Source organism: Alligator mississippiensis, chromosome 1 (genome assembly GCF_030867095.1).
Source record: "Alligator mississippiensis isolate rAllMis1 chromosome 1, rAllMis1, whole genome shotgun sequence".
Classification (NCBI taxonomy): Eukaryota; Metazoa; Chordata; order Crocodylia; family Alligatoridae; genus Alligator; species Alligator mississippiensis.
The window spans coordinates 478,301,308-478,418,641 of NC_081824.1; the positions used below are offsets into that span (position 1 = coordinate 478,301,308).

At 56.6% G+C, this 117,334-nt stretch overlaps 2 protein-coding genes across 9 annotated transcripts; one reads left to right on the top strand and one right to left on the bottom strand.

Moving 5' to 3' along the window:
- The first annotated feature begins 10,840 nt into the window (after positions 1-10,840).
- Positions 10,841-93,687, top strand: ARRB1 (arrestin beta 1). 7 transcript variants are annotated; one of them, XM_019488287.2, is made up of 16 exons: positions 10,841-11,067; positions 50,286-50,316; positions 62,299-62,359; positions 67,188-67,232; positions 68,002-68,198; positions 76,529-76,588; positions 78,042-78,109; positions 78,292-78,427; positions 78,944-79,028; positions 80,000-80,072; positions 81,490-81,627; positions 82,293-82,376; positions 84,473-84,496; positions 87,526-87,596; positions 88,285-88,336; positions 90,083-93,687. In XM_019488287.2, exons 1-16 carry the CDS (start codon positions 11,048-11,050, stop codon positions 90,192-90,194), a joined length of 1,257 nt encoding a protein of 418 aa, XP_019343832.1. In that variant the 5' UTR covers positions 10,841-11,047; the 3' UTR covers positions 90,195-93,687. The 7 variants fall into 7 exon arrangements, with proteins under 7 accessions (XP_019343832.1, XP_019343831.1, XP_019343834.1 ...); XM_019488286.2 differs by lacking the exon at positions 10,841-11,067 and adding an exon at positions 28,165-28,208; XM_019488289.2 differs by lacking the exons at positions 10,841-11,067; positions 84,473-84,496 and adding an exon at positions 28,165-28,208.
- A 10,112-nt stretch (positions 93,688-103,799) lies between these two features.
- WDR73 (WD repeat domain 73) lies at positions 103,800-109,428 on the bottom strand. 2 transcript variants are annotated; one of them, XM_006265763.4, is made up of 8 exons: positions 109,145-109,399; positions 108,977-109,044; positions 108,716-108,813; positions 108,467-108,555; positions 107,689-107,756; positions 105,863-106,027; positions 104,760-105,125; positions 103,800-104,356 (listed from the first exon to the last, which is right to left on the bottom strand). In XM_006265763.4, exons 1-8 carry the CDS (start codon positions 109,222-109,224, stop codon positions 104,133-104,135), a joined length of 1,158 nt encoding a protein of 385 aa, XP_006265825.2. In that variant the 5' UTR covers positions 109,225-109,399; the 3' UTR covers positions 103,800-104,132. The 2 variants fall into 2 exon arrangements, with proteins under 2 accessions (XP_006265825.2, XP_019343837.2); XM_019488292.2 differs by lacking the exon at positions 103,800-104,356 and having other exon boundaries at positions 104,855-105,051; positions 109,145-109,428.
- Between the last annotated feature and the right edge of the window lie 7,906 nt (positions 109,429-117,334).

Sequence of the window (117,334 nt, forward strand, 5' to 3'; positions counted from 1 at the left end):
CTACAAACAACAGCCCATCTCTCGCCCAGGTCAGTGGGGCCCTTCTGGGACCTGGCCTCTGCCCAGACTAGGATAAGAAGGTGGCAGGACATGACACCCAGGCAGCCTCTGAACCGGGAGAGGTGTAAAGCGGCCTGAGGAGGAGGGCAGGGGTGGAGGCATGGATCCCCAGAGCAGGGGGTATGGGGGGCAGGTGCCCAGTGCCCTGGAGAGCTGGCCCAGGGTGGTCTAGAAAACACCGCCGCTCACCTGCCCCTTGCTGGTGCTTCCAGGAGCCTCCGGCAAAGGCCACCAACACCTAGGTTGGGATGGGGTCTGGCACTGGTAATGGACAGGCAATGCAAGCCCGGGATGGGGTCTGGCACTAGCAATGCAAGCCCAGAGACGCCTTTCGCCTTCGCTGAGCACAGAGCTGAGCTGCTTGCTCCGTGCCAGCTGCCTGCAGCACCCGTTAGCGCTCCGCGGGGAGGCCTGTCTGGCTTGCTGTGCCCAGCGCTGGCTGCTGCTTGGCTACATGGGCTGGCACTGGTGACCGTCACCAGGAGATGCGACGGCTTCATTAGGTCCGATGTGGAAATGCTCGTAGCTGAGCTGGAAGGAGGCCGGGTACAGGCGGGGAAGGAAGCTGTGCTCCCTCGTCCTCGCCCCTCTTTGCAAAAGCACAAGCCCAAGGCCTGCTTCTGTTCCAGGAGCCCCCAAGGAGAGGGGACCTAGGGCTGCTGAATAGCAGGGCTTTCCCTCTGCTCCCTGACCTGGAGGGCTGCAGAGCCCTGGTCCTGGCCTGGTGACTGGATTCACCAGCTAGGAATCACACGCCCCGTCTTGGCTGCCGGCTGCGGGGTCTTGGACCACCTGGGAGGATGGGGACAGAGCCACGGGGCTTCTCCCCTGCCAGCCAGGTGTGATGACCCTTAGTTAGGACTGGGAGAGCCACACGTGTCCTTTCACGGCATCCGGCAATGTGAGCTGGCTCGTGCTCACTCCATCGTCTGATTTAGTTAGTCTGTCGGGTGCAAATTTGTCCTGCCTTCTGTCTGACTTGGGCCAGTCCTTCATGGGGAAGGGAGCTAATGCCACAATCCCTCTTCCCTTTCCCCAGTCTCTGTGGGGTGGCCAGGTTTTTGGTGCAAGAGGTCCTGGGTCCACGCTTTGATCACACCTGGGCTCTCTGCGCTCCATGCATGACGGGGGCTCGGACATCCATCGTGCAGGGGTTTGAGGTGATCGAGCCAGCTGGTTTGCTGCCTCCATCTAGCACCTCCGTTCCTCTTCCAGGTCTGCAATGCAGAACCACCCGGCTCTGCCCAGATGTTCCCCTGCCCTGGCAGGGGTGAAGCCCGTGAGCGGTGACCAAAGGGGGTGGGGCGGTGCACTGTTGGAGATGGGGGTAGCAAGCAAAGCTGCAGGTCAGAGGGCAGCTCAGGTGCTCCTCTGAATCCAACCAGGTTGAAACGGGTCTCGGCTCATGCGTGCCAATGCGCTAGGTCAAGGTGCATGCCCTTCCCTGTCCCTCGCTCACTGATGTGTGGCCCCGGGGGTCTCGGCTGCTGAGGGTGGGAGGCCGGCGTGCTGCAGCGGACAGCATGCCAACTAGCATCATGCCACCCTGCCTGCCAAACTCTGCCCCTCGTGCATCGCTGCAGCATCTGGCCCCGTGCATGGTGGACCATCGCTGGGGCAGCAGGGAGCTCAAAACACAAAACCACCCGCGCGGCTGTGCTGCTGATTGCCTTTCTGCTCCACGGTTGCAGGCCTCTCCCTGTACCCCCCCTCCCCAGTCTGTGTTGCTACCCGCGTGCTGTGGCTACGGTGCACCAGGGACTTGTCTCATTTCCTTCCCCCACCCTCCTTCTTGGCAGTGAGTCATCTCCAGCCTTGTGCTGTTTTGTTTCACCATCACCGCAGCAAAGAAAAGCAATGCCCCCCTTGGATGCTTGGAGCCGTAGCAATTCAAGGTCTCAGGCTCCCTGCCCGTACGCCTACCTACGCTAGAGCGCTTTGCTCGGAGGCCTGACGGGCTTTCTTTCTAATGGCAAGCTTCACTTTTCTTCTTCTTCTTTTTTTTTCTTATCGGCTCTGCCGAGGCGCTGGGAACAGACAATTACCTTGAGAACGACATGGTTGCCACGATTTTCAAATGAAAGGCAGTTGTTGAAGTTTCCAAGGTAAAAGACCTGAGATTTCGAACCCGCTTCCTGTTGTGACTGTTTTTTGGCAGCGTTGCTGCATCCTCGACGCACGCCATCAAAGCACCAGCGTTCGCTGTCTTGGACGCTTCTCATAGGCGTGTGCTCGAGTGGGGGATCAGTGGGTTGTTGTGGGTTTTATTTCCCCCCCCTTTGGGGTGGGAAGAAATGCACATTTGTTTGCTCGCAGGGTGGCACAGACGTGCAGGGGTGTGCACCCCGGATGGCTCATAAAAGCAAAGGAGAAGCACTTTTATGTCTGCACTTGTGATTTTTATTTAAAGCCATACTTATACATTTTGCATGTTTTGAGGGGTGGGCAATGTGGCTTCATGTGCCTGTCGGCACGCTCTCACGTGCCGGATGATGGTGCCGGTCCGGTCACTGATGGAGATGGGCTCATTCGGGGTAAGAGCTGTGTGTTAGGACAGGAAGCTTTCCTCTCTCTGCATCCTGCCGGGGCTTGGAGATGAGATGTGTCCTGGACATGCTGGTTGGTGTTTTTTTCCCAATAAGCAGTGAAAGGCTCTCTATTCCCTTGAGTGGCATTTGGTCAGAAAACACCATAACCGAGGCGGTGTCTACAGCCCCACGGGGCTATTGCTGACTCTCCCGGACTGAGTGCTCCTGAATTGCACTCTGCGGGGCTCCTTCTTGCTGTCCAGTGTCACGATTAGTGCAGGCTCCAAGATGTGCCTGTGTCCCTCCCTCGTGTTCACACATGCAAACCAGAACCCCAAGACCAGATGTGTCAAATCTGGGGGTTATTTTCAACTTTCCAATTCAGCCGTTCTTCATGAATTTGCGTTGCATTTTATATATATGCAATGCAAGGGCACAGTGGGGCCATGCAGGAAAAGATTATATATAACTTCCCCCGCCAAGTTCTTGCTGATCTGGGTGTGCAAGTGTCAGGATTTTTGTCTGCTGGAGCTATTGCTGCAGGAAGAAACCCTCCCAGCTTGGTGATGATGCAGACTAGGATTCAAGCGCCAGGCTCCTCTTGTGCTGGGTGGAGTCCTATAGAGTCATAGGAGCACGGAGACATGGGGCTGGCAGGGACCTGCAGAGATCACAGCCAGTCCAACCCCTGCCGGAGGCAGGATCAGCCCAGGCAACCCCGTTGTCCAACCTCTGAGCAAAACCAGTCACCCCTGACATGGCACCAGGCATCGCACCCCACTCTGCTGCAGAAGGACTGCAATGGGCAACGTCCTGCTGCTGCAAAAGGGGTCAATAGATGCTGGAGAGATCCCCAGGCAGAAGCTGTGCCCCCACTTCAGAGGTAGGCAACCCTGTCCCCCCCTCCCAGTCTGCACCAGTCTGTTACTGGGGGAAAAATTCCTTCCTGACTCCAAATGTAGCATCAGCCTGACCCTCCAGCCAGGATGCTTCGGGCTTAAGTCTTAGCAGAAGCATTAGCAAATCCCAGCCTGGGCTGCAGCCAGACCCCAGTGAAACCCAGCAAAGCCCAGAAGTCTGTGAAATCCCTGTAATGGGACATGGACATCGTTACACCTAGATGGTCGCCCACCCGCGGCTGTGCAACCTCTCCTTGAAGAGTCCACCCCGCGCCTGCTGTCTGTCCCGCTGCCTCCCTGCTCGGACAGCGCAGAAGTTTTTTCCTGAGCTCCAACCTAAACCTGCTGTGGTGCAACTTCAAGTCATCGGTCCTTGTCTTCCTCTCTGCAGTGTTTGAGAGAAGGTGTCTCCCTCTTTATGCCAGCTCTCCATGTATTTCAAGACTGCTGTCGTGTCCCCTCTTAAGCGCCTTTTCTGCAGGCTGAACATGCTCAGCTCCTTCATTCTCTCCTCTCTGACTTGCCTTCCCAGTCCTTGATCATCTTTTTCACCCACCGCTGGACCCTCCTAAAATTCAGGACTCAAAACTGCATACAATGTTCTAGATGAGGCCTAACTAAGTAGAGAGGCATCATCACCTCCTGTGTCTTGCACCCGATGCCTCCCAAAACTGCATTTGCCTTTTGTGCGGTTGCATCACGCTGCAGCCTCCTATTGGATCTGTGATCTACCACGATGCCCAGATCCCTCTCTGCAGTGCTGCCATCCAGCCTGGGGTCACCCGTCTTGTGTCTGCATTTTTTATTCTTCTCCCCAAGGTGCAGTACCTTGCATTTGTTGGCACTGAACGTCATCCTGTGAGCTCCAGCCCGGCTTTCCATGGTGCATGTAGAGGCACCTTTGTCTCCACTGTTCCTCTGCCCAGTGCCAGGCTCTGCTTGAGTTAGTTGGGCTGTTATAAGTCAGACAGTAGGATTTCCAGACCCAGGGAGTGAGGAGGAGGGCACTGATGCTTTGATGCTGCTTGCTGCCTTGTGTGTATGAAAACTGATGGCTCCAAATCATGTACAAAGCCTTTTCTGGTATAAAGATGACTCTCCATCTCCTTGCCCCTGTCAACCCTACCAGGTGGGTTGCTTCTGAATGGCCCCAGCTCTTGACCAACTTCCCTAGACCAGTGTTGCAATGGCGATGCAGCCCCGTGATGTGGGCCGGCTGTGTGAGCATGAGGCATGGCTTGCACTTGGGGATATAACCCCAGCCAGCATGTGCTGTAGTCTCCCAGGGCCTGGCCCTGCCTCTGCCAGGGGGGCAGACCTGGCGCTGCTCTCCTTGGGTTGCAAGGCTAGCTGCTCCCGGCCACCCCCTTGGCCTGTCTGCAAACAGAGGAGAGCTCTGTGCATGCAAGACCCCCAGGGCTGAGTTTTCCAGGAGCCCCTGCCATTGCCATAAACCCCTCTTCCTCCCACAAGGCAGATGAAAAAGCCCTATGGCCCGTGCATGAGAGGCTGCTCATGGTCTCTGCCCACCACCCCAGGGTGCCAGCCTTCTGCCCTTCCCCTCCACTCACAGCAAAGGGCGCAGGATATGAGGATGATGGACAGGAGGGGGGGAAAGGGCTTGCTCTCTCCTGACCTTGGCCTGGGTTTGGGTATCAGCTGAGCTGTGGGGTATTGGTGCCCAGCTAGCAAGTGCCAGCGTGCATGGCCCTGTGCAGAGCTGTTTGCCATGGGTGGCCTATGCATGGTGCAGCACTGGTCCCTGCTGCAGCGGCAGGGGTGCTGGGGGGTGGCAGAGGTTGCAGTGTAGCGAAGGCACCTGGGGTGACATGACAAGGGCTTCCCTACTCCTCAGGTCCCAGCAAAGCCAAGTGTTGGATTACCATCCCCATGGTCATCTATAGGGAGTAAAAGGAAGGCCCAGGGAGGAGTAGGACCCCTGCTAAATGGGCAGAAACAATTGGTGACGGACGGGGGGACAAGGCTGAACTCCTCAACGAGTTCTTTGCCTCAGTGTCCCTAAGCGAGGGGCAAGACAAGTCTCTCACTGGGGTTGTAGAGAGGCAGCAGCAAGGCGCCAGACTGCCACGCATAGACCCTGAGATGGTGCAGAGTCACTTGGAAGAACTGGATGCCTTTAAGTCGGCAGGCCCGGATGGGCTCCATCCGAGGGTGCTGAAGGCACTGGCCGACATCATTGCAGAGCCGCTGGCGAGAATATTCGAACGCTCGTGGCGCACGGGCCAAGTCCCGGAGGACTGGAAAAGGGCTAACGTGGTCCCCATTTTCAAAAAGGGGAGGAAGGAGGACCCGGGCAACTATAGACCTGTCAGTCTCACCTCCATCCTTGGCAAAGTCTTTGAAAAAATTATCAAGGCTCACATTTGTGAGAGCCCGGCAGGACAGATTATGCTGAGGGGAAACCAGCACGGGTTCGTGGAAGGCAGATCGTGCCTGACCAACCTAGTCTCTTTCTATGACCAGGTTACGAAACGCCTGGACACAGGAGTAGGGGTGGATGTCATATACTTAGACTTCAGGAAGGCCTTTGATACGGTATCCCACCCCATACTGGTGAACAAGTTAAGAGGCTGTGATGTGGATGACTACACAGTACGGTGGGTGGCGAATTGGCTGGAGGGTCGCACCCAGAGAGTCGTGGTAGATGGGTCGGCTTCGACCTGGAAGGGTGTGGGCAGTGGGGTCCCGCAGGGCTCGGTCCTTGGGCCGATACTCTTTAATGTCTTCATCAGTAACTTGGACGAGGGAGTGAAGTGTACTGTATCCAAGTTTGCAGATGACACAAAGCTATGGGGAGAAGTGGACACGCCGGAGGTCAGGGAACAGCTGCAGGCAGACCTGGATAGGTTGGACAAGTGGGCAGAAAACAACAGGATGCAGTTCAACAAGGAGAAATGCAAAGTGCTGCACCTAGGGAGGAAAAATGTCCAGCACACCTACAGCCTAGGGAATGACCTGCTGGGTGGCACAGAGGTGGAAAGGGATCTTGGAGTCCTAGTGGACTCCAAGATGAACATGAATCGGCAGTGTGACGAAGCCATTAGAAAAGCCAATGGCACTTTATCGTGCATCAGCAGATGCATGACGAACAGATGCGGATAACCTGGAGAGGGTCCAGAGAAGGGCCACTCGTATGGTTAAGGGCCTGCAGACCAAGGCCTACGAGGAGAGACTAGAGAAACTGGACCTTTTCAGCCTCCGCAAGAGAAGGTTGAGAGGCGACCTTGTGGCTGCCTTTAAGTTCATCACGGGGGCACAGAAGGGAATTGGTGAGGTTGTATTCACCAAGGCGCCCCCGGGGGTTACAAGAAATAATGGCCACAAGGTAGCAGAGAGCAGATTTAGACTGGACATTAGGAAGAACTTCTTCACAGTTCGAGTGGCCAAGGTCTGGAACGGGCTCCCAAGGGAGGTGGTGCTCTCCCCTACCCTGGGGGTCTTTAAGAGGAGGTTAGATGAGCATCTAGCTGGGGTCATCTAGACCCAGCGCTCTTTCCTGCCTATGCAGGGGGTCGGACTTGATGATCTATTGAGGTCCCTTCCGACCCTGACATCTATGAATCTATGACTTGCAGCTGCCTGCCTGGGGATATACGTGATTGATCCCCATCCCAGATGGCTGGGGGAGCTCTTATTGGCCTGGGGGTGACACCCCTAAACCAGGGCCCTTGGGAACCAAGGGTGGGGTTCTGGTATCTAGCAGGCCTCTTTATATAGATAGATATAGGCATCCTACACGCAAGCTCCGGACCCAGAGACCTTGGAGTTCAGCTGCCCCCTAGTCTCACTTGGCCCTGGCCAAAAGGCTGAAGGAGCAAGCTAGAGGGAAAGCCCCGGAGCAATTCTCCATCACTTTATTAATAATAATAATATTATTGCAAAAAAAATTATAGCTAGATATAGATATGGATCTATAGATATATATACCTCTATCAACCTGTCTCAAGACTGGTATGGTTCACTTGACGGTCCAACACACACCTTTACAGTTACACCATTCTACTTCCCGTCACAATAATGGTGTGCCCCACGCCCACCCGTTGCCATTGCCTTTACCGTCACAATCATGCAAAAGACTGCCTCGGTGCCCCCCTTCCTTCCCCTCGCCGCTCCCTTCCAGTGTCCCCGGTCCTTTCATTCACCGTCGTCGTCATCGTTGCTGCCGTCGCGCTCTCCAGTGGTGATCCTTTCTCTTCCCTGTGATGTCTGCCATCTCCTTCCTCGTCTTCAACCATCTTTCTGTAGTATCCCTGCATCTTGCCCAGCCCCTCTTCAATGCAGGGCTAGACTGAGGGGTTCGTGTGTCTGTTTATGAGCAGGTTCCTGGTTTCGGGGTGGAGGAGGAGAGGAATCGTACCCCTCCTGATAGTGAGAGGGGTCGAGACCCTGACCAGAAAGGTGCCTGGTGTTGGCTTGGCTTTGGATCGTGCCCTGCTGGGGCATCCCCTGCAGACTGTGCCAGCTCCTCCATCCCCTTTCTCTCCATCGCAGGAAGATGCAGCCACGGCGGGGGCTCCTTGCCGCAGGGGTGGGGAGCAGGACCTGTGCGTCCGTGCACCGGTGCTGTCTGGTGCATAGCATCACGGTCCCTTGGGGCAGCTCATGGCTGACGGGCGCAAACCCTCATGAGAACCTGGGACTCTTGCAAGACATGCCGCTGCTTGGCGTGATCTCGGGGCAAATGCAGTAGGAGCAGGCTCAGACCAGGGCCCGCCGCCTTGCCCCCGCGCACAGCTGGACCGGGGACCCACAGTGCAGCCATCTGACCCCCTACGACGCATTTCTGTCCCCTCCAGGATAGCTTCGTGCAGTTAATGGAGGACATCTGCACTGGGGGGGGGGGTCTATTTTTGGAGAGAGTTTCCTTTTTGATGCCGCGTGCTAATGAGCGGAGCAAAGGGGTCAGTATAAATAACTGTGCAGAAGCCAGGCACGGCTCGGGGAGTTGTGTCAAGGGGCCTGGCAGCAGGGAATAGCCCACATAGGAGGAGAGGTGACCCTAAGCACCCCCACAACACGTCTTCAATGGTCCGGGTGACCAGGTGAGTTGGGAGCCTGTATGCAGGGGATTAGGAGAGCCTGAGTCTGTCTCCTGCTTTCCCCATTGCACAAAGCAGATGATGCACGTGCCTCTGCTTGGATGTGGGGGAAGGATGGTGCTGGTCGGGGGAGCAGCCAAAGGAGTGCATCCTCCCCGAGGCCTCCGTCGTAGGCAATTGCCTGCAGAAGGAGACACGAGGAGCAGAGAGAACCAGTGTGAGAGGCTCTATTAGTGCATGGGCCGCAGCTGTCCCATGGAAGGGGCTCTGGGGACGAGCCCCCGGGGTCTCGGTGGGGTTGGGTGGTGCAGGCCCCGGGCAGTCAGCCGTAGGACATCACGAGCGCGGCGGCGAGAGCGTGAGAACAGGGAAGCAAAACCCAACTGGGCTTCACTCCCCAGCCATGTGCAAAGCAAGGCAGCCGCCTCCGCTATGGCTTCTTGCTGCCCTTGTAGCCAGAACTCCCGGGTGGCATCGTTTGCACGGCGGCAGAGGTGCTCATGCTCAGGTGTAAATTAGGAGTGACTCCAGGCCTCAGCTGGGCCCCGGCCCCCTGTGCGCCAGGCTCTGCACATACGCGTGGGGAGTGACGGTGTTGTTTTGCTGGCTCAGCGCTGCCCTCAGAGCTGGGCTGATGCCCCCGTATGCGGGCGAGCCCCGCTGTGCCCCCTGCCCGGAGCGCCACAGCGTGACATGCAACAAGGCGAAGCCTCGGACTTTGCAGGCAGCCCTCGGGCAGCGAGGCCGTTTGCAAACAGATATAACAGCCCCCTCCCGGGGAGGGTCACCCTTGTCTCAGCCTGCCAGAGTCCTGGCCTGGGCTTCCCTGTGAAGGGCCTGACCCAAAACCCACTGAAGGGACTAGCGTTGACGTCCATCCCTGTCCCGGAGAAGCCCACGTCCTGAGCCAGGCTTCTGCGCAGCCCCTCGTTGCTCCTCCCATCGCAGGAGAGAGCAGGAACCCAGCAGTCCTGGGCTCCATTTCCAGCTCTGCTACAGCTCCCCTGCCTGACCTTGGGCAAGTCTCCCTGTCCGGCAGTCAGGCATGTGCAGCACTGTTGCTTGGAGGGGCTTTCTTGCTCCTATCTTCCTGGCTTGGCTGTCTGCTGCATCGCCCACAGCAGGGAAGGGAGCATTGCTCCATTCTGCATCCGTACAGCACCTGGCGCAGGGCCGCAGGGGCAGGTTTGATGTGTTCTGCCCCACTTCATACTCAGGGAGTCGAGGCCAGGCCCTGAAAGGTAGTAAATTGGCCTCAGAGCCACGGTAGCTTTCAAACGAGGCCTGATGATGCGTGCTGGTTTCCCGCTGGCTCCTAAAGCTCCCGTTACCCATCCAGAGTGCGTGTGCATGTGTGTGTGCATGTGCATGTGCCAGTGTGCGCACCTGTGCATGTGTGCTTGCGAAGGGGAAGAACCGAGTGGTATGCAAAACCTGTGGGAGCACGGTTGAATTCAGATGAGTCCTTCTCCGATCGTGGCCCAAACCTCGCCACGGCCCGTGGCCCATTTTCGGACATGTACCCAGCTGCCGCGAGCTGGCCAGGGCTGCGTTCTCTGCCCCGCAGGATGCTAGCAGTCCCAGGCTGCCTGCATCAAGTGCTAGGAGGAAACCGGAGAGAGGAGGGCAGCGTTGGACTGAATGCAGCCGCTGCTGCGAGCTGTTCAATAGCCACGTTCCACCCCAGAAGCGGCCGCATTGTAGTGACGGGCGGAGGCACGTTTAGGTCTATACACTGAAGCATGGAGGGAAAGGGGCCCAGCCATCAAGCTCAGGCCTTGCTGCTACGGGCACCTCCCTGCTGTGGCATTAGGGACCTCCCCGCTCCTGATGCCAGCCAGAGCCCCGAGTTGCCATCTGCCACGTCCCACGGAGCTACAGAGCCCAGCTCCTCTGGGCTCACATGGACTGGGCTCCCTTGGGACACCCGGATGCTTACCACCTTGATCCGGGCGAGGCAGAGCGGGACCCAGACCCCAGTTTCTATGTCCTAGGTGGGGCTCGTGGCTTTACCTATTTGCCCCGACCACTGAGGCCTTCTGCTTCCCCCAAATGGTCATTTCCCACCCGCAAAACCCTCCTTTACATGAACAACCCCCCCAGCTGGCTTCGGCGCTTGGCCAGGACATGCCAGCCCCGCCGCCTGGCAGCGCGGCCCCGGTCCCGGGCCACCCCGGCTGCTCCTGGGCAGAGCAGTGGCTGCTGCATGAGCTCCCCGCTCGCTGCCTGCTGCAGCACTGAGCTGCGCCTGCCAGGAGGCGGAGGCAGAGGTGGACCCAGCTTGGCGGAGGGGGAAGCTGTCAGGCTGCGGAGCCAGCCCCCGGCCAGGCGAGCCCTGGGAGCGATGGAGCAGCTGTGCCCAGGGCCAGCATCCTCGTAGCGGCTCCCCCAGGCCGGCACCTCCCCGGTGGCTCTGCCCCTGCCTCCCCTGCACAACAGCTTGGCTTTGTCGCATGCTTTCATCTCCCCGAACAAAGTGGCTGCACCGCTAGCCGGGGCGATGGGAGACAAAGGAACCAGGTGAGCCAGGCTCTGGGCTGGGTGACAGCGATGGGGGGGTCACCGGCACTGCTGGACCCACTGGTGGCAACACAGCCGCCGCCTGGGCTGCAGCATTTGCCTGGCGGAGGGGGATGGAGACTAAGAGCAGGGGTGGGAATATGCCTGCTGCGTGGGGAGACTCTCCACCGAGGCTGTCTCCAATGCACGGTTGGATCAGACGCGCTCCCCTTGCTCTGGACGGGCATCCCCTGCTTGCCAGCTGCTGGGGAAGTGGGGGCTGGAAAAACCCTGGGTTTGAATGTGGGGAGGAAAAAAAAAAAATAAAGGAAGAGTGTGTGCCCATGTCCTTCCCGGCCTCGTTTCCTGAGCTAGCGAGGCATAAACAGGGCCGTGTTTTGCCACCGGCTGCCCCGGCAGCCCGGGTTCGGGTCGGGCTTGTTGACTCGGGGCTCTGGAGGCACGTTGGCTTCCAGCGCCGGCCTGGCCTGGCCCCGGGCCAGCGCACTGTGGTCCGCTCAGGAATCCTGGGGCGTGCGTGTTGTTTTCCTGCTGGAGGCGAGTCCCCCGCTGACAGCTGCGGCGTGGGGGGGCGACCTCCCAGGGCTTCTGCAGGCGCTGGCGGGGGTCTCGGAGAACCGGGCATCCCCCCCTTGGCCTTTCCCCTCGGTGGGGCACGCAGGCATGCTGGTCTTGGTCTGGTGGAGCCATCAAACGCCCTGGTTGTGGGGAGCAGATGGCTTGGGAAGTGTAGTGCTACTGCCACCTTCTCCCGTGCCGCCCGGGAGCTGCCAGGGATGCCGGCTGCGTTGGCGTGGGGTGGTGGGTGCCTCTGGGCTGTGCACTGGGGGTGCACGAGGGCGGTTTCAATCGTCCATCTCCCGGTCATCACCTCGCCTTGCTGCCCAGGTAAGCGCTGGGTCCTGCTGGCGCTGCTCAGTAGCACGGAGGTTGGTACGGTGGTTGCCAGCCTGGGGAAACTGAGGCACAGAGGCGATTTTGCTGTGCACCGGGCTTGGACTCCGATGGTGTGAGCAAGGGGGGAAGGGTCCTGCTGGTGAGGTGGTGGGAAAAGGAAGGGGGCAGCGATTGAACCTGGTGAGAGGTGCGGGATGCCTCTGTGAGCAGCAGCCCCCCCAGGGCTATCGGCCAAGGGCAGCCCTGACTTCTCTGCCACCGCTTCCTACCCCGTGCCTTACCCTGTCTCTCTTGCTCTGGAGATATGCACTGATCTGCGCCGCGTGGGTTTTAGGGTCTAGATGCAGCCTCTTTCCCGCGATCCTTCAGCGTACAGACCTCAGCACACCTTTGCCCCTTCTTACAATGCAGCCACTTCTGGGGTGGAACGTGGCTGCTCAACTGCAGTGCAAGGCAGCTGCATTGGAGGGGACCCTCAGACAGGCGGCACTTCCAGCAGCCTGGCACCCCTAGAGCTAGGCTGAAGCACTGGCACTGACTCAAGGGGGAGAGGGGGACATAGCTGGGCCGTGGTAATGGGGGGTAAAAGGGCTCGGGCCCTTCGTGCCCAGACTCTTTAAGCACATAACTTCCATTGATTTCCTTGGCTCCAAAATATCAGGGATCTGGACACGGGGACCTTTGAAACTGCCGACGTGGGGGTACAGCAGAGCTCTGGGACTAGCGGGGAGCCGGGCAGAGGGGGTGGGGAGGAGGGCGACCCCCCCGCCCCACGATCCCAGCTCTGCGGGAGTGAGTGAGGGCAGCCACGTCCTTCCAGCAGAGGGAGTTGGCACATGTGTGAACAAGCGTGCAGGCGGGCGTGTGACTGTGCGTGCGGGCAGGTGTGCGTGGAGCGTGATCATAGGACAGTCAGGCTGGAAGGGACCTCGCGAGCTCATCCAGCCCAGCCTCCTGCCTACCCCGTCCGGCCTGCCTTTGGGACCCTGTGGCACGGAGAAGCAGGAGAGTCTCCATCCCTGGAGGCTGCCAAGAGCGGGTCGGATCGATGGTCCCTCCAGCTCTCGCAGACACAGGCGGTGGCACCCGAGCTCTCCCACTCCCTGGGCTTTGGGAGCTTGCAGCGAGATCAAAGGTCATGATGCCCCTTGATGGCCTGGGACATGCCTGTAGGACACGGTCCTATTCCATCACCCCCCACACGACACGGCCTGCCAGCATCTCCTCTCCCTGCACCCCTGCCCTCTTCCCTGTCTTCAGCTTCCTTCCCCCCCAGCTTTCACAGCAGTCCAGTGGCCTGGGATATGGCAGCTGGGGTTGGGGAGCCAAGGGGTTAATGCCCTCTGGCCTGAGGCGGAAGAGGGGCTGAGCCTACCAGGCTCCCCGGTGAAAGGGGCTGTGCTGCAGCTGCCCGTCATTAATTATGCAGGCGCCAGGTACTTAAGAGAGCCTCTTCCCAGATGCTCCTCCAAGGCGGTGAGCTCAGCTGGCAGGAGGCGAGGCGGCTGGCAGGCTCCCTGGAGATCACCCAGGGCCCGCTTCCCCGTGTGCTGTGGAAAGCATCCGCTCTCCCATTTCGCAGATGGGGAAACTGAGTCCTGGGGCTGCTGTTAGGCCCAGCGCTGCAACTCATCTGGACCCTCTGTGGTTGCTGGGAAAAGGAGACTCCCCCTTAGCCGTTGCCAGTACAGGGGCACTGACACCCACAGCAGCAGTGCAAACTGGGCCCGGCAGAGGGTGGTGCCCCAGCGCACATATGCTCTTGGCCCATTTCTCTGGAAGCGGGGTCTGGTAAACCTGGCAGGGCAGGTGGGGGAAAGCAACAGGCCTCACGGGGCCGTGGCTGCCCCAAGATGCCTCTGGAGATGGGCCACGTCCCCCTGTCCCCGTACCCCAAGCCTCTGTCCCCTGCTCAGGGGGGTCCCCGCAGTCCCCGTTGGCGTGATGCTCGGGCTAGCAGGGGTGTGGGCCAACATGGTTTAACGAAGCCATGATTTTTGCATGCGATTCACAGCTCCGAGGTGAGAAAGCTCGGTGCTAGCTCCCTGCCCGGTCCCTGGGCATGAGGAGCGTGCGAGAGCTCCTTGTTGCCACACCGCAGGCATAGCCGTGAGACCGGGGCAGCTCCCCGTGGCCCCTGCCCCGGGGGTCCGGCTCCCCCTCGCCTTCGCCCTGCAGGCTCCCTGGAGCCTGGCTGAGAGCACCGCCGCACTACGGCTCTGCCTACGCCTTCCAGCCCGGGAGCAAAGCAAAATGCAAGCGAGCCCATCAAGATGCGAGGCCTCGTGCGCCTGGAGCGACGCTGCCTGCTTGCATTGTGCGGTGCCCCGCCGGGCCCGCACGCACGCACCGCACGCTCGCCTCCTTCCCCGCCCCCGCCCCGGCTCTCCGATTGCAGCTCTTCCCGTGGAGCTGCTCTCCGCGTATGCCCTGCAGAGAGGGGAAACGGGGGGGCCTCAGGGGCTGGCCAGACCCTCCCGTTCTCTCGAGTCTGGCGTGGACAATTCAGTGCTGGGCATCAAGCTCAAAACCTCCACCTCTGCCCCTGCAGCACTCCCTCCCCGGCCCCCGTGGTGCAACCAGCCAGGTCGTGGCATGTGTGAGTGATGGGCACGGCTGCAGCTGGCAAAGGGGAGCCGGGGACAGCAGGGATGTGGGGTGCAGGGCACGTGTACAGTCCATCTATGGCATGGGGGGGATGAAGAAGGAAACCAAGGAGCTCCCATGAGAATGCCGCCCCGTGCCTCAGTTTCCTTGCCTCGCTGCTGGGACAGCACTGGCCTGGCTCTCTCTGGGGCAGGGTGTGCGTGGTCCCGAGTATCGCCGTGCACCTAGATGATGGGAAAGGCTCCTGGGGACCCTCCCAGGCGTTCTCACGCTGCCCAGCTTTGGCGACGTGGGCCACGAGAAGGCACGTGTGACGGCCCAGGCTCTTCCTTGCTGCCAGCGGGGGAGAGGGGCGAGGGGAGGGGACACGATGCAGAGCGCAGCCCACGCACAGCCTCTCCTCCGTGCCGTCGACAGCTCGCTCCCTTCCTCCCTCTCCGTTAATATTCTGGTGTCGTTTGCTCCAAGGTGCACGGTTCCAGCTGCTGGTCTCCTGGAGCCATCTTTGCTCCCGGCTTGCTGGGTGGGGAAGCCCGCCCGGAGCTGGGCACCCCGACGAAAGCGCTGGCCCCAAGTGGGTGGCATCCCGGGATGCCCAGCTTCGTGCTTGCTTTGTGCCCAGAGCTTCCCCCTTCTAGATCAGCTGCTAAATGCTGAGGGGGCAGCGATGCTTTCTAGCTCCCCCCGTCATGGTGCTTCGGGGTTGGGAAGGCCTGTCGGGAGCTGTGCTCGGGGCTGTACAAAGGGAATACCAACCAGAGACCTGAGCCGGGAACGAGCTCCTTCTCTGGGAGGAACTCTGTAGGGGATCCAGACCCTTTCTAAGGCTAGCAAAGCAAGCGGATGTCATGGCAGGCTGGCCTGAAAAAACAGCTGCATCGAATCAAAGTGATGGCGTATTTTATCAGGGTGCATGGTGCAATAATGCCGCTTTCTGCAGCCCCCGGGCAGGTTGGGAGCCAAGGGGCTGAAAGGCCGGCTTGGCGGTCAGTTGAGACCCGCTGTTTCTCATACGCATCTTCCTCCAGCTGCCCCTGACCCGAAGCAGATGGCAGGACAACCCGGAGCAGTCCTCTGGAAATCCCGGGTCCCAGCAAAGTGCTCTCGTTGCACAGGTTTGCATCTGAGAAGTGCTGACCCCAGCCCCCGCCATCGGCTACCATGCTCCCAGCATGACCCCGCTACACGGAGCTGGGGCAGCCAGGGACAGGGGAAAACGTGAGCCTTTCAGAGACTTTAAGGCCATTCTGCGTGGCACTGGGCTCCCCCTCCTGATTCCCTGGTGCTCCAGAGGGTGCCGGGGTGCATTTCCCCAGCAAAAATGAAGTGGGCGGGCACTGAAGCACAGGCTGTGGTTACTGCATGTCCACAGCCCTGCCAGAAAGATGGCCCGGTGGTCAGCACAGCTCCTGCACACTTCCTGCGTGACCCTGGGTGAGCTGCACCGTGCCTCAGTTTCCCCACAGCCTCCCCCGGGTGCATGAGGTTCAGCACGTTAAAGCTGGCAAAGGACTCGTGGGGCGGGTGGACACTGGTGTCCACATGGCTCCAGCCCCTACTGTGATGGTCATGCTCCTGCAGGGTAGCTCCTCTCTGCTCCAAGGCTGTCTTGCCCCTGTTTCCTGGGCCTCTGCAGCCTCCCTTCGAAGCCCCGCAGCAGAGGAGCCGAAGGCAGACGTCTCCGGAGCAGTAAACAGAGGGTCATGTGGTTGCAGGCGCTGGGGCTGCCAGGACGGCTTCATAAACAGGCAGACACATCAGCTAATTACTTGCAGCTCCTATTAACGTGCCTCCTCATCCCTGCTTGCCGCCTGGCTGGGCCCCGTGCTGCCCTGCAGGCCCCCGGCTCGCTTTGCACTTGCTAAGGCAGACCCGGCAGAGGCAGAGCACCCAGGAAAGCCTTGCAAAGTCAAGGGGGGCTGGGGGTTATGAAAGGCACACGGCCTTGGCTTCTGCAGCATGGGACCCTCCTTGCCACTCTGCAAGCCGAAGGACCGCCTGGGAGCCTCCTGCCTGGAGACCCGGGACCCGGGATTTAGCTGTTTAGCCAGCCCAGCTGTTACGGGGTGGTCAGGAGACTCATTTCCCGGTGCCGGCTGTGTTTGGTCTGGCAGTATAACCTCCAGCCCTTTGTGGGTGACACCGAGTCCCAGGCAAAGCCTGGTAAACAACAGTGACACAGCGGGAACTCGAGCTGCGTGGAAATCTCTCTCTGTCTCTGTCGAGTGCAATTATTTCTTCTGCTTCAAGCAGACTGGAGTTTCTAGACCATGACAGACCATCCCTACGATTTGCAGGCTGGCTCGGCCTGGGGTTGGGTTATGGTCTGTGTGTTTGGGGCTGAGTAGGAGATGCCCAAGAGCCTGGAGACTTGCTCCTGCCCTATATTTAGATGCTAGGCAAGCATTGGGTGTCCGTGGGCTCTTGCAGAGGCAGAACGGGTCCTCCTGTGTGCCCCTCCATTGCACCCCTGGCAGGAGCGGGGTGTAGGTGCAGCCAGGCTCCCATATGCAAAGCACCCAGGGGACATTCAGATGCCAAATAAGTTTTTGAGCCTTGGGTCTTGTCTGTCCTGCCTGCGTGAGACACTGCTCTGCACCCTTTCCCCCACCCTCCGTGCTCCCGTGAGCAATCTGTGCTCCCCCATGCACGGCCAGGCCTCAGCAGAGCCCGGCCCAGCCTCGGCACGGCCAAAAGCAATAGCCCCATTGCACCCCTTCTCTGATATCTCTGGAGAGGGACGTGAAGGGGCTGCCAGGACACTGATAACACAGGGCAGTTTGTGGCAGGACTCTGTCAAGCCATACGGATGCAATCCCATCCGGGTCCAGAGACGGCTGGCCTCAAGCCTCCTCCCAGGGGCTGTGTTAATTGGAAACATCCAGGCTGGGAAAGAAACGGATGGAGGGAGTGACCGCAAGGGTCTGTCTGTCTGCAAGATGTCTCTGCCTAGGGGATTGGGAGGTCTGGGTGGGGGGCCCTCTCCCTTGGGGTTTGTGGCAGAGCTCCATGCTCTCCAGGCATCCATCCAAAGCTGGGTTTCCAGAGCGGTGAGGCCTGCGGTCATGCCCCGGCGCACGTCTGACATGTGCCACACATGGCATGCCAGGCTCAGCTTCACCGGGTGCATTCGGCTTCCTGCACTGCTTTGACTTCAGACCAGCCCTGTTTGAGCTCGCCCGCCAGCAGCCCGACCCCTTCGCAGCTGCCTGCGACCACTGCACCGCTCTCCCCCTGCCCGGTCAGCAGCCAGACATTTTCCAGGATGGCTGCTGAAGGGTTAATCCTTTAGGAGACCCCCCCCCCCTTTTTTTTTTGCCCTAAAAGCATTGCTAGGTGCCCGTGCTCTGGATTTGCTCCAGTGGGCACTGCCCTGCCCCTTCTCTCCCTCGCGGACCACCCAGCCCGTCGTGAGCCACCACATCTCTACCGCCTAACCCGTACATCCCACCAGCCAAGCCGCTCCCAGGCAAGAGGGCGGGATTCACGCCTCGGCCCAGACTTCAAAGGAAATGGATGGCTTTGCCTGGCCACCACGAGGCATAAAGCGCTCATAAATCTCCCAAACGGAGATCAAACAAGCCCCACGCAATTATCAGCCACTCCATCAAGCCCTGGTTAGTGCTGAGCATCCCCAGGCCTGTGCTTAATGAGCTCATTAGGTGCCCAAATGCATCCTGAGCCAATAGCAGGGAGGGATGCGGAGGGGGTTAGTGGGGGGCTGGGTCAGAAACTCATCTGAGAGCCGATAGACTCGCTTCACGTATGGATAGGGCACAGAGCCGGCCCGCCAACCAGCCAGCCAGAGCCGGGTGCACCTGTGTGTTGGCACACGGGAGGTCCAGCTCGAGGAGGCTCCAGGTTTCCAGGCATGTCCGAGCCCTGGGCACATATCTCCCGTGAAAGGGGACTGCTCAGCTGCAAGAGGCATCTATGCAGCCTGCTTCACTTCCGTGCATTGGCTTCCTGCACCAAAGTCACCGGCCGTGCCTGCCGATGGGACCCCCGGCCATGCTGCTTTACCTAGGCACTTATTGCCTAGGCCCCTGGTTTGGGCTGGGGGGTTGATCCCTGAAGATACCTAAGCCCTCAACTCCTATTGGAGCCAATGTGAATAAGGTGCCTGGATGGAGCGAAGCGCCTACCACCCCATAGCCCTTGAACAAGAATAGTTCAAGCACTAGGCTGGGAGTCCTGATTTTGGACCCGGCTGTGCAGGACTGAACCGTCCTGCCACACTGGACGAAGGTGACATTTAGACCTGCAACACATTTTTCCACACCCCCCCTCAGAAAATGCAGGGGTGGCTCTAAACTACTTTGCAACTTCCGGTGCATTTTTGCAAATGGGTTTGACTGGAGCAGGGGCGGAAGAAACCCCCAAACCCTAAAAAAAGGGCAAAAATTAAATAAATCTAGTTACTTCACATAGCTCTTTTCAAGGCCAAAGGTTTGCGGGCGGTTTTCTTATTTAATGATATATTTCGTTTTTAAAAAAGAAAATGACATTTCAAAAGCAGATCAAAGGCGCTGTGCTGGGAGCTGAATGAAATGCCCTGCTTGGCCCAAAGAGACGCCGGCTTTGACTTGGTGTGAGTGCGGGTGAATCACAGAATCGGCTCGTGGCTGGGCACCCGTCCTCCGCGTGCTCCTGCTTCGTGGGACAGGACGCGCGTGGGTGCGGAGCTGCTGGTCGCTGTTCCTGGAGCGACTCTCAGGAAGGAGCTGAGAGGCGGCGAGAGGCTTCGAACTCTGTTTTTTCCAGCTCTCTAGGAAAAAACAAGTTTGGGCTGAGCTCTGGGAGGCTCCGTCCTTGTATCCGAACAGGCCGCCCCGTGCCTTATCTCCCCGGTCAGGAGGGAGGGAAGGGAAGGAAGGGAGCCGGTCCCTGATCTCTGCGGGAAACCACTCGGTCAGCAGAACTGGGAGCACTTTCCACGGCCAGGGAGCAGCGGGACGCGGTGCCTCCGAGCAGGCTCTGTCCCCGTCCTGCTGCGGGCAGAGCTCTTGGCAGGGCTGGATGTGTCCTGAGAGCCAGGCCCGGTGGGCATTGGGGGTAGGCGAGCGCTTGGCTCCTTGTCCCTCCATCTCTCCGTGCACGGGAAGCGCTTCTGGAAGCGGGCTGCAGTTCGCCTCCGTATGCGTGTGGCAGGAGCAAGCTGTCGTGGCACAGAAAGCAGCGGCAGGGTGTGCACACGCGTGTGTGTGCATGTCCGGGTGTGTGTGTGTCCCGGAAGGCTGGCTGGGAGCGGTCTCCGGACTTTTACTCAGTCCTTGGCTGGTCCCTGCTGGAGTTTCAGGGCAGATGGGATCCTGTCTGACCTCCTGGATAGCACAGGCCATTGCATTTTACCCAGTTACCCCAGGTCGCAGCCTGTGCTTAGCCAAACCCCTCCAGAAGGGCCTGGAGTCTGCACAGACGCCAAAGGCAAGTGCAGTCTTTATTGTGGGCGGTTAATCGGCTCGCTTTTCCATGGGAGTGTCTGCGTTCAGGCTCCAGCCACCGGTTCCCACCGTGCTTTGCTCCACCATAGTAAAGAGACCTGGTGTTGAGAGACCTTATAGTCTATAGGCGACCTGAGTCTGCCCCTCAGGCCTGTTCTCCAGCCTTGCATCTCTCCTCTCTGCCTGCTTCCAGTTTTCTGCACCCTTGGTCCGACATGCACACGCTGAGAGCCTTGCATTAGCTGACCTTGCATTAGTCTCGCAGCTGTCACATCCTGAGGTGTAATCACTGCTCTATCTTCATCTTGCACCGTTGGCAGTAGCATTATCTCTGGGGTTGGCGTGGTGTTAGATGCCCGGGCTGCCTCAGCGTTCATTGCACCGGGGCTTTTAACCAGGGGATCCTAGTCATGGATCCATCCTTGGAGCAGAGTAGCAGGACATCAGCTGCTTTGCAGGACGGGGTTCCCCGTTGCACAGGTCAGACCTGCAGCTTCGGGCCTTGGTGTGCGACCCTGACTTTCCCCATGTTAAAGCACAGCCAGCTGGGACGGCCCCAATGCCACGTGGGATCCAGGTCGTGCCTTGTCCTCAGCACTGCATGGGCTGTGCATCACCTGTGCGGCTCACCGGCAGCGGTTTCAGAGCGACGTCGGGATCCTTCACAAACCGTGAAGCAAGCCTCACCGCGGGGCCGTGCGACAAGCCGATCGTTCCCCATTGACAATCCGTTTTGGAGGCCTGTCCGGCTGCCATCTCCTAATCCATTAAACGTATGTTTTATTGATGACGTCTGGCATTCATTTTTAATGAGGATGCTGCACGGTAATCATTCAGATACTTCACCAAAATCCAAATGCATTAGATGTAGGCAGGTACCTGGACCAGCAAAACTTGCTGCCTCATCTGAAAATGAAAGCAGCTTTGTTTCTAAAGGCCTGTTTTCCATAAAACCTCGTTGCCTGGTATTAATTAGCCTCTCATCCTTTCCTATTCATTACTGATGTAATCCCATGTCCCCTTTCCTGTTATCTTTCCCCGGATCGGTGTCGGGAGAAGCAAGCCGTAGTAACCCTACTTGCCTCTATTGAGTAATACAGCAGCATTAGCGCTCTTCCCGGCTTCTGGGACTTCCCCGGTCTTCTGGGCTGTATTACATATGCATCCACAGCCATGGGCCAGAGATCCCAGCCCATGCTTGTAGGATCCTAGGTTCAAATTCTGCTCGGATGCGGGGTGGGTTTAGGACGGTGGCGCCTGGCGATGACTTTTGGTCGCTGCCGCGTCTGCCCGGAGTGTGAAGAGCAAGCAAGAGGTGGCGTGGGTTCAGGCTGATATCCAGAGTCTCCCTTCCCTCTCCTCCCACCCAAAGCCAACACTGAGATGACACAGGAGATGTCTGTGACTGTCATTAATTGCTGTCGCTTTATCAGGAGGGCGGGAAGGCATCCTCATGATGCACGAAGCATCATGGGGTGAGAATAGCCCCCGGCAGGGAAAATGTCTTACACTGGCAAGGAATGCACTTGATGCCCCTTGGTCCCATCTAAACTGGCATCTCCTGGGCTATCTACCTAGTCGTGTTTGGCCCAGGAGATGGTTACCTGCAAACTTCGTGGGTGCAAAGAACCTGAAACAACGGCTGTAGCTAGCCCGTCTCTGCAAAGCAGCAGACGGCAGCCCCTGCTCATGCAAATGCTCTGGTTTCAAAACCTGGCACTGCATTTGGAGGCTGGAGACTGATGCTGCGAACAAGGCACCCGTCCTGACCATATCCCAGGCAGTGTAACCCTGGAGCGTGTCCTGGCAGTAGCCTTATCCCTGGTGTTGTCCTGGAGTGAGAAGCCCGGGTTGTTCCAGAGTTCATTGCACCAGGACCTTTAATCACGGGATCCTAGGCCTGGATCCATCCCTTGAACAGAGTAGCAGGAAATCAGCCGCTCTCTGCCCTGGGAGCTTTTCACACTGAATCATTCATCGCTTCAGCAGTTTTGACTTTTTTTTTTTCTTTTCGAGTGGTTCAAATCGGGCGTGCTTTGCACCTCGCTGGAGATCAGCAGCTTCCCCGTGAGGAACGGGGGCTGCATCCAGCCCTCGGGGAGCCGGGCTGGGACAGCGGTGCGGTGCACGCAGTTGCACCCCCGCCACATAGGTCCTGCATGACCTTAGCTGGATCACTTAGCCCTGTGAGGATCAGTGCACCAAGCACAGAAAAGGGCTCTGATCCTGCGAGCATGGGGACCAGACAGGGGTGGGAGAAACATGGCTGTCAAGGGCGTGATGTCAAGCTTCCCACAAGTTGCGGGCTCAGCGATAACAGGGCAGCCGTCTTTTGAAACCGCAAGTGGATCGCACCCCGTTTGCACGGAGGGTGCGCCATGGGCTGGGCTTCTCCTGGGATTGGCACAAGAGAGATGTGCCCAGGACACCCCCGGGCCCAGGGTGCTACAGCTCCCACCCGGGTTTGCCCAATTCAGATCCCGGTGTTAAGAGCTCTTTCAGAAAGGCTGCCCAGTTCAGATCCTCCTCTCCCGGTCCCCAGCAAGAAGTTGGCTTGGGTTAGGGGAAGTTTACAGTTAGAAGTTGGCCGTGCGCCGGAGATGGAAGGAGGCAGGACCCGTCTCGTGGCCATGCAGCTTCTCTGAAGCTCCCGTGCCTCCATGTCTTTGTCCAAGTCGGCCGTGTTTGCTCTCCTGCTCCGCGCACAAGCGCAGCCCTGCACGGCACAGGCCTCATCCATCTCCTGAGGTCTCTTCCAACCCTCATTTTCTATGAGCTTATGATTTCACCGCCTGCACCTTCCCCATGCAGCACTCTGGCCCCGGCCGTCGCAAAGCACCAGGCCCTGCTTTCATATTAGAAAGACCTGGTCTCCTTTTTTTAACCTTGCTCTGTTTTGTCGCTATCCGTTTGCTGCAATCTCATTTTGGGGATAAAGCAAAATAAAAGAAAACCCGGTTCTTTGTTCTGGCCAAATGGGGCCTCTATTTTATTTTATTTGGGTCTCTTTAAACAAGAAAACCCTTCCAGTGCGACTGGCCCGTTTCAGTGTTTGGGCCTGGGGCATGGGCTCCATCTCCCAGCCCGTTCCTGGCTGCGGCCAAGTCGAGCAGAGCCGTGCCCTGCCTGTTAGCATGACGTCCCTGTGCCGGTGCCAGAGGCTTTGCCTTTTTCTGCTGGCTCCGGTTAGGTCGTTTCCAAATGTCAAGGTTATCGGCCTCCCCTCTGGGTGCAGGGTCTGTGGTGGGGGGATTTTGGCTGTAACTGGAATAATCGGGCCAGGGCTGAGTGGGTATTGCTGCCTAGGGAGCACTTGGCTTCTCCCCAGGGCTGTGAACGGTGCAGGCAGCACATTGCAAACCAGCGACTGACACCCGCATGCACAGAGGTGGCAGCTTGGAGGCTTGTCTGCTTCATTGCTGCCCTCTCCGCACTCCCCCTCTCTGCTCCTAAGCCCCAGAGGCCCCTTGGACGTGCTGTACCCCTTGCAACCACCGGATAGCAAACCAGGGTTTGCCCAGCCTGCTTCGGCTTCTGGCACCTGGGCCTGGAGCAGAGGCTTTGTACGGGGGCTTGTGTGTATGTATGTGTGTATATATGTGTCTATATATGTGTGTGTGTGTGTGTGTATTCATAGATTCATATTCATAGTCATAGATGTTAGGGTCGGAAGGGACCTCAATAGATCATCGAGTCCAACCCCCTGCATAGGCAGGAAAGAGTGCTGGGTCTAGATGACCCCAGCTAGATACTCGTCTAACCTCCTCTTGAAGACCCCCAGGGTAGGGGAGAGCACCACCTCCCTTGGGAGCCCGTTCCAGACCCTGGCCACTCGAACTGTGAAGAAGTTCTTCCTAATGTCCAATCTAAATCTGCTCGCTGCTAGCTTGTGGCCATTATTTCTTGTAACCCCCGGGGGCGCTTTGGTGAATAAATCCTCACCAATTCCCTTCTGTGCCCCCATGATGAACTTATAGGCAGCCACAAGGTTGCCTCTCATCCTGCTCTTGCGGAGGCTGAAAAGGTCCAGTTTCTCTAGTCTCTCCTCGTAGGGCTTGGTCTGCAGGCCCTTGACCATACGAGTTGCCCTTCTCTGGACCCTCTCCAGGTTATCCGCATCCTTCTTGAAGTGCGGTGCCCAGAATTGCAGGCAGTACTCCAACTGCGGTCTGACCAGCGCCCGATAGAGGGGAAGTATCACCTCCTTGGACCTATTCGTCATGCATCTGCTGATGCACGATAAAGTGCCATTGGCTTTTCTGATGGCTTCAGTATGTATACATAGACATGTGTCTATATGTGTGTGTGTGTCTATATGTGTATGTGTGTCTATGTGTGTATGTGTCTATATATGTGTGTATGTGTGTGTATAGATATATATATATATAGGACATACATTTGGAGGGTGTATAAATATAGATATAGATATATAAGACGTCCATTTTTACAGAAAAAAGAGGCTTTGGAGGGGCGCCCGTGACTCCATAGCACCATCCCTTGCAGCTCTTACGGGAAGGGGGAGCCTTGCAGCTCCCTGCTGTGATGTACATGGGCAGGATGGTGCCCGAGGCTCTTGTGTCATGGTCCCCCACTAACCGTGCAGCCTTTAGCAAAGCTGAGGCAGTCCCCGGCAGTACCCCTGCGTGCTTTGAGCCTGGCTCTTCTTTGGCACCTGTCCTGGTCCTATGACAGCCCATCCGCTTGACCTCTCATTAACTCCCATGGAGGCAAACCAAAGGCAAACTGGACCCCCCCTTCAGTTCCTGGGGTTTTGCTGAGACGGGAAGGCAGGGCGGTTTGCTGGAAGAGGCCGGTCGCCGGCTGTTCCAGCTCCCAGGATGGCTTGCGCCTGGGATGGGCTGTGGGTTTGTGCAAACTGTTTATGTGACTGGCAAAGGATTTATTAACAGTCCCTGTTATTCCCCTGCGTTAATCTGGAGGTGGATAAACAACCCCTCCAGCTCTGGAGCCTTCCAGTAAGCAGCCGGCAGGGAAAGGGGGGGCTTGTCCTATATACTGGCAGGAGACGCAAGTTACTGGCAGCAAACTGCGGCCCCACTCGCCCTGCAAGGCCAAAGTGCTGACCTCTGCCTCCGTCCGCTGGGGCCGGAGCAGAGCAGAGGGAGCCTGGAGGAGCAGGGGCTGGAGATGGCGTCTTGCAGAGGCCGGATGTGCCACGGGAGTGGCGAGAGGACTGGGCTGATCTCTGTGCTGCGGTGTGCAGGGCTGGAGCAATCGGGCCGGATCCCATACTGGCAGCACCGTGCCCTGTTCCCCCAAGGGAGACCCGGGGGGAGCCGCTGTCCACAGCCCGAGGCTACCGAGCTCAGGAGCGTGTACCCTGCGCTACGCGGGATTCAGCCCTGCACTACATTCGCACTATGCTTGCACGTGGGAGGCACCCCTGTGCCTGTAGCTTTCCGACTGACTCGGTTCACCCCACGCCGGCCCCTTTTGCGGGAAACGGCCCCGGCGTGTCACAGTGTTGAATGCAGTGTGGCAGAAAGCCCAGGCGAGACTGCAGCGAGCTGTCCTTCTTCCTTCATATCCGGGACTCACGCCTCCAAGCAGGTCTCTTCTGGGTTTCTTTGGGTGACGGTGACAGCAAACAGTTTCCTGTGCTGATTGTTGTGGCGTGACTGTAATTACACCAGAGGTGAGCTCCTGGCCAGCGTCTTTCATCCCTAGGACTCGGAGCCCCTCACGAAGCGGGGTGGCACTAGCAGTGTTCCCATTTTACAGCTGGACAAGTTGAGGCAGCGAGCAGGAAAGTTGATTTCTTGAACACTGGAAGTAGTGCCCCCATTTTACAGCTTGAGAAGCTGAGGCACAGAGAGGGGAAGTGAATTGTCGAACGCTGGAAGTGTTCAAGAAGAAGCTGGGCAGCCATGGGTCGGAGATAATCTAAGCCTAGCAATGCCTGTATTATCTTATGGGGATTTCCCAGGCTTTGCTGGTGGCCTCCCATCCCCTTTCCACTACAGGTGTCCCCCAGAGGTGCTGGGTGCTGCTGCAGCCGAGGCTGGAGATGTGGACTGGGCTGTGCCAATGCTCCTGCTGGCATCAACCCTGGAGGGTCCTGACTAGAGGGTCTTGCCCCTCTGCTTAGGGTCAGACCGATGCCACATTTGGGGTCAGGAAGGAATTTTCTGCCCTGGTCAGACTGGCACGGTCTGGGAGAAGGAGGATTGCCTTCCTCTGCCTCTGCCTGGGGTCTCTAGAGCATCTATGATCAATCTTTGCAGCAGGAGGATGCTGGCAGCCGCGGTCCCCCTGCCTTCCCTGCGGCAGGGTGGGGTGTGATGCCTGGCGCTGCCAGGGGTGACTCTAGTTTTGCTACGAGGTTGGACTCTGGGATGGTTTGCACAGGGCTGATCCTGCCCCAGGCGGGGGTCAGACTAGAGGTGACCTCTGCAGGTCCCTTGCAGCCCCACTTCTCTATGATTATATTAAATCTGGCCTGAGGAAGCCCCCCCTACCACATGCCCACACCTTTGGGGGCCATGTCAGAGCCGCGGTGTGTGAACAGCTGCTGGCTGAACCAAAGAGCAGGCCCAGGAAAACCCTGTCCCGTCTGCATCGATCGCCCTTGAATTCCTAATCAATAGGCGGCATCTCCGGATCACGGCAATGTGCCGGTGATGAACAGATGTCACAGCCCCATGGCGCGTGGCATGCTACCCCTTTTGGTCCGATGCCATGGGCTCGGTGCCTGTGGCACGGCTGGGTTTCCAAGGGGTCAGTCCAGTACCCAGTGCAGGTGGGGGGTGGCTTGCACCCCATCTCCTGCTTTATTGGTCTGGAGGGGGCAGGCGTGCCCGCCGTTCAGAGCTGAAACCGGGAGCCCTTAGCGGCATGGTTTTCCCACCTGACATTTGGCTTCGGCAGGGCTGCTACCGTGCTTGAAGGTACCAGGGAGCACGAGGAGACACCCTACATCCCTCCTGGCTCTGTCACTCGGCGGATCCAGGGACATCTCGCCCTGCAGCCCCCCTGCCCTTCCTATTGCAGCCGTCTGCACCCCAAATTGGCTCCAGTCGGTTTCCTTGCACCCCCAGACAGGCTTTGCACATTTGTCCTGGGGGAAAAGCCAGCAATAGCCACAGCTCCGTCAACTGTTCAGAGCAAAGCCCAGACCTTTTGAATGTCAGCAGTATCGACCCACCATGGGAGTCATTTGGGGGTCTTCCCTTATATGAAGTGGTTTGACTTGCGGGGGTAGGGTCTGAGCAAGCCCAAATTTGTCTGCAGCTAGGCGGCTTGGGACCCACCTGTGTTTTCCCATGAAGACGTCTGGCTGGAAAGACACCAGGCATCCCAAGTTAGACCCCGGACTGGATCCAGACCATGGGCCGGGGTGAGCAGGGAGCTGTTGCTCATCTCCCATCACCAATATACATCCCCAGTAGACCTCCATATCCCTTTAATATCATGTAAACCCTTCTCATGTCCCCTTTCGAGCATCTCTTGTTTTACACTGACCAGGCCTGGCCTCTTCAGTCTCTCCTAGGGAAGCCTCTCCATGCCTCTCATCACCCTCGCTGCCCTTCTCTGCACCTCCTCTGCTTCTTCTACCTCCTTTTGGAGGTGCGGGGACCAGAAATGGGTGCATTATTCAAGGCGTGCACGCCCCAGGGATTTATAAAGGGGCATCGTGATACTTTCCATCTTGTTCGCAATTCCCTTAATCATCCTCAACATCTTGTCTGCCTTTTTGATGGCTGCTGATGCTTTTAGGGAACCATCTGAGAGGACTCCCATCTCTCCTTCCCGCAGGGTAACGGCGAATGTGGAGCCCCTCGCAGCGTAGGTCTCGTCTGGGTTATTTTTGCGTCACTTCACACTTATATCTACTGAATGTTATCTGCCGGCAAGTCGCCCGCTTGCTCCATCCTGTTGGATCCTCCTGTAGTTCCTCACAGGCTGTCTTGGTCTTTAGCATTTGCAATAATTTGGTGTCGTCCGCAGATTTGGCCACCTCGCGTGGTTTTGTTTCGATCTGTCAGCATTTCTCCGAACTCCACCGAACTCATGAATTATAGAGTGACCCAGAGCCTTTCTTTCCTAAAGAGCCTATCGATGCCTTTTGGGAGCCTGAGCCAGGAGGAGCGAGACGGGGAAGTGCTGAGCACGGGGCAGAGAGAGATTTCCGGTCCTGGGAGCGATGTGCAGGGCATCGCAGCACCGAGGGGGGTAAGACGTGGGGGGACGTGGTAGGGAACGTGCCGTGTTTGCAGCCAGGCTGCGGCCAGGAAACGCTTGTGCTTGGATTGATAGCGTGCCGCTAGGTCACGCTTGCTTCCTGCCGTTCTCCCGGGCAGGAAGGGCGGCTGGCCATTAGGCAGTGACTCCGGTTCACGTAGCATCCGCTCAGTGCCCTGCTCTGCCCTGGGCTCCTGGCCCACCCTGGTCAGGTCACTTAAGCCAAGGGTTTTTGGATATGTGCATGCTGCGAACTTGGGCTGCACGGCCCTTCTGAGGAAGGCTGGCCTCCATGCCCTAGTGGCGAGGTTTCTCCCCTTAAATCACCAGCTCTGGGAGTCCTGGGATTACATGAGGGAGAGGAAGGCGAGCGCTTTGCTCTCTTCATTGTGCGAGGAAGCTGGGTGACCAGACAGTGAGAGCTGGGGCCTCCAGGACAGGTGATGTTTGATTAAGCTGGTCTCATCCATGCTGGAGACCTGACCCCAGGGGTCAGAGCACCCGGGGTGGGCCCGACTGCGGCTGCCAGGGCTCGGGGATGGGACTGCGGGGAGTGCGGTGCTGGCATGGCAGAGCACCTCTCTTGAGGTCCCCAACGCAAGGGCCAGAGCTGGTGACCAAGATATAAGGATTCAGGGGGCCATAATTAAACCAAAGCAAAATGCAGGGTATGCATGTGTACCGCATCATTATACTAAAGCCTTTAGAGTGTGTGTGTGCGCAAGTGTGTGCGCGGATGCATGGGGGGGCGTGTGTGCACCTCATCATTATACTGAAGCCTTCAGTGTTTGTGTAAGTGTGTGCGTGCGTGCATGCGTGCGCATCCACCTCATCATTATACTGAAGCCTTTAGTGTGTGTGTGTGTGCGTGTGTGTGTGTGTGTGCATGTGTCTGTGTGCATGCATGCATGGGTATGTGTGTGTGTGTACCTTATCATGATACTGAAGCCTTTAGAGTGTGTGTGTGTGTGTGTGTGTGTGTGTGTGCATGTGGATGCATGGGTGTGTGCATGTGCACCTCATCGTTATACTGAAGCCTTTAGTGTGTGTGTGCGTGTGTGTGCATGTGTGTGTGTGTGCATGTATGCATGGGTGTGTGTGTGTGTGTGTACTTCATCATGATACTGAAGCCTTTACTCAGCGTGTGTGTGTGTGTGTGTGTGTGTGTGTGTGGATGCATGGGTGTGTGCATGTGCACCTCATCGTTATACTGAAGCCTTTAGTGTGTGTGTGTGTGTGTGCATGTGCATGTATGCATGGGTGTGTGTGTGTGTGTACTTCATCATGATACTGAAGCCTTTACTCAGTGTGTGTGTGTGTGTGTGGGTGCATGAGTGTGTGTGTGCACCTCATAATTATACTGAAGCCTTTAGTGTGGGTGTGTATGGGTGTGCATAGATGAGTGTCATAATTATACTGAAACCTTTAGAGTGTGTGGATGCATGAGTGCGTGTATGTGTACCTCATAATTATACTGAAGCCTTCTGCAATATAGTCTGTGTGCGTGTGTGCATGTGTGTGTACCTCAGATACTGAAGCCTTGTGCAATACAGTCTGTGTGTACATATGTGCATGTGCATATGCACGAGTGTGTGTGTGTGTACCTCATATACTGAAGCCTTGTGCAATATAGTCTGTGTGTCGTGTGTGTGTGTGTGTGTGCGCCTCATAATTACACTGAAACCTTGTGCGATAATGTGTGTGTGTGCAGGCATATGTTCATGTACCTCATAATTACACTGAAGCCTTGTGCAATACAGCGTGTGTGTGTGTGTGTGTGTGTGTGTGTGTGAGAGAGAGAGGGATCCAGGGATGGGACTAGCAGGGCATCTGTGCGCCAGGCTTGCAGTGCCTCTGCAGAGCTGTGTGCAGGTCTCCCACAACCCTGCCACTACTCCTCTTGGGCAGCATTGAGGACCCCTGAAAAAGCCACTTTGTGGAAGTCAAACATGGCAGCAGGGTGCTGGGGACGCAGCCTGGACCAGCTCCCAGGGCCCAGATGCTGCCGGCCAGGGCCGCCAGCAACTGGGCAGCTCTGCAGGTGCCCCGTGCTGTCAAAGAAATGGCAGGTTGCCCCAGAAAGTCAGTGCCAGCCTCGCCTTGTTTCCTTCTCCCATTAACAGCTCCCCCTCTCCTCGCGGGTGAAGTCTGCCCAGTGGTTGCCCAGCAATTGCTGTTATCCCCTCATTTCACGAGCACCCAACGTAGGAGATGGCTCCTTGAAAGGCAATGAGGAAGTAAGCATGTTTGATCTAGGGCAAATAAAGAAAACCATTGGCCTGGGGGAGCCATGGGAGAAGCTCATGAGCTGCCCGGCTGGGAACGCAGCAAGACTTATTCACAATTAGAGCATGACCGGGGGTCCTTGCATTCGGGCATGGCTGCATTGCTGAGCTAGGCGGATGCCTTCATTTGGGGGCTTTGCTGATGGGCGCACTGGGTGCGAGCTGTGCCACCGTCCCAGACTCACGACAATGCCGGTTCCTAGCCTCTTTCTTCCCCTCTTGAGAGGCCTTGTGTGTAGCGCAAGCTAAGCAGGCTGGCGGGCAGCGTGGCGGCTGGGAGCAAGGCACCCTGGATGGGAGGCAAGGAGCGTGCATCATCTGCATGGGCACAAGCCGGCGTCCTTGCTGCAGAGACGCACCCACAGTAGAGCTGGGAGCAGGACCCAGGTCTCCCAACTCCAAGCCATTCCCCTTGCCCCCAAACCTGCGGCAGGCGGAGCGTGGCCCAGTTGCTGCAGTCAGTTCCCAGCTTCCCCCAGGGCAGAGTTGAGCCTGGGGGTGGGGGCAGCTGCTGCCTTTTACCCAAGGCACTGCACATGTCCCAGCTGCACGGACACTGCGCATGTCCCTGTCTACACCAGGTCCTGCCCCTGTGCCCGCATGGGGCAGTGACTGTTGGGTGCACCCCTGAGTGAAAGCACCCGCCTAGCTCAGCAATGCATTCCCGGTCTGACCGCTCACGAGCCCCCATGTGTCCTGCCATGCCACTGGGAAGTGCATGTGGCTGCTTGGGGATGCTGGTGACAGGTGCCCGTGCCCACCCCTTGCCCCATGCTCCGAGCCCCCGCCGGCGGGCAGAGGGCACAGAGGCACCATCCCCTGACCTGGCCTTTGCAAGGTTTGCTGACCCTGCTGTTTTCTGCCTTGTTCCTCAGTTGTAACGTGATGGCCGCCTACAAATACAGGTACTGCTCCCCGCCGCGGGGTCCCGCATGCCCTGGCACGCTCCATTTCACCTTCTGACATCGCCCCTCTTGCCCCGCTGCCGCGGGACCATTTGCTTTCTCGCCCTCCATTCAGTGCTGCCCACCCCTGCTGCACTACCAGGCTGAGCTGGGTGCAGGAGGCGGTGCAGCAGCGGCGGTGCCCCCGGGACATCCTCCGCAGGGACGATTGCAGCTGGTGCATCCCTTGGCACGGTTGCAACTGGCCCTGGCTCTGGGCCTCACATTGCCTCCATGCCACAGTCACCTCCATGCCTCCATGTGCTCATGACAACCCACACAGAGGAGAAACTTCCCTGCTGGTATGGTGGTACTCTCTCTGCTCCCAGCCACGGTCAGTCTTCCTTGCATGGCTCCTGGCAGGCTGCAGGTTGGCTCCCCGATGGCTGGTGACTTCCCTACCCTTGTCCCTCCCTGGTAGGATGCTGCAGGGTTTGAGGGTTTGATATCGGGTGCAGAGCGAGGAGGGGAATCAGCGCCTGCCCATTGGGGCGAGGGGGGTCGGTGCCAGCTGGAGAGTGAAAGGGAAAGGACCAGCCAATGCAAGAAGCTTACAATTATCTGGACTTTCCTGGATGCCACAGCACTGCGCCAGGTCCCCCCCTGCTGAAACCTAAGGGGGATCCTCCGTCTTGGCTGGCAATATAAGGCCAATGACACATGGATGAAAAATAGAGGGCTTATTGACCAGCTCAGGGGAAAGGAACGAGTCAGCCAGGGGATGCGGCTGCAGGGATCTCGCCTTGCCCTGCAGGCTGGGCAAATGTGTGGGTTGGCGGTGGTCAGCGGAGCCCCTCAGGGGTGAATTTGACTGCATCACAGATTAAAGCAATGGCCTTGGGGGTGGGAGAGGCCTGCTGAGGCCAGGCCCTGCCCAGGGGCACCATCACCGTCCCCCAATGCCCGAGGAGCCTGGTTGGCACAGCTGCCCCTGCTGCTACTGGACTGGGGGCAGCCGTAGCTGCCTCGTACTCGAATCCAAGATGATCCCCCCCACCCCATGTTAAATGGGAAGGAAACCTCGTCTTGGATTTGAGAAGATACGACGCATCGCAAGAGATTCTGGAGAATTGAGAAGGCAGGGAGGGAGTGTGGGTCAAGGGGACACGTAGTAGAGCATCCCAGGCAGCACCTCCTGCTCCAAGGAGCCTCTGAAACTGCCCAGAGGAGGCCCCACGGTCACTTGGGGTCCCCCTGGCCAGAGCCTCCATCCTGGTCTGGTCCATGGCGAGCTTGACCACAGCCAGGAGCAGGGTGACCAGGAGGCCCCAGGACTTGGTGGGGCTGACGTGCTTGAGGTCGGCGTGCGCCAGGGTCTCCCCCTGCTGACAGAAAGGGCAGGTGTCGGGGGCGTGCGAGAAGCGTGCCAGATACACACCCGTGGAGACGGCTCCATGCAGAAGCCCCTCGTCCTGCTTTGAGCAGGGGTTTGAACTAGATGTGACCTGAGGTCCCTCTCAACCTCATTTCTATGATCCTCTGACATGTCCTAACAAAAGGATGCCCCCCACACTGTGCTGGCTCCACTGCATAGCGTGCCACTCCATTCACAGCCTGTTGCCAGTACCCCCAGGCTACCCCGGGAGGGGAGGAACAAGCTGTGTGTCAGAGGTGTCCCGGTTGGGGCTGAAGAGGAAACTCCATTCCTGTTTAGCAGTATGAAGCTTAGGACACTCAGTAGCCCAGCTCTCGTCTCAGCAGCAAACAAACACTCGTTGCAGCAGCACCGTATTATCCACGTTGCATTGGTGGGGAAACTGAGGCATGGAGCAGTTGACTGCCTGGACTGGGGCGACCAGGGAAGGAAGGTATTGCTAGAGCTGGGCCTCCTGCTTCCCTTGTGTTCAATGAGGGCACATCACAGCGGCTGTCTGGTCTCTGCTGTCTTGTTCCTGCCTGGGGAAATCATCTTCATCGATAGAGGAGGCTTTGTCCAGGGGCTCGGCCAGCTCCTGAGACCCTGATGACCACCCCATTCATGCAAGCGCAGACTGACCACAGCCGTGCTAGCTGACCCGGTGCTGAACAGGGTTTGGGGCCCAATATAGACTCCAGCCAGCCGTGTTCGGCGTCTCACCAGCTCAGCACCATTAAACAGACCTCATCGCGTGGCCTCGACTAGCTCTGCCAGACCGCAGCTGAGGTTCCCCGTGTTGGTGCTGAGACTCTCAGCTTCAGGGTGCTGCCCTGGCTGCCTCTGTGCCGGGGAGAGCCATCGTATCACCCCACCTGACCTCCTGCATAATGCGGGCTGGAGGATTTCATCCAGGCGCTGAACTGTAGGCCTTGGGGCTGAACAAGAGCCGCCCTGCATTCCCTGTGGCAGGCTCAGGTGTGATACCTGGGGCTGTGCCAGAGGTGATTAGTTATGCTAAGAAGTTGGATAATGCATGGTTTGGACAGGGCTGATCCTGCCGCAGGCAGGGGGTTGGATCCGATGAAATACGGAGGTCCCTTCCAGCTCTGCTTCTCTGCGACTGTCTTCTTCTTCGGCTGTCCCTTGATGCGGGGATGCTGTCTGCCGGCTGGGCGGGGGGCATTATTGGTGAGTTTTACAACTATATGATGGTGGCCATGGCCTTGTCTGTGAGGGGCTTGCCCATGCAGAAGTGCTGGCTTCCCAAGGGCAGGAGGAGGGGCGGCATCTCAGCTATGTCCTTCCAGAGGCTGGTCAAGAGCAAGAGGCACTTGCTTTTCTCAGCACTTCAAGGAAGCGAAGTCCCCCCGCCCCGGCACAACTGGCCTTCCTCCTGCCCTGGAAAAATGACATGGGTTCAGGCAGGCAGGGTGTTTGCTTTCTGCCTGCTTAAGGAATGAGAGATTTTCCTCCTGGAGACCAATATGGGGAGGTTGGGACAGACCTGGTATTGGAGTGCAGACCTTGCAAAGGGGAGGAAGTGTTGGCTGCCTGGGTAAATGCAATCTGCCTCCGCTAAACATCAGTGCAGGCTCGATTCACGGCATCGTTCACGGGAAGATCTTAGGGCATTTTAGCAACTCGGTGTTTGGTATCACTGATGCACAGAGAAGCCACGGCCAAGCCTGGGGGGGTCAAGCGGCTGTGTCTGCTCCATGACTGGGTTTGCTCTTGGCCCTGGGGAGCCGAGGCGGGACATGGGGAGGGTTGGGAAGACGTTGGATGGGGTGCCCAAGCCACAGTCAGGGTTTCCAGGGACCAGCAGCAGGACTCGATACCCACGTGCTCCTGGCTACGGTGCCAGCCACAGTTGCTGCCATGCAGGGAGGCCGTGACAGCTGTGCGGACACAGGCCCCGGCTGTCGGTGGCCATGAGCAGGCACATTGCCATCTCCCTTGCTGCTGGGGGGACACATGCTCCCATTCATTGCCTCCCACCAGCTTCCCCGTCCTGTTGCTGGTGAAGCCATGGTGCTAAGGAGCAGAGCTGGTGTTTGTCGTGCCAGGAGCTTGCAGTAACGAGTGCGCCGGCTGCGTTGCATGAGGCCGGGTGTGACGGGACCCGAGTCACCCACGGCCGTGAGGGTACAGACTTCCCATTAGGTGAGATGCTCAGTTACAGGACAGCTGCATTTAGGGATAAAAACCCGACTTTAATCACTAGGGAAAACACGACCGTGGAACTGGGGAAGACCAAACCCCACATAAAAGCTGAAAACACACTGGGCTTGCCTACACGTGAGCTTTTTAAGCAGGATTAACCTAAATTTGCCATTTTTCAGGTGCATTAAGGGCATGTGTCCTCATGGGTATGCCCTTAATGCACCTTAAAAATGGTGGTTTTAGGCTAATTCTGCCTGAACTTGATACCTGCTTAAAGCAAGTACCAAATATAAGCGGGCATAGCTAAGTCGCATTAGACCATGTGTAGACGCTTAATGTGCATTAATGCAGCGTGCATCACTAACCGCACACCATGTTAATGTGCATTAGCGCAGCTACACGTGTGCTAATGAGATTTAAATATGCCAGCCTAAGTTAAATGCGCCTTAGCATGTCTTTTTTTTTCTTTTTTAATTTGCATCCGAGGTCAAATTAGCCAAAACTAATGCCAAATCCAAGCGTTCAGAACCATAAGTGGCTCTACTACCAGCAAACATCCTCCACCTGCACCTGGGGCATCAGATGTTTCCAAATCCTTTGGCGGCCATCCTACGTGCAAGCCTAAGCCCGGAGGCTTGGGTTTCAGATGCCCCTGAGTTTTGCTTGCCCTCAGCCCTAAGGCTGTTGGAGCAAGCGAGGGAGGAGACTCCATCTACATGTAGACTACACACGTAGATATGCCCGCTGTTTTCTAACGCTGCTCACTTTTGTGCTGGCCTAGGGCTGACTTCACATACACAGCCAGTTGCAATGTCTGGACCAGTTGTCACGGTCTCTGCAGCAAATTCCTCCTTGTCCCCGGAGCTCTCGGCAGGTTGCCTCTGTCCCATGGCTCCAGGCTTTTCTCCTGCAAACCGGCTTCACACCAGCAGGCTGCATGGACCCCAGCACATGCACATGCCAGCTCCCTGGTTTGTATCTCATTCCCCCTTGGCTTCTAGAAAGAGCCTGGGCTCTTGGGACAGGGGCGAAGTGCAATTAGCCAGGCCCTATTATCCAGTGCTCCTGCCATGCAGCCTTAAGCCCCTTCCCTACCGGATCAAAACCCATCTAAAAAACCCTTTCAACCGAGAACATCCCAACAAGCAACACAACCACAAAATTGTCAGATGTGGGGAGGAACAGCGGCTCGGGGATGCGATCTGCCTGCCTCGTCCCCACCTGTGCTAGCTTTGCCCGAAGGCACAGGGAGCAATAGCCAGGGCTCGGGGTGCGAGGTGCTGAGTTTCAGCCCTTGCAACCAAGCCAGCAGGACTCGGGAAACCTGAGGTCATTTCCTGACCCTGGAGAAGGTGACAGAGCTGGCACTGCCTACTCGAGTACCTCCTTGCTGGCCTGCCGAGAACAAGCCGCCCCCTAATCCTAGCAGAGGACGGCGGGGACCTGGGGGAGCAGCGTGGGAGCTGGCTTGCCCCCCGGGAGGCCTGTGGCAGCGGTGGAGAGAGGAAGGAAGCAGGCTTCTGCCAGGGTGCTGCTTTTTTTTCCTGCGTCACTCCCATCTCTGAGCCGCCTTATAAATATTTACCATTCCCAGGCGGGTCCAGCCTGCGTGCAGCGTCCTGTGAAGAGGATCCAGCTGTTTCCCTTGGGCCAGAGCCCGCCAAGCCAACGCCTTCTCTGGAAGAACATGGCTAGCGTGTGGGGGGCTGGAGGGACGGTCAAAGGAGAGATGGAGACGGAGGGAGAGGGAGCGGCACCTCTGAGAACGGCCACGCTACTGATAGTCATGTGCGTGTCTAATATTGCAATTGGGTCCGGACCCCTTCCAGGGGCATCCAGGTGGCTGGAGGGCGCATTGGGCTTTGCTTGCTCTAGGTCATTACCGCACACCGGCTTTGCACGGCTGGGCAAAGGTCGAGACCTCTGGAGGGGCAGGTTGGCAAGGTCCTAGCCCAGCTTCTTGTGGTTGCGTTGCCTGATGCGCACAGCGATGCTGCGTGCCTGCTTTGTACCAGCCAAAAATACCCTGAGGGTCCTCTCCCCAGCTCTGGTCACGTGTGCGAGACCGGGTGAGGGCCAAGCGTGGCCAGGTGCCCCGACAGGGAGATCCAGCCCGCTCCCTGCCCAGGACAGGCTGTCCCGCGTGGCTTGTGTTCCTGGTTTCTCCTTCAGATGCGTGGGACTTGGTGAGATTCCCAGCAGGGGCCGGGCCTGTTTGCTGCTGCTTCAGAGGGAGGGAAGGGATGCTTGCCAGACGCACACTGGAGTGAGGACTGTTTCGGGCTGAAAGGGCTAGATTCCTGGAGGCACGAAGGTGGCGGTGTAGGTTTAGCCGAATGGAAAGGGGACTGTGACCCAGGATGTGCGGGGTGCCAGGCCACTTCCGCCACTGACCTGCTATGTGGCCTTGGGCAAGTCACTTAACCTCTCCTCTCACCCAGGTCTGGAATAAGGCTTCTTAGGTCTTGTTATTGCTGAATGAAGAGAGCCCCTTCTGCACTTCAAAGCTGACATTCGGCTACCTAGGACATTTTTGAGGGTTTTGACCCCATCCCTGACATAGATGCGGGGTGCCCCAGAGAAGGGCGGCCCTCTGCTCCCATCCCGGAGAGTCTGGGTGAGCTGCAGCATCCGCTCTGCAGCCAGATGTGCTTGTTCATCCTTCCTCCAGGAAACTGCCTCCCGCTCCTTCTGGCTTGGATTTGGGGCTCTCCCGGCCCTACTGTCCCATCCCTGCAGAACAGGCTGCATGTGGATGGTGTGGGCATGGCTGCCAGGGTACGGAGACTCGTGCCCACCCAAGTGCTGGCCCCGGGCTGCGTCGGGACATGGTGTGACATGTCCCGACCCACAAAGAGGATCAAGGGCTGGGAAGGCGAGTCATAGGGAGAGGCCGAAGGCGCTGGGCATGTTCAGCTTGCAGAACGGGGGACGTGACGGCAGTCTTCAAATACTTGAAGGGCTGCCACAAAGAAGAGGGAAATCAGCTTTTCTGTCTTGCTCCAGAGAGGAGGACGTGGACCAATGGCTTGAAGTTGCAGCAAAGCAGGTTTATACTGGTCCCATGAAAAACCTCCTCCAGTGTCAGAGCAGGGAGGCAGTTGAGTAGACGCCCAGGGAAGATGTGGCCTCTCCATCACTGGAGAGGATCAAGGGGAGGTTGCACAGTGCAGCAATGTTCAGCTGTGGGGATTTTCCAGGCTTCTGAGCTTTCCTGGTTGCACCTCCCCTGCCTTTCTGCTACGTGTCAGGGGGTTTCTAAGCCTCCCCCAGAGGAGTTGGGTGCTGGCCGCAGCCCAGGATGGAGATGGGGACTGGGCTGCGCCCATGCTCCTGCTGGGCCCGACCCCAGAGGGTCCTGGCTAGGGGGTCTTGCCCTCCACTCAGGGTCAAACCGGCGCTGCATCTGGGATCAGGAAGGGATTTCCCCCCGGTCAGATTGGTACATACTGGGGAGGTTTTGCCTTCCTCTGTAGCAGGGATGTCTCAAGCACATATTAACAACCATTACAGGAGCATGTTGGTAGCCGCAGTCCCCCTGCTTTCCCTGCGGCAGGTTCAGGTGTGATGCCTTGTGTTGTTTCAGGGGTGACTGTAGTTTTACAAAGAGTTTAGATGAGGGTTTGTCTGGCCTGGTTTGGACAGGGCTGATCCTGCCTCAGGCAGGGGCTCGGACCAGATGTCACCTCTGCAGGTCCCTTCCAGCCCTGCTCCTCTCTGACTCTCTGTGATGCATCCCAGCCCTGGCCCTGTGCTTTTAGGGGGCCTTTCCCACCTCCGGGGTCCTGCCCAAGCCCCTCAAAGATTCCCATCCTGGGGGCTGCAACTGGGTGGCCCAGCAGGAACTCAGCGGGCCCAATCCAGACCCCGACAAGGCAGGGGAAGTCTATCAACGCGGAGCCTGAGTGGGTCTCCTGAACCTGGGCTGGCACGAGGGGCTGCTCCGCAGAGCAGAGAGGATTGCCCCCGTGCGTCTCCGCTCCAGGGTGCACCGGGGTTGAGCACGCTTGTTCACACGTGCTCTGCAGCCTTCGTCTTTCACGCTGCAAAGCACATCTAGGGCAGTGCACGGCCTCGCTGTCCCCAAGGCTGGCTCCTGTACTCGGGAAGTCTGCTGCGGAGAGGCCCGCAGCGAAAGCATGCCCTGGTGAAGCAGCCACACAGTACCTAGAGACAGCAGACAGAAAGCATCTGGCCAGAGGCTCACGGATATTGTAGCTCCCCTTCCCCGGCTCTCTCTCGGCTTCTTTCCTCCGTGACGGAGGAACGCCGCACGGCGGGGATCTCTCCGGCTGGGCCATGCCTGGTGCCGGGGCTGACTCACGAGGAGCAGATGGGCTGCCGGCTCCGGGGGCTGCCGAGGGGAATCCTCTCGGGGATGCCTGAGCGTTGGGGCTGGCCCGGCTGCTTGAATGCCACCAAAGCATCCCAAGTAGAGACGCCCAGCCATCCCGCTCCGTTGACGCTGCCCGAATTGCAACCAGGCTCGCTGCTCCCAACGCAGTACGTTGCGGCTAGCACCCAGATCCTCAGCATCGCGGTCCTGTGCTGGTGCCTGGCAGCCACGAAACCAAGGGGAATTAGAAGTCAAGCAACGAGCTAGTGCTGGACCTTTGTGGGGCTAGGCTTCCGGCCCCCGTAGCTGCCACGGGGCAAGGGAAGCTGGAGGGCTGAATGCAACGGGATGGTTCGAGTTTGTCCCGATGGCAGGGCCTGGCTCTCACCTCTCAGGGCAAGGGGCATTGCCCCACGCTCGTGCAAGCAGCCAGCCGTTTGGAGGAAGGATGTCCTTCCCCTCTCCAGTCCTCCCAGCAAGGCTGCCACTCCCTGATGCCATCAGGTGCCTGGCTTGGCCTCTCCTTTGGCCGCCCCGTGGGGGCAGCTCACGAGGGCACGGCGAAGCGATGGCGGTACTGTATTTTCCCACATGTATCCTCCACTTTCTCCTGCACAGCCAGCCGGTGGCAATCGGGAGGGTGCGTTATAGGCAAGAACAAGGGATCCCCACAGGTCCTCCAGTCTGAGCCTTAATGGCTTCAGCTAAGAGCCATGATAACCAGTTGCACTGCGCTGCTCCTCCATCGCCGGCGGGGCAGATAACGCCGTCCCACACGCTGGACTGAGATGGCGCATGGGGTCGGTCTCCAGCCAGACCTGAGCTATCTGCAGTGGAGGGGGGCGAGTTGCTAGCAGACACCCCCCAGCCCCGCCAGTCGGTCTGCAGGCCCTGCCTGGTATGTGGGGCTGTGAACAGGCTCAGCTCCCCAGATGCTGCTCTCCCTAAGGGTTTTATTCCTTTAGTCTGCCCTGCACAAACAAGGTGTGTATTATATACTGAGGGAGGGGTGTATTCCAGAAAATGGCTGGAGGTTGCAGCCAGATAGATTTAAATTGGATCTTAGGTCGAACTTCAGTGTCAGAGCATCTATTGACAACCTTTGCAGCAGCGGGACTTTGGTGCCCGCGGTCCCCCTGCTTTCCTTGTGGCACGGTCGGGTGCAATGCCTGGGGCTGTGTTGGGATTGACTGGACAGTTTTACAAAGAGTCTGGATGACAGATGTGTCTGGGATGCTTTGGCCAGGGCTGATCCTGCCTGGACTAGATGCGACCTCCGGAGGTCCCTTTCAGCCCCACTTCTCTAGGATTTCTATATGAAAATACGCTCTTCAAGTGCAGCATTAACTTGCAGGACTCCTGGCCGCAGGGGACCCCTGAGGTCAAGAGCGGTGTATCTCCTTTTAGAAGGAGCTGGGGTATTTATCTGGCTATTGCATGCTCCGCTGCGGAGGTCCCTTGTACGTCTCTCTGAAGCAGCCAGAGACGAGGCGGTGTGTAGATGGCTGGATCTGAGCCATCCTGGTACCCGCGATGCGCCCAGGCCACCCCCCCCCCGCCCCTTCCCTCTGCGGCAGCCTTGTCTCTTGCAGGACCTCCGGCAGCGGAAATGGCCCTGTTTGAAGCCGACCGCAAATGAAGAGGCTTTCACTCTAATGGGACAGTTATTGAACGTGTATTAAATAGCAGCTGGCTACACGCGCACGTCTGTCGAGGCCCAATGCGGTCACGGAGGCAGGGACGGGAGCCCACATCCTGCGTTCACATCCATAGCTACTCTCCGGATGCCGGCGGCAGGTCCCCCCGAGCGCGAGGTCCGCTTGCCCCTCTGCCCCGCCGGCTGGTGCTAAGGGAATGGATATAGGGGCGTCCTGGAAAACATCGCGGCCCAGAGCCGGGAGAGGAGTGCATGGGTGCTAGGCTCTCCCGTGGGCACCCATTGAGCACCCATTACCTCGCCTGGCTTCGGCAGGGTCTATCTTGGGGGGAGCGGGAGGAACATCAGGTCCCCCCCGTAGCTCCAGCGTCCGGGTGGGAACCCAAGCCCCGGTCTACAGGGAGCTGGGGTCCCACGGCAGACAGGCCCGACAAGGGCACGAGCTCTTTTGCAGGGTCCTGATAAAAGCTGCGCTCTTGCTTTAGATCAGGCATGCCACAAATGCCCCAGTGCCCCTCTGAACGCCTTCCTCTGCCTGATCTGCTGCTCTGCTTTCTGTTCCCTGTCTGATCTTCTGCTTTGCTTTCTGCTCTCTGCCTTGCACTCCCAATCCAATCGTCTGCACTGCTTTCTGCTCCCTGCCCTGTGCTCCCAATCCAATCTGCTGCTCTGCTTTCTCCTCCCTGGCTGCTCTGCTGCTCTGCTTTTTACTCCCTGTCCGATCCAATGCTCTGCTTCCTGCTCCCTGCCATGCACTCCCCACCCGATCTACAGCTCCGCTTTCTGCTCCCTTCCCCATGCTCCCTGTCCAATCTGCTACCCGCTTTCTACTCCCTGTCCAATCTACAGCTCTGCTTTCAGCTCCCTGTCTGGCACTCTCTGTCTGATCTGCTGCTCTGCTTTCTGCTCCCTGCCCTATTGCCTCTGGGCTGCCTGCTCCTTCCTCCATCTGCCCCGTGGTGCACACAGAGGCTATCGTTGCCACTTGTTTGCCCATGGGAAGGGTTGCCCATGCACAGGTTGCTCATGGGAGGGGGTTGCCTGTTTCCAGCTTGCAGACTCTTGTCCAGCTGATTTTCTACCCCAGTCCTTGAGTCCTTTCCAGAGCCCCTGCTCCTCCCCAGGGACTGCCCCATCTTAAGCAAGGCCTCTGCTCCTTGCCCTGAGAAGCAGAATATGACCCATGGCCGTGAAGCTTGTTCTTTGCTCGTGACCAGCTTGCTCGACTTGACGCAACCCTGCTCCTGGCCTGGATAAAATGTCAAATCGTGCAGAGCCAGGACCCCCGAGGAATACGCCGGCTCCACAATGATTCCCTGCTTGATTGTCATAGTGGGAGGCCTAGCAGCTGGTTTTTAATCCACGGGAGGGATTGTTAGCATCATTCTGGTTTAGCCCTGTGCAAACCAGCCCAGACAAACCCATCATCTAAGCCCTACATAAAGCTACCACCAACCCTGACACAACACAGACCTAGCACCACAACCTGCTGCAGGTAAAACGGGGACCGTGGCAGCCAATGCCCTGCTTCTATGCAATGTTGTATATATACATTCAAGGGGTCCCGGGTAGAGGCTGTGCCTCCACTATAGAGGAAGGCAACCCCCCCTTACCCACCACCACCACCACTACCCCAGTCCATACCAGTCTGACCGGGGGGAGAGAAATTCTTTCCTGACCCCTGTCGGACACTGGGTGAAGGGGCCAGGACCCTCTGACTTTGCTTTGTACACCCCAGTTGAAGCCCCCGCCTTAGCTGTGGCCTGCACCCAATGCCTCTGGGGAGGCTTAAAAACACCCTGACACATGTAGCAGAAAAAAAAAGCATGGCAGAGAGCAATCAGTAAAGCCCAAAAGCCTGGGAAATACCCATGGTGGATAACACAGGCATCACTACACCTCGATCATCCCTGACCAGAGGCTGCGCAACCTCTTCTCAAGCCCCTGCAGTGATGGAGAGCCCACCCCTTCCCTGGGCATCTATCCCCCGGCCTCCCCGCTCTGACAGGGAAGGGTTTTTTTCTGGAAATCCAATCTGAATGTATTTTGCTGCAACTTCAAGCCATGGGTCTGCATCTTCCTCTCTGCAGCAAGAGAGAAAAGGTGCTTTCCCTCTTCTTGATGGCAGCCCTTCAAGTATTTGAAGACTTCTGTCGTGTCCCCTGTCAAAGCCCTTTTCCACAAGCTGAACAGGCCCAGCTGCTTCAGTCGCTCCTAGTATGACTTGTCTTCCAAGCTCTTTATCATCTGTGTCGCCCACCTCTGGACCGTCTCTAACTTTTCCACATCATTTTTAACATATGGAGGCCAGAACTGCATACAATCTCCAGATGAGGCCTGACCAGCGCCCAGCAAAGAGGCACCGTCACCTCCAGTGTCTTGCATCTAATGCTCCTATTGATGCATCCCCAAACTGCATGTGCCTTTTGTGCGGCTGCATCACGCTGCAGACTCCTATCGGGTCTGTGATCTACCAAGACGCCCAAGTCCTTTTCCATCCAGCCGGGGGTCCCTCATTTGGTACTTGTGTTTCTGCTTATTCCTCCCGCGGTGCAGCACCTTGCATTCGTCCGCATTGAACTTCATCCTGTGAGCTGTAGCCCGGCTTTCCAGTCTGTCGAGATCCTTCTGAATTCTGCTCGCATCCCCCGACACGTTCACAGTCCTTCCCGGTTTCATGCCGTCCCGCAGACTTGCTCAGGAAGCTTCCTGTGCCAGTGTCCAAATCGTTAATAAGCACGTTGAACAGCATCGGGCCCAGGACAGGCCCCCTGAAACCTCCTGCCATTCTGACGTGGACCCGTTAATAATTACCCTTTGCTTGCAGCTGGTGAGGCAGGTATTTATCCACCTTGGAATAGTTTCATCCAGCCCACGTTTCTCCCCGTAGGACCTCCTTGCCTTTTTTAAAGAGGGGCGCTACATTGGCTCTTCTCCAGTCCTCTGGTACTTGGCCCATCTCCCACGACTTCTTGAAGATCAGTACCAAGGGCTCTGAGATCTCTGCCAGCTCCTTCAGGACCCTGGGACAAAGCTCATCCGGCCCTGAAGATTTGAATTCATTTATTGACATCTCCTCCTTCAGCCTGCCCCCTTCCTTATCTAGATAATCCCAATTAGGTATCTGGCTGCTTAATTTTTTGTGAATATTAAAGGCAAAGTTGCTATTGAGTAGCTCCACCTTCTTTGTATCTTCAGTTAGGAGCTCCCCTGGCTTGTTAACTGAGGACCCACTGCTTCCTTGGTCCATAGAGACCCTCTTCTTTTGTGCTGAGCCTCCCTCACCAGGTGCAACTCCATCTCTATCGTCACCTTCCTGATTTAGTCCCTGCAGGTTCTTGCTGTTTCCTGGTACACGTCCATGGTGACCTGCCCGTTCGTCTGCATGCTTTCCTTTTGCATCGGACAGGGGTATAGGTTGGACCCGATGAAGGGTATTTTTACCTGGAAGCTTGCTAAGAAGATTTTTTTTTCCAGCTATTTGGGTTGCTCTAATAAAAGACAGCAGATTTACCCAAAGAACCTTGTCTGCCTTTTGCATCGGAGGCATTTTAGAAGTTCCTTGTGCAGCTATTTCCATCTCTTGCCCTTCTTCTTGTGCTCCCATCGTGTCAGGAGCTTCCCACCCTGTGCCCCTTGGAAGCTCCCAGCCCTCCTGGGTGCTTTTATCCTTCAATCTATCCTCCCATGACACCATGTTTATTGGCTCCTTGATTTGGATTAAAGCTGCCTTTTGGAAATCTAGCATCCTAATTTCGCTGAGCTCATGCACAGGATGCGGAGTCCTAGTGTATCGTGATCGCTTCCTCCCCAGTTACCCATCACCTTCGCATCCTCCACTAGTTCTTCCCTGTTGCTCAGGACAAGGTCTGAGATAGGGGATGCCCTAGTCGTATTCTGGCACAGAAAATTGTCCTCCACGCAAATTAGAAAGCAGCTTGCCATTTTACCTTGGCTTGCAGTGTCCTCCCACACAATCACAGAGTGGTGCATCGCTTCTCTCTGCTTCTGTGAGCCACCACCCACTGTGCTTGCAAACCCTGGGGCTGCCACTTTCAGCCTTGAAAACAGAGAAGGCTTCAAGTCAGGTTTGCAGCTATCCCATCCTGAGCTGCTTTGAGAGCTGGTGTGGCCCTGGGTGTCAGCATGAGCTGCTCGAAGCTACCGTTTCTGTTCCCCCCACAGCAGCCGAAAATCCCCACCGCTCCACGGCCTCTGTGCCTGCCTCTTGCATTGGCACGCTGGCGCTTACACCATGGGCCGTGCAGGGTATCCTGTGGTCGTGCTGCATGGTGCATGCTCGGAGGGGATGGACTTCAGTGGGCAGGAGGGGCAGGGAGCACCTATTCCCTTGCTTGGATAATGTCTGGGAGAGGAGGAGACCAGGGCAGCTTTACCTGGCATCTTGAATCCCCTGCTCTCTCCTGTGCCCAGGGTAAAGTACTGGCTCGGGGATGCTGGAGCTGTTCTTCCTCCCAGGAGCTTCTCTGTTCCACCCACCTTGCTTCGAAATGACCTGTATTTCAATAGCCCCTAGAGCCCCTGTCAGGCCCAAGCCCCTACACAGCGCTGGAGACAGCCCTGCCCAGAAGCACAGTCGTTGCAGGAGCAGGCAGATGCCTGCAGTATTACTAGGGGATTCACCGATTGCTAGCAGAGCAGGCCACATCATGGCCACCCATCCCTCCCAGCCACGGGCTATTGCCCATCAACTCCTGCGAGAAGCCCAATCATTTCTAGCTGAGCAAGAAGAGGCACAGAAGTGCTAAGAGAGCTGCCAAAGGCCACGCAAGGGCTCTGTAGCGGAGCTGAGCACGCACTCCAACCTCCAGAGTCCCAGCTCTGTGCTCCTGCCACTCCCCCACTGCTCTCCACAGCCTTGATCTGCAGCATCTGCACATCATTAAGCCTCCAGTAGTGCCCAGAGTTGCTGAAGACCTGGGCGTTTGCTCCAGATGATCAATAAAGGGGGTGGAGGGGTCTCGGAGTTGGGGAAAGCAGGCACCTGAGGCAGTGGCGAGTCGAGACGGCGTCCTGCTCTATTCACGCGGTGGCCTGCTCTGTGCCCTGTGGATCCAGCCTGCCCCCGTGGCTCGGTGCGGCTCACAGACATCTCCTGGAATTTGCTGATCCCGCCTGGGCTGGACCCGTTTTGGACGGCTGCCTCCCCTGCTCTTCCAGCGGCGTGCATCCTGGAACCGCGTGCTGGGGAACGGGGGGAAAATCAGCCTTTCTCGGCTCTGGACGGTGCCCCCGGGGAGGGATCAGCTTGTGCTGTCTCAGCCAGGTGCCCTGCCAGGGGTTTGGGTGCAACTGGAGCCCGTGGGTTTCCTTGGGCCTGTGTCCTGCTCACTAGCCCATCCTGCCCAGCTCTGAGTCCTGGGCATTACAGAGATCTGGGAGGTGGGAGAGGGGTAGCACGACAGAGAAGGGGTGGCAAGCCCCGCGCCAAAGGCTGTGCGCAGGGACTGGAGCAGGCGACGGGCTGAGACAGGGTCGGGCAGGGGGAAGGGGACAAGGCTGCGCCCATGGGCTTGGTGGGAGCTTTGTCCCGGTGAGCCCACCATGCTAATGCTGTTTGCCAGCTCTGCAGTGGCTCGTTATGGCTACTTGTGTTAATTATGCTGGGCTGGATGTTCGGAAGCCGTGCCCTTAGCATAGCACGTGCATCTGCCCACGCAGGGTGGGGAAGAGCAGAGCTGGGGGGATGTTACCCCCTTCTGAGCCAAGTGGAGCCAAGGGGCAGGAGACCATGTGCCCTCTTCCCCCCTTGCCTGCCAGAACGGCTCCGTGGTGCAAGTCCACACTGGCTGGCGGAGACGGGATTTTGTCACCATGGCTGTCGTTATTGCTGGGGACTCTGAGCAGCTGGTTAAAAGTGAGTCTGCGGTTAAGAGCTGCAAAGAAAGGCTAACGAGGTGCCCAGCCCTATAGCAGCGTCTGCCTGAGTTTGCAGAGAGCCTGGCAGGGTCCGATGCTGCATTTGGGGTCAGGGAGGAATTTTGCCCCTGGTCGGGTTGGTATGGACTAGGAGCATGGATGTTACCTTCCTCTGTAGCGGGGGCTTAGCCTCTGCCTGGGATCTCTCCGGTGTCAACTAACAACTTTTGCAGCAGCAGGACGTTGGTGGCCGCGGTCCCCCTGCTTTCCCCATAGCACGTTCCCCAGCCCCCCAACTATTTGCCTTGCCCTCCACTGGACTCTCTCCAATGTGTCCACATCCTTTCTGTAGTGGGGGGGGGGGGGGCGAGGGGGCACAGCTGGACACAGGACTCCAGATGTGGCCTCCCCAGTGCTGAATAGAGGGGAAGACTCACTTCCCTCCATCTGCTGGCACTGCTCCTACCAATGCAGCCCAGGATGCCGTTCGCCTTCTTGGCACCAAGGGCACACTGCTGGCTCCCGTTCAGCTTCTTGTCCCCTGTCCCCCCAGGTCCTTTTCTGCAGAGCTGCTGCCCAGCCTGCACCAGTGCATGGGATTGTGCAAGACTTTGCACTTCTTATTGAACCTCATGAGATTTCTTTTGGTCCAGTCCTCCAATGTGTCGAGGTCTCTCTGAATCCTAGCCCTGCCCTCTGTTGCTTGAAGCTCACAAAAGCCAGCCAGCCCAGACCCGCAAAGAGGGTGATGGGTGTACCACCACCCAGCCTTCCCCAGGGCTGCTGGGAGAGCTGGCTGGAGACCGCGGGTCACAGCCCAACTCCAAGGCCACGGTGCCCTGTGAGACTCTTTCATGCTGGCAGGCTCACCCTGGCACCTCCTGTTACTTCCCATGGCAGTCCAGTGTGGCCAGTGCTGCCAGCTGGGGAAGGAGGTGAGTACCACATTGGGCTGGGGTCTTTGACCTGACACTGAGTGGTGGGGGTGTCCATGGGCAAGTCACCTCCTGGCTTCGTCTATACTGGAAACTCCTCATGGCAAGGATCAGGGTCATCTTTGTGTCTGCGCAGTCCAACAGGGCACTGATGGGGTCACTCTGGGCAGCTGCAAGCCAGCTCCACCAGCAGCCCTATGCCGCCTTCCCTGCTCTGGAGCCAGTGGGCTGTGCTGGTTTACCCCAGATCCAGCTTTCCTCTTCCTCTTTGCCTTCCTGGCACAGCTCATCACTCTTAGCCCCTTGTCCCACCTCCGTTGTTTCAGTCCCTAAAACCTTTATCCTGACACCCCGCGCCCCATGCACAGAGCCCGCTGCTATGTGTGCTGGGCAGAGGAGAAGCTGGACCATGCAGAAACTCTCCTGGGGTCATGCCGGGATCTTGGGGCAGAGCCGGGACTTGCACCAGCCGCTGGGATTGGCAGCCTGTTAATTGATTGGGCTGGTTTATACCCTGGGTATGAGCCCGTATCTGAGCCACAGCTGGCAGCCGAAGCATAAACCACCAGGATCTTTGGATCCAGAAAGATCTGAGTGGCCTTGACCAGGGACATGTGATGGGCTGGGAGTTTGCAAAAAGCAGGGTAAGACCAGGTAGCATGGAGCTGCCTGGCCAGGATGGGGCATCGTGGGGGTGAAGTTGCCGGTGGGTGCTGCAGTGCGGGGACCCAGCCGCCTTGGAGGCCCCCATCAGCACTGATGCACTTAGGACCTGCCCTCCAGCTTCACCAGTTTCTTTGCTTCCCAGGCTTATTTGCATGTTAAAAAAAAAGCTTCCTTTAATTAGCAGGCATGGTAACCTTGGGCTCAACGCCCCTGGGCACGTGCCTTGAAGGGCCTGCTTCCTTGCTTGTTGGCTCCCTGGGTCACCCCACTAGCTCCTTAGCTCGCTGCCCTGTGTCTCTCCCACGTGCCCTGGGCACAGCTCGACGGGGGCTTGGGCTGCCTGGGGCCCCCGGAGAGCCCTGTCAGCCCGACTGCCCTGTGCTTCCAGCGGGGAAGGGAGCGAGGGGCTGGCCCACACAGACACGGGTATCACGGGGTCGTTCCAGACTCACCCATCACCCAAGCAGCCACGTTCCCCAAAGCACCGCTGGGAACTGCGGCGACTGAGGAGGCAACTCTCTCAACAGCCAGCAGTAGAGGGTTGTTATCCTGTAGCAGGCTCGGCTACTGGAGGGAGACTCAGCATGCCTTCTCTGCATACCCCTAACCATTCCCGTCGGCTGTCCCTGATCATACATCACCTTTGGAGATACAATGCGCAGGAAGACTAACAAGTCTGGCAGAAGACCAGCTTGGCATAGCAGGGAGCTCTTCATTGCACAGGGACAGGCTGGGGGTGATGGGCTGGGCAGCAGCTCTGCAGAAAAGGACCTGGGGGGACAGGGGACAAGAAGCTGAACAGGAGCCAGCAGTGTGCCCTTGGTGCCAAGAAGGCGAACGGCATCCTGGGCTGCATTGGTAGGAGCAGTGCCAGCAGATCGAGGGAAGTGACTTTTCCCCTCTATGCAGCACTGGGGAGGCCACATCTGGAGTCCTGTGTCCAGTTTTGAGCCTCCCACGACAGAAAGGATGTGGACACATTGGAGAACTGGCAATGAAAATAGTTGGGGGGTTGGGGGACATGACTAGTGAGGAGAGGAGGAGGGAAATGGGCTGATGTAGTCTGCAGAAGAGCAGACCGAGGCGGGGATTGAATAGCAGCCTTCAGTTCCTTCAGCGGGGCTGCAAAGAGGATGGAGCTGGGCTGTTCTCAGTGGGGGCAGATGACAGGACAAGGAGCAATGGGCTCCAGCTGCAGCAAGGGAAGTTGAAGATAGATATTAGGAAAAACGTTCTCACAAGGAGTGTACTAAAACACTGGAGCAGGCTCCCCAGAGAGGTTGTGAACTTTCCATCCTTGGAGGTTTTGAAGCCCCGAGTAGACAAAGCCTTGGCTGGGATGATGCAGTTGGGGCTGGTCCTGCTTTGCGCAGGGGGTTGCACTAGATGTGACCTCCTGAGCTCCCTTCAACCTCATTTTCCATGATTCAATGGTGAAACCCACCCGGGTGCTCTCAACACAGGCATAGCGTGGATGAACGGGGGCTTCCCCTCCGCTGTTTCCAGCCAGAGGTTTCCCCCTGTTAACCTGAGCCCTTCACTCCTGCTCCTGTCTCCTGTTTGCTGTAGGTCGCTGTGTGCTGCCGAGGGGCTGGTAGTTGTGGTGAGACCAGTGCCTTGGCCCGTCTGCCCCAGTGGCACAGAGCAGGTGCTGGGCAGGGGGAATATTTATCTGTCCAGACTGATCCATCAGCTTCCTCTCTCCCCTTGCAGCTTCCAGGGGCTGAGGAAGGCCTCAGCTGCAGCTGCCCCCACTAACTCACATTCAGTTATACCCAGAGTGTCTCTCTGCTTTCAAAGCCTTTCTCGTGGTGCTAACTCATGTTTCCCTTGCTTGTTTTGCAGGGTGTTTAAGAAAGCCAGTCCCAACGGAAAGGTGAGCCCAGCGCTGTTTTACCTTTGAGTGGATGCTTTTCTCTCTCTCCTGCTGCATGCCGCTTTTTTAAGGGTCCCTTCCCCGTGTCCCAGGCTCGCTGTACTCCGGTGGCATGACCATGTTTAAATGCATTGCAGCCTGGGTGCAGGACGTACTCCCTGCCATTGCAGCCACTGGTGGTGCCTCTGTCTCGCTTGCTTTCTACCTGTTGCACACTGCAGGTGCTTTTTGCAATGGGATGCTTCGTGCCAGGGGCTGGGGTGGGTGTTTGCCTGGATCCTGGCAGACAGACACTTGTTGCATGGATGCTTGCTACCCCAAGGGCCTGGACCCCATCACCTGGCCGGCCCTTCTTTCTTACGCATTGCCAACCCCAGGTGTTTAATAACTATGAACTAGGTTGCTGACGTAGAAATGTGTTAAAAAATCCAGAATTAGTTCTTCTCTTTGTTTTTTGGGGGGTATTTCATGGTTGAATGAGGGTGAATCTTCTGTTTTCTGAGACGTTAGAGCTTGGCTTGTGTTTCCAAGCCAGGAAGGCTAAGGACTTGCTTTCTTTGGATAAGAAAGCTGCTATTCTCTTGCAATCCCAGGACTCCAGGAGCTAAGGCTTTATGACCCCTCCTTCCCCCTCAAACTATCCTGAGACTTGAGAGATAATCTCAAGGGATGGAAAATCCCCTAAATATAGGAGTGCCCGGAGCTAAGGATCTGCTCAGAGTTCACCCGGAGATAGGTCGAGCTGTGAAGTCAGTCTGGCTCGTCCTTCAGGGAACGGGCAGCCCAGGTGTGTTGAACATCCACCTCCTTCCAGCGGCAGATGCATTCAAGACCAGAGCAGTCCCCCTTTTGGGGGTCAGGGGTTGGCACTCTCCTTTCTAGGTTCAGACATCACTTGCATACAAAGGTCGGCCCTGTTTGCAAGCAGGTGCTGGGGCCGCTGACGGCGGGACCGGGTGGCACAGGGTACTCGGTCGCTGGGCAGACATTGAATTTCCTAATCTAAGGAAGAAGAGCTGGCTTTCCTGAAAATCAAATTAACCATTGATTTGCTGTTCCTTGGTAGGAGCTGAGAAGCAGCAACATGCGGTTGTTTGATGCCCTTCAGTGATGGTTGGATGGGGTTTTGGTTAAATGCAAAGCTGTTCTTCCCTGCTTCACCCAAAAGGACAAATATTTCCACAAGAAAAGGTTTTTTTCCAAAGGAAAATGCTCCAAAATACTCTCCCAGGAGGAGAGCATGGGGGAAAAAACCCCCTGGAGCCCCAAAGATCGAAGCTGAACAGAAACGATGAGTAAACTGTGGGGGAAAATGGAAGCTGTGTTGCGCGGCGCTTGGTACAATCTCCCTCCCGCTGTCTCAATATTATTAGTCTTGAGGGGGAAAATGTAATTGTTTCAGTATTTCAAAACAAAAAAATGTCAAACAGCTTCAGACTTCAGGGGGAGATGAGGGCAGAGGCTTTGTGCAAACATCCCAACTTTTCATCTTCAGCTGAAAAATGCAGAATTAATTTGAGTTCCAAATTCATTTAAAAAAAAAAAAAAAAGCCACTCTCTCCTAACTGGTGACAAGGGACCCTGAGGCTGGAAATGTTTCAGCAGCCTGGAAAGCAGACGTGGCTCTGGGTGTCCCCTGTGCCAGGCCCCTGCAATGTCTAATTGCCCCCCTTGGATGCTATGACACCCCCGTGTAGTGGACAGGGTCTGTGGGCACCTCCCATTGCTCTCATCAAAACCAAAAGGGCAATCTGATGGGGGCTGGCAAATGACTACATCAAGTGACACCTGCCCCGGGACCAGCTCGCTCCCTCTCAAACACCCCTTCACACGCACGTAAGGAAGCTGGGGACCCTTTGTCATCACTGGAGGTTGCAAGAAGAGATTGCACAGGCGCCGGGCTGCAGGGATCTCCAAGGGGCCACATCTAGTCCAACCCCTGCCAGAGGCAGGATCAGCCCCATCCGAACCAACCTGGACAAACCCAGCGTCCAACCTCCGAGCAAAAACACACGGTCACCCCTGGCCCAGCACCAGGCACTGCACCCGAGCCTGCTGCAGGGAAAGCAGGGGGGCTGTAGTGGGGGTCCTGCTGCTGCAAAGGTTGCTAATTGACACTGGAGAGATCCCAGCCAGAAGCCATGCCCCTGCTGCAAAGGAAGGCAAACTCCCCCAGTCCAAACCAGTCTGATCGGGGGGGAAATCCCTTCCTGACCCCAAATGCAGCATCAGTCTGAGCCTGAGCGCAGCGGCAAGACCCTCTAGCCAGGACCCTGCGGGGTTGGTCCCAGCAGGAGCGTTGGCACAGCCCGGTGCCCATCCCCAGAGCACCCAGCACCTATCGGGGAGGCTTAAATCCCCCCTGACACATTGCAACAGGGGGGGAGACAAAATTCCCTCCTTGCCCACATGGCAACCAGCAAAGCCCAAAAGCCTGGGAAATAACCAAAGCAGAGCACAGCCATCGCTACACCTGGATCATCCCTGTCCAACCTCACCCAGCGATGGAGAGACCCCCCACCTTCCCCAGGCGCCTGTCCCACTGGCTCCCTGCTCTGACAGTGAAGAAGTTTTAACCGATATCTCTTGTAAAACTATGGCGAACATGCTGCTCTACAGCCGTCTTCTGCTTACCGGGGTCTGCACACGAGGCTGTAGAAAGCAGGGGGCAACTTAGAGCAGCCCTGAGGCTTGTTCGGCATGCCTTAGACTAGAAAACAGGAGCACAGAGGCAGTTTCAAGTGACCTGGCTCCCTCCCCAGCTTTCTCCGTTCCAGCCCAAAATGCTGAGACGGGCTCAATGGGCATCTGCCCCATTGCATCTACCCCCGAGTCGGGGAAGGTGCCTGGGCAGGGTGTGGAGGGTAGTTTGAGGCTGCTGAGATGCAGTGGGAAGGACATTTGCTGCCAGATGGAGGAATGCTGTAGCTGCCTGGGTTCACGGCAGGACTCCTGGCCCTGCATAGCCTGGAGACCTAGCCCAGCGGGGGGACCTTTTGAAGATCATGGCATCAAGCTCATGGTTTATCAAGCAGACCTGACCCCACCTTGCTGGACAGAGCTGACATGTAGACAATGTACAGGAGACGCCTCAAGTTGCCGGAGAGGAGAAGTACCATCCACGCTGTCTGTGGAAGAGGGTTTGAATCCAGGGGGGTAGACAGACACATCACCATTAGCATCCTCTCGCAGCCACGAATATCAAGGTGATGATCATCTGACATCAACTTCACTGGACCGGCCACGTCATCCGATGTCCGACTCCGGACTCTCAAAGCAAGTTTTATTCTCCCAGCTCGGTCGAGGTCTACACTCGAGACGAGGGCAGAGAAAGTGCTTCAAGGATGCTTTCGAGGCCAACTTGAATATGCGCAGCATCAACATCAACTCACGGGAGACAACCGCCCCCAAAATGGAGGGAGATCTGCTGCAGGGGTCTCAGTACTTTGCAACCTTGTGATGACACCAGGAGATGGAAAAGCAGGAGCGGCAGAAACAGCGTGTCGCGGCCCGGAGCAAGACGCCAGAGCCACCTGCCCTGCATGGAAACACGTGCCCGAGCTGCAACAGGGTCTGTCGATCTGCAGTCAGCCCTAGGAGGTTAAAAACCTGCGGGGAGAGACAGGACCTGGCGTCATGCCTCGGACTGGGAGACAGGAGATGCATGGGAGCGTGGATGAGACAGTGCCTGCCTCGGGCAGGGAGAAGCAGACCTCCACGGGGGCTGGCTGCTCGGGAGAGCACCCTGAAGCATAGCACAGCACCGGCTCTGCCATCACACCGTGCCCGGTTGGCACCCAGGCCTCGTGGCCCTGCTTCGGCTTGCAGGGTGGATGCACCCTTCCCCTTTGCGCCGGCTGGGGAGGGAGCTGGGCTACGTGGCCTCTCCAGGACCCTGCACTTGCATGGCTGGGAACTCCCCGGGCAGACAGAGCCCCACGGGCATGTCGCGAAAATCGAAAATCGGAGCCGTGGCTGTAATCTGCTTAGCATGCGAATACCTCCATACCTCGCCTAAGCCGCTTGGCAGGCTAATCCCACCCCTACCCAGCTGGGCCCGACTCGGGTCCTGACGTCAGCACGGTATAACTGCAAGGCTGGCTGTACTCAGTGGCTCCTGGCACGCTCGGCATCAAAGCTTAAAGCGCGTGGGAGGGAGAGATGGACAGAAACGAGGGATCGCTCTGCAGCAAGGGCAGACCTCAACGTGCTTGCAGGGCAGCGAGAATCAGTTCTTGCCTTTCTTTAGGAGCGTGCAGGGGGGTAATTGAGCCGGGGGGAGAGGAAGGGGCTGGACCAGGGCTGCAGGCTCAGGCGGTGGCAGAGGGAGATGGAGCGGGTCTCCTCCTGATGCAAACGAAGGGTCTTTCTGAGCAACGGGATGGAGAGGGGAGAAGGATGATGCAGGCTGGGTAGCGAGGCCCCCCCGCAACCAGAGATCCCCACCACTTTGCTGGGGTCACTCCGCTGCATTATCAGTGGGTTAATCACAATCCCTCGCTTGCAGACCAGACCCTCGCGCGGTGATGAGCGCTCCAGCTGCCGGGACTCAAGGCAGAGCCAAGTGCCGGGTGATTTATCCGCTCATTAGGAAGATCCTGACTGTCTCGTAGACTGCTGGCTCCAGCTCTGAGTGTGATTGAGAGGGAAGCTCGTTTAATATCCTGGCTGGATGGACCCGCAGATCAGGGAGTGAACCAGTGCCCGCTGCAAGACCAAAGGGCCGTGCTGGAGTGTCCGACCCTGGTTTGTGCTCCTGGCCTTGGAGGCAACCAGGTGGGGGATGGGGTCATTGCATGGGGCAAGGGGGCAGGAAGGGACAAAGGGTCAGGGGTGAATCCAAGCCTCAGGGTACCAAAGCTTCAACCTGAGCCTTTGAGGCTGGCTCGTGCTCAGGGCCAGTTGCTGCTTTCCTGCATCTCCTCTCATTTACTTGAATGGCCACAAAGCACAACCCATCTACCTGGGTGTGACGCTAGACTGGACGTTGAGCTACCACGAGCACTTGAAAAAGACAGCAATGAACGGTAAGACATGCAACAACCTCCTTAACCAGCTGACTGGGTCATCATGGGGTGCAAGAGCCTCAGCTCTTGCCATCTCGTACCCTGTGGCAGAGAGCTGGGCACCAGTCTGGGACCGGTCGTGGCACCAAATGCATTGATGGGCAGCTACATTTGATGATGTGCATCGTCTGGGGGCCTCTTCAACCACCCCTCTACCATGGCTTCCCCCTCGGATCTGATGGGAAGTTGCAACTTGCAGGCTACTGGAGAAGATCTGCGCCAATCCGAGCCGGCCGCTGCATGATGATTTCTTAAATCCACTTGCTGCACATCTACCATCACGACGCCCGCTGTGGTCCAAATTGCCACACCAGGATCTCACGGTGGAGACCCTCTGGTATGAGGATGGAGGTCGACATCAGCACCAAGCAAGTTCATTATCAGTCTGCCCACTTGGCTGCCACCTTGTCCATGGGCCTTGCTGAATAGCTTCTGGACAGGGTAAGGTCTGTGCATGGCCAGCCTCCACCGTTGGGGTCTTGGCAACAACCCGGACTGTAGAAGTGGAAAACACACACCATGCCTCATGCTGCCGATGACTGACTACGTTCAGCGGCGGACGTCAGGAGCTGCACGGAGCCATTGAGGATGCTATCTCATGGATTAGGCACATGCTGGCTGACTGCTGTCCTGCTCTCCGGTGACATCCTTGCCCGATCCCCTGGGCACAGTCTGAGCTGTGCGGACTTGGTCATGTTCCCAGGCGGTTCAGTTCCAGGTGGAAGTGGCCGCCTTTACCGTTGCCAGAAGCAGACAAGACTGCGGGGGCTGCTCAGTCTCCCCGTCCCTGATCTGCAGCCGGGATGCTGAACATGCTCTCAGAGAAGCAGGGAAACATGCCTCTTCTCCAGCAAAGCTGCCGGCTTTCCCTTGGGGAACACAGCCTCTGTCTCCTGCTGGAGCAAGCCCCCACGTTTTATTCCAGCTGTCACGCTGGAGGGGCCGGGCCAGGCTTGGAGCTTCCTGCGCACCCCGAGCAAAAAGCCCTCTGCATCCCTGCGAAGGAGGTGCATGCTGTGGGATGCCACGTCCATCGCTGCTAGGGACAGTGGGCATTCATCATGTCAGCACGGGGCTGCTCACTATTGCAGAACCCAAAACTGGTGGTGAGGGACATACAGCTGCTCCCGGGACATTTCCAGGGACCAAAACACTGTCTGGAAGATCTGTGCTCTTCACCGCTATCTTCATCCGCAGAAAGGGCTGGTGGTGGCGAGGGGGTAGAGATGCGATGGTCAAGCAGCGGGGGCAAAGAACTCAGCAAGCCGGCAACGGGGTAGGATGCTTTGGACCGGACCGATTCCTCCTTGAAATCTCTGGATGCATCTTGTGAATTGTGTGTCAGCATCGACACACCTAACAGAGCTCGTACAACACCCCAGGGCACCCTTAAAAGGATCTCACTGCACCGCAGGGTGCTGCAGCACCGGGGCTGAGGATCGCTGCCTTAGACCGGTGATGCTCCGTCAGGGTACCGCAGCACCCTGGGGTGCCCTGGGATCCTTTCAAGGGTAATATGAGGTCCCAACACAATGTTAGCCCAGTTAGTCACGCAAGCACGGTTCACAAGATTGCAAACAGGAATTCACGGTGCCAAAACCCTTCGGTCCCGTTGTGGTGTCCCCAGGTTCTTTGCACCAGAAGAATTGCTCTGGTATTTTGCTGTTAAAAAAAAAAAGGAAAACTAAGAGCTGGCATTTTTTGAGGGTGGCCTTGAGCCCACCGAGGTGGAAAGCCACTTCCCTAGATACCCTCGGACCAGATGCTCAGACGGGGAAGCAGAGCATCATCGTGGTCAGGCAGCTGGGAGAGAGAATAGGCATCCGGGGACTCGGTTTAGGCAGGTCTTGCTGCACCAGGCCTCCAAGCAGGAAGTCCTGCCTGCTCTTCGTTCATATTTATAACACGGGAGCAGTCAGAGGCACCAGCCGGGCTCAAGGCTGGACGGGGGCAAGACCCCTGAATGAGCAGGGCGCTGGGGCGAGTGGTTTATAGCTCATGCAACGGCCTAGCCTGCTGTGCTCATTTTCATCACGGCTTCTCTCCTCTCCAGCCCCCTCCTCCTCATTTAACAGTGTGAGAGAAATTGCTCGGGGACCTTTGGGTTCCCTGCCAGCAGAGAATGGCTAAACTCCCAGATTAAATTGCTGGCTGCTTGCTCAGCTGTATTTGCATGCCGTGGTCACAACCCTTGACCCGTGTGCCACGCTGCCCGCATAGCCCCGGGTCCTTCTCTGGGGACCGGAGAAACAACCAGTGGCTGCTGCTAGTTAAAGGAGTTGCCGCTGTTAGGCAGTCGAGGGCTTAGGGCCTAAAGACAGTGGATCTAAGTGTGCTCTTAGCCTAACACGCTCTGGTTCTGCATGTGAATTGCTTTCCCTTGCTCTTCCTGCGCTAAGCAGCCTGCCTGGCTTCCAGCTCTTCCGCAGGGCAAAGGACTCATTACAGATCTGGCTCTGATCTCTGAGGATCCCGAGGGGACAGCAAGTTCCCTGGCACACTGACATATCTGCGAATGCAAGGACCGGAGATGAAAGCCCAGGAAGGCGGCAGCCCTTAATGCCTCTGCAAAGGATGATGTTTGCGTCGGATCGGATGGTCTTTCTCTGGGGATGCCGCTGCTTCCCTGCGCAGAGGTGCCCGGCAGTGGGACCCCCTTTCATCTCCTGCGAGAGGCACCCTGCGTCCCTCCCTCCCAGAGGAAGGCTGTGCGGTTGTGCCCTGGGGAGGATAAAGCCCTCCGCTCGCTGCAGTGTCTCAGCCAGCGCAGGGCATGGGTGATGCATTGCTCGGCACGCCATCGCTTCTCTTGATGCGCAGCCGAAAGAGCCCCTTTGACCAGGACAAGGATTTGCAAACCCACTCCAGGATGATGGGCAGTCGTCCCACGGGACCAGGCCAGCTGCATGCTACCAGCCCCTGAGCGCCCGAAGCTGGCACACTAAAAAAACTCAGCACTGTCCTTAACAGAGCGCTGAGACGCACTCCGTGTGCTCTCGGGCATTGGACCAAGCGATATAAGACAGCCCTGAACATGATTACTGGAAACAGCGGCAGAGATGACCAAAATCTCCTGCTCCGTCAGCTGTTAACTGAAGACTCGTGCAGGAGGTGACGGCAGGTCGTCTCGTATTGCAGGTGGTTTGTGGAGCATCCCCCAGCTGATAGAGGTGCCCCTCGTCCCTGCCCGCTCTGGCCTGGGTCTGTCTCAGGATCAGGACAGTTCCTAGGCCTGTGCCTGATGGTGCTGGGATTATAACACTCATCGCATCTGTCTTGGACCGACGGAGAGAGAAGGCAGAACCCGCGTCTGGTCCGTTTAGCGCTCGTCCATCAGAGGTGTCCCTCCTGCACCTCTGTCCTCACACGTGTGACCCGGAGGGGATGCCGCTTTGCAGCCGGGAGGACTGGATCCTCATCGCACAGGGCTCCAGACTGGTGCCGCCTTGCAGCTTGCTCCCGGGCTCTTGTTTGGTGCAGGCAGGACCCCTGAAGGGCAGAGCCTGTTGCAAAGTGACCCCGTCCCTAGCCCTGGATAAGAACATGCTGGAGGAGCGGGGAGACGGTTCTGCCAGCCTTCCCCTCTCTGCCTTTCAGCCCTGGGTATCTTAGTGCATCTCTCTAAACATCCTGCAGCTGATTGCCTGGCTGGCGATCCGCCGTGCCATCTGGCCGGAGAGTGCCTCCCTGGGGGATCCTGCTGCACGAGCGCTTGCTGAGCTCTGTCTCTGGCATAACTGGGGAGAGAAATGCCTGAGAAGTGATTACAGCGCAGCAGGAAGCAAGCGGTTGGACTGCCAGTCCTCCCGGAGCCACTGCCAGCTTCATTACCATCCCCTTCCCATGAGCAGGGAGAGCAGCACCGTGCTGGCGCTCCTGGCCCGTTGGGCTCGCCGGGTGCCGTCTGGCTAAGCCGGGTGCAGGTGACATGGGACCTCCCGGGAAAAGCATCCCCCCTTACCTCCAAGCCAGGCAATCGGCCCCCTCCGTGCCAGTGCCATTGCACGCTGGACAGGCCGTGAGTGCTGCAAGCCGGCAGGGCTATCCGCACATCTATGGACCCCTGGAGTCAGAGGGCTCTCCGGCAGGCCTACGACACCAAGCACACGCTGTTGGGGGGCTGTTTTTCCAGCTGAGACAAAAATGCCTTGGTGCTTTCCACTCCTAGAGGAAGGTAGGGGCCTGATTTTCATTCACGCTCAGGTCCCAGGGACAACCCTGCAGACAACGGCTGAGGCACGAGGAAGGGGGATGCTGCAGGCAGCCAAAGGGACGGGCTGGTCATGTGCGGGGCTGTTTGCTGCGGCTGCAAATTCCTCCCATGCAGACCAGCAGCGAGCCGTGCTGGGGATACCGCTGGGGAAACGTCTCGGGTTAGATGGATCATTGTGCTACAAGCAGGATTTAAGGGCTGGGCTATGATAAAATCAGACAGCGGTAAAACCCGGCGGGTTGTATATCTTTTCTAATGCCATGCAAGAGGCACAAAACCCATTGAGCTGCATCCTTCCTGTACTGCCGACGGTTTCAGCTCCTTTGTAAGCTGCTCGGGACCATCTGTTGCCTGCATGTCCATCCAGCAGCTTGGCTCGGAGAGCCGCTGACAGCCATGTCTCTCCGATGCAGATCTTTGCCCTTCTGCCCTCCCTACTTATTGGCTTAGGCCTGAGGGAGGTTTCAGAAATGGAGCCAGGGAGAAATCTCCATCCAACCTTGGCACCCTGAGAAGAACCAGGCCTCATCCCGAGGTGAAAGAGCCGACTTCAAGAGAGGAGCTCCTTTGGTTGCAAGGAGAACTGGAAATGAGTATGGCATGCCAACAAAGCTGTATGGGACTGCACATGATACCCCAGCTACCCACACAGGCCCTGCCAGACAGGGGATTTACTTATTAGGCTTATTAATGCATTCAGGATAAGCAGATTAACTTGAGCTATGGTTTGATGGATGTACCTGGCCGGAGCCTGGCAGTGTTCCCGGTTGGATGCATTTGCTGCGAACCCTGATGCAGGGGTGGGTGGTACCCTCGCATGGGTTTTGGTCTCCTTATCTCAAAAAGGATGTAGTAAGGTTAAAAAAGGCACGGAGAAGAGCGACCCAAATAATTGGGGATATAGAGCAGCTGCCGTACTAGGAAAGACTAGAAAGGCTGGGTGAGACTCTTTAGTTTGGAAAGACGGCGGCCGAGGAGGGATATGGTAGAGGTCTATACAATCACGAAGGGTGTGCACCAAATGACAACTGCTACTTGCCGTGTCCCAGATGCTGGAACTAGGGAGCGCTCGTTGAAATAAATAGGCGATGAGCTTAAAATGAACTCGGAGAAAGGGCTTTTTCACTCGCTGCGTTGTTAACCTGTGGGACTCGCTGCCGCAGGAAGCTGTCGGGGCAGATAGCATAGCCAGGTTCAGGAAGGGGCTAGACCAATTCTTGGATGATCAGTCTATTAATAGGTATTAAACACACCAATGAGGGCTGTATTCTCTGGCATCTCTAAATCAATGATGGTGGATGCGAGGAAGAGTAAGGCGGGTCACTCAAGACCAGGGGTTTTAGACATGCGACACCCCTGGATAGATCAAGACCCCCTTGGGAAAACACCAGCTCTCACCTGTCACTCTTTTTTTTTGGAGAAATAATAGAGCAGGTTTTCTGCTGCAAAGTTCTTCAAAAGACCCCAACTATGAATTCCTGTTTGAAATCTCGGGCTAGGGACGGACATTACACATAAACCAGTTTCAGTGATCAGAAACTGGTTTAAACCTGGAACAGAACAGATGTTCAGGGCACATAAACCAGTTTGAAAAGGGCTGAAACCGGTTTGAGACAAACCTGGTCGAATGTAGTCTCAGACTTAACAAACCGGTTGATGCAATGTCTGTCCCAGACCTGGGTGTATCTTGCACATCCCGTTTGCACACCTAGCGGTGCTAATGCTGTGCGGCCTCCTGGGGCACCCTGTTGAGAATCACTGCTCTAGATACACCCTGGGCTCACAGCACAGGGATGCTAAGCAGGGTGTTTCCCACTCCCAGCTCTCCTTCCAGATGTGGGCTGGAGGATCCATCGCCTGCAAGGACTAATGGTCAAGCGAGGAGTCAAAAACAGGCACTGTGATGTAAAAGCAGAGCCAGAAGGAAGCTCATGAATGAGCCGCCTTGCTCATTGCTATACTCGCTACCGGAGCAGGCAGTGCCTGGTGAGATAGCAGGTTCCTGTACCACCGGGGATGGGGATGGCAATGGCGATGCCCCCTAGGAGGCAGGTGGGGAATGTGTTGCTGACCCAGTGCTTTCCATGATTAGCTCTTGGTCAAGCTGCTATCTTTAGCGAGAGCCCTGTGTGCTTAAGGCGTGGGTTGCACCCCGAAAGCGTGGGTCACACCATTGCACACTGCGAGCGCTGCTGCGATGTTCCTCGAGGCCTGTCTCTATAGCATCCCTGACCTGCCAGGACGGGTCCGACCCTCCTGGCCAGGCAGCCAGCAAACAGAGGAAAAGGGTGCTCAGGGGCTGTGCAGGGTTGCAGGCAAGTTCACTCTCACAGCCCCCTCTTTGTCCTGCCGCTTTAAGCCCAAATATTCCACACTGGATGGAGAAGAGCTTGCCTGCTCCTGACCTGCTACCCCAGGGATGATACCCCACTATCCCCTGGAAACTGTATTAAAAAGTGTCCCCCTTAAACCACCCCATGCCACCCCACATTCAGGTCCTGTCCCACCGCTGTAGACATCGAGTCTTGGAGACGCCGTCACTCTCCCTTGCCCCATTAATCCCAATTTGAACATTAGTTTTGCCTTCTCCAGTGGAACAGAAGTGACCAGGGGGGTTTATATGGGATTGGGCCTTGTGGAGCATGGGCACCGGCTGCTTGTCTGCTCCGTCCCTGATTCCCTTTGTGTCCCCTCTCCCTGCAGCTCACAGTCTACCTTGGGAAGAGGGACTTCGTGGACCACATAGACATGGTGGATCCTGTTGGTAAGTGGCTGCTTGGCTTGGTTCACCTGGTGGGATTCCCAATGCAAAGAGCAGCCCAGCCCGGGATGCGGGTGCAGAAGTGCTTTGGCTTTGTGCTGTCTCCAAGGACAGCGCGTACCGAACGGGGGGGCTTATGCAACAGCCTTGCCGTAGCTGTAATTAGACAGGAGGGTTAGAGATTTTCCACATCAGCAAGTTTCCCCGGTCGTGGCTGGAGTGTGCTCTCATGCCCATCCTACCCACTCGAAGGGAACATTAGCTAGCGGTTGGATGGGTCTGGACTTTGCAGAGAGGATGCTGACGACCAGGATGCCTGCAGCACCCGGGGGCTGCAGCCGGGATGCAAGCCCAAGCGTGCAGGGTGCTGTTTCAATACATCATAGAGGACAGTTCATGCCACTGCCTCGTTTCAGACCAGACCCGACGAATCTCGGAAGGGAGGGTGAGAGTCGCGCCAGTTAGAGTGTGCATTTGCACAGGGCAGCTAGACGAGGTGTCTGGTCAATGAATTACCATGCCCCAATGTTTGTGCTGCAATAAATGACAAAATGCTGATGAATGCAAGAGAGAGGAGCTGTTCCAGCTGGCTGGCTGCCTGGCCCGCTGCTTATCCAGCAAAGCGGGTGTTGAGGAAGAAGGTAGGAGGAGGGAGAGCAGTGGCTGTAGGTACGAGGTCTGGTTATAGAGGCAAACCAGTGGGATGCGTGCTGCGGACCGCCCAGCGATCTCTTACACCAGTGCAGCCAGGGTTTGCACCGTGCCAGCTGTGCCCGGGCAGCTGCTGCGGTAGGGGCAGGCATCCAACCCTGCTCTCCCTGGCAAACCTCCCATCGATGGCAGCGTGTGAAGGATCAGGATATCGGGCGGTTGCTAAAGTGCACGATCAATTGGAAGTTGGCATCCCGACAGGCATGGGAGCCTGCCTCCATCGAACCCAGCCTGGCTTGGAGCGACCTGGTTTCTGTGCGTGCTGAGGCTGGGGTGGGGGTCCCAGGAAAACCACAGCTCTAGGTGTGAAGGGGGCTCAGGGAACTATTTTTCCTGTCTGTGAGAAGACTTTGGGATGTGCAGGCCCAGGCTGCAGCCTGCGGTCCTGGGAATGAGATGTAATGAGCTCCTGGCAGGGTGAGACGTGACTGTTGGAGAGGGACTGAAAGAGTCCAGACCTGTTTGCATGGCATACGGCGAGATCCTTTCCCAGGGATTTCCTTCTATTACTTCTTATCTATATGAAAGTAGCACCTGGAAACCCCTGCTGAGATCAGAGGCCCGTAGCATTGGTTGCTCTTCACACCACCGGGAGCAGGCCGTGTCCCGAAGAGCCGAACATCTGGAGAGGCACCGGTTGTGTTGTCCTGCCCACCATAGATGCAAGGGGCAAGAAGACTTGCCCAAGGTTGCACGGGAAGCTTGTGGCAGAGCCAGGAACCGGCCCCAGATCTCCTGTGACTCCGCCAGCCCTTGTGCAAGCCCTTGTGTAAAGTTTTCAGGAGGGCCGAAGGGCCAGATCCGGAGAGGCAGTTACAGCGGCAACGCCGAGCATTCAACGCCTAAAATTTAGGAGCTTGGTTCTGGGCGTGGAGCCCACAAAGCCTGGGGAGGCACCTACCTCCTCTGCACTTTAAATAGAGAGACAGAGTCACCTGGGCCCTCGACCCACCGAGCCCCTGCTTTACAGTGGGGTAAGAGGCACCACTGGCGCTGCTGGAAACCTGGAGCAATGTCGTGGAAAGCAATGGCTTGATTCAGGATTATGCTTCAGATGCCGGGGGGGCAGGACCCGGTCGAATGAAGCTGCATCAGACTGAGGGAGATGCACCTCTGGCCTGTATGGTGCAGGCTGGTCTGAAAAGGGCTTTATCCTCTGGATGCCTGCTGCTCGCTGCACCCTTTTAAGGTTGAGTTTGGAGAGGTGAAAGACAGGGTGCAGCAAGGAGGCTGCCGATCCATTAGGCAGGCCGAGCTAGTGGCAGCAGGCTGCAGAAGCCACAAATGTGTCTGAAAGGAAAGCCAGAGACCATGAGATGTGAAACCTCCCCTCCCCTTGTCCCCTCTCCAATAGCTAATGACTGGAGCCCAGGTCCCCTACGCCAGGTCCCGGCAGAAATCGGAGACGGTAAGGAACACAAGCGTCTTAGCGGGATTTGCTTAGCCCTATTGCTTGGGGCATCGTCATGGGGACTTTGCAACGTGCGTGAAAAAGGCCTGGCTCTTGGGCATTGCAGCGGCAAAACGGGGTCTTCAGAAGCTCCCGCCGGCCCCTGGCAGCAAGAATCAGAGCATTTCAGGTTGTTGTTACCTCTGTTCATTATGCATCTCCGAGGCCGCTAGCTTTCCGGTTTAATTACCCAGGGCGGCAGAGCATATTGCTTCTCCATTATCTCCCACCCCATATGTAATGCTCTTCTTCTCGTATCTAATTACAGTCCCGCTTTGATTACCCATTAGCTAGGGGAAAAAAAAAAAAAACCCAACAAAACCCTTTTTCAGACTTCCAATTTCTCCACCCTGGGAATTTGCAGACCTGACTCACCCCCGCATCCAGTTTCTTTGTTCTGGGGAGAGCCGCTCACCCTGGCTCAGCCGCATCGGATGCAAAGTCGTTCGCTTCGTTTTCATCCGCTGCCCCTCCCCGCAACCCAAATGGCTAAGACGCCATTAATGTCAGTGTGTAGGAAGGGCCCCGACTACACCGCGTTGGTTGTGGATTGGAGCCAGACGTCTCTGCAGACCGACCACTTTGCTTCTGGCCATCGGTGTGCATGGCCCGAGGAGCGGCGGGTCTCAAGGAGCACGGCCGTGGATTCGAGGGTCTAGTTTTACCACTGAGATGGAAGCACCCGGAGCTGAGCGTGCCTCGTTCTGCGGGCAAAACATCGCTGGAGCCAGACGCGGGCACCTTCATTCTCCGTGAATCTGAGCCACCTCGGCAGCCCCGCTGGCTCCTCTCTGCCTTCCCGGCACCTCCCTGCCCCTGCCATGCCATCCTGCATTCACGCCTTCGCCCACCACAGAAACTCATACGAAGTCAGGAAGGGGCGGCAGGTCTGCCTGGGAGGCGAGGCGATGTTTCCGTGCAGTGCATTAGCCTCGAGGGACTTGCTGCTCCAGTCTAGCACGGGACTGAGGAGTTTGTCAGCATGCCAGTGCTGTGGAAAAAAGCACAGAGGCAACCAGGTGCAGGAAGTTGAAGCCTTCTGCCTAGCCTGGCGTGCGGTGGGTGCTGTACAGCTCGAAGCCGTACGTGCCACCCGGTCCGGCAGGCCTCAGAGGCCTGGGTGCAGCTCGCAGAAGGAAGCTGGAGCGTACACCTTCTCTGGGGCAGGCCAGGAGAAAGGCCACGAGACTCAGATGGGTCTGGAGTGGTGAATGCTTTCCATCGCTCCAGAGAGCGATAGTCCTGCTCTTCTCTTCCATGGACAGGAGAGCCGTCATGCCGTGACCAGGGCTGGCTGGTTTGCTGTGGGATGGGCAGGACACAGCCAGGCGTGTCATAGGCATGGGGACAGGCTAGGCTTTCCTCTCTGGGCACTGCACTATTAACCGGCAAACATGGGTCTCAGCGCCACGTGCACATGAGGGTAATTCCTCTCCCTGTGCATTCACAAATGAGCTGGGAAAGCAAAGCTGCAGTGCCACGATCCCGGCAGACAGAGCAGCAACAAAACATAGGTTCGGGGGGTGTCGGTTGTAGCTGAAGAAGGGCGTTTGCACCCAAAAACTTGCAAAGAACAATTTTTCCAACTATTTAGTTGGTCTAATAAAAGATATCACATTTACCCAAAGACAGCGCGGGTTGTCGCTTAGTGCCCTGATTTGCATTTGCAAAGAGGACCCTTCTCTCTCCATTCACAGGGCTGACATCAGGCCCTGAGTCACGTCCTCCTTCGTCCTTATGTCACCCGCTGTTCGGTGCATGCTACACAGCCCCTCCCGGCTTGATCCACAGCTGCTGCCACCTCCCACCCGGGGACGAGTCCCTTGGCAGCAGCTGCAGTCTCACGTCCATGGCCCTGCAGGCCCTGGGGCTCAGGGATGCCCAGGCAGGCTCTCACTGGATGCAGGGGAGCCCCAGCTTGCCTGGGAACCCGGGGCTTGACCTTGTTTGTCTGCTTGATCCTCAGTAATAGCTAGCAGGAGTCTTGCAGCAGCCCAAAGAGGACAAGCACAGGAGAGCTCATTGGAGTTGGGTGTTTTGGGGGATGCAGCCTTCACCCCGGGCTGCCTGGCCCAAGGCTGGGCTGTCCGAGCCTTGTCCCAGGGATGGCCGGGCAGAATGGGAGAAATCCTGCAAGGCTGGAGAAGCAGGTCCCAGTCTGACTCAGAGCATAGCAACCACCAACGAAGGCATGTGGCACTTGGCCCATGCCCCGGAGATGCTAGGTTGGCGCCTGGAGGGCTGACTCGGGCTGGCAATGACGGGCTTCAGGTCAGCATGGCAGCAGATAGGATTCAGGTGTAATGGTGACTACTGAGGCAGCAGGTGCTGCTGCAGAGGGAGGCAATGTGGTGTCGAGGGGCTCAGGACCAGCGGGTACCAAGCTGGGCACCAAGAGGGTACCAGTGTGTACCAAGCTGGGTCTCGAGGGCTCCTTGACCCTAACAGCAGCTCTGACATGGGTGCATCACTTACCCACTCCACATCCTTCAGTTTTCCCATCTGCACAGTAAGGATAACGCTGACTTTCCCCGGGGAAGGGCAGCGCGTGGGGCTCGCTTGTCCCATCAGGGTGGAGCTGGACTGCTGGGAGCGGAGGGAGCTGGGCTCACGAGCCCCATGGGCAGGGAGGTTGGTTGTGTTACTAATGCAGTCTGCCCTCTCTTTCAGATGGCGTCGTGCTGGTGGACCCAGAGTACCTGAAGGAAAGGAAAGGTAATGTCTGTCAATTTTAACCCAGCTGCCTCGAAAGTGTTTAACTGGGGTTTTCCAAACTAGCAACCCAGGCAAAGGAAGATCAACTGCATTACTGCTCTGGGCTCGTGGACAAGCAAGGCTGGTGGGGCTCTCCAGAGATCAGCAAGGCCAAGCCCTGCCAGGCAGAGCCCTTGCTCATACGCACACTCAGGGATGGAGATCATGGACACAAGTGTGTGCTGTGGAGGATTTGCACACTCACAGGCTTTACCACCCCCTCCCCACCCCAGCAAGGACCCCGAGCTCCTGCCAGAAACGCGGTCACATTTATATGACGGCAAAGGAGAGTTGATCGCCCCTCCAGCTCCCGTCACCAGCTGCCTCTGCTGGGAGTGGGGGGCAGCATGGCAACATTGATTATTATTTAGGCGCTTTAGACCAGGGGTTGCCCCCACCCCACCCCTGGGACAAGCTTTAAGCCCACTTGCAAGCTGCCATTAGTCCATTTGGGGCCACGGTGCCTCATTTGGGAAGTGCTGCGTGAGCGGTGGTTGCGGCCAGACCAACGGCACGGGAATAGGGGCATCGAGCCCAGGGGGTCGAATCCCAGCTGCGATTCTGGGTTGTCGTTTAATCCACCACCTCACTGGGCATGGGGTTAATGACCCTTCCTTTCAGCCACCTTTGTCTCTCTGCGGAGACTTCCTCGGTGTCTGCGGCTCGTCTGCATACAGCACCCGGATACCAGGACTGAGGGTCCCCCTGTCCTGCCTTCTCTCCCCCCCAGTCTTTGTGACGCTGACCTGTGCCTTCCGCTATGGCCGGGAGGACCTGGACGTGCTGGGACTGACCTTCCGCAAGGACCTTTTCGTGGCCAACATCCAGGCCTTCCCCCCGATCCCGGAGGAGAAGAAGCCCCTGACGCGCCTGCAGGAGAGGCTGATTAAGAAGCTGGGCGAGCATGCCTACCCCTTCACCTTCGAGGTAGGAGTTCTCCTCTCCCCTGCATCCCCTTTCCCCCTTGCACCCGGTCTCGGCCACCCAGCTAACACCAGGACTTGGCTGAGATGTGCCCATAGAAATGCGGGCGCTGCTGGGAGCGCCGGCAGCTCCGTACTTGGAGATCTGCCTTCTCCGGTTGCATCTCCACCCTGTTGCTGCATTGCTGGCGCTGCCTACAGCAGCGGCTGCAGTGTAGGGAGGCTCCTGCAGCACGGCGGTAAAAGCACCCCCATCGTGCCCCCTCCCAGAGCAAAGTGCCAGAGTCTGGAAGGGATGAGCAGCAGGCAGGTTTGCACCCCCAGGCCTCTGGATTTAAAGGCACTTCTGGAGATAAATGGGGCTGGGGGGCTTCTCATGCTCCCACCGAGAGGAGAGCTCTTTATTTATCAGACCATTTGGGGACGGGCTGCCTGGTGCTCACTGATGTGTCGTGCCCATGTGTTTGTCCCCATCTGGACCCTGCCCTGTAGGCCTTATGGTCCAAGGACCTGCTGAAGTCACCATTGGCCTCGGGCTCTGGGTCTGTCTGCAAAGCGCTGTGAGATGTTCGCAGGCTTATTAAACTCCTTTGCTAATGAAGGTGACAGATGGCAGGTCCTGCCTATGTCCGTCCTACATATATGCGCATGAATTGCTTTGGATGCAGAATGCCTGCAACGTGCGGAGGTGGATAGGCTAAAAATGTGGAGGAAAAAGAGCAGCGGTTAGGTGGGATTCCCCTGCCCTGGACGAAGACAGACTCAAGGGAAGTGGACAGATGGTTAGGAGAAGGTTAGCTCTGTGCACGACTCAAGTGTGGACTGGCTTTGGCAGGAGAGATGGAGGAAAGGGGCCGAGAGCCGACAAGGAGGTGGTGGAACAGGAGCACGTAATGATAGCAAATGGTGCGAGAGGCAGACAATGGACTGACTGGATCTTGGATCACGTCCCAGAGCTAAATGTGGAATATATTCCCCCTGCAAGTCAGTCATTAGACAGGCAGCAGCCAGAGAGAGGTGGGCAGAAGTGAATGGAAAAAAAGAGGGGGGTTTATGAGAGGAGCACGTGGGGGGGGAAGAAAGGTGGCAAATTATAAGTCGCTTGTCAGAGAAGAATTGAGCAGAGAAAGAGAGAGTCTAATTACAGCTGTACAGGAACAGGGTGTTCACATGATGTGTGTTCAAGCAAAGATCGAAGGTAGGAGAGAGGCAAGTCCAGAGAGCAGGCTGTGAGTCATCTGATGAGCGCTGTGCACCGGGCCGGACGCAGATCAGGATGAAGCACGGCTTCGCCGGGGAGGGGAGGGGAGAGGAGCGTTGTCACTGTTGCAAGCCAGACAGAGGGGTAGAGCAGGGCAGCGCCCAAGCACGACGGCGTTTTGGGATCATCAGTGCTCACAAAGCTAGCAGGCCAAATACAGCAGGTATAGAAAAGCAGGAGGGAAGGCTCTGCGTCGTGGATATTTTCTCTTCTGCACAATGAGGATGTTGCATGGGGAATTCAGGAAAAGACTGGCAGCTGCCATCAGCTATGGGAGGGATTCAAGAAAATCCAGTTGTGAATATTATTATTATAGGTGTAATACCAGTGCACTCCCCAGATGGGAGTGTTACAGCAGCACTGCGTAAATTGGGTATTGACTCTGTTGCGTGACCAGGGATCCTTGAAAAACCAGTGCTGCCAAACTGGTTAGACCAGGGGTGGGCAAAATGCGGCCTTGGGGCCAGATGAGGCCTGCCAGGCTATCCTATCCAGCCTGCGAGGCTCCTAAAAAATTTAGAAAATTAATATCTGCTCCTGGCTGCCTGTCATGCAGTACCTCGATGGCTTGCCAAAACTCAGTAAGCGGCTCTCCGTCCGAAATAATTGCCCGTCCCTGGGCTAGACCAATGGTTCATCTTGCCCCTTGGCCCATCCCCAACCTGTATACACTTATAGGAAGAGCTATGGACAGGGTATATGTACCATTGGCATATCCTCTTTGCCATCCATTATGATTGGGTTAGAGGATACAGCCCTGACTGGGCTGTTTAATAGTTTTAATGGATCGGTCACCCGTGACTTTGTCTGGTCCCCTTTTTGAACCTGGCTATGCTATCTGCCTCTCCAACCTCCCGTGGCCCTGAGTGCCACGAGTGAACTATGCACTACAAAAAAAAGCACTTTCTTGTGTTAGTTGCAAACCTGTCTCCTGCTAATTTCAGCAGTTCTAGTACCCAGGATGTGGTGAATAACAGCTCCCTATTCACTTGGCCCAAACCCTTCATGTTTCTCTAGATCTACCATATCCTTCCTCAGCCTTCTCCTTTTCAAACTGAAGAGTCCCAGCCTTTCTAGTCTCTTGTGGTGCATCTGCTCCAGGCCCCTGATCATCTCAGTTGCCCTTCCCTGTACCTTCTCTAATCCCACTGCGTCCTTGTTGAGATGGAGAGACCAGAACGGTACCATTTGGTGGATGCACCATCGATTTGATGGGCACCTTTAAGCTGCTGAGGAAGGTGGGGACATGCTCAACTCCCTGATACCTTGGTCCAAGTTATGGTCATTGCATTATATCCCCAAAATGTCAGCTGACGGAAGGAAAATGTTAATGATAATACCAGGCTCTTCTACAACAGTGTTGTCCATCAGTCAGTCTCAAGGCTCTGCGTAAAAAAGATCAGCATCAATGGGTGTGCCTACACGTGCATTTAAGCACAACTGAATTTAATGCGAATTAAGTGATTTTTGGCAGATATCTACACGTGCAGGGACTTGGCACTAAAGTTAATGCCAAGGCCTTGCAGCCCTGTCATGTACCTCCAGTGCAGGGGTGGGCAAAATGTGGCTTGGGGGCCAGTTGCGGCCCGCTAGGGCACTCTATCTGGCCCGCGGGGCCCCTAAAAAACTTAGAAAATTAATATTTATCTGCCCCTGGCTGCCTGTCATGTGGCCCTCGATGGCTTGCCAAAACTTAGTAAGCAACCCTCCGCCCAAAATAATTGCCCGCCCCTGCCCTAGTGACTGGGTAGACCCGGCACTAAAGTTAGTGCCAGGTTGCATCTACACATGCGTTAATGCACTTTAACTAATCACACCTAAATATGATACCTGCATTTGCAGGTATCAAATTTAGGCACGAGGGGCATTTTTACACATGTTAGTGCCGCAGCGCCGGAAAGCACCCGATGCTACGATGCTTGCAGATGTATAAGCAATGAAATGCATGTCAGCGCTGAGAAAAGGGAAGCAGTGTGCTTTTGAACTAAAACACATAGAAGGTGCTTTAGTTGAAAAGCTCACTGCTGCCATTTCCTGCGCACTGATGCACGCTTTGCCACTTATACAACTGCATGCAGCGCAGCTCGCATCAGCTCGCGTGCAGACTGAGTCTGCTCCGAAGCGGCGGATCTCCAGCACGTTACAGGACCAAAAAAAGTGTGTGTATAAATGTGTGAGCAGCCTAAATTCACCATTTTTAATGTGCATTAAGGGCATTCATGTGTAGAAATGTGCCCTTAATGTGCATTAAATTAAGCTAATGCTCATTAATGTGTCTTGTGTAGATGTGCCCAATACGTCCATTTTTACAGATGGGAAAATCAAGGTACAGAGAGTGGCATTGACCTGCTCAGAGTCACCTAGCACAGCCCTGTCTGAACTGGGATAGACCCCAGATCTCCCGAGTCCAAAGCTGGTGCAATCTACCTGCTAGGTCACATTGCTGTTGATGATCCAGTTTGGCAAGTGTGAATGCAATACTGGGCAGCTGATTCTGGAGTATGAACAACCAGGAAAAGATCAAGGCTGCCATTTTCAAACTGAACCTTAAATGAGTGAGGATGGCATGGCAGAGTCTCATTGCAAAGGCAGCTCATGTATAATTCATTTGCAAAAGAAGGGGCTGACTTCTGCCACATTTTGCTCTTGGTGAAGCAGCTTCTCTGCCGTTGTACTTTGGATCCTATATTCCTCCCTACCGTTGCAGCTCCGTGCAGCGTTCAGGTTCACTTCCTATGTCAAGCTGCACAGCGTTGCTATGAGCCATCCAAAAGCGGGGCATAGGGATGCCTTGATTATAGAGTTTTTAATCCAATTTTGCAGAACACTTGGCGGAGAGGTGCTCTCGCCATGTCGGTTATTGTTACCAGGAAGACATGAAACAGTCCCTCTGCACCCAGTTTTAATTGCACCGGTAATTAGCTCCATTAATTCCACCATTGTCTGGATTCCAAAGAGGAACAGTCAAAAGCAGTTGGCTAGGTAGGAGGCAAAGTCTGTCCCAACGGTACAGCAGGAAAGGCCTCCCATGCTAATTAAATAGTAACAACGGCAAAGCAAATTCTCTCGACCGTGAAAAGAAATGCATAATTACTCCCATTTATAATGGAGGGGTGTCAAGCTAGCAGCTGCCGAGTCCTGCCATCTTGCGGAGGCAGAAGGGTCCGGCTGAGAGGAGATCCCAGCTCTCCAGGAAGCAGGAGAGGCAGGTGATATTGCTAGCTCTGCCGCTGCCCACCTGGGTTTTATAGTTTCATAGTTGGTCGGGTCGGAAGGGACCTGAGCAGATCATCAAGTCTGACCCCCTGCCATGGGCAGGAAAGAGTACTGGGGTCAAACGACCCTGGCCAGTTGATTATCCAGCCTCCTTTTGAAGACCCCCAGGGTAGGAGCCAGCACCACTTCCCTTGGAAGTTGGTTCCAGATCCCATCCGCCCTGACAGTGAAGTCGCACCTCCTGATGTCTAGTCTGAATCTACTCTCCGTCAACTTATGGCCGTTGTTCCTTGTCACCCCTGGTAGTGCTCGGGGGAACAGGGACTCTCCCATTGCCTGCTGGTCTCCCTTGGCCAGTTTATAGATGGCCACCAGATCCCCTCTCAGCCTTCTCTTGTGAAGGCTGAACAGGTTCAGGTCCCATTGCCTCTCCTCGTGGGGCCTGCCCTGCTGTCCCCGGATCATGCGGGTGACCCTACTCTGGGACCTCTCCATGCTGTCCACATCCCTCCTGAAGTGCGGTGCCCAGAACTGGACGCAGTACTCCAACTGCGGCCTGACCAGTGTCGCATAGAGGGGGAGGATCACCTCCTTGGACCTGCTCGAGATGCATCTGTGGATGCATGACAAGGTACGGTTGGCCTTCCTGACTGCGTCCCCACACTGTCGGCCCATGTTCATTTTGGTATCAATAATGACTCCCAGATCCTTTTCTGCCTCTGCACTGATGAGAAGGGAGTTCCCCAGCCTGTAGGTCTGTTGCTGGTTCCTCCTCCCCAGGTGCAGCACCTTGCACTTGTCAGTGTTGAAACCCATCCTGCTCTCATCTGCCCACCCCTGTAACCCATCTAGGTCCGATTGCAGCCTATTCCTCCCTTCTAGCATGCCCACATCCCCCCACATCTTAGTGTCATCTGCGAATTTGAACAGGGTGCTTTTTACCCCCTCGCCCAAGTTGCTGATGAAGACGTTGAACAGTGCGGGTCCGAGGACCGAGCCCTGGGGGACCCCACTGCCCACACCCCTCCAGGTCGAAAATGACCCATCCACCACCACTCTCTGGGTGCAGCCCTCCAGCCAACTAGTAACCCATCTGACTGTGTGAGCATTGACACCACAATCTCCTAATTTTTTAATGAGAATGGGGTGAGAGACAGTGTCGAAGGCTTTCCTGAAGTCCAGAAAGACTACGTCCACTGCTACCCCTGCGTCCAAGGATTTTGTGACCTGGTCGTAGAAGGCCGCCAGGTTGGTCTGACAGGACCTGCCTCGAATGAACCCGTGTTGGTTGCCCCTAAGCCTAACCTCCCCTGCTGGTCCCTCGCAGATGTGCTCCTGGATAATTTTCTCAAAGAGCTTCCCCAGGACCAAGGTAAGACTAATAGGCCTATAATGTCCTGGGTCCTCCTTCCTCCCTTTTTTGACCATGGGCAAGTTACTTAGCTGTTGACTTTCTTTCCTCTCTTTCTGTGCCCAGTCTGTGTAGGCTGGAGCTGCACCAGTCTTTCCTTGCGTGTACACCACGGGACCCTGCTGTAATCCAAAGAACAATAGTTTTGGGTTTTTTCTGGCCCCACCTCCTTTGCACGAGATCAGACCCATACTCGAAGGGCCTTTTCTGACTCGGGTCTCCTTGGAAGCAATACTGATAAAATCAGCGTTTCACCAAAACTTATTCACGGTAACCACATGTAAGGTGCCTCGCGTCCGCTATAGACACATTATGGCTTCATGCTTCCTCCACGTGTCATCTCCATGATTTCACTCGTAAATCTGGAACGAAAAATAAAGTCAGGCGCACGTCTCTACAAGAACAGTCACGAACTTCCCCCACTTCTGGGCTTCTGTACGGCATTTCCTCCTTCCCCTTGTCCAGCCTGGATTATTGGGCTATTGAAGGTTAAATTGAGCAGCTTTCTACTAGAGTGAGTCCCAGACATCAGCCTCGAGGCAAAAAAAACCAGTGCTTGAATAAAGCCCTCCCACCATCTTAGGGGACATTTCTGCTTTCAGGGCAGTGCTAATCGTGCTCATTAAGCATCAGGCCCCTGCAGTTCACGCAGTTTACAGCCGCTTTTTCAGCTCGCTGCAGACTGGGAGCGCATGGGAAAAGCTTCCTTTGCCTCCTTAGAATAGGAGCACGTCTTAAAATGGAAGTTAGGACTGTGCAAAACCTAAAAAGTGCTTGCTGACATGATCTATCCCCACCCTTGCTTGTTTAATCCGGCCCGACAATGTTTCCGGCAGCGTGTGCTGCTGGGTTTTGTGCATCCTTGTTCTGAATTAGAGCTGCCCTCGTGTGGGGAAGCTATTCCAGAGCTCGCAGATCGCACAGCTGGGCTGAGGTTTCCGTAGGCAGGCAGTCCGGCGTGCTTGCAAAGCACGCACCGGTCTGAGCACCCTGCAGATGCTGAGTGCAGGGGAGGAGGAGAGGTGTAGCCGGAGCAGCGGTGATACACCCAGCAGCGTCGCGTCTCTGAGCTGAGAGCCGTGCGGTGACATTAAAGGCCACACGTTGTAATAGCTGCTGTCTACGCAGCAGGGCATAGCTCACAGCCTCTACCCACCGGGCAAGGTCAAATGACAGCTGGATCCAGCACGGCTGAATTCAGCCTGGTTTCTACCCCTCCAGAGCAACTCTCTCAGGTTTAAAACAGTGTCCGATCCCTTAAACTGGCTTATGTGTAATGTCTGTCCCTAGCCTCACAGACCGTGTGTGGCATCCTTTCTTTAGGGCAGCGTTAGCCCCACATCTGGACGTGTGGGTGGCAGAGGTACTGGTTTACTGGGAAGAATGGAAAAGCACGCACCATTCCCCTTGCACGCGGCTGCGGCTTAATCCCCCTGGGATCATAAACACTCCCAAACCCTTGCAAAACAAACCGAATTCCTCCCCACCCCGCAGATTGAGGAGAGATTTATGCATGTGTAAACTCTTGGAGACTGATGGTTTAAAGGCACTGCCTCTGCACAGGAAAAGCCCTGAATCTAGATTCTGCTTAAATTGAAAAGGGATTCAATTAAGAAAGAAAATTAATTGGATCATTAAAGTCCTTAGCTTTTCTTTTATTGGAGGGAAAACCATTCCTAACCCTCCTTTAAATACAGCATTGCTGATCTCATCATAAAAACCCAGCGGTCAAACTGGCTAGACCGTGACCAACCCTTGTAATGGCTCTTTGTGTTGTGGAAGTGCCTGGAAGCCGGGAGCAGAATAAGGCCCTGTGGTGCTGGGCATCACGGGGGACATTTTCAAAAGGGCATGCAAGATTTGAGAGATTAAATTGCATTAAAAGACAACGGGATCATGAGTCTAAGTTCCCGAAGAGCTTGTGAAAATGTGCGCCTGACTTTCTGCAGTCTAATGCAGGATAGTGGCTGCTGCCAAAGCTACGCAGGGCTTTCTAAGGAGCCCTATGCCCACCTGCAGGTGCGCCTGCTGCGGCATCCCTGGGTGGCCTTGTGCTTTGGGCTTTGATGGTCCAAACTGCTGAATAGTTTGGACCATCAAAGATCTCCTGCCAGATGCAGAGCCCCGTCTCCCATGGGCGATGGGAGCACATTGCAGCTGGCAAGAGGCTGCCAGCCCTTCGCAGGTGCAGACCTCCCAGTGCCAGGGCCAAGTGCCTCCCTGGGGCTCCCCCGTTCACTAGGGCCGGATGCTGGATGCAGGTTTGGGACATTGAGGCCCCCAGGAACTGCAGGACCAACACAGCTCTTCCTTCCCCCCAAAATGCCCCCCCTCCCTCCACCCTGCAGCTTAGCCGGTGCACACGCGTGCGTGTGCATGGAGCAGAGCAGCAGGCGCGCCACCTTTCCCGGGGGGCTGGATTATTTACACCCCGTTTCTGTTTCAGATCCCTCCCAACCTGCCTTGTTCTGTCACCCTGCAGCCCGGGCCGGAGGACACGGGGAAGGTAAGTGTGCATTTGCACTCGGTTGATACCGGCTGGTAACTCGCAGCTCAGCCTGTGCGGTGTGGAGGCACAAAGACCAGATGGCTCAGATGAAACTAGGTTGCCTCCGGAGGAGGTGGGGTGCACGGGGCAGCTGCCTAGAGAGAAGGGACATGTGTTTTCCCACTGAGCAGTTTTATCCCACGCCCTTCACTTGCTATGAGAGGTGCGATCTTGCGGAGGAGACCTTTTCCTCTGGCGGGGTGGCCAGGTGGAGGCTCTGCGCTTGGGTAATTTGCAGGCTGCATTTGCTTCCACTGCAAACAGAGGCAGGTTTTCTCTGTGGACCTGTGTGTAATGGGAGCTCTCTCCCCGCTCTAGCGATGCTGGGGAGTGACATGGGAATAGCTTCACCCGTACAAACACCTCTGCAATTCCCGCAGGCCCCGGGCTGGGTTCTTCCCGTCTGGGGCAGCATCAGCAGAGCGGCAGGGGATGCAACCCCAGTGATGCCTCCGGGACCCCATCGCCCTCAGGAGCTTCCCCAGGTGTAGCTGTTTGGCATCCAGACACAAAGCAGTAAGCAACCGCGGTGAGGGGGAGACCTCAGCTCCCTCTCCCCCAGAGAGCTGGCTGGCTCTGCAGGGCACAGATGGATTGGACCTGCCCCAGCCGGCAGCCCCAGCTCCGATACACGCAGAGCAAGAGCAAACTATTTCCAAGCAGACATATTCCCAAGAATAGCCCTGTCAGACCAAAAGCTGGGTCGTCTCTGCATCAACTTGAACGATCCCAACAGAATAAAGTCCATCAGACTCGCCCCTCGTGGCGTTTGCCTGTTGTCACCCAACCGGGCGAGCGCTGCCTGTCATTCACCCTCCGCCGCGTGTGCAAACAGCCGGCAGGAGTTTTTCCGCAACGGAAAAAGTCTCATTTTCATCCCTTGTTCGCCGTTCCAACCCAGCAGCGAGGGCTTTGCTCTTCCAGAAATAACGCGCCTTTTGGATCCAGACTAGGCGCTGAAAATCTCAGGCGAGGGGTTAACTTTGCGGAAATGTGGAAACGGGCATGTCTTAGTCTGATTGCTTTGCTGCCTTAGTCGTAACGGTTGCCACAAGTCCAGGGCTCTGCTGGACATGGTTGTGTCAAGGAGCGCACAACTGCCTTGCACGCTGCGGCTGCGTGGGAAGAACCGAGACTCTCCTGGTTCAAATTCCCAGCCCTTTGCCATGTGACTGAAAGGAGAATTGAGCTGTGTAAGGCCTCGGCCCCTCAAGCAAGGGCATTAGTCCTGCATACAGCCAGCCTGGGCTAGGACAGGACCCTGTTCCCTTTTACACGCGCACACAAATCCCAGCGACCCCCTCGCTGCACACAGAGACCTCAGAGCTGCTCGAGCCCCCTGCCCTGGGGCAGTCTAGGGAGCTGGCAGCAACGGGAGGGTTTCTCCAGCCTCCTTTCCCCCGTTTTCCAGGCCTGCGGCGTTGACTACGAGGTCAAAGCGTTTTGTGCGGAGAACCTGGAGGAGAAGATCCACAAGAGGTAAAGCAGCCGACGCGTTCGCGGCTGTCGCAGGGGAAGGGAGCGGGGCAGCCGGGGGGGTGAGAGAGGGAGAAAGCACCGCGCCTCCCCGGCACTGCAAGCTGGACGTGGCCATTGCCTATGCTCAGGACCATGCTCTCGTGGAGCAGTGGCCGGCCAACTTCTCCAAACCCCCTCTGCAGGAACTCTGTGCGCCTGGTGATCCGCAAGGTCCAGTACGCGCCGGAGAGGCCGGGCCCCCAGCCCATGGCGGAGACCACCAGGCAGTTCCTCATGTCCGACAAGCCGCTGCATCTGGAGGCATCTCTGGACAAAGAGGTACAGTGCACGCTGCATTTCCCAGGGGTTGGTGCTTCCCTCAACAGTGCAGGGCCCACACGCCAAGCGCCTAATGGGCCCCCCGAGCCCTTCTAAACCCATCCAGTCCCATGCGGGTGATGCCTGGAGAACGGCACGTGCAGAGACTCATAACAAGCTGCAGCTCGTGCAGGGAGCAAAGGTCCCTAGACACCCCTGTTCCTGGGACCAAGCACAGCCCTGTGCCGAGGGGCTGGAGTAGGCACTGAGCACTAAATGCATGTGGCAGGGTGGACGGGGAGGACGGTGGTGGTTGTTGTTAAAGTTTAAAGAGGGGCAGCGATAGGGATGTCGGGGTTGCGGGTCGGGAGCAAGGGGCCATGCTGAAGCGATGGGGTCAGAAATGGGGTTCTGCTGAGGACAAGGTTGGGAAGCACTGTGTTAAACACTGATGCAAGGGGGCAGCTTCTGTTCTCGGGGAGGAACCACGTCTGGCCTCTTGCTCCTGACCGTGTCCGGGGTCCTTGCTCCCTGCAGATTTACTACCATGGGGAGCCCATCAATGTCAATGTCCACGTGACAAACAACACCAACAAGACCGTGAAGAAGATTAAGATCTCAGGTACCGAGGGCAGCCCCCTCCCCTGGCCCTTCCCAAACCACATCCCCCACCCGGCACCCCGGCCCTTGCCCTTGCCCTAGATGCCAGCCCCTGCACAGCTGAGCATCCCCGGCTGCAGCCCTCCCCGTTCTCTGTCCCAGCATCCAGGCTCTGCTTGTTGGCCCTGGCAGAGCAAAAGAGCTGTGACGTGCCAAGGGTCTGGTCCCAGCTCTGCCCCAACTCCCTCTATGACTGACCACGAGTCCGTCTCAGTGGTCCCAAATACCGCGACCCCCCAACCAGGTACGGTGTGGGCCCTGGGAGCACCATTGCTCTTGCTTTCCCCATCCCGTGGCTGGACCAGAGGCACCACCACTGGAGGCCCAATTTTCATCCACGAGGGTAATTCACCATGAGACCAGCCCTGCCGGGGCTGCGGTTGTTGCTCCTGGGCTTGGCATCTTCAAGTCCAGACCGGCGCCCTTTGTGCAAGGAGCTTGAACTTAAATGCCAGTGCCTGGGCTTGGTGCAGAGGAACGGGGGTGAACGAATGGCCCGGCTAGGCAGGTCAGGGCACATGATCCCGTTGCCTCTGCGGTTGATGTAAGGGTGTAGCAGCCTCTCTGCTTTCTCTCCTCATGCTCCTGGGTCATCGTTGGGCTGTATCAGGAGGTAGATGAGCAGGTGCTCCATGATAACTGTCTGGGCTGGGATTTCATTACTTCCCAGCTGCCAGTGCCACTGAGGTCCCTGTACCCCAGCCTTTGATGCTGCCAGTGCCATTGAGGTCCCTGTCCACTGGCCTTTGATGGTACCAGTGCCATTGGGGTCCCTGTACCCCAGCCTTTGATGTTGCTAGTGCCATTGGGATCCCTGTACCCCAGCCTTTGATGCTGCCAGTGCCATTGGGGTCTCTGTACCCCAGCCTTTGATGCTCCAACAGCCACGCTGAGCCCTAACCATTGCCTGCCCCTCTCTGCCCATGTCTCCAGTGCGCCAGTACGCAGATATCTGCCTGTTTAACACCGCTCAGTACAAGTGCCCGGTCGCGGTGGAGGAAGCAGAGTGAGTATTCCCCCACTCCATTGCAACAGTCGTTTCTGCTCTTCGTGCACCGTGCTGCACCTGGACAGCCTGGGTTTCCCAAACTTAGCAGTAATTGGGATTGTCTTGTGCTTCCTGCAAACCTGAGGTCCGTCCAAGTAGGGTTGTGACATGGTTATGTGACACATCCATGTCTTCTGGCCCATGCTTAAGTGCTCTGCGGGTAGGAGCCAGAGGAGTTGGCTTGACTCACCTGAGCTGCAGAGTGAAAGGCTGGAAAAAACACCCATGCATTTGTAATCTGAGTTTGATCTGGAGCTCGGCAACAGTGAGCACAGCCATGCTGGATGCTTAACAATAGTTTTTTTTTTTCATGGGAGTGCTTGGATTAACGTAGCGATGTTGCCTGGTGGCATTGCAACGCGGTTCGGGGTTGTACTGCAGCATCAGCTCCCGATAACACCGTATCAATAGACGGTGACTGTGCATCACTGTGGAAACACCTGTTGTAAGAAAATGGTTCTGGGCAGTGTCGGGGTTGGTCACGAACCTGTTCCTCTACTCCGGGATTACTTCATTCCCCAGAACAAATACCGCCCGGCATGGGTGGATCTAGGATTTTGTAAAGAGGGGGTGCAATGGTGAGGTGCATCAATGCCACACTTATTTTTCTCCAGATAAAGAGACACTAGAAGATTTACTAAAATGCTAAGGGCTGAGCACTACATTATTCAGTTTAAGATCAAAGCAAAATTAAAATACGTTACTGGACTGTGCATTAATTGGGTAGATTATCAAGTTTTAAAAAAACACAACCACCTCGTTAAATTAGTCAAAATAGGCCTGTAGTCATAACCGTTACATGCACCTCCCTTATTCAGACCTGTAATACAAAACCTTAGCCTACTGGAGCATTGTAACCCTTTACTGTTATTCATTTCAACACCTGAGCTACTATTCACCTGAGTTAATGTGGCCACACCTGAGTGAAGGTTTTTCGCTAGAACTAAAAACAGGCGGCAGGGCTGTGAAAAAGAAGAGGCATGTCCCCAGGAATGGCTAACAGACAGCAACAGGGCAAAAGAAAGGATAGCTTGATTCATGCAGCAGCCAGACCATGGAAAAGGAGAGAGTCGTTAACAGAATGGATGCATTCAAAGTCCCGCCACTAGTTCTCGCAGGTACAAATTTGGATGTCACTGAATCGAGAGCACGTGGCTGCCTCCAGGTGCATTAGGGCCACGTCAGGTGCCATGTGCTGATCATTAGTGGGGATGGCCCGGGGGGGGTTGTTGACCATTGCACTGGGCTTCGGACATCTTTTTTTCTCCCCGGGGACTGGGAGCCCTGGGGTTCTCCAGCCCAATGGTGAGATGCAGGGTCCTGGTTTGGGCCCTCGCAGTAGCTCAGTCTCATTCCCGCCTGTTGTCATCCGCAGTGACATGGTGGCTCAGAGTTCAACCTTCTGCAAAGTCTACACCCTGACCCCGTTCCTCGCCAACAACCGGGAGAAGCGCGGCCTCGCCCTGGACGGGAAGCTGAAGCATGAAGACACCAATCTGGCGTCCAGCACCCTGTGAGAGCTCTTTCCTCCCTAGGCTGCATGTCTACAAGGGGCTTGTTCCCCCAGCAGTGGGGGTGGGTGCCTAGGGAATGACTTCCGTCATGAATTGGGGTTGGACTACATGACCTTTGCGGTCCCTTCCGGCTCTTGGATTCTCTGATTCGGTCAAGACTTGACCAAGGACATCGTCCAGCAAAGCACATAAGCTACCTGGCTTCACCGGGCCTGCCCATATCCCTGCATGCTTTGTTGAACTGGGCTCTAAAATCTCTGTATTAGCAGTACCTAACAGATTTAGGAGCCCTGCTCTGGGTATCCTGGTTTGGAAATGCGGGCCAGTGTTTGTTGCTGGTCACTGTTTCTCTCCGTCAGCCCATGTTGGTGGAAGGGGTGCCGGGAGTTGCGTAAGCCTGTTTTGGCTCCAAAAAACCCCATTTTGGCTATTCAAGTTAGGGGCCTGCAAACTGAAATTTCCTGGATTTGCCACTGCCTTGCGAAATAATGATGCTCTGCAAAAGCCTGGCGAAAGCTTGGGCATTACGACCGGGCCTGGCCTGCCATGTGGGCGTCTGGGTGTGTGGGCAACACCCGCGGGGACGTTCCCCACTTTCGCAGAAGCTGAAGTGAATAACTTGAATATTTCCTTACCAATCCCCCCCATCTGTCTTTGCTTCTAGACTAAGAGATGGAGCCAACAAGGAGATCCTGGGAATTATTGTCTCCTATAAAGTGAAAGTGAAGCTGGTGGTATCCCGGGGAGGGTGAGTGTCATTTTTTCCTTGGGCAGCAGTCGCATCTGATCAGCCACCCCTCTGGCCTGAAGGAGGGCTAGAAAGGCCCAGCCAGTTTATCCAACCACTTTATGCAGTGCCAACTCCAACCAACTGCAATAAGCCCTTTGTGCCTTTCATCTGAGGATCTCAAAGCACTTCACACGCATCCATTAACGCTCACGCCGCTTGTGCGGGTGCCTTGCCCAGGGTCATGCCAGGAAGCAGTGGCAGAGGCAGCTCTAGACCCAGGTGCCCAGGCTCCTTCTCACCTTCCATCACTTTGTTGGCTCTCTCTGGCACTCTCACGCGATTGAGGCTTGGATTTGCTTGGGTACCGATGACCTCCAGCCCTCTCCCTCTTTAAGCCGCAGCTGGGGAGGAATCTGTGAGGGCAAGTGACCTTCATCATCAATGGAGCTAAGTGTTTTGACTCCAGCTATGCCTGGCAAAGCCCCAAAGGAGCTTGCTGCCAGGCCAGGACAGTAGATTTACCAAACACCTTTGGCTTGCTGCATCCAATGCTGCCAGGGAGCTGGGCGCGCAGCGCGAGTTCCCTGCCCCATCAGGAACAAAAGGGAGAGCGGCAAGATGTGCGATCTTCTCAGTACATGTCCTGCAAGAAGAGGGGCTGTCTGTGCTGCACGGCCTTTAGCAACTCATTGCAGCAGCTGCGGGGTGCAAAGCTGAGCCCCCCCACGCTAGGACTTGCAGCTTTTAGGGAGCATCAGTGCTATGGGAGACGGGGCAGGACTATATGTACCCATTCCTTCCTCAGGGTGGGTGGGATTCAGCGCTTTTCTCCCTGGAAAGAAGCTTGTGAAAGGGCCAAGGATGAGGCGGCTCGGAGCAAGCACAGAGTAGTAGGGGCGGTGAGTGATTCCGGGGTAAAACCCAGGCCAGAAGCCCCTGGCCCTGCTGAATTACCAGCCAGTTTTACAGCAAAGGGGTGTTGGGCTTCGGTTCCACTGGCATCTTGATCTGGTTGTTGGAAAGGGAAATCACGGCTACAATCAGCCTCCAAAATACAGTGGTCCTCTTGAGGGGGCCTGTCCCCAGGACCTCACCTGGAGGCCCCTGGACTTCTCCCTTTTCCATTCAGCAGCTTTCTTCTGATACAGACTATGGGGAGAGCAGCCGTTCCCCTAACAAATAGGACTGGGACCCCCCCCCCACACCGTTCTCTCCCAGCTCTGTCACTGGGCTGAGTCGCAGCCACTCTTTAGGCCTCAGTTTCCCTGCCTGTGAGATGGGGGCATCTCTGGCAAGCACATGGCGAGGGAGATGACGTGCTTTGAGATGCTCGGGGTGAAGGCAGGGTGGACTACAAAGCACACGTCCCCTCCTCCAGAAGCCTGGTTGTGAGCGCAACTGGAGCAACCTCCTCACACGCCCAAGCAGGGAGGGACCAGGGACCCTCCAAGGGAGCCCCTGCCCCCCGGATGTCACCGTGCACCGAGCACATACAGCCAGGGAGATGGCTCAAAGGCAGATGCTCGGTGACGGCAGGCCATGGGGACCGCGCAGTGGAGGAGACTGACCTGCAAACACCCCAGCCCTGTCCCCGTGCCCTTTGGCAGCTCTCGCCCCGTGGTGCCAAGCAGATGCTGGGTCCTTGCTGGCCAGTCTGGGTCTCGTGCAGTCCCTTTCCGGGTGCGGGCAGCTGGTTGGAGCTGCTCTGGCCTCCCAGTTCCTTGCCTGCCTGTGTTTCCTGGGCCCCGTCCCGGTCACCTGGATGCAGCCAGTCTTCTCGCTGGCGCTGCCCTTGCAGGATTGACCCCCTTCCCAGCCAGTGCTGTTCACTCTGCAGTGCCATGCACCAGCCCCTCGCCTCATCCCCGTGGCTCAATCTCTCAGGCCCAGTCCCGGAGACAGATATCCCCTGCCCTAAACTGAATGCCACCCCCTCACCGTGGCAAGCTGTGGGCTGGACACGCACCTGTGCCGTGGTCCTCCTGTGTTTGTCGAGTCGAGCACCGTAGCGCAGGGACTGGCGGTCTGGGCTGTTTCCTGCTCTCAGGGGTGGGGGCTGCATGCACCTTTGATTAACGGGTGACTAATTCTCTGTCTCCTTTGACTAATGCCAGCCTGCTGGGAGACCTTGCATCCAGGTAACACCTTCCAGCTCAGCCAGCACGGCCATGCCTGGCAGCCGGCTTTCTCCCTCCTGGTCTTTCCGCTCCCTCCGTTGCCCTCGTCATCCCTCGCCACGTGTTTCTCTTTGATTTTATGCCTTCATTCCCTGCCCCAGAGCCAGGCTTTCCCCCTGGACTGCTGCAGGGGCGACAGGCTCTTGCAGATAATCTCTCCACTTGCTTGGTCCCGTATCGCTGAGACGGGAAGGCCGTGCTCTCCGCTGGCTGGGAGACAGAAGCGTGCACGGTCACCGCTTACCGGCAGCATCATTGCTGCCTATTTTGTGGTCGTGCGGCCCCGTCGCCGACTCCCCCGAGTGACAGGGTGGGATAGGGAAGATCTGGCTCTTCACTTCTTCCATGCTACGGACCAGTTTGCAACCTGTGCCCACCCATCCCTGTGGGCCATAGCTATCTTGGAGGCCACCTCTCCCTTCCAGACTATTGCAGCAGACAGCTGATGGCTGTCACAGGAGTGGGCTCTCACTAGCAATCAATACAAGCTGAAGTCTTCCCGGACCTGTCTCCTTTATTGGAGTTTTTCTTGCAATAAAGGCTGCACGTCTTTTTTGGAGCAGCCAACTCTGTGCCCCTGCTCCCGTGGCAGTGAGGAAGGAGCAGGTGATTCAGCTCCTTTGGCACAATTGCCCATGGGTGATGTATGCAGCGGGGCAGAGAGGATGAGGCCCTGGAGGCTCGAGGGATGCTCTGGCCTCATGCAAAAAGCTGCCCACAGCTGCCCAGCTGCAAACGGTCACGGGGGGGATGAGGAGCTGAAGGTGGCTGGAGGTGATGCCAGCTGCTCCCCTCCCTCGTGGGCCTTATCCAGATGACCCAGTGGTTTCCAGGCTTGGGAAAACCTATTAGCAAGACTCTGTGCACAGGGCACGGTGTATTTCTCCCACCGCACGGCCCCTGAAACCCTTCCTGTTCCCTTTATGCCTTTCGCTCAAACAACCAGTGGAGAGAAATGAGACCGCGTGACTCGGGCGAGCCGTGGCGCAGCACGACCCTTGATAAGAGGTGGTTGAAAGAGACCTCCCGTGGGCACCAATAAAGTGGTGGAAGGATTTAGGACCCAATGCAAAGGCCCAAGCCCATTGCGTTGTCCTTGCCACGTCGGTGGTGGAAGGCAAGCTCTCAATCTGTGGCAACCGTCTCGGGCCGTACCTGGCTGCAAAACCATCTTGTCGGGGGCGGGAGGAGACGATAAGGCAGAGAGAGACACGGATGTTGTGCCGTCTCTGTGGTGTGGAAGCCGATACGGGGGATGGCAGCCATCCCGTGGGGCTGCAATGACCTTTCATCCCATGCCACAGCTTTTGACTGCTCTTCTGAGCCATTTGGACTCTAGGAAGGCTTCTCAGGCTAATTATTTAATTGGCTGCTAATTGATGTCAATTCAGTTTGCAAATTGAATCGACAAGGGCAGGCTGCGGATCTTGGCTCCAGGCTCTGGGCGAGGTGCTTTGGGCTCACTTCCCTTCACATCCTTTTCACCCCCCTTCCTTGCTTGTGGCCTCCTGCTTCCTTGCATGCTCTGTGCTACCAGGTAATCGCTGCTAGGAATTAGGACCTGTTGCTGATGATGGTGAACCAATCAAGGCATAAAATCAAGCCCAGCAGCCTAGACGTGTAGGTCTCTCACAGCATATTTCCCGCGCTTGCCTAGGCCCCGAGTCACTCGTGCTGTATCGTGAAGGGCACCCATCGGACATGCCGAAGCGGAGCGAGCAGGGCAGTCTGCATCTCCCACATCTCGAGGCATTGCATCCTTTAAATGGGAGCTAGGCATTAAAAACTAAAGCCGTTGTTTTCCTTCTCTTGGAGGTTTGCAAAGAATGGCCCGTCAGCAGGCTCTTTTTGAGCTGACCGCCCTGGGAGCTCCTTCCAAGACTGGGGTTAAGGGGGACACGACAGGATGCTTTTCAGTGTTGAATACCTCCGCTTCCATGATGTGCGATGGATGCCCTTCGTCCGCACACAGCTCAGTTTGCTGTGCGGGTTAGCATGGCTCTGAGTGGAGAGGCTGCAGTGATGGGCACTGTAAATCCCATCCCGCCACGGCCTCGCTGCACCCATCACTGCACGTCGCTGCGAACATTGCTGCCTTTTGCTATGTGCTGCTCCCTAAAGGAAAAGCTTCGGAGTAGCAGCATTTTGCAGACATGCTTCCCTCCTGGGATGCCGCCCTGTTTGGTGAAGGGGGTCAGACGGTGCCTAGGCTTGGCGAGGCGCACGCTGCCAGTTTGGGTTGAGTCCTGCTGCTAATCATCAGCTCTTGGGTGGTCCCGCGGGTGGAGCTGGTGGCCTCGGTCTGTCCCTTAGGAGACAAATGTCCATGCAATGAGGCTGCTGCCGCAACTGGTCCCCAGGGGAGTGGATCGGGAGATGCAGTGATGGCCCGGTCCAGCCTCTGCTCCATCTGTGCATCTTCTGCACCTAAACAAGGTGACAGGCTCCCAGGCTGGTGGCTTGCCCTCTCTGCTGGGTCAGGCTGATCCACACCTTGTTCTGCTACCAGCAGAGTCTCTGCAGAGGTGTGAGACGGGGACCGTGAGCCCAGGACCTGCATGCTGCTGGTTTACATGGCTGGAGTGGGGGGGCAGGATCTGGTCCCTCTGTCTCTTGCACTGAGTCCAGCTAAAATGAACCTTCTTCCATTGGAGAAACCTTTCCACTCGTAGACTCCTGCCCCAGTCCTGCGCTCCATCTGGCAGAGCCCCGAGGGCTATGGTAGCGAGCTGTGCTCACAGCGGGCTGTAGGCAGCCCTGGCCATCCCATGCCCATGCCCATCAGGGCTGGCATGCCCATCAGGTGCACCCATGCCCATCAGGGCTTGCATTGTAGGGGCAGAACTTAGGCCTCAAGGGTGCAGAAGAGATGGTTGAACTTAAAGAGATGCTGTCTCTGGCCCTTGTCCACAGAGCCAGGTAGCCCTGGCCCCCGCAGGTCCACATCCCGGAGACTTGCCCTCTCATCCAGGTCTTTGTGTCCGTTGCAGCGACGTGGCGGTGGAGCTGCCTTTCACACTGATGCATCCGAAACCCAAGGAAGAGCCTTTGCACAGAGAGGGTGAGTTGAGCCCCTTTGAGATCTTTCCTGGCATCTGACTGTGCTCTGGGCCAGGGATGGATGGCGGGGTCTGGGTGGGTTCCCTAAAGCAGGTGGTATCCCGCACACCAAAGGTGTCGCACCACTGCTTGTGCCTTTTTTGAGCCCATGCTACGCAGCAGCCGGGGTGCGGATTGGTAGCCGTAGGAGGTGTGCAGGCCCTGCTGAGCTGCGTCCTGTGGTCGTTAGAGACCATGCGGCACATGCAGTGACGTGCAAAAGCCTCTTTGCACGTGTGGACAGTGCAGCGGGGCGGCCCAGGTCCCCTGGCTCCGCAGCAGGCTTCTCCCAAAGCCTCCATGTAGTTTGCCATAGGAAAACCAACCATCTCCCAATGGATAGGGAAGGTCACTTAGCCCCTGTCATGTTAAGTGCAGCGTTGTGGCCAAAGTGTCCCCTCCTCATTGCTGCCTTGTCTTGCACGTGCTGGTTGCTGCTTTCCACTCCAGAGGCAGTCACCTTTCAGTCCCAGCCTATTGCACTTGAGACTAAACCTCTCCTGTTGACTTCCAAAGCAGTTTTGCCTCAAGTGGGATGTAGGCTCATTTCCATAGCTCGGGATGCTGTGGGCGGTGAGAAGCCGTGTGCAGGTGAATTATTCTGTTGTTTTTCCAGCAATTAACCCTGTGCAATAATTCCCTGTGTTTAGTTCCAGAGAACGAAGCTCCCATAGATACAAATCTCATAGAGCTTGATACAAAGTAAGCTGAAACCTCTCTTGGTTTATATCCGAATGCTGAATCATTTGCGTATAATCAGAGATCAACTCATTTGCATGAAACTCAGTAACCAACTAACTCATCTAGACATAGCGCCGTCACTCTCACCTCCATGTAACCGATGATGGTTAACGAGCGTGCGCGCAACATCTGGTGCACGTGTTGCATGCTGCTTTTCTTTCCCCTTTGCATGATTGCAACCGTGCTCTTGCCTGTGCTTCGCCCTAGGAAAGTCACCGTGAGAAGGCACCTTCCATCACGCCGAGTGCCTTTGCTGTCTTGTCTCCATGTGATTGTGTGGTCCCGGCTGGGCTGGGCTCAACGCGGTGGAATACGACTTTAGGGAGCGCAGCTTGCGGGCGATGCTTAAGAGCTGTGAATCAAATCATAGACTGTGCAGGAGGGCCTAAAATTTGGCCACCGATTGCAGAGAGGGGCTCAGCTCCTGCCTGATCTCACTGGCTGCAGCTGCAGACCCGGAAGCTTAGCACGTCCCCAACTTCCAGCTGATTTGGGGCCTTAGGTTGGGTGTTTCAGAGGTCTGGGCCCAGTTCAGGGCAGCCTGAAGCAGGTGCTTGGTAACTCGGGTTGGTGGAACCGGCGTCTGAATGAGCCAAAGGGGCTGCCTGGCACCTTTGAAAATCCAGTTGCTCCCTTAGGGGCTGGGAATGAGCTGTTAGGGTTGGGCTTTCCAAAGCCCTATTGAAACTACCACCCAGGGGACTTCTCTTTGCGGTCCGATTTTGGACGCTCGCTCTCATAGGATGCGATTGTGCAGACGTGGGACGTCCATTAAAGTCAGATTCCACCGTGTTCCCCCCCTCGAAGGGCAGCCTCCTCTCAGGTCTCCTCAAAGCTGCAAAGGCAACTTAAATCTAGAGATCGATCAAAGCCAGTTCCCAGCTGAGCCCTGGGGCAGCTCGTTCTCGGTGCGAGGTGGAGGTTCGGGGTGCTCTGTGTCACAGGGCTGTTGCAGCCCTCGTCTGCTAGCTCCTTCTCCCTCCGCTGCTCCCAAACTCCGTGCGCCCACGCTAAGAGCTGGCCCCGTCTTTTGGGGTGTGCTAGCTGGAAGTCTGCTATGATCCACCCCGGTCCTGGGGGCCTGCAAGCCCCCCGTTCTGCAACACATCCTTGGAGAAACCTTGTTTCGGCTCAGTTGCACAGGAGTGCCGTGCCGTGCCTCGTTGGCCTGTGCCTAGGTCTAGCCCATGCTCAGATCCTGCGTGCTGGCCGGGAGAGCCACAAATTGCCCTGACCCTCGGGGTGCAGCTTGGATGCCCTCCCTGCTCTCCCCTCCTGCCCACTTCCACAGTCATCTTGTATGGGACCGTTTCTAGCGGTACCTAGCAGGGGACCAGTCCTTGATGGAGGGGGGTGATGACAGACGGATGCTGCCCAGACGAAGGACAGGCAGACCTTGGGCCTTGCAGGCTCCGGTCTCCACTTTGCAAGCAGTTTGCTCTTGTACGTGACCTGCTTCCTCGTGCTGCACCCCTAAACCCGCCGCTCAGCAACATTTCTCTGGAGCAAGTGCAGTGTCTGCCATCGAAGGGCAGGACCCCCGCTTTGAGCTGGCTCTGTTGCATGCCCTGTGCCCAGTGTTTCTTTATGCACCATGCCCGGCTCTGCCTCTCGCACGCATTTCTCAGCATGGCCTCGGGTGCCCCACCACCATGACCCTTGCACCCCCCTGCCCCTATAACGCTCCTGCCTCGTGTCTCCCGCTAGTGACGACGACATCGTGTTCGAAGACTTCGCCCGGCAGAGACTGAAAGGCATGAAGGATGACAAGGAGGAGGACGAGGAGGGGACGAACTCGCCCCAGCTGAACGACAGATAAACAGGCGTCTCCTCCAGGTGCCGCGCGGTTGTTCCCGTAACGCCTGTGCATTGGGCTTCTTCTCTTTTGTATGATTTTTGGTTTTTTTTCTACATTTACCGGGAGCCTCTGGGTTGTGACAGCACTTCCCCCTTCCAGCTGTGCCATAGCTATCACCTGCATCTCGCTACCTAGGCTGAAGTCTCGTCAGCTGCCTCTGCGGCGCCGAGGGCTGGATCCTGAGGGGCGCTTGAGCCCGTGCTCCGCGCCCCTCAGGACGGGGCTCCCTCCAGCTCCCGGCCCGCGGGGCGACCGCAGAGCAGCCGGGCTCAGCCCTTTTGTATGACCTGCATCTTTTCTGCGTTTGTAGAGTCGGGGGGATGCCCATCTTTGTGATGAGGGAGGAGGGGATGTCGTGAGCGATGGGGAAGACGTGGGTCGGAGCCCCCCCCGTGCAGCCGGCAGGGCTGGGCTCAGCAAGTCCCTGCTAACAGCCGGACGGGCTCTTAGCACAGACCCCCGGCCCGCAGCAGGTCACCTGGCAACCCCAATTCTTCAGCCAGATGTTTCCCCTCTGGTCTCGGGTGAGGAGGAGCAGGACAGCGTTGCCCGCTGTGCAAGGGAGAGCAGACACAGGTGCATTAGGAGCGCTGGTTCTCAGGCCAGAGGCCATGAGGCTGCTACTCCATCAGCGGCGTGGCTGATTTTCCAGGTGGTCTCCCCCAAACGCTGAGCTCTGAGATGACATGCTCCCACCTGCTTCTCCATCATGAGACCATCTCCTTAAGTGGCTTGCAGGTGTAACCCAGGCCTCATCCCTCACCACGGCATCTGCCGTGGAGCCCTGCCAGCAAGGAGCCCCTTAGTGTTAGGGGTAAGTTGCGGGGTGCAGAGAGGCAGACTGGAGCAAACGTGGGTGCTGGAGAGGAATGGCTCGACTCAGCCACGGGAAACCCGCCCTGCGGTCCCACCTCGTGATGCTCTTAGCCCTTAGCAGCCTGGATGGTCTCACGTCCCGCAGAGAGGAGAACATCTCTGCGGGTCCGGCCTCTCTCCAGTGCTCACCATCACTCGCGATGTCGAGCCAAATCTGCCCCAGTGCAAAGCCACTTATGGCAGGGCTGCTGCTCCCTGCTCCTTTTGCCCCGGGGATATCCGTGGCTTGGGGGCAGGCAGGAAGCTGCTGCATGGGGTGGAGGGCTGGGTGGTGACTGACATGGGGCAGTGCAGTGAAGCAGCCCCATGACTGTCAACCCCACCCCGTGGCCATTAGCTGAGCAGCCACGTACCACCCTGGGCTGCCTCTGATGCCCCTGAGACGGGGTTATGGCGTGTTTTTACCAGGAGGGCTCTGCACGAGGCATCGGGCTGCTCTCCCAGGGGGCTGAGAGGCATCGGCTCATGCAGCATTTCCCATGCCGAGGGAAGGGCTTTGGAAAGAGGGTTGGGACCAGTCGGGCGCTGGGTGGGGCTTCCCCAGAGTGTCTCCTGCTTCCCTGCAGCTTTGCTTGAAGGAGGGCAAGATCTCCATGAGCCTTGTAGGAGCAGGACTGGGCCCCTAGGGCAGGTCAGCTCTTCTGCAGGCCTCTCTGCATCGTTGCTTAGTGGAGCAGGCTGCATCCCAAGGCCAGTATCTGGTGCACAGGACAAGGAGCAATGGGCTCAAGTTGCAGCAGGGGAAGTTGAGGTTGGATATTAGGAAAAACTTTCTCACCAGGAGGGTGGTGAAAGGTTGGAACAGGTTACCCAGAAAGGCGCTGGACTCTCCATCCTTGGGGGGTTTTAAGGCCCAGCTAGACAAAGCTTTGGCTGGGATGATGCAGTCGGGGCTGGTCCTGCTTGGAGCAGGGGGTTGTACTAGATGTGATCTCCTGAGGTCCCTTCCCACCCTCATTTATATAATCCTACGTGGTGTAGGCTCCAAGCTGAGCAGATCCTATGCCTCTGATCTGAAGGACACTGGGCTGGAAGGTCCTTGGGTCTGACTTGGTCTGGGGCATCTTATGCTGCCAAGGGACCCGTGCAACGGGGGGTGAGAAGCAGAGCTGGGGAGCCCACGGGGACTGTGTCACTTTGGATGTGAAGAGCACATGGACGGCTCCACGCTGGGCTGAACTCCCGACACTGGGAATTGCTGGGCACCCAGAAGCACCAACCTGCCAGGAGCCTTTTTGAGACCTCTCTGCATTGGGTCTGACATGAAACCAGCAAGGCAAGAGGCTCAGGAAAAACGCAGCCTTTGTGGAGTCCTGCAAAAGGTGTAACTTGGCATCAGATCTGAATAGGAGCACAAGGAGGTTGGGTTTTAAGTGGCTCAGCTGGGGTGCGAGCCATGGAGCGGATGCTGTGCTCATTTGAGGTCGAATGCAGTGTAAACCCCCTGCGTTACTCCCCAATGACGCCCACGTATGTAAGAGCAGGAGGGGAGCTGGCCTAAAACCAAGCTGCTAGACTGGGAAAGCAAAGGTTAGCTTTCATGTAGACGGGCGTCCATCCGGAGTGACTCCATCAAGAAAAGCGGATGCAAATGGGGCGGGAGGGGAAACAGCGCTCCGGGGGAGCAATGCCGTACCCGGCAGCCTTGTGCGGTAGCTTAATAGCAACATCTTCAGGCTGGGGAGAGCCAAGCAAAGGGCTGGTACATAGCAAACTGCAGCGGCACTCCCCATGTCCCCGCTGCCTGGGGGAAGTCACTGGCAGGTTAGGCAGGGCACGCGGTGCCGGGTGGAGGCAGCGGTGTGTGCAAAGCAAGTGGAAAGGCGGTGGTGTTGGCCTGGGGAGTGCTTGGGAGAAGCTGGGAGCCCGCTGGGCCCGATGTTGGAATTACACCAGGGATGAATGTGACCAGGTGAGCATCCCTTAGGGCCTGATCCTGTGAAACCCCTGAATAAAAAGACTCTTGTTGACGTCTACAGCCTCCAAATCGGGCCCTTAGCTGTGCGCAACAGCACAGGGGGGCTTGGGGACCGGCGTCTGCAAATGCAAGTGGCTGACGGGCCCCGATCCCAGGTGCTCTTACAGCCACGTGCGCTTGCAGCCGGGCTGTGGGGCCGGTCCCGGCCCAGGGCTCAGCAATTCCTTGAGGAATGGCATTAGGTGAGAGTCGTGATGGTCCATCCTCTGGGATGGGCACCGAGTTCACAGCACTGGGAGCTGGAGAGGCCCTTCAGGCACCCACCGCAACCATCCCCGAGCCGGCCACGACCTCACCGAGGCCTTGTTCTCCTAAAAAACCCTTTTCCCTTGAATTATTCAGCCGTTGCATCTGGCGTGAAGGCACCGCGAAGACCCATCTGTACATACCCATCACGGGGAAGCCAGTGCGAGACAGAGAGAAAACCAGCCTTTGCTATTTTTAGGTGACCTACTCGGGCAATGTGGTACTTTTTGTAAAGTGGTTACTTTGTACTGTTCATTGATACTTGCTTCGTTGGGTCCCCTCCTGTATCCGTGACCGTCCCGTGTTCTGTCAAATAAATTATTCTAGTTTATTAAACTTGGACGAGAAACCACAGCCCGGTGCCCGAGGGGGTTCTTTCGGCTCTGAAGGGCCCCAAGGTATATTAGCACCTGCCGGGTGCCTGCCGGACCCTCGTGTTCAGGGGCCAGTCCTGGGCTTGGTCACATCGGTATAAACTCTGGAGAAACCCACTGCCTGGCATGGGGGTTTTGTGGTTTTACACCAGCGTAACCGAGCACAGGCGGGGCCCAGCCGGTCTTCAGTCGCTGAACCTAGCTGGGATCAAACCCATCTACAGGGGGACGTAGGATGGGCTAACCTCATTTCTAGGACTGGTAGTGGGTGTCTCTGCCTTGACAGAAAGCAAGCCCCCCAGTCCATACCAGTCTGACCGGGAGGGTGGGGGGGAAGTCCTTCCTGACTCCAGATGTGGTGGTCAACACACATGTGGTGGTGTCTGTGCTGGGTGGGAGGCAATAGGAGCACTAGCTGCAGAGCTGGGCGTGGGAGCTGAACACGTGGGACTCGCACTCAGGTCCAGGAGGGCTGGGCCACGGCAGTAGGGTAGGACAGCAGTAATAAGTGTGGTCTGAGGATGAAATATGCCACTCTTGGGCAGCCCCGCAACTCACTGGATGATGCAGGTCCTGCTGGAGCCTGGTTATTTGATCCGTGGAAACCGTGTTCCCCAATAAAGCTTCACGGCTCTGGCACAGGGACTGGCTGGGAGGTCTCCCAGGAAAGATGTCTATTTAACCACTGTGATGGACAGCCCCCATGCCCCGGTGAGTGCCCAAGACCCCTGCAGATGTTAAGGCTGGTCCGTGGAAGCTACCAGGAACATCGTGCTCCCTGCTGGCCAAGTGTTAAGAGCTGCAGCATCTGGGGCAGGGTAAGTGTTATCCCAAAGACCGGGGGAGTCCTGGGGACTCCTTCCTCACCTTTGCTGGTAGCTAAATCTTCAAGGCTTCTAGAGGAGAGAGGGGCATGTTGGGCCCTGGTTCCCGGAGGTGTGGATGGGACCTTCCTGGCTGTTAGCTTCCCATCACCTCGCTTGCATGTGCGCTAGGGCACCCGCCAGCACCGACTGCCTCCTGGTCCCCCAGATACCACGCCCACTGCATAGCTGCCTCCCCGGTGAACGAGTAAGAGAGACCACATCCAGAGAGCAGACTCCGGCCAGCTGTCGCTGGGCCTCATCACTCAGCCATGAAGGAAACACGGTCGCCCAGCACTCCTAAACCCAATGCAGGCAGTGGCAGATGGCAGCAACCCTGAGGGCCGAGCCGTGCAGGCTCTTTGCTCTGGCAATGACAGTGTGTGCATGCCTGCACTTGCATGTGTGTGTATGTGCATGTGTGCACGTGTGTGTGTGTGTGTGTGCGCATGTTCATATGTGGGCATGGGCATACTTGTGCACGCGTGGGGGCATGCATGTAAGTGCGTGCCTGCGTATGCATGTATGTGTATGCAGGTGTGTGCATGCACCTATGTGTATTTGAATATTTGTGTGTGCATGTGCACATGCATATGTGCACACATGCATGTGTACACATGTGTGCAGGCATGTGTGCGTGCACACATATGCGTACTTGCAATGATTCATTCATCTATGAATCTATGAATCTATATTTGCGTGCTCGTGCCTGTGTGCAAGAACCCTCCCTGAGCAGCTGTGGGACAATCTCTCACCCTCCTGCTTGCAAACAGAGCGAGATCGGTTCACCCTCTTTTCCCGAGTGCTGCTCATAGTAGCGCTCCTCTCCCTAGAGGCACCGGCCCCCTCAGGGCTCATGCTGCACCTGGCTCCATGATCCCCTGGATTGCACGGCTTGAGTGGGTGGTATTTCTCACTCCTGAAATCACGAGTTCAGGAGCTGCCTGCAGTTGCTCTGCGTTGTTGTAGAGAGACTAAGAAGGCCAAGCCAGCCCAGCTCAATCGGCACGATAACCATGATGCCAAAGGAGGAGAAGCAAGCAGCCCAGGATATTACCCACTGCCCACGCTGAAGGACGGGGGTGTCAGGGCAGCTGCAGCCCTGAGACCCAGCCAGCTTCACCCAGTTCATAACATCCCCTTAGATTCAGACCCAAATAGCCCACAGTTTCCCAAGCCCAACCTCAGACTGCGACTGTTTCCTTTTATCCCGTGCTCCAACACCATTGACCTCCCACAGATGCCCACTGTAAGAGAACGTGTCCTGTGGACGTTGCACTTGTTCACTTGCTTGCTCCCCCATTTTTTACTCATCTGCTATGTCTTGATGTTCAAATAATTGGGAGAGAGAAAAGAAGGGAGGTCAGACGTCTGTCATAATCAGTGGTAGGGCTTGAGGGCGAGACGTCTTCACAGGGCTCCACCTCCCCTACACCCTGCTCTTACCCCACCTGCCCGCGATTAGGGCGGTGATCTCGATTGATATCCTGTCCTCACAATAACACACTGGATAGTGCCATGCTAAAGACCGGGCGTTCCTGCCATATGCCGGGGTCAGCAATTCCCTCCCTTGCCGGCTCATTCAACTATGTAATCAATTTATGATTTACTTGTTAACAAGTCTCCTGCCATTGGTTCCCCAAATTAGTTGGCTCTTATTTATACGTCAGCGATGAACGCGTTTATCATCACTACATGAATCCTTATCTGTACTTCCTTAATGAGTTTCATCACTCAATTAATTCATATTTATATTTTATCAATTGCCGAGTTCTCATCACTTACTTACAGTTCATCAACAAATTAATCATGCCTCTTTGAATGATCAGCTAATGCGTTCATCATCACTCTATTAATCCTTGCTTTATGCCACACAAATTAATGAATTTGTTAGGCACTGGCTCCTCCCATTCCCCACACTTATCTAGGATGGGTCATTTAATGAGTTATTCCCTCACCAGCTCTACCCATCAATTAATCAGGTTTAGGAAGCTGTCATGCCCAAGCCTCTCTCTTGCTGGCTCATCTATTTGGTTAGTCCCTTGGCCAGAAAGGGGCAGTCTCCCTCCAGGAGGGTGCATCCTGTCCCTGTCCACCGTCCCTGCTAGGACCTGGATGGCTGCCTCCCCTTGCCTTCTGGTTCTTGAGTCTACCCGGCATTTTATCCATCGCACCAACTGTGCTCCTAGCTTTTCCCTTCGCCTGGACCGGTGTCTGGGACTCCAGATGCAGCCTCCCTGTTCTGTACCTCTGCACGCATTGCATTGCCCTCTCCCAGGAGGAGCCACGTGTCCTCCTCTCTGGGGGATCTACATGTGTGCCAGTAGGTCCTTTCGGCTTCTAGGACAACTCCCAGCAGCCAAATTGGGACCCGCTCCCTTGGCACACGGCTGCACGCCTCCCGAGCCCAGAACAGGGCCCAAGATCGGTGTCCTGTTACTCCTCACGTTTCTTTTCCTGTCTACACAGGATCCCGGACGTGTCTTCTTGGTCTATTCTGCAATTAGTCCAGAGGTTTCAACAGCACCGGAGCAGATTCCCCTCGAGAGGCCGTGGCCATTGATATACAGGCTGCTGGGGGCTGCGTGGCCTGGGAGGCCAGGGCTAGCAAGCAGCTATCCAGTTCCAGTGATGCCACGTTAAAAACGGAGACGACTCAAGTTCACGTTGGGTGGGGAAGTGCAGGGAGGTTCGGCAGCGCACTAGCCGGTCTATTTAACCCTCAACCCACCCGAGTTGCAGGTAGCAATGCAGTACGTGAGTGACGTTCCCCAAGGTCGCTACAAAAACCAAGTCTCACAGCCCCCCATCTTTATACCCAAACTGCCCTAATCTCTGCCACTGCTTTCCTTGCTTTCTACCCAGATGGGTGCGCTAAGTTTTGCCGCGTTTGCAAACCCGCACCCTTGGTTCTTTTTTAATCGCTGCCTCTTAGCGAGTCCATATTGATCCACGATGTCTCAAGTTGGTCAGCTACTGCTTTTTTTTTCTTTTCTTTTCCTTTTTTTTTTGGCTTTACCTGTCTTCGAATCCACTTCTTCACACTTTTGTGTGGCTCTATCTTTTTAAACTTCTTAGCAGGTCCAGCCACAGTCCTCCGCAAGCGCCTTTTCAAAGCCCAAGCTTAACTATAGCTTAGCATAACCGTGGCATCACATAACCAGGACTCCTACATACTTATCATCGAATCCTAGAGAAGTGGGGCTGGAAGAGAGATGCCGAGGTCACGTCTGAGGCAGGATCAGCCCTGTCCAGACCAGCCCAGACACATCCCTCATCTAAACTCTTCATAAAACTACTGCCAACCCCGACAGAGCACCAGACATCACACCAAAGCCTGCCACAGGGAAAGCAGGGGGGCCGCAGCCGCCAATGTCCTGCTGCTGCAAAGGTTGTTAATTGAAACCAGAGAGATGCCAAGCAGGGGCCGAGCCCCCGCTACAGAGGAAGGCAAACCCCACCTCGCTTCCCCAATCTGTAGCAATCCAACAAGGGGGAAAAATCCCTTCCTGATCCCAAACGCAGCATTCGTCTCACCCTGATCACGGGGGCAAGATCCTGCAGCCAGGACCCTCTGGGGTTGGTCCCAGCAGGAGCATTGGCACAGCCCCAGTCTGAGCTGCAGCCAGCACCTCCGGGGGAGGCTTAAACCCCCTGACACATGGAGCAGAAGCAGAGGAGAAACCAGTGAAGCACACAGGCCAGGGAAAATACCCAAGTAGAAAAGGAGGCTGAGACTGACACCCCCCAGGCTCTGCCTGGACCCCAGGGAATCCCCTGTCCCTGGGCAGCTCTTCCCACTGCCCTGCTGCCCCGACAGTGAAGCAATTTGCCCTGAGACTTAATGTACATTTGCCGTGCTGCTGGCACACACCTCGCTGCCTGCCCTGCCCTCTGTAGAGGACTTTCTGAGGAAAGAAGAGGGCCTTCCTGCCTCTTGTAGTGGGGCACACATGGAGGGGAGGGAGTCCTTCCTTGTGCTGCCAGCAGGGTTGTGCACACATACACCTATGCACATGCGTGCATGCATGCACGTCTGCACTCATTTGGGTTGGGGGGGTATGTGTTTGTGCACGCACTCATGTATTCACACGTGCACGTGTGTGTATATGCACTCAAGTGTGTGTGTGTGTGTGTGTGTGTGTGTGTGTGTGTACGCATGCATGCCAACACATGCACTCATGTATAGAATCAGAGAGGATGAGGGTGGGAAGGGACCTCCGGAGGTCACATCTAGTCCAACCCCCTGCTCCAAGCAGGACCAGCCCCAACTACATCATCCCAGCCATGGCTTTGTTGAGCTGGGTCCTCAAAACCTCCAAGGATGGAGACCTCCACCACTTCTCTGGGGAGCCTGTTGTGCAGTACTTTACTTCCCTTCTCATGAGAAAGTCAGCTTTACTACCTTCCCATTGTTTCCTACTGAAGACACTGCAAAAGATGGGAGTCCCCGTAACATCTATCACCTGGATAAAGGCACTGTACACCAATGTAAGCAGCAAGGTCCTGGTGAATGGGTCCCTGAGAGCCCCGATCGCGGTGGAGTCAGACAGAAACTGGGGCTACGGCAATCCAATAGCGGGGCATGTGGCACTGATGAAGGCGATGCTCCTGCCACCACTGCTACACACCGCCCTCGTTTTCCCCCCTCCGAACAAATCATTTGCAGAATCCGAAGAGCCACATACATGTGTTTTCTCTTGGATCTGCACGTGGGAGGAGGCGGCGAGGGCTAAGCTGTACAAAGCAAAACAGATGGCTGTACGGACCCGCTAGCTCCTGTCCCAAGGGATAATCATCCTCTTTTGAGCTTTTGCCACCAAACATGAACGCCAGTCATTTTTCTGCATTGCACCTCAGTGTCGGGGAGCTGGCTGCAGGCAGTGGCCTCTGACCCATGCATCCCAATCCCCAACAGCTACAGCCAGCAGGAAGCCAGCTAGGTCCCCTCCCGACCCCTGTGTGCCTCCGACCACAGACAGCAGGATGGGACTGGGACTAAACAGGGCTTCAATGCTGCTGATGCTTTGAAGCTGCTCTGGGAGGGGGGAGAGGACCAGTGTCCTTGGCAGGAGCAGGGTCAGGGCTTCTTGGCAGGCCCCAGGAGAGCTGCCAGCACTTTGGGCAGACGGAGCACCGGGCAGGGCTGGGGAGGCGGTGCTGGGCGGGTGCCGGGTGCGGTTGGACGCTGGGTGCGGGGTGGCAGGCTCAGCCATGGGACCGGTGCTAGGCGTGCAGTCAGGTAGGGCTGCTCAGCTCCTGAGACCCCCGGCCACTTCAAGAAAGGGAATTTTTGGAGATTTTGGAACGGGCCCAGCGAGAGCATCTGCAGGGGCTTTGAGGGTTTGTGGGACAATGCTGGGGGGGTGTCAGATGACGACAGGGCCCCTTCCCCTCGGGGGAACCGTGGTGACCCAGAGGTCAGTTTGGGGGTGGGGGGAGGATCTCTGCTCAGGATCAGGCCCCTCTGACCTCTCTGCATCCCCCACAAACAGCCAGACACGGGACCTTACCGTGGTCCTGGCAGCCTCCAGCTCTCTCTCCTTGTGGAGCTGTCGCAAGAGACCACAGTTAATCCCAAGTCTCCCGGCAGGCGCTGCCTGCGGTGGGCACAGTCTGGAGGAGGGAGCTCGTGCCAGCCTGGGAGGTAAAGCCGTGGCCTGGATGGATCTCCCCCCTTCATGGGCATCGGCGGTGCTGCCCAAGGCTGCCCTAGTGTAGCCAAGCCCCAGCTGCAGCATCCAAGATGAGCACCTCCGCCCTCTGTCAGGAAACCAGCTCCCTGCTTCCAGGTCATTGCATTACCCCACCTCAGAGACCCCATCTCGTGGTGGGCACCCCCAGCTTCCTCCTGCCCGGGTGCCCTGGCATACAGCGCACCGGAGCAGCACGTACTGCAATGAGGATCTTTGTCTTGGAGGCCCTTTCCATTGCCAACTCCAGGACCTGGATGGGTGCAGGGAGCGCGGTAGAAGGACAGACCCCAGCCAGCCCCACGGCGGGTGCTCTGCCGTGCCTGGCTCTGGAGGAAGGCTGGCTCACCACCCCCCTCCCCCAGCACTAGGAGGGTCTTTCCTTGCTCGGTGCGGTGGGACACACAGACCTAGGATCCGGCCCAGCCACAGAGAGCCTCATGCTGCTGCTGAGCCGCTCTCTCCTGGCACCCACAAAAACTGCCTTCCCTGCCCCCCAAGTCAGCATGATCCCGGCCCACGGGGCGAGAGGCTTCCACTCACCTGCTCCTCCACCACGTTATGGAGGTGGAAGCAGAGAAGAGGGTGCAGAGCATTAGGATGCACCCGGAGCAAACACGTCTCCTGGTCTTCCCGTCTCCGGATGCTGGGAAGCCTTTGGGGGAGTCTCACAGCCAACCTCTGGAGTGGTACAAGTGGGTTTCATGCAGCTCATGCTGCTCTCGCCCACACCCTGGCAGCAGCCGAGGTGGCTCCTTCAGGCTTGACCCACACCAGGAGAAATTCCTGCTCCAGCACCACTTAAAGCAAACCAGAGACTGCCCTTTTTTCACTCGGTGCTTCGTTAACTGGTGAAACTCATTGCCACAGGAGGATGAACACAGTTCAAAAGGCACTGGGCAAGTTCATGGCAGCTAATAAAGACCTCTGACAACCCCAAACCAATGACGGTGTGTGCCCAGGAGGGTCCGCCAGGGCCCAGGTCGCTTCAGATACATCCTGTTCAGGGCGCTGGGCTGTGGGTCTGCCCTGGGACAACGCTGCTGCATGTGTACTCACCTTCCTGCAGGCACGCACGTGATGTGGCCCCAGCCTTGGCCTGGAAACACCACCTCCTAAACCAAGCAGAGCACATGGGGTGCTGAGCATGGTGCGAGGACCCTGTGCTCCCCAGGGACGTGGCAGGGGTGGGAGGTAGCATCTGGAGAACGGGACTGCGGGTCTCTTCCTGGGGCCGGGAATCTCAGCCCAGCCCCCTTGGGCCGGCTGCAGGGATTGCTCGGGGCTAGAAAAGGCTTGACCTTGACCCCCCCCTTCATGCTGGCATGGCCGGAGGAACACCCTCGCCCCGTCCCTTCCACCCTGCATGGCCAGGGTGCTCCCAGGTGTGCTAGTCTTTCAAGCTGGTTTGCACAGAGCAGGGGAGATGGATCCTTGCCGCAGCTGGTCCAGACAGGGCTGATCCTGCCTGGAGCAGAAGGATGGACTGGACGCGGCCCTCAGAAAGCCCTGCCCACCCTATTCTAGGATTCTCCCCTAATGGAAATGGCTCCACTTTCCTTCAAAATAAGCAGCCCTGTCACTGAGGGACAGCAGGAGTTTTGCCAGCCCCAGGCACAACCAGACACCCGATGCTGAAGGGCAGGGAGAGCCACACGTGTCCTCGGTCATGTCAGCTTGCTTACAGGCCTGGCACAGCCGGGGTGTGCCACTCTGGCCACCACAAGGCCCCTGGCTACGGCCATGGCCAAATGCCACAGAAGTCTTTGGTGCTGGAGGGACGACACGGCCCAGTTGCAGCGCCTGCTGGCACCTGGGTGCCACGGCTGTGGGCTTTCCTCCGGCACCTGTGCTGCTGGGGATGGGGACTGGGGTGGGAGCTGCCCCTGCTCACCGCCATCACCTGCAGCTCCAAGGACTGACACTCTGGGCACTCCCCGCTCCCCCATCCACACCCCAAACACACCCACCCCCTCCCACAGCCCCCATACACACCCCCACCCTCACCCCCCACACAACCACGAGTCCCCCCCAACCCCCCTCCCCCATACCTCCCCCACATACACCCCTTCCCCGCACACACAACATACAAGAGTAAAACTGGATGTTGAGCTATGATGCAAGCACCTCTACATACACTACACAAACACACAACTCAGGACAAAATATTTTTTTCAATAAAATGAAAATAAGTTACAGCGGATGATTTTTTTTAGTATATTTGTTTTCTTTCCTAGTTTCAAGGTGGCAGCACCCCCCCTCCCAAAAGGAGTACTTCGGGGAACAAGGGGAGGGATTACTGCTGGTAAAGGTCAAGGGTTAGGGGTGGTACTTCTGGTCCCAAGATGGTGATAAGGGGGCTATCAAGGGGTGGGGCTACCCTTGTGGCCCTTGACAGCTCCGCAAAACTCATCAAGCTGCCTTTCACCCAAAATAATTGCCTGCCCCAGCCTAGGATCTTGTGAGCATGTATTAACAACCTTTTATAGATACTGGTCACTGCAGTCTGCTGTCCCTGCAGTAGGGCTGGGTGTGATGTCTTGTGTTGCACCGGGGTTGACTGTAGTTTTATGAAGAGTTTAGCTTTTGGATATGTCTGGGCTGGTTTGGACAGGGCTGATCCTGAAATGAAAATGAAACTGCAGGGGAGAGCTGCTACAATTGCTTGTCCCGTATCAGGAGAAGTCATGGTGCTCCTGGCCGTGGCATTTGGAGTTTCCCAGGTGTGCTTCAACTTCATGTTGCACAGATAAAGGGCTTAAGAAAATGGGAAGCTATACTACCACAGACCAAAGGTCTGTCTAGCCCAGCAACCTATCCCAACCCCCACACCACCAGACCAAGTCCAGCCTTTTTTCACCTGGGCTGGAGCCTCGTCAGGTTTCCCCACCCAGAACAGGCCAGGTCAGGGCCCCTTTCTTCCATGGGGCCAGGCTAGCCCCCACTCCCCTTTGCATGACCAGAGGGGGCCACACCGTCCTGGCCCTGGGGATGGATCAGGACTCACAGGCCGGATCTAGCTGGTGATGGACTAGGCACTGCCCACCTGGCCCGTGAGACAAGGGTGAGCAACATTGCCCTGGAGTAGGGGTGGTCAACTTGCAACAAGTGGCCCCACAGAGTGGGGAGGGGGCTGGCAGACAAGGTAGGAAGCAAAGCCGGCAAAGGAAGGGGAGGGGAGAGGCACTGAGGCAGGGTGCAGGGCTGGCTTGTGGCAAGCCCCACTGTTTTAGAGGAAGGCGGTACGAGATGCAGCACCCAGAGGATGGTTCAGCCCCCATCAAGCCCTGCCAGTTACCAGCAGTCACAGGCTCAAGGATACCCCATGCTTGCTTACATCCCTGACCTGCATTTCTCGGTCCTGGAAGGACCTGTCTTCCCTCAGCCGGTCTAACCCTAACCTGAATCACTCCATTATGGTGCAGGCCAAGGGGAAGCCAACAGCCCTCAGAAGCTGAAGGAGAGGCACATTGATGCCAAAGCCTGATCCTTACACCTAGGCAGTGCTGCAAGATAAAACGACTCCAGTAAACATCTCAGGGACTGCAACTACCTCAACAGAGGTGATTCTTTAATGTAAAATAACCTTGATGACCAGCAAGAACATGGTAGGTTTTCAACCTTCTTCTGCAGGGCTGGAAACCAGGAAACAAAACAGCCGCATGAGAGCGAGTAATGGGCCATGGGAGAACACACCTGGAATAACAGCTCCCAAAACTATGCTGGTTTGACAACACTAGTTCTTGAACTTGGGATTACTGACTGTGACTGTCGGCCTAAAGCAACCTCCACGGTTGTCCGTGTAGAGGCAGTCCAGGATCTGTGAACAGGACTACAGGAACGGTAGTGAGGTCCTAGGGGAACGTGTGTCAACTGCTGCAAGGATCCATCCAATCCCAAACGTGAAGGGAGCCATCGCTGGCTGCCGATAGCACAGTCCTTGGTTTCCACGGATGCCACGTGTGCACCGTGACCACGGCCCCACTGCCTGCTCCACCGAAAGCATGTCCTTTGTGAACAAACAGTGGGGCTGCTTCCCGGCTGGAGTCATCCCAGGTCTTCGTGTCATAGATGTGAACGGTCCCGTCAAAGCCTTGGTTAAAAGAAACAAAAGAATTGGCACAAAGCCTTGAGCAGGAAGCCCTGTGGCCCCATTCAACCAGTTATATCCAGCTCTCATTCAGTGCCCTCTCTGGAAAGTCAGGGAAGAAACACACCAGAGCACGCAGACACCTGGTTAGAAGCTTTTGCGCAGCTACCAGAGTCGGGGCTGGTCTTGGCAGGAGGGAAACTGCATCCTCTTGAGCAGCGCTGGGTGGCAGCTGCGGAGGGATGCTCTGCGATGAACACTGCCCGACTCCACGACAAGCCGTGACAGGAGCCTGGTCAGCGCATGGCCTTAGAGATGCAGACTGCCATGGGCCCGGGCACTGAGCCAGAGTCAATCGCACTAGACACATGCAGCCAAGGAGCTTCCCCTTTCTCCCAATACTCACCTGAAACAGCAAGGCATCCCTCCAAGGCTGGAGCCCAGGAGACACCCAGGAACTCTGCGTTCTGCCCAGGCACAGGGACTTTGCACGTGGCCTGTTTCAAAGGCATTGAGCTGCTTCTCAAATCCGTCAGCACGAGTTGCCCCCCAGATGAGAAGCAGGCCGCAGCGAGCGCCCCCCCATCAGGGCTGTGCCCCACGCCCATGCACCAGCGGTCTCCTCCCAGGGCCGATGAGACGGGTGCACCCTCCAATGGACTTGGTGGCTGCCGAATATCCGCCAAGCTGAGCCGTCCCTTTGTGGAGCAGACAAGAAATGTGTTGCAGTCCAGGAACTCCAGGCCACCGACCTCGTCGCTGTTGTTAGAGGCTCAGAGAGAAGGAACAAGCTCAGGAGTCAGAGGGAACAGCATGGTTAGGAGGCTGCTATTTTAGCCTCTATTTAGGGGCAGGACAAACGAGTGGGCCTGAGCGCGCTCCTCAGCAGGTATTAGGGCCGCCTCACTGGAAGCAACTTCTTGAATGAGGGGCAAGAGTTTTTTAACAGGACTGACCACAGGGGGCTGGAGACTGCCCTACACCCACCCTTGCAGGGGATCGTTCTGCTGTCCCTGGATAACGTGCAGCCCTGGGTGCAGCACCTGGGGCGAGGCCGAGGCACCACACAAGTCTCGCTTAAGACCTCTGCCCTGAAAGGAATGTCACCCATGAACACAAACCCCCAGCTACACACGGTGCAAGAGGAACCGTGGGGTCGCTCACATTTCACGGCCAACAGTCGTGATGGAAACACGGAGGGGTAGACACAGACCCGGTGATGCCACCCTCTTTTCCCACAGCACCAGGCTCCCACCACATACTCAGGTGGCTCCTGAACAGGGGTAACTCCCATTTGCAAGGCATGGGGAAGTAGGACTGGCCCAGATTCACAAAGGGTATCTAAGTGCCGAATGACAAGTCATTTCAATGGGAGTCTGCCACCTAAAGAGGAGGAATCTCAGCATTTTTAAAGCATGACCTTCATACGTCAGCAGTTTTGAGCACCGATACCCCGCCTTGCCCAACCCCCAGCATAGCAAAGGCAGGCAGAGTTTTGTGGCCAAATACCTGCTTTGTAGATGCTTCTCTTCGACTCGATCTCTGTAACTTGGACATTGCTGACTCTTGAGCCATGAAGCACCCAGGGGTTCCCAGCAAAAGCCGTTGCAATTTTGGCCCAAGATTTCTCACTGGCATTTCCCGCAGGGATGGTACTTACAAAATGAATAACATCTATGAGAGAGAAAAGAGGAGAAGAGCTTTACCGCAGTGCGAGGCCTCGCTGATCTACAGCATGGACGTGCTTGGTCAGCATGCGGACATACAACCCGACCGGTTCCTCGTATGCCTCAATTCTCTTCCAAGGCAAAAGCACCATGTCTGCCGGACATGCCGTGACAGGCTAGTTAGAAACCCAGCAAATCCAAGCTGGGAAGTGTCAAGGTAGTGGTTTGCGGTCACTACAAACAGAATAAAATTGATGGCACTTCCGAGCCATAGACTCCAAGTAGCTTTACAAAGGCAGATAAAACACCACAACCAGACACAGGGCAGGGGAAGCAACTTGTAATAGCTGACACCCCACCGAGCTCTTTGTCTTGTCCTGCTCACAGCTATCACATCAGCACCTGCTAAAATGAATGGGCTTTGTGCAAATGCTTGCAAGCGTTAAGGAGCTGCTGCCTGGTGCGAGGCAGGTCCAAAGTGAGAAGTGGGATGAGAATCCCGGTCTCCCACCCCTCAGGCTAGTGCCACAGCCACTGGGCTCTGCTGCCTCCCCAGCGGAGGAGCACGAACCCAAGTGTCCAGACAAGCAGATGCCTGCAGAGCAGGGGACCTGCCCCGCCACTAGTACCAATGAGCAGAAGTCAACAGGCTGCAGCTGCAGGAAGAAGCTGGGAACAGATGTCAGGGCCTGCAGGAGGGGAAGGGAATTCCCAGCTCACGCCTAGCACAGGCATGGCCATGGCCATATCCCCGTTTGGAGCGGAGTTGCTGTGGCCACCAGCCACCTCCTAGAGCAGGGGCGAGCAAGATACAGCCTGCAGGCAGGATCTGGCCTGTCAAGGGATTTTATTCAGCCCATGGTGGGTCCCTTTGGCCTGCTCGGCTCAGGAGCAGGGGGCAGCCCAAGCCTTGGTGCATGCAGCCAACCCTGCCACTCCCAGGCACACGGCAGGGTGGCTGCCAGACTCAGTTTCTGGGCAGGCTCCGCAGTGGTGGCTCACTCTGCCCAGCTGCTGCTGCCAGTCCAACCTGCGCCCATGACCAAGGGTGCTGGACAGTGTGGTGAGCTAAGCCAGGCAGATGGGATGGGGCCACGGGTGGGCAGGAAGTGGCATCTGGTACCTGGATGGATGGGCTGACATCAAGGGGTGACGACAGCATGGGGCCGAGACGTGATCCACTCCCCGCACGTCCCAGCCTGTGGAACCGGTGCCACCACAGGGATGTGCAGGGACTGGATCACGGCTTTGCCTCTGCATGATGACGGACCCAGCCCTGGAAACAGCTCATGTAAACTCAAGTAGCCCTCGGGCCCAACTAACTGCCCACCGCTGTCCTAGAGATGTCATGGCCTCCAAGGAACAACCTCCCCTCTCCCTTCAGGCGGAGGCACGCAGTCGCTAGTGCTCCTGGCTACAAGCAGGTTCCACTCCAGGACAGCCAAGGCTGCTGAGTCTTTCGCCCCAAGGAGATCTGGGGGCTTCATTGGCCAGGCTAACATCCTACCCTTCCCAGATCCCCAGTGCACCCGCAAGCAAACCCCTGAGAAGCATGACAGCTTTGTCCCGGCTTTACTGGAGGGCGCAGCAGGGCAGAGATGCAGCTAGCAGACCCCAAGACATCTGTGCCAGACCACTCAGCTCTTATTCATAGGCAGATTCACTTACCAGTGTCCTCTGCTGCCATCTGCCAAACCTGCAGGGAACTGTCAGGGGGGCCACTGGTCACCAGCAAGCTGGGAAGACGGACAGAGATGCGAGCTCTTCAGCAACAGGGAGCAGCCCGGCCCCTCATAGCTTCATAGTTCTTAGGGACCTAAACAGATCATCAGATCCGACCCCCTGCCCTGGGCAGGAACGGGTGCCACGGTCACATCACCCCAGCCAAATCATATCGCCCCAGCCAAATATCTGTCCAGCCTCCTCTTGAAGACTCCCAAGGTAGAAGAGAGCACCACCTCCCTTGGGAGCCCATTGCAGAGCCTGGCAGCTCTGACTGTAATGTCTCCTGATGTCCAGCCTGAACCTGCTCTCTAAATCTGTCATCCCGAGTAATTCCTAGTAATCCCGGGTGATTCCTAAAACCCTCAGGCCAGGCCTGCCTGCTCTGGTGCCTCCTCACACCCCGGCTCGGCCACATCCGTACGAGACACTCAGGCACAGCCCAGACCGGGGATGTTCCCCACCCAAAGGAAGGCTCAACCCCGGCAAGAGGTAAATGCCACAGATGGAGGACAGGATCTCTGAGGGCAGACAGGAGCGAGGTAGAGAGCGTGCCGGGGGGAGACAGGGTGCACGGGGCCAAGCACACCAGACACGGGGCCGCAGGGGACGGCGGCACGGAGGGAGGAGACAGCGAGAAGCCGCGGGAAACACCGTGGGGACGAGACGACAGAGGCGAGGGAGCCAGAGCCGCGACCGTCACGCGCCGCGCCTCCCGACCTACCCGGTGTCTGGCACCTGCTTCAAGCCGTGCACCGGGCGGCGCGAAAACCCTCCGCGCTCCACCTTGAAGTCCCTCTCCGGACATAACCCCTGCAAGGCAGAGCCAGGCGGGCCGTCGCTACCACCGGACACGCAGGCAGCGCTCCCGGCGCCCGTGGGAAGAAGGGCACCGCGAGGCCTTTTCGGGGTGGGGGAGGGGGGGGGCGGGTTGAGCCCTGGGCTGGGGTCAGAGCTGGATCCCGACCCTCACCTGCTTCTCCCGGGCGCAGAGCCGCGGGGGCAGCCCCAGCTGCAGGATCTCGCTCCTGCCGTCCCCGCCGCTGCCGCCGTATCCGGCCACGCAGATGCCTGGGGGTGGAGAGACGGGGTGAGGCGCCGCGGGCTGTGAGGCGCTGAGCCACGGCCCCGCGGGAACCTGCCACCGCGTGGGGAGGGGGGGGGGGCTGCCTATGCCCCCCAAGGCCTCCCCCTGCCCCGCCCCCACACCACCCCCGCCCCTGCCCGGGCTCACTCGGGCCGCGGGTCCACTCGAGGACGCGCGTGGGCTCCTGCAGGTCGAACACGTGCAGATCCTCGTACCTGGGGGGGGAGGGGCGGGGTAGGCGCGTCACGTGGGGGAAGGGGGAGGGGCCCAGTCCCACCCCCGGCCCCGCCCACACCCACGCCCACGCCCACTCACAGCCCGAGCGAGTCCAGCACCCAGTCCTCCTCCTCCTCCTCCTCCTTTTCCTCCTGTTGCCGCTCCATGGGCGCCGCCATGTCTCCCTCGCGTCACTTCCGGGACGCCTGCCCTTCCCACTCACGTGGTCGCCCAAACCCGGAAGCAGAGGGGCGGGGACGGTGTGGCCTCAAGCAGCCGGGTGCGCATGCGGAGGAAGGAGTCTTGGGGCGCCTACGCCAGCCTCAGGACGCGCATGCGCGCGCGGAGGAGACGTAGGAGAGTGTTGCTGCTGCTGCTCCCCCTCCCTGTTCTGAATCCGGCGGTTGCGCACGCGCACGCGGAGGAAAAGGCGGGCTCTTCTCCCCCTACCGTTCTGAATCCAGCGGGTGCGCATGCGCGCCAGGAGGAAGCGGCAGCTGCTTCTCTTTCCTCCATGCGAAAGCCGCCCGGTGCGCATGCGCAGCATCCCCGCAGTAAGCTACACAAGAGCGCACGTGCTATACTTTTGTGCAGCGAGGCTCTCCCAATGTGCAATAAGCAGATAAGCCAGGAGACTACATAAGGTCTGGTTTTGCACCAGAAGACTTTCTACCGTGGTCATATTGGTTTCATACCTTCCAAAAAAAAGAAAAGAAAAAGGAACAGCTATTGCCATGCGTTGATGCAGTGTGCTTCTAGCCCCTTGGGTAGCCAAAAATGAATGTTGTCTGCCGCTTGGGTTCCCTTGAGGCTGGCTGTGAACTTCACGGTGGTTTCTAGCACGCCATCCACGTCCTTGTCGGCACATTTCTTGAAGTCCTTTCCCAGAAAGTCCTGCCTGAACCTTTCCCGGTACTCGCACGGACGGTCGGGATGCAGAATGACGAAGAAAGCCTTGCACTCAAGAGCTTGTCTAACTAGTTGTGAACTTTTATTGGATTAGCTGTACGGTTGGAATAAGGATTATAAAAGATCATAGAAAACGAGGGTGGGAGGGATCTCAGGAGGTCACATCCAGTGCAGCCCCCTGCTCCAAGCAGGACCAGCCCCAACTACATCATCCCAGCCAAGGCTTGGTCTAGCCGGGGCTTCAAAACCTTCAAGGATGGAGACTGCACCACCGCTCTGGTGCTCCAGTGCTTCACCACCCTCCTCATGAGAAAGTTTTTCCTAGTATCCAACCTCAATTTCCCTTGCTGCAGCTTGAGCCCATTACTCCTGTCCCATCATCTGCCCCCACTGAGAACAATCCAGCTCCATCCTCTTTGCAGCCCCCCTGCAGGGAGGTGAAGGCTGCTATTCAATCCCCCTCGGTCTTCTCTTCTCCACACTAAATCAGCCCATTCCCTCCTCTCTTCACAAGTCCTGTCCCACAGGCCCCCCAACCATTTTCATCACTCTCCGCTGGACTCTCTCCAATGTGCCCACATCCTTTCTGTAGTGGGGGCCCACAGCTGGACACAGGACTCCAGATGTGGCCTCCCCAGTGCCGAATAGAGGGGAGGAATCACTGCCCTCCATCTGCTGGCACCGCTCTGACCAATGCAACCCCTCAGCCCGCTCCAGACCCGAGCTGCCTTCCAGTTGTTACCTCAGGGCAACGAATGAGTCTGTGAATGAGTCTCATGAAAAGATGATGATATCATCAATATAAGATGATGCATAATCTTGATGAGGAGCTAACATCTTATCCATCAAACGTTGGAAAGCCGTTGCCACTCCATGGAGGCTGAGTGGCGTACTCTTAAATTGAAATATACCCCACGGGGTCCCGAAAGCTGTTTTCTCGTTGTCCCTAGCATTCATGGTTATTTGCCAGTAACCTTTTGTCAAATCTAGTATCGCTATACATTTGGCCTGGCCGATTTTTTCCAGCATTTCTTCTACTTGAGGCATGGGGAAAGTATCAGAAGTTGCTACCTCATTAACCTTTCTAAAACCTACACGTGCCCTGATAGTGCCATCTAACTTTGGGACTATCACTAGCGGACTTCTCCATGGACTCTTTGACTCTTCCATAATATCTGCCTCCAACATCTGTGCGATTTCCTGTTTCACGGCTCTCCGTTAGTGCTGTGGTAATCTTCTGCAATGATCTCTGCCGATATACCCCTGGGGTATCCTGATACCATGCTCTACGCCCTTGGCTCTACTGGGTTTTTCTCTAAATACGTCAGGAAATTTGGATATCAACCGTTCTAGTTCTTCCTTCTGTCTAGAGGACGGTTTCTCTCCTATCTGTGGGTCTCCTGTTATGAAGTCCAATTTTCTAGGATCTCCTATGTCAGGGGCAGGCAATTAATTCAGGCGGAGAGCCGCTTACTGAGTTTTGGCAAACTGTTGAGGGCCGCATTTCCCTCTCTGGCACAGGGAAGCAGGAACAGAGGTTAGGCAGAGGTTTCTGGTTGGGAGGGCAAGGCTGGGCAGACCTTGCTGCTGGGTCCTGCCACTAGCTTCCTTTGGGTCCTACTGCCCCTGGCTCTTGTCATTTTTGACAGGCAGCTAGGAGCAAATAAATATTAATTTTCTAAATTTGTAGGGGCCCCACAGGCTAGATAGAATTGCCTGGCGGGCCGGATCTGGCCCCCGGGCCGTATTTTGCCCACCCCTGTCCTATATCATCTAGATCTCCTATTGCTCCTTGCATCAACCATGCTTCCCTGTCATACCACTTCTTCAGCATGTAAATGCGGTCATTTTGTTTCCTCTTAACGGGTCTTGTTCTTTGTACCTCATAATTTATGGGTCCCGACTTCCTAGTCACCTGGGAAGGGCCTTGCCACCTTGACAACACTTTATGGCTGCTATCTGGCAGCAACACCGAAACCCAATCTCCTGCCTTCATATCTCTCTCTTTGGTATGGGAGTCGCAATTTTGTTTTTGTCTCCGCTGGCTAAGTCCTAGGTTTTCGTGCGCTACTTCTTGTGCCTTCTCCAACCCTTCCTGAAGCTCTCACACAAACCGGGGTTGTCTCCCTTCCTCTGGTGACCCTACGGAACAACCCTCTCAGTTTGTGTCCACAAACTAGTTTGAATGGGGTACACTTCATGGACGCTTGGGGAGCCTCTTTGACTGCAAACAATAAAGGGGGTAGTATAGACTCCCATTTCCTCGGGTCACCCTGAATGCAGGCCTTCTGCAAGCATACCCTTCAACGTCCGGTTGAACCTCTCTACTAGTCCATCAGTTTGGGGGTGGTATATGGAGGTTTTGAGCTGTTTTATCTTCAAAATTTTACACACCCCTCCTAACACTCCCGACATAAATGTCTTCCTTGGTCTGTTAAAATGTTTTGGGCAATCCCCACTCTTGCTACCCACTTTATCAACTCCTCTCCTATCTTAGGCATTGTAATATTCTTTAAAGGTATTGTGTCTGGGAACCTCGTAGCATAATCTTCCATCATTAGCACATACTGGTATCCTGCGTTACCCCTTGGGAATGGTCCCCCAATATCCAAAGCTATTCTTTCAAATGGACGAGCTGCCTGGGGTATTGGTATTAACAGGACGTTGACGGGCTTATAACTGGACACTTTTTAGCATACCAGGCACTCCTTACAGTATTTTTTCCACAATCTTGTAGAGGCCTGGCCAAAAAACCCTTTGTTTCAACCGGGCTTCTGCTTTATCTCGGCCCAAATGTCCTCCCATCGGTAACACATGAGTGATTTTTAACAATGGTAACCAGTAGTGTCTAGGCACCGGGATTTGAGCTGCTTCCTCTCCTCCCCTGCCTTTATCTATCTGGTGCAGTATCCCGTTTCTTACCTTGAAACGAGGGGTCATCTCCCCCAGCTCAGGTTTGAGCACCTCTTCCTCCCTCTTGGCTAGGTGTTCTTCAAAGATGTTTTGGGACAATGACTCCTGTTTTTGGTATTCTCTAAAATGTCCCTCCCCTGTAATATCTTCAAGATCTAGTCCTTCCTCCTCCCCTTCTTCTGGCTCTTCCTCCCCCTCTTATCTGTTTTACATAATCTCAGATACTTATTTCTCCCATGGCTTTTGCGACCACTTTTTGCAAGTAAGGCCAGTCTGTACCTAAAAGCATCAGGCAGGGCAGGGACTCAGCTAATCTTACCACAGTTTCTTCCGGTTGGTTTAATACTGTCACATTTACCTTTTCCTGTGATACGTGTATGGGGCCCCATGTATACAGACCATACTGACCGGTGTTGTTAATTCTCCCATGTCTGGTGTAACTAGATCTCACCTCAACATGGGGACTGCGGGTATCAATGACAGCAGGTGCAATTATGTCTTCTATTTTTACTTCAACTATGAGTTTGACCTTGCACCATGTGTTTCCCGAAACTGCAGTCCATCTGCTCTTCATGGGGAAACTCGTGGGCCCCTTTGCTTACCCCTTTCTTGTTATAGTATCTCACTATGTGCCCTTTTTCTCCACACCTAAAACAAATCACCTCTCTCGAATCCCTCCAGATTTTTAAAAACTGCTATTATGTCTTCTCTTAAGTCCCTTTTCGGTTAGCTGAACATGCCTATTTCCTTCCATGTCTCCTCATATGACTTGCCTTCGAAGTCCTTTAGCATTTTTGACATCTGCCTCTAGACCATCTTTAAATTCTCTAAAATATGGGGCCCAAAACTACATGCAAGTACTCCCGATGAGGCCTAGCCAGTGCCAAGTAGAGAGGCACTATCACCTCTGGTGTCTTGCACCCAACACTCCTGTTGATGCAGCCTAAAACCATGTTGAGCCTGAATCAACCATCTAGGAGCTTGTGGCCATTACTCCTGGCTCTCCCCTCGGGTGCCCTGCTGAACAGTTGCTCACCGAGCCTTTGATGTACACCCCTAGTGTAGCAGGTAAGCTGCTACCCGGTCCCTTCTCAGCCTCCTTTTCCTCAGGCTGAAGAGTCCCAGATCCTCAGCCTTTCCTTGTATAGTTTGCCTTCTAGGACTTTGATCATACAGGTGGCTCTTCTCTGGACTCTCTCAAGCTTGCCCACGTCCTAAAATGCAGTGCGCAGAACTGGATGCAGTCCTCCAGCTGCGGTCTCACCAGTGCTGAGCACAGCGGGAGAATCACCTCCTTGGTTTTGCTGGAGATGCATCGATTGATGCACGCCAGCGTATTACCTGCCTTACTGGCTACAGCATCGCACCACCGGTTCATATCCATCCTGTGGTCTATTATTACCCCCAGATCCTTTTCATTCGTGGTGCTGGTCAGTTTGGTGCCACCAGGCCTGCAGGTGTGTTGGGGGTTGTCTGTCCTGAGGTGCAGCACTTTACATTTCTCAACATTGAACTTCATCAGGTTCTGATCGGCCCAACTTGCCAGCCTGTCTAGGTCTGCTTGTATCTGTAGCCCATCTTCAAGTGTGACCATGTTACCCCATAGCTTGGTGTCGTCTGCAAACTTGGCCAGGGAGCTCTTCACCCTCACATCCAAATCATTAATAAAGATGTTGAAAAGTACTGGACCGAGCACCGACCCCTGCGGGACACCGCTGCCCACTTCTCGCTAGGACAACACAGATCCATTCGCTACGACTCTCTGGGTCCTATCCCACAGCCAGTTTCTCACCCATCTGACTGTGTCAGAGTTAAGTCCGCAATCCTCCAATTTTCTCACGAGGACATTGTGGGATACCAGATCAAAGGCCGTTTGGAGGACAATGTCAACCTGCTCTCTCGTGTCCAGGTGGCGAGTTACCTGGTTGTAGAAGGAGATGAGGTTGGTAAGGCAAGACCTGCCCGTGACAGAGCAGAGTCTTTCCTTCTGCAAGCTTATCGCAGATAGATTCCTTGATGAACTTTTCTAGGATTTTAGTTAGGTTGATTGGCTTATAGCTACTCGGGTCCTCCCTCCTGCCCTTTTTGCAGATGGGCACAACATTGGCCCTCGTCCAGTCCTCGGGGACTTCTCCAGAGCACCACAAGGTGTGGAAGAGTTTTGCCAGGGGCTCTGCAATGACTTCGGCCAGCTCCTTCAGCACTCTCGGATGAAGATCATCCGGTCCTGCTGACTTGTATACCCCCGTCTGACCCTGAGCCTGCGGGCCAACAAGAGCATCTCCAGGGGGTTTGAGGGCCTGTGGGACACCACTAGTGGGGTGGTACATGGCTAAAGGAGCATGGATGACGACAGGGCCCCTTCCCCTGGGGGGAACCATGGCTGACCCAGAGACCAGTTTGGGGGTGAGGGTAGGACCTCCAACAGCCGTGGAGGCACCACTCGGGATCGGGCCCCTCCAACCTCTCCACCTCCCTTGCAAACAGCCGGACATGGCTCTTTCTTGTGGAGCTGTCGCAAGAGACCATAGGTAATCCCAAGTCTCCCGGCGGGCACTACCTGGGGTGGGCACAGCCTGGAGGAGGGAGCTCATGCCAGCCAGGGAGGTAAAGCCGTGGCCTGGATGGATCTCCCCACTTCACAGGCATCGGCGGTGCTGCCCAAGGCTGCCCTAGTGTAGACAAGCCCCAGCTGCAGCATCCAAGATGAGCACCTCCATCTTTCATCAGGAAACCAGCTCCCTACTTTCAGGTCATCGCATTACCCCTCCTCAGAGCCCTTGTCCCATGGCAGACACCCCCATCTTCCTCCTGCCTGGGTGCCCTGGCATACAGCGCACCGGAGCAGCACGTACATCGATGAGGATCTTTGTCTTGGAGGCTCTTTCCATTGCCAACTCCAGGACCTGGATGGGTGCGGGGAGAGGAGGAGAGGGTCAAATCCCAGCCAGCCCCACAGTGGGTGCTCTGCTGTGCCCTGGCCTGGGGGAAGGCTGGCTCACACCCCCCCAGGCACTACAAAGGGTGTTTCCCCACTCGGTGCGGTGGGAGACACAGATCCAGGATCCGGCCCAGCTGCAGAGTCCCATGCTGCTGCTCGCCCTACGTTGCTGCTCAGCCACTCCCCCTCCGGTGCCCACAAAAAACACCTTCGCCGCCCCCCGAGCCAGCATGATGCAGCCACCCAAACCAGTGTGATCATGGCCTGCGGGGCGAGAGGCTTCCACTCACCATTTCCTCCACCACGTCATGGAGGTGGAAGCAGAGAAGAGGGTGCAAAGCATTAGGATGCACCCAGAGCAAACCCGTCTCTCAGCCTCCCCGTGTCTCTGGACACTGGAAAGCTCCAAGGCGAGTCTCATGGCCAACCTCTGGAGCTGCGCAAGTGGGTTTTATGTAGCTCATGCTGCTCTCACCTTCACCCTGACAGGGGCCGAGGTGGCTCCCTCAGGCTTAACCCCCCACCAGGAGAAATCCCCGCTCCAGTGTCACTTAAAGCAAACCAGAGACCGCCCTTTTTTCACTCGGTGCTTCGTTAACTGGTGGAACTCATTGCCGCAGGAGGATGAACACAGCCCAGTTCAAAAGGCACTGGGCAAGTTCACAGTGGGCAGGGCCACGGCAGCTACTAAAGACCTCTGATAACCCCAAACCATGACTGTGTGTGCCCAGGAGGGTCTGCCACAGTTTGGGTCACTTCAGACGTGTCCTGTTCAGGGCACTGGGCTATGGGTCTGCCCCGGGACAGCGCTGCCACGTGTGCACTCACCTTCCTGCATTCACCCTCGTGATGTGGCCCCAGCCTTGGCCTGGAAACGCCACCTCCTCAAAGAAGCACAGCACGTGGGGGGCTGAGCATGGCACAAGGACCCCGTGCTCTCCAGGGACGTGGCAGGGGTTGGAGCATCTGAGGAACGGGACTTTGGGTCTCTGCCTGGGGCCGGGAATCTCAGCCCAGCCACCTCGGGCCGGCTGCGGGGACTTCTCAGGGCTGGAGGAGGCTTGACCTTGACCTCCAGCCCCTTCCTGCTGGCATGGCTGGAGCAACACCCTGGCCCCATCCCTTCCACCTTGCATGGCCGGGGTGCTCCAGGAGAGGAAGCGAAGAGTCCCAGACCCACTGGATGGGCAAGGACACCCCAGGGCTGGAGTCAGAGCTGGATCCAATGATGCTGCCAGATGCCTCCAGCCCTGTTCAACAGGATGCTGCATTTACGTCCTCTGGCAGCAGCAGGAGCACCCAGAGATGTCATGCCGCATCCTGCTCCTCCTGCCTTACGTGCCCTGCCGGCCCCAGGAAGACACCAGGAGGCACAGCTCTGAGCCATTGGGGCATGCAAGCACCCCACTGCCATTATCTCTTGGCCTGTGGTCTCATAGTCACATTGAAGTAGGGCTGGAAGGCACCTCCGGGGGTCACATCGAGTCCAACAGAGGTGCTGGTGTTACTGCTGGACCAAGACGCCG

What these genes read in the sequence shown, in the direction of transcription:
- ARRB1 (XM_019488283.2), top strand. Translation starts at nt 62,630, where the DNA reads ATGGGTCTGGACTTTGCAGAGAGGATGCTGACGACCAGGATGCCTGCA. An exon ending in CCTACCCCTTCACCTTCGAG is followed by an intron (nt 68,199 to 76,528) that starts GTAGGAGTTCTC and finishes TTTCTGTTTCAG; the next exon opens with ATCCCTCCCAACCTGCCTTG. An exon ending in CTGGTGGTATCCCGGGGAGG is followed by an intron (nt 82,377 to 84,472) that starts GTGAGTGTCATT and finishes GACTAATGCCAG; the next exon opens with CCTGCTGGGAGACCTTGCAT.
- WDR73 (XM_006265763.4), bottom strand. Translation starts at nt 109,224, where the DNA reads ATGGCGGCGCCCATGGAGCGGCAACAGGAGGAAAAGGAGGAGGAGGAG. An exon ending in GTGCTGGACTCGCTCGGGCT is followed by an intron (nt 109,045 to 109,144) that starts GTGAGTGGGCGT and finishes CTCCCCCCCCAG; the next exon opens with GTACGAGGATCTGCACGTGT. An exon ending in TCTGCGCCCGGGAGAAGCAG is followed by an intron (nt 108,556 to 108,715) that starts GTGAGGGTCGGG and finishes TCTGCCTTGCAG; the next exon opens with GGGTTATGTCCGGAGAGGGA.